General features: G+C 41.5%; 1 protein-coding gene and 2 long non-coding RNA genes across 7 annotated transcripts in view; 1 reads left to right on the top strand and 2 right to left on the bottom strand.

Annotated features, from left to right (window-relative positions):
* Nucleotides 1–17,565, bottom strand: part of LOC125632582 (uncharacterized) — a 21,113-nt gene extending 3,548 nt beyond the window's left edge. The window contains exons 1-5 of one of the 5 annotated variants that reach the window (XR_012666943.1): nucleotides 17,285–17,565; nucleotides 8,447–8,733; nucleotides 7,839–8,317; nucleotides 7,160–7,304; nucleotides 3,860–4,695 (exon numbers count right to left, since the gene is read on the bottom strand). This is a non-coding gene — a long non-coding RNA (uncharacterized LOC125632582). Of the gene's footprint in view, nucleotides 1–3,859; nucleotides 4,696–7,159; nucleotides 7,305–7,838; nucleotides 8,734–11,686; nucleotides 12,017–17,284 lie in introns of those variants that run through there. The other 4 variants (XR_012666944.1, XR_007355362.2, XR_012666942.1 and 1 more) reach the window with 4 other exon arrangements.
* A 14,171-nt stretch (nucleotides 17,566–31,736) lies between these two features.
* On the bottom strand, nucleotides 31,737–81,055 carry LOC125630996 (uncharacterized). Its single transcript, XR_007354858.2, has 3 exons — nucleotides 80,812–81,055; nucleotides 34,973–34,998; nucleotides 31,737–32,251 (listed from the first exon to the last, which is right to left on the bottom strand). It is a non-coding gene; the product is annotated as an uncharacterized LOC125630996 (long non-coding RNA).
* Nucleotides 81,056–82,573: 1,518 nt separating this feature from the next.
* On the top strand, nucleotides 82,574–136,611 carry STMN2 (stathmin 2). Its single transcript, XM_048841021.2, is given in 6 exon segments — nucleotides 82,574–82,806; nucleotides 117,620–117,715; nucleotides 118,392–118,564; nucleotides 132,107–132,298; nucleotides 135,251–135,284; nucleotides 135,287–136,611. Coding segments are annotated over 6 exon segments (576 nt in total). The 5' UTR covers nucleotides 82,574–82,787; the 3' UTR covers nucleotides 135,349–136,611.
* Nucleotides 136,612–144,179: the final 7,568 nt, after the last annotated feature.

Below are 144,179 nucleotides of genomic sequence, written 5' to 3'. Positions count from 1 at the left end.
GCTTAGATCGACCAGTGGTGGTAGTGTAGACCGGGCCTGAGTATTAAGGAGTCTGAACTGGTGAGACTTATGCACAAGGAGCTGAAGATCTAAGTTACAATAGGGACTGTCTGCTTTAACTTACACATTTCACCTCCCTGATGGTTGCTTTCCTTGCTAATATGAAGACAAATTCTATTCTCATTTACTCTAGTGTACATCTAGAGTAAATGAGTAAATGTTTATGGAGTTATTCCAGATCTATACTGATGTGATTGAAAGCTGAATTTGAACACAGATTCCCTTATACTCAGCCGGCCATTGTTGGGAGGGTACATGTGTGCACTGCATGTTGGCAAGTGAATATAAATCTGTACTAGTCTAAGGGAGTCTAAATAGGTATGATATACAGGTTGGAGGGAAGGGAAGAAGGTATAATGTACACCTGCATAGACTCCCTCTAGTATTATCATTATAACTGTCTGACAGAATTTAATAGAAATGGAACTAACAAGGACCTACAGAAATATAATATGGCTGTATATAAGTTACTGATAAATTCAATAGGTTTTAATAGATTATATTATTCTACTGGCTTCTTTAACCATCCTTTACAATTCTATACTGGGGATAGAACAGGATAAATGAGTCTATAGCCTATTTTAAAAATACACACACATACTATAGACAGGTTATGTCCATTCAATTCTGTGGGACTTCTCTATATAGGTTTCTACATTCACTAAGGCAATGTCTACACTATGGGTATTACAGTGGCATTGCTGCCGTGCTGCAGCTGTGCCATAGTGTAGATGCTTTCTACATCGATAGAGGAACTTTTTCTCTTTATGTAGTAATCCAGCTCCCTCCCGGAGTGCCGGTAACTTGTTTCATGGAAGAATTTTTCCATCAACCTACCTGCCTCTACACTGGGAGTTAGGTCGGCTTAAGTACAGTGCTCAAGGATGTGAATTTTTCATACCCCTCAAAGCTGTAGCTAGGTTGATCTGAATTTTATGTATAGATCAGGCCTTCGATTCACCATTGAGTTTGGCCCATAGTCTGCTATAGAGACTTTCACTTATGTATCCTAGTCACACCCTGAGCGCCATTGTTAAGATGACCTAACCCCGGTGTAGAATTCTTCCACTGACCTAGCTACCACCAATCTGGGATGGGACAGAGGGGTGAATTACCCACATTGATGGAAACCCCTTCTATTGATGTAGGGAGTGTCTACACTACAGTGCTATATCAGCACAGCTGCAGCACTGGTTCTGTAGTGCCTGTAGTGCACACATGGCCTAAAAGTCTCCCCATACCTTTTCCCTAATGGAAGTATGTACTTATCCATGAGTAGGGTAGGTATTTTACTATGCCTGTCACATACAAAGCCATAATCATGGCAAGGTCCAGCCTAATCAAATTCATCCCGCAATTTTCAAATTTTGCATCATGAGTCTAGAACACTTTACAAGTCCGTTTACAAATTAATAACCTTTTATCTGTCAGCGCTACTTTAATGAAATATACATGAAAGTTTTGAAATTTAGACAGATTTGATCTATAATTCAGATGCTTTCTCCAATGAAATATGTTTTTGCTTATCAAATGAACAGAATATATTTACCTTTGTAAATATACCAAGGAAAGTGTCAGAAGTCCCATCATTTAAAACTAAACTGGACAGAGCACTGGATAATACATCATAGGGAACAATACTGCCTTAGAAGGGGAATTAGCTAGATGATCAACTAGGTTTTATTTTATCACTAATTCTCTGAATCTCTGTCCATCTGCCTGCAGCTATCGCCATTTTTAATAAATGCAGATACCTATATTTCCTCCCTAAAGACTGCAGTATTGTTGAACATATCTATTGTACAATTTATTTATTTTCACAGAAATGTAGGGCTGGAAGGGATCTGAACAAGCCACCTAGTCCATCCTCCTGTGCTGAGGCAGGATTAAGTATACCTAGACCATTCCTGACAGGTGTTTGTCTAACCTATTCTTACAAACTTCAAATGGTGGGGATTTCCCAGTCTCCCTATGTAAACTGTTCCCATACCTAACTATCCTTATCATTCAAAAGATTTTCTTAATATCCAACCTGAACCTCTCTTATTGCAAACTAAGCCATTTCTTTTTGTCCTATCTTTGATGGACATAGAGAAAAATTGGTCACCATCCTCTTTATAACAGCCTTTTACATATTTGAAGACTGCTAATGTCCCTTCTCAGCCTTCCGTTCTCTAGACTAAACATGTCCAATTATTTCATACTTTCCTCACTGGTCATGTTTTCTAAACCTCTTGTTATTTTTGTTGCTGTCCTCTAGATTCTCTCCATTTTGTTCATATCTTTCTTAAAATGTGGTACCCAAAGCTGGACACAGTACTCCAACTAAGGCCTCACCAGTGTTGAGTGGAGCAAATCAATTACCTACAGTGTCTTACATATGACACTTCCGTTATACACCCCAGAATTTAGACTTACAGAAGAACTAAAAACGATACCATCCATATGCTCTAAGTGACCTTGACACAGTTTAAAAATACATGTGCTGGAAATTAACATAATCCACCACAAATCCCCTCTCCCTCCCTTTCAAATAATTCCCCATCCTTAGTTCCTCCCCCATTTTCAAGTGAGAAAAAGGATCAACCTTGTAATGAGCCCTGAAGATCATAAAAGCATAAGGCACAAGTTGCCTATGTACCTGTAAATTTAGTGGTTTCATCAACTTGATTAAAACACTGCACAATGCTTTGAAAATTCAATACTTTTGTTTCCTTCATTACTTTTATGAATATATAGAAAAAAGTCTGCACAAAAATACATGACCCCAAAAAACCATGACTCACCTGAATAAATTCCATTTCTGCGAATTACAAAAGCCAAAAATGTTTAACAGTGGCTAGGAAAGTAATTCACCAACATTTGCTGAGAGATGCATATATAATATAAAATGAAATTATATATAACATTTCTCCTTTAGAAGACATTCTGTGATTATGTAGCAAGATGTAGGTCACATAATAAGAACACTGTGGGCCAGACACTTAGCTGGTGTAAATCAGAAAAACTGCATGAACCCAGTGGAACAGTACCACTGTATACAGCTGAGAATCTTGCCCTTTGTCTTTAAATGTTTATTCCTGAACACGTACTAATTCCAGGGCTTTGTCAACTGATCTATTATATTATCTTAGTTCATCTCACAGCCAGTATATGACTTTTCCATGCACTATGTCCTTGCACTTTAAGCCCAGCCTAGCTTAAAATGCAACTAGCAAATGGATTTTCCACCACTTCCTTTGGGAGTCTCAGACTTCATTGTTAAAAATTGGTTCCTAGTATTCAGTCCAACTTTTCCTTTACTCAGTTTCATCTCACGCCCTTAATTATGTGTTCAAAGTTAGCACATCTCTTTAATAATAGGGATATTATTTTTGCGGCCTTTCTGTAAAAGAAGGTGTATACTACACTAAGTGGTTTACACATGAGCTGGGGAGGAAACCATTTTCTCAGCTTATGACACTTTAATTTAGAAGAAGGATGAAACTGAGACTTTTAGAAGTTTTTCATAAAAAAAAAATCAAGAGATAGACCACCACCCCAGAAAAGCCAAGAGCTGAGCACATTTACTTAATATGTGGGAGACCCAGGTTCAAGTCCCTGTTCTGTTTGAACGCAGGTCTTTGCACATCCTAGGTAAGTGCCCTAACCAATTGGCTATTGTGGAGTGGGTCTCTCCAGTTGGAGATGTTCCACTTTGTATTAAATATTCAGCGGGCCACAAAAACAGAGAGGCTGACTCTATACCCCAGATATTATGGCACTCACTTGGAATGTGGGTGTAATGGGGTGCACTCACCTCTCACAAGAACTCCCTTTTTCAGTGCAGTGTGCCTGTACACTCACTCCATTTGTGGTGGGTCTTCGCTGACTCAGCCCTCCAGCCACGTCACACATAGTCTGTTGTGAAATAAAAAATGAAGCAAACCCCTTCCAGGGTACAAGTCCAACAGGGGCCTCACTCCGTGCCCTCTGTAACATCTCTCTGAAGTTGTCTCTGCTTCAAAAAATATAGTGTGGTGCCCCAGGGCTCCCTCCCTGGGGGCGATGTCTTCACCCTCTCAGGGCCTTTCTGGCTGCAACTCTCCAGCTGGGCCACTATAGTTCAGTTCCCCTTCTGGGGTGCTTAAAAGTCCAGGCCACTTTCTCAGTGGCTGGTGGGGGGGACCCAGTCCCACCCTCTATTCCAGGACCCAGCCAAGGGACCCTACAGATAGCAGCCATGCCATGTCCCTTTCTCTAAGTTGCACTGCTACTCTAATTCCCTGGGACACTTCCCTATGGCTCCAGCACATTCTTCACCATTATCTCAGGGCCTTGTCCTGGTGAAGTCCCAGCAGCCAGCCCAGAGCTCCATCTTGCTCTCCATGGCTTCTGACAGCACTGCCCTGTCCAAAGTCCTGCGACTCCCTCAGCCAGCCAGGTGCACCATCCACTCTCCTCCAGGTCTAGCAAGGAACTGATCTCCCACTGCCCCTGCAGCTCTTCTTATACTAGCCTGCTGTGCTCTGATTGGCTGCTTCCCCCACAGCCACTGTAGGCAGCTTGAAGGACCTCTCTACTGCCTTTTTCTGGGACGGGGTGCAGCAGGGGGCTTCCAGATCTAGTCCACCCCATCACACATGGGTTCAAGTCCTGGTTCCAAATCAAGCAGAGCAGAGACAAGACTTAAAAAAGGTGAATGCTCGACTCACCAGGATCTCTCTCTCTCTCTCTCTCTCTCTCTCTCACACACACACACACACACAATCACTCTCATTTGGACCAAAAACTCCATCCTGGACCTGAGAAACCTTTCCTAGATAAATTTTAATTGAAATTGGTAAATTCCCTTAAAAAGTTTGTTTTGATGAAACAGCATTTTCCAACTAAAAACCATTTAGTCAAAGACTTTCCAGCCAGCTCTATTCACAAACTGTGAGTGTATGTGTTTATAAGCTCATTAATGACAACAATTTTATCAGAAAGCCACTAAGTAAGAATGAATATGCAAACTAATTTTAAATGTCAAGTGAACTCTAAAGCATACACAGGTATCGATTTTATATGCTGACAATGAGACAAGTACTAGTCGGTCAATGACAAAGACTAGTATATAATCACAGCGCCTTACTAAATCTTTTAATTGGCCTTTTGATAGTTATAAGTCTCCCTGATGATGTTCTGGAAATTATCCAGGTCATCAATCTTAGTGAGATGATGCTGAACCTTTTTCCTACTTAGGTGCTAGGTATGTAAACTGGGGAACAAATGGATGATTCCGCATCAAAAATTATTAGGGGATTGGACAGACTGGTACATGAAGAAAGATTAACGACCCAAACAACTTGGCTTAGGGGGGACTAAGGGAGTTAGAAAATAATTGATTAAAATATTCGAAGCATGTAAACACTATGGTAGAAGAGGAATTATTTAGTTTTATAGATGAAGATGTAATTTGATCTGCAGACATTAAGTTAACAAAAAGCAAAATGAGGCGATATATCAGAAAGAACCTTCTGACAAAGAGATCTTATAGTCTCCTAAATGTAGCAGTGAAAGTCTAATGCCTTGAGTCATTTAAAACTGGAGTGGACAAAAATCCAGAATATACATCTGTAGATCAATCCTTCACTAGGCCAGGATGTATTAGGTATCCTGAGAGGCCTCTTCTCTCTCTAATGTCTTCCATTATGTGGGAGCACATTTGTTTTTAGGGTGCTTTAAATGTAATTTATTTCAAAGACTAAAGCTGATCTTGTGCATGCCTTGCCTTTCCTATCATATAGGTAGATAATTGATTGTGAACAGTTCAAATGGAATTTCCTTGACATTAAAGGTGGGGTTTTCAAAAGCACCTAAGGGAGTTAGATGCCCAATTTCCTTAGGCATATTTGAAAATCCCACCTTAAATCCTATACAAAATTTGAGAGGCCACCTAAGAAGGAGCTCTTGAGCTGATGTTACTAAATAACAGGTAAGATTGCATGCAATACCTACTGCCCCATCTGCCATGATTCACCTTATTATGACTTTCAATTTGTCAAGGAAGAAGTCAGATTGTGCGAATGTTTTTTAAAATCCCATAGAAGTAGTTATGGTAATATTGCCATTTTACCTTGAAATGAAACTCAAGGAAAATTATTCACAGCACAGGCAGATGAATATTCACTGATTTTATAATTGCACATTTTGCTGAAGCACAAAGTAGATTTCTCTTGCATTACATTTCTTTCACTGGAAAAATGGCAAACTACAAAAGATATTCACCCATCAGAAGTAATATCGCCTTCCCTAGAAGCAATAGCACCCTCCTCTTTTTTGCCTCAAAGCACTGTTTATAATGAGAGCAATGGCTTGACAGCTTTGACTCTTTGCACTTTCAGTGCATGCCAAACAGCCCTTTCATTGTCATGTATGTTGCATGTGGTCCTTATAGTCAAATGTTACGACCAAGAATAATTTAAGAAGACATGATATGTCACTTCAAAAACATCAGGAATCTATTGGGACCATGAAAGGATACATCTTATTGTTATTGAGGTTCTCGCATACCTATTTATTTTCCTAAAATCTCAAATAGTATTGCAAGAACTAAAGCATCTAACAATTCCCAGTGTGACTAATAGATTTCCATATCTTCCAGGATTACAGATTGAAAGCAAATCATGGTAAGAAGTTTTCTCTGGTAAAAAAGAGAAGCAGCATACAAAGACACAGTAAATATAAAAACTCATCACATTCACAAAGCACAGAGACAAATTCCACATCCTACAGGTTAAGAAAGCATGTACTATGGAACTATCATTTCAGTATTGTCATATTTTGTGAAACTATATGTGTGTGAAGTGTAAACTAGTGGAAGAGGGGAGTGGAAATCAGGTCTCCTGGGTTCCATTCCTGCCTTTCCCAATTACTCAGCATGATTTTTTGGCAATTCTTTCATTTTGTCTCTCTGTATTTCAGTTTCTTTTTACACAATGGTTATAATACTGTAATAAAAGCTAATGCTGGTGATGTGCACATAAATGTTTGTAAAGTGCTTTGAGATCCTTGGATAAATGCCAGTTATTAATTATTATGTTAGGTAGGTATTAAATAAAGCATCCAAGCCACAAACCTTTTCATAAAAAGAGTGAATGGAAGGGGATAGATTGCATCTTCCAGCTCCCTATTCTTTGATAAATTAAGCCAAATCTAGGGCTCAATCCTCCAAAGACTTACAGAGGTGAGTAACTTCACTGCCGGGTTACTGCCAATTTAACCTTTGAAGGAAAAAAATGAATATATTGTTGATAGACATTTCATAGTGCACACACACACATACCAGATTCCTGCTGTGAACCAGAAAGAAACAAAATATAAGATAAACCAAAAATTTCACAAAAATTTCATTGCACAATTCTTCTTGTTTTCTGGTTGGGATTTTTGTTTCTCCTCAACTTTAAATGTAACTACTGAAGGATGGAAGTGCTAGTGACAAGGAGACAACAGGTCTGAATTTACAAAATTGCTAAGCCTATTTGTAAGAATAAATCAAAGCTTAAACATTTTAATAATCCAACACAGGATAAAGTAAGTGCTTGATCCAGCTCCCATTGAAATCAAAACCAAAAGGTAAATAATTTTTGAGGTGGTCACATATTAGTAAATTGTAGCTGCCCTTTCTACTGGCAAATAATGGAAGTTCTTACCAACTGACATTCTCGCAGTACATTTCAAATGCACACATTTCAAGGGCATCTTAGACATCTGTTCAAGCCCATTTTCCCCTCCCTAACTGACAGTAAGAGTTTTACCTTCCTGGTCATGTTCTGTAAGAAGACAAGCAAGCAGTAAAGCAGTTTCTGTGTTTGGCAAGACAAGGTGCAACTTCGGCATGAAGCAAGCATCACATTTTTCTAATGACAGCTCTTGGATACACTGCATCCCTGTGCAAGCATTGCTCACTTAGGAGAGGAACTGAATGAATGTGGGGATGAAAAACTATTTGTCTGTCTCCATGGCACAGCAATGCAACCCAAAAAATCTACAGGGCTGCTTTCCCACAACACCAATAATTTGCTTAGAAAAATATTTCCATGCGTCGTCTTGTGCCTTTGTATTGGACAAAATGTCAACAAGTGTGAATATTTTCGGCTTCCCCATCCAATTCCATAATAACAAAAGAGAAGAGCACTGAGTTCATTATTCCAGTGACATGTAAAATTTGCTTGTGTCTTCTCAGTACATGTCATGAATATAATTGCTGTAGCAAAAGCCTGATGTGACAGAATAGCTGAAGAAAAATAAAAAGAATGTGAAAGCAATGTTCAGCCTGATAATCAAACATGTATTTTACTCAGTGTTTCTTAGCAAACTGTCTGCAAGCATAACTGACAGTTAGGCTATTAGAAACTTTACATACTGTAATTATCTTTCCCTTCAAATCCTTATCGGAGAAGATGTTAGCTTGGTACTGGAATTTGGTTTCTATAAGTTTGAAACTAATTTAGTACCAAAGGAAACTGCTGGATCGACAGCCCCAACAAATGAAATCCTCTCTTCATCTGTAGTATCATGTGCCATACATAACAGGCAGAAGCAGTATATGATTCCTCAGGCTGTCATGGCAGTGGGTCTCACTTAGGGGTGAAATTCTCATTCGCCTTTCTGTGGAGACTGCCAAATGGATAGAGTCATCTGTAGTGGAGGCTGTAAGTAACACAGCATATAACTGAGTTCATATAAGATTCTTCAGATGGAGCTCACATAGCATATTATAGTTGGCCATGCTGAGAATCACAAACATAAAGGCCTATTCAAAACTCATTTAAGTCAATGGGCGTCTTTCCATCAACTTCAATACGCTTTAGCAAGCAACAAGCTTCCATAGATGCTGATATTGCAAAGAACAGGATAGGTACTCTTAGGTGGCTAAGTCCAGCTCCAAAACCTAAAACACTGCACAGAAAACTCCCTGCACTTATAGCAGGGGAACAGACATAGCGATAACAGATTACTAGTTCTGTGAATTTCTATCCGATTTTTTTTTCTGCCTGTCCCAGGGGAAATCCAGTTCAATTAGAGAATGTAAATGGGGTCACCTCTCACCTGTGCCTTAATGGAATTGCTCAGCAGGATCCCAGAAATATTTGTGTGCCCTTAAATGTGTCAGTTTGAACATTTTCTAAAGAACAGTGAAATACCTGCCCTGAAGTGATTAATAAATGTTTGAGATGATTCTCATTATTAATGCACTCGGGCATCATGGCAAAGTTTTGTCTTGAACAAAGTTAACAAGCAAACACTAGGAGGAAGTAAGCAGGAAAAGAGGTTGTCAAATAATTTAGCTGGATGACATCTTTTTACACTGAGCGTAGTCCGGTAAAACGTACAACCTGCTCATAACAATATAAATATATTTTAAAACCTCCATTAAAATAGTACCAAGGGATTGATTTAAAGTTAATTAACACAAGCAAAACATTTCCAAGTTAAGTCTTTCATGCCATCCTTTATCGTTGTTCCTGGGTATTGCTACATGGTATGACTGGGAACCTCAAGAATCACTCTGAGACCTCTCTAGTATCTGTGCACAGAGCAGGTGAAGGTTAAGGCTTTAGCCATAACTTTGATTTTAATTACTTGCAATAGTATAAGTCAAATCCCAAGCTTCATTTCACTGTAGCTTTTAAAGATTTAATTTCCCTTTTCTTTTTAAAGCTAATACAGCATTTTTAAAAAGGGATTATGACCAGCATTTTCCTTAGGACTTGTCTACACAGTGCCTTACGCTCACCCGAAAGTGCATTTTAATGGCACATCCGGTTTTCACCCCAATGTCATTCTAGCCTAAACCCAATTCAAAATAAGGGCATTCTTAGTGTCTACCATGCCACTGGCCTGGAACACCAGATAGGTGAGTTTACCCACTTCGTTTTTTACAACTACAAAACTGGGTCCCTATCGTTAGGAGTTCATACTGTCTGAGAGACAATCAGGTAGACAGAGGTTAAGGGGAGGGAACAGGGTGCATTTAGATCAGCGTACATGGTGCCGCACCAGGTAGGGTGTAAATTCTAATTCACAATCACCGACCCTGCTGGCATGCACTGAAAGTTCCCTAGTGCATGTTACTGTAGTACTGTTTGAAACAGGACTACAATAATGTCCACTAGGGAATTTCTAGTGCACAGCAGCAGGGCCCACATGGGCCAGTTATTGCACAACACTCTGGTGTGCATTAGAATTTAAACAAGCCCTTAGTCTATGTTCCACCCACTTCTGTTCAGTCTCTATAATAGTGTTTGGAGCTATGAAGCAATGCAATGAGACAGTCATACTACTGGGCAGATGCCATTGGCGTCTATATGGCTGCAGCAGTTCAACTAAGAGGAGAACTTGCCCATTAATGTATCTCCAGATGTATATCCTCAACAACACACCCTGGAAGCAAACAATATAATGGACTCTTAAATGCATTGGGTCAGTGCCTGGCAGACAGCTCCTGAGGGGCACATTTTCAAAGGAGACTATAACAAATGTTCACACATTGTGCGGGGACAGTTGCCACTGTTATATAAGGGAGCTGGGGTTGGGAAGTTTAGGGAGATCACTCTTCACATAGCAATGATGGATTCTTGACTGCTGATCAGAACAGAGAGCTGCCTGCTGCAACTAGGAGCTCTGGGTTTTGCGGTTTAAGGCGTTTGCAAAGTTAAAATAAAACAACTTATTTAACATAAGCTCCCCTGGCATTAGCGTAAAGAACACCACACACTGAACCCACATATGCTGGCAAGTGCACAGACTAGGGACAGATTGTGACAAGCATCCCCACATTTAAGGCCTGCAGAAGACCATCCACATTTGCATTCCCCGCACTCAGAAGAGAGAAGGGCCTGTTCCTACAGTGAGCTCCAGAGGAGCAGCGCACCCCAAAAGAGGCAGAAGGGTAGGGAAGAAAGGGGCCAAAGGTCCAGCCCACTCCACCCTTCTCAGAGTGGTCTGGCTGCACTAAGGACAGTGTAGCCTGTGACATCTCCCTATTCACCAGGCTTCGTGGAGAGGGATCGTCTCCCCCAGATACCATCGTATCTAAGCACCCTGTGAGTAAGAGCTGCAGAACTGAGCTGATATTATAGACAAGGCCTTGGTTTGAAAGCTAATTCTGTTCTCTGCACATTCCAGTTAACAATCATTATGGTCTCCCATCCAGATTTTAATTTGGGCCTCCTGATTTTCTTTTACATTCTCCCACTTGCTAGCAGGTCTTTTTTTACTGGATATTAGATACAAATGCTGTCTCTAATGTTTCCTACAATCTTTTAAAGCCCTGTTACCCCATTGTGACAAACACCTTGTAACAGAATGGAACAAATGGATGAGCCACTATTATATAGAGTTTGGTCAAAAAGAAAATTACCCACTTTCTTCTAATGTCTTTTCAAACCTCCTGTAATTACTGGGCCATGTGCAAACTTCATCATTTTTGCTTGTGTTAATCTGGGCCTAAAGTGAAACGTTAATTTTCATGGAAATTACACAGGAAATGGAATGCTGTCCCTGGAGCCAACAAGGAATCGTGCAAAAGAAAATAGCTTCTTATTTTGGGATAAAACAAAGAGGGAGCGAGAGGAAGAAGGACGTTGCAGACTGTCAGAACCTTATCTCCTACATAGTGCTGATCTGCATTGCCATTCTCACTTGGCCAGATTCTGATTCCTTTATTCATGTTGTGCAGCCCCTGATTCCAGGAATGGTTCTGCTGATTTCCGTGGACCCTTAGCTTCAGTAAGTGTACCAGAATCTCAATCATTTTCTTTGCCTTTTGCTGTAGCATTATGACAATATGACCAGTGGGGAAAAAACTGTACTGACCGACACCTTAATATCTAGCCATTGAAGGAAACAAAGAAGAACATGTTTCAGAGTAGCAGCCGTGTTAGTCTGTATTCGCAAAAAGAAAAAGAGTACTTGTGGCACCTTAGAGACTAACCAATTTACTTGAGCATAAGCTTTCGTGAGCTACAGCTCACTTCATCAGATGCATGCAGTGGAAAATACAGTGAGGAGATTTATATACACACAGAACATGAAAAAATGGGTGTTATCATACACACTGTAAGGAGAGGTTTTAGTTGGGGTTCTACTTGCACTATATTGATGACATCTTCATCATCTGGACCCATGGAAAAGAAGCCATTGAGGAATTCCACCATGATTTCAACAATTTCCATCCCACCATCAACCTCAGCCTGGACCAGTCCACACAAGAGATCCACTTCCTGGACACTACGGTGCTAATAAGCGATGGTCACATAAACACCACCCTATACCAGAAACCTACTGACCGCTATTCCTACCTACATGCCTCCAGCTTTCATCCAGACCACACCACACGATCCATTGTCTACAGCCAAGTTCTACGATACAACCGCATTTGCTCCAACCCCTCAGACAGAGACAAACACCAACCAGATCTCTATCAAGCATTCTTACAACTACCATACCCACCTGCTGAAGTGAAAATACAAATTGACAGAGCCAGAAGAGTACCCAGAAGTCACCTACTACAGGATTGGCCCAACAAAGAAAATAACAGAACGCCACTAGCCATCACCTTCAGCCCCCAAGTAAAACCTCTCCAACGCATCATCAAGGATCTACAACGTATCCTGAAGGACGACCCATCACTCTCAGAAATCTTGGGAGACAGGCCAGTCCTTGCCTACAGAAAGACCCCCCAACCTGAAACAAATACTTACCAGCAACCACACACCACACAACAGAACCACTAACCCAGGAACCTATCCTTGCAACAAAGCCCATTGCCAACTGTGTCCGCATATCTATTCAGGGGACATCATCATAGGGCCTAATCACATCAGCCACACTATCAGAGGCTCGTTCACCTGCACATCTACCAATGTGATATATGCCATCATGTGCCAGCAATGTCCCTCTGCCATGTACATTGGCCAAACTGGACAGTCTCTACATAAAAGAATAAATGGACACAAATCAGACGTCAAGAATTATAACATTCAAAAACCAGTCGGAGAATCATAGAATCATAGAATATCAGGGTTGGAAGGGACCTCAGGAGGTCATCTAGTCCAACCCCCTGCTCAAAGCAGGACCAATCCCCAATTAAATCATCCCAGCCAGGGCTTTGTCAAGCCTGACTTTAAAAACTTCTAAGGAAGGAGATTCTACCACCTCCCTAGGTAACGCATTCCAGTGTTTCACCACCCTCCTAGTGAAAAAGTTTTTCCTAATATCCAACCTAAACCTCCCCCACTGCAACTTGAGACCATTACTCCTTGTCCTGTCCTCTTCTACCATTGAGAATAGTCTAGAACCATCCTCTCTGGAACCACCTTTCAGGGGGTTGAAAGCAGCTATCAAATCCCCCCTCATTCTTCTCTTCTGAAGACTAAACAATCCCAGTTCCCTCAGCCTCTCCTCATAAGTCATGTGTTCCAGACCCCTAATCATTTTTGTTGCCCTTCCGTTCTGTGGTGACCTAGAATCCTATTTTCAACGTCTCCAACTCAAGGAATATTTCCAACACACCTCTGAACAACATACTAATCCACAGAGACCTTCCTACCAAGACTACAAAAAGAAGGACTCTGGGTGGACTCCTCCTGAAGGTCGAAACAACAGACTGGACTTCTACATAGAGTGCTTCCACCGACGTGCACGGGCTGAAATTGTGGAAAAGCAGCATCACTTGCCCCATAACCTCAGCCATGCAGAACACAGTGCCGTCCACAGCCTCAGAAACAACTCTGACATCATAATCAAAAAGGCTGACAAAGGAGGTGCTGTTGTCATCATGAATAGGTCAGAATATGAACAAGAGGCTGCTAGGCAGCTCTCCGACACCACTTGCTACAAGCCATTACGCTCTGATCCCACTGAGGGTTACCAAAAGAAACTACACCATTTGCTCAAGAAACTCCCTGAAAAAGCACAAGATGGTGGAGTAGCATAAGTAATAAATATAAGTATAAGTAGCATAGAAATAAGAAGCGATGAAATGGATAAGACAGAGTCCGTCTGGGCAAAAATTACATTGGGGAAGAAAACTATTAGAGCCTCCCCTGGGATAGTGCTTGGGATGTGCTATAGACCGCCGGGATCTAATTTGGATATGGATAGAGTCCTTTTTAATGATTTTAATAAAGTAAATACTAATGGAAATTGTGTGATCATGGGAGACTTTAACTTCCCAGATATAGACTGGAGGATGAGTGCTAGTAATAATAATAGGGCTCAGATTTTCCTAGATGCGATAGCTGATGGATTCCTTTATCAAGTAGTTGCTGAACAGACTAGAGGGGATGCCATTTTAGATTTGGTTTTGGTGAGTAGTGACGACCTCATAGAAGAAATGGTTGTAGGGGATAATTTTGGCTCAAGTGATCATGAGCTAATTCAGTTCAAACTGAACGGAAGGATTAACAAAAATAAATCTGCAACTAGGGTTTTTGATTTCAAAAGGGCTGATTTTCAAAAATTAAGGAAATTAGTTAGCGAAGTGGATTGGACTGAAGAATTTATGGATCTAAAGGTAGAGGAGGCCTGGGATTATTTTAAATCAAAGCTGCAGAAGCTATCAGAAGCCTGCATCCCAAGAAAAGGGGAAAAATTCATAGGCAGGAGTTGTAGACCAAGCTAGATGAGCAAGCATCTCAGAGAGGTGATTAAGAAAAAGCAGAAAGCATACAGGCAGTGGAAGAAGGGAGGGATCAGCAAGGGAAGCTACCTTATTGAGGTGAGAACATGTAGGGATAAGGTGAAAAAGGCTAAAAGTCAATTAGAGTTGGACCTTGCAAAGGGAATTAAAACCAATAGTAAAAGGTTCTATAGCCATATAAATAAGAAGAAAACAAAGAAAGAAGAAGTGGGACCGCTAAACACTGAGGATGGAGTGGAGGTCAAGGATAATCTAGGCATGGTCCAATATCTAAACAAATACTTTGCCTCAGTCTTTAATAAGACTAAAGAGGATCTTAGGGATAATGGTAGCATGACAAATGGGAATGAGGATATGGAGGTAGATAATACCATATCTGAGGTAGAAGCGAAACTCAAACAGCTTAATGAGATTAAATCAGGGGGCCCAGATAATCTTCATCCAAGAATATTAAAGGAATTGGCACATGAAATTGCAAGCCCATTAGCAAGAATTTTTAATGAATCTGTAAACTCAGGGGTTGTACCGTATGATTGGAGAATTGCTAACATAGTTCCTATTTTTAAGAAAGGGAAAAAAGGTGATCCGGGTAACTATAGGCCTGTTAGTTTGACATCTGTAGTATGCAAGGTCTTGGGAAAAAATTTGAAGGAGAAGGTAGTTAAGGACATTGAAGTCAAAGGTAAATGGGACAAAATACAACATGGTTTTACAAAAGGTAGATTGGGCCAAACCAACCTGATCTCCTTCTTTGAGAAAGTAACAGATTTTTTAGACAAAGGAAACGCAGTGGATCTAATTTACCTAGATTTCAGTAAGGCGTTTGATACCGTGCCACATGAGGAATTATTAGTTAAATTGGGTAAGATGGGGATCAATAGGAAAATTGAAAGGTGGATAAGGAATTGGTTAAAGGGGAGACTACAACGGCTCCTATTGAAAGCTGAGCTGTCAGGCTGGAGGGAGGTTACCAGTGGAGTTCCTCAAGGATCGGTTTTGGGACCAATCTTATTTAATCTTTTTGTTACTGACCTCAGCACAAAAAGTGTGAGTGTGCTAATAAAGTTTGCGGATGATACAAAGCTGGGAGGTATTGCCAATTTAGAGAAGGACAGGGATATCCTACAGGAGGATCTGGATGACCGTGTAAACTGGAGTAATAGTAATAGGATGAAATTTAATAGTGAGAAGTGTAAGGTCATGCATTTAGGGATTAATAACAAGAATTTTAGTTAGAAGCTGGGGACGCATCAATAAGAAGTAACACAGGAGGAGAAGGACCTTGGAGTATTGGTTGATCATAGGATGACTATGAGCTGCCAATGCGATATGGCCATGAAAAAAGCTAATGCAATCTTGGGATGCATCAGGAGAGGTATTTCCAGTAGGATAAGGAGGTTTTAGTACCGTTATACAAGGCACTGGTGAGACCTCACCTGAAATACTGTGTGCAGTTCTGGTCTCCCATGTTTAGGAAGGATGAATTCAAACTGGAACAGGTACAGAGAAGGGCTACTAGGATGATCCGAGTAATGGAAAACTTGTCTTATGAAAGGAGACTCAAGGAGCTTGGCTTGTTTAGCCTAACTAAAAGAAGGTTGAGGGGAGATATGATTGCTCTCTATAAATATATCAAAGGGATAAATACTGGAGAGGGAGAGGAATTATTTAAGCTCAGTACCAATGTGGACACAAGAACAAATGGATATAAACTGGCCACCAGGAAATTTAGACTAGAAATTAGACAAAGGTTTCTAACCATCAGAGGAGTGAAGTTTTGGAACAGCCTTCCAAGGGAAGCAGTGGGGGCAAAAGATCTATCTGGCTTTAAGATTAAACTCGATAAGTTTATGGAGGAGATGTTATGATGGGATAACATGGTTTTGGTAATTAAATATTCATGGTAAATAGGCCCAATGGCCTGTGATGGGATATTAGATGGGGTGGGATCTGAGTTACCCAGGAAAGCATTTTCTGTAGTATCTGGCTGATGAATCTTGCCCATATGCTCAGGGTTTAGCTGATCGCCATATTTGGGGTCAGGAAGGAATTTTCCTCCAGGGCAGATTGGAAGAGGCCCTGGAGGTTTTTCGCCTTTCTCTGTAGCATGGGGCACCGGTCACTTACTGGAGGATTCTCTGCTCCTTGAAGTCTTTAAACCACGATTTGAGGACTTCAATAGCACAGACATGGGTGAGAGGTTTTTTGCAGGAGTGGTGGGTGAAATTCTGTGGCCTGCGTTGTGCAGGAGGTCAGACTAGATGATCATAATGGTCCCTTCTGACCTAAATATCTATGAATCTATGAATCTATGACTGCTGAATTGGAATTAATTTGCAAACTGGATACAATTAACTTAGGCTTGAATAGAGACTGGGCGTGGATGGGTCATTACACAAAGTAAAACAATTTCCCCATGTTTATTCCCCCCACCCACCCACCCGCACTGTTCCTCAGACTTTCTTCTTAACTGCTGGAAATGGCCCACCTTGATTATCACTACAAAAAGTTTTCTCCCCCCCCCCCGCCCCCGCTCTCCTGCTGGTATTAGCTCACCTTAAGTGATCACTCTCCTTACAGTGTGTACGATAACACCCATTTTTTCATGTTCTGTGTGTATATAAATCTCCTCACTGTATTTTCCACTGAATGCATCCGATGAAGGGAGCTGTAGTTCACGAAAGGTTATGCTCAAATAAATTGGTTAGTCTCTAAGGTGCCACCAGTACTCCTTTTTTTAAAGAAGAACATGGAGAATCTCAGACGCTGTTATAGGTCATCACAACTGCCTCTGCAAAAAGAAACAAGGCACTCTACAAATGGAGAGGTGAGAGCTGTGCAAGCCAAAAAGAGGGATAGGGACTAAGGGAAGTGAAGAAATAGCAAGCTTTTGCAAAAAAAAAAAACCCTGCTGATTCATGAATGAATAACATTTCTTTAAAACTAGCTGGTTTGTTAGTGAAAGTTGCTGCATGATTTCCAAGCAGCTTTAACTCATGTGACTGCTATTTCTGCAATGACTAACACCTGCACACAATGCTTCTAGCAGCATTACAAAGATAATTCCCACAGGCACTTAGTAATACAGTTTTAGGTTTAAGGGTGACAACAGCATATGATGGGTCTGTGCTGTAAATTCTGACATGCAAATAGAACTGGGACTACTAAAGCCTAAGAGACGATGCAGTAGATTTTTTAAACAAGGGAACAGTAATTTTCCTACAATATAACATCTAGGTGTTATATTTTTCTTACTTCTCCTTCCTCCTCTCTTTCCTGCCTGTTTCCCCTCACCTCGCCCATTCCAGCTCAGCTCCCTTATGAGAGTAAATCTAGTTTTGTGGAATTTCCCCAGTTTCTTTCTTGTTTCTTTAGCTTCTCAGTCAAATGTGCTTTCCTGCAAACTCAGACATGATTATTCCTCTTACTTTTTTTCTGTGTAAACCCAGTGACATCCAGTATAAATGATTAATTATTATACTGTTCAAGACGGAGACTTATTGTTCGCTTTGTAAATAGCCTTGCGTATTGGGGCCAGATTTTCTAAAGAGCTCAGAGCCAGATTTTTTTGTACTCTGAACTCACACTCATGATCAGATTTTCCTAAGACTCCAGCACACTGCTCATTTCAGTACCTACAAGGAAGGTGTGTTCTTTGAAATGCTGAGCATGTTAGAAAATCTGGCCCAGATGGTCTCATATAAAGGCTCAGTGATGATACTCTGGTATTTTTATAACACCTTTCTTCCAAATGGATCCCAAAACACATTACCAACTTTACAGACTGGCTGTACATGTTCAATTATGGAATTGTGGTGACGGCTCTAGAGTTAGGGTGTTGGTCACCTTCCATTACTGTGTAACCACAGTTACACCTAACAGCTTCAAAAACCCTTAGAACTGAGGGACCTTAGAAATTTGGCTCCATCCTCATGACCCCCTGGAAAATCCATGGAGGGAACAGCCACCCTGCACCTCTTGAAGACACAGTTTGTGTGGAGGGTACGGAACCACTGAGGCCCTACAGCACAGAGAGGGTAGGGAATTCTGTCCCACAGGTTACCTCAGTGGCATCAAAATTAAAAGGTCTGTTGTGGAGAAAGGCCAGCTGAGAACCTCAGCCCATATTTTATTAGGGATGTAATATGCCTCAGGTGGCAACTGAGCCAGTCATGAGTGACAGTCCCTATACGCCACTATCCAGTTGCTAGGGAAACTGCTATAACCAGGTACAATAGTATGTGCAGCATCTTCAGTGTGTACCCAGAGTCTGATCCCCTTTGGGGCATATGATTTCCCTCCTTCAAAAATAAATCACCACAACTCATTGATAATTTGTGCACTAATCACTTTTCCTAGGAGATGGAATCCTGGAAGAAGAGAAGGACAGCTGGCCACATGTCCATAGGATCCATAGTTCTATGTGTGTACAGCCAATCAGGCCATTGAGCTGAGATCTCTTACATATATTTGTTTTTCTTGTCTTTATTTTAAGCCATAAAACAGATGCAAACTAATCTAGTTACAATCACTGGGCAAAATATTGCCACAAGGTGTGCAATGCATAACTCTGCAAAAATGAGTAAGATCTGCGTATATCGACGAATATAAACACAAATGATTGAGAAATTTTGCCATGAAGCACAAAGTGCCTGTGTTAACATATGCAGGACTTTTACTTGTGAGTGCCTGGATATGCAAAAATATGCAGATCTAGGCTAAAAGTGGGCAGAGTTGCCAAAACAAATGAATTTAATCAGCACAGGCTGCCTTCACCAACTGATATACCACATCCATAAAGAAAATGAATAACTCTCTGCTGGCCCTGCCAGGTATATAATGTTCACATCTGAACAATGCCTTGGGACTTGGCGTGACTGTATATACTAGTCCAGTGGTTCCCAAACTTGTTCCGCCACTTGTGCAGGGAAAGCCCCTGGCGGGCTGGGACGGCTTGTTTACCTGCCGCGTCCGCAGGTTCGGCCGATCGCGGCTCCCAGTGGCCGCGGTTCGCCGCTCCAGGCCAATGGGAGCTGCTGGAAGCGGTGGCCAGTACGTCCCTCGGCCCGCACCTCTTCCAGCAGCTCCCATTGGCCTGGAGCAGTGAACCGCAGCCACTGGGAGCCACGTTCGGCCGAACCTGCAGACGCGGCAGGTAAACAAACCGGCCCGGCTCACCAGAGGCTTTCCCTGCACAAGCGGCAGAACAAGTTTGGGAACCACTGTACTAGTCTATAAATATTTTTAGTAAAGAACCCTATACACACCTCCCTTATGCACTCCAACAACATGGTATGTTGGTAAAGACTACTACAAGAAGAAAATCCACCCTCGCATGTAACCAATATTGTATTATACAATCAAAACTTAAAGGGATTGCTCTAGCAATTCATCTTTTCACTAGGATGCTGATGTCCTCCTTAGAGTCAGTGCAACAGGCTAGATATCCCACATACACAGTGCATCAGAGTTCAATAAGGGACACTGTCCTTCTGTGAGATGTGTGGACGTGTGTGTATCTGAACTGGCACCTTGTAAATGCTAAATGCAGCCCTTTATATATTAGAATTTCTTGTATTATATTTTCTTTCATCACTGGGGCTGTATTTGGGTGGCTATACAGCATTCACCAGCTCAGACACAAACTAAGTTGAACCTGTCAGAAAAAGAAGCACATCTAGTAACTATGCTGAACTGTATGAAATAAATTCCTCAGAAATCATCTTCCTGCCAACCCTGCAGCGAATAAGTTACATATTATCCTGTTTTTATGTTTCACAGAATGCACACTCCAAATGCGTAGCCTATTCTCACATCTGTTAGGGCAACTTTCCCTGGTTGCCTAGCGTAAAGCGGTCCTATTGCCAGCTCAGTCATCTAGTGGAGGATTCCCCATACCATGCAGAGCCACCATAGCAACTTCTATGGCCCCACTTCCAAATCTCTGGTGAGGGGATATGCTCAAGTCATCCCTATGTCCCAGCAATCCCCAGCTGCCAGATCCACTTCCAGGGGCTGTTAGAGCAAATATAAGCTGGAGTAGCCCTGAAGTTGCTCTAAGCTTTGCCAGAAACTGAAGCAGTGCAGCATTAGCCCCACGGTTTTTTAAACAGCCTAAGTCAACAATAGTGTTTCTGCCACATAGGCTACGTCAGAGTACATACACTGCACACACCCCAAGCCTGGGTATAACGAGCAGTGTAGACGGTGAGGCGCTATTCAGGCAAGTAGAGTAAAAACACTCCAGAACCTGTATGTATCTACCCTGCATGACTCTAGACCTGCCTGTAGTGGGGTGGCTGCCCCACTCCTGCAGAAAAGGGGTTAAAAGCAGCCCTGGAGAGGACAGCTTTACCAAGGCTTGCAGCCTGGTAAACCCTCAGGCTGCAGACCTTGGTAAAGGCCCAGAAAGGTACTGGGGCTGCAGACGGGCAGCTTGGGAATAGGCAAAGAGAGTTCATCCTACCCCTTGCCAATGATGAGTGGTCATTACAGACTGCAGTCTGCCCCAGAGAGGGTGGTTAGATGATGACTGTCAGTAGCCACTGAGGCAAGGTGGGTTTAGAGGGTTGGGGGTTCCCGTGGGAGGGGAAACCCAGAGCGAGGGGGTACTGCTGAGGCAGAACCCCGAGGTAAAGGGCACCGGGGTCCGAGAGGGACATGGGGCCAGCAGCAGGCGAGACACCAGCCTGCGGATGGCTCTCCTTAAGCTGGAGAGCTAATTCCCAGGATGACCAGCAGGGGGTGCTGCCATGGTGAGTCATCTCCTCGCTACAATGCCCAAGCAGCGCCTTCCACTTCTACACGGATATTTGTAGCAGTGTAGTCTCCTGCAGGAGGTAGGCATCAGGGAAAGGTGCCCACCGGGGGACTTTTCACTGCCACTTGTAGCTATGCACAACAGTATGGACACAGCTGCTTTTCACTGGAGCATGTAGCTACGAGTACCCTACATGCAGCCACCAGTGTGGACAAGGGTAGATCCGCTCTAGGAGTATTTTGGGGATGTTCTGTGGCCTGTCTTATGCAGGAGGTCAGACTAAATTATCACAATGGTCCTTTCTGGCCTTGGAATCTATGAAACCCAAGAATAAATGCTAAAAGAATAGAGACTAGAGCCCAGAATATTAAAGTTTGTGAAAACGAAAAAAAAAATAACCATTTTATTTCTCTTTTCTCTGACGGCAACTGTATGCATATCACATCACTTTTTGGTTCCACAGATATGCAATATCAGCCAGTCAGTCTGAAGACATCACATGAATCTAAAATCAGATAGGTGATTTTTAGTTGCTTATTGAGTACAGGAAAAGTCAAGCTCTTAAATGTCTTTGTCAAAGGACAAATGGGAGGTGTGTGTAAAAGCAACAAGTTCAACAAATTGCAACCCTGGAGGGGTTGTGGTGATCGGCTGAAGAGTCATACAGATCTGGAGCTAGGACCGTATCACTTTACAAAGTTTCCTTTAAATTCCCCCTGTTTTTTCCAATCCTATCTGTGTATATTATACTTCGGCCACATCACCGCATCCTGGCTACTTGTTGCCATTAGGTTTTGCTGGTTTGTTTTTTCTAATGGAGATCTGCCAGTTCACTGTTGTGGCCTGAACACTGTGGGAGAGCGAAATAGCAGAGATCAGAATTCTCACAGAGTTATTTATATGTGTTGCATGTTCCAAAAACCACACTGCCTGCTATGATTTGACCTAGACTCTTTCTGTATGCCTTGTACTTAGAGTACAGCATAGCTTCATGCGCTGCGTTACTACTCAACCTAGAACCCTGTTAAAGTTACACTGTCAAAATGAAACTCCTCAGTCCTGATTCTGTAATTGACTGTGCTTATGCATACCCTTGCACCTATACGTAGTCAACTCCAGGATCAGAGCTATATATTGGACTGTTAAAAATAACGACGTTCCTCTTTTTCATGTTCATAGTACTTCTGAAAAACTCATTCCATTGGTTGTTTTTTCCTGGTTCATTAAGAAAATCTATTTCCATTAAGTTTTTATCTCCCATATTAGGATTTTTTAAAATAATTTTTAAATTTCTTTTACAAGATCTATGAAATTTTGAGCTTGCAACAATTTGACACTGTCCGTAATTTCCTTCTGGAGAGATTTTATGCCTCCAAAAACTAATGAAAAAGGAAAAATAATCAAGATGAATTATTTATACTCAAAGCAGAGATATTAAGAAAGCCTTCTTTTAAAAGGAAGCAAGAATAGTCGTGTGGGTTAAGGCAACAGTGTGGACATGAGAAGTCCTGGGTTCTCTTCCTGGCTTTACCACATACTTTGTGTACAATCTTAGACAAATCACAATCTCCCTGTTCCTCGTTTCTAAAATAGGAATAACAATACTTGCATACCCGTTGGTGCATAGGTGCCAAAACAGCTCAGTCTCTCTGTGTTCTCATTCCTTTTACTCACAATATGCATTGTATTATGTGTTGCATTATCTGATGTGATACATTGTTTCTGTCTGATTTCACCAGCATCCCTGGCTCTAGAAATTCAGAAACAATAGTTACTCCTGGGGGAATTCTACCCCATTGCACATGCACAGAATTCATGTCCCCTGCAGATTTCTTTGCTCCCACACAGAAAAATTACTTTCTGGTGAGGAAGCAAAGTCTCTGAGTCTCACCCTCCCACACACACCCATACCCTCTCCTGCCGAGCACACTCCACCTGTACCTGGATCCCCTGTCCCACTTCTCCACCATCTGGACCCCCCCCACAGAAAGACCTCCCCTGCCAAGCACTATTCCCCCACACCCAGATTCCCCACTCTTGCTGAGTTCCAACCACCTTCTCTTGGACCCCCTACAGAGTCCCATTACCCTTGCACCCAGAACCTGCCACAACAAATTCCTGTCCATCCAGATTCCTCCCTCCGCCACTGCACCCAGATCCCCCACTGAGCTGCCTGCATTCAGATTGCCCCACACTGAATCCTCTTAACCCCACACCTGGATCCCCCAACACTAAGCCCCACCACACTTGATCCTGATGGGCTGAGCCTGCCTGCCCACACCTGGTGCACCTGACATGGAGGGGAAGGGCCCTGGGGTGTTTCTGTAGCAAGACTGGTCCTTGTACTGTGTCAGGGTTGGGTGCAGCCTGACCACTGAGTCCGTGTTCCGGTGGTGGGGGGCAGGGGGAGCTGAAGAGTGATCTCTGTCTATGCAGACAGTGGCTTGTGCTCCCCAGTGCCATGCTGGAGCCTCCACATTTATCTGACAATTTGAATTTGCAGAATTTTGCAGTATTTTAAAATATTGTGCTCAGAATTTTTTTTTGTGTGTGTGTGTGTGTAGAATGCCCTCAGGAGTAAAATAGTTATCAGCCAATAATATATACAGATATCCAAAGAGGCCATTTAAAGATCTTTAGGTTCTTCAGTTTTAAAAAATGTAGCAGGAGAAATTAAAGTTCTCTATTAACCTTGTCCTGTGCCTTATTCACAAGAATAGTGTTTCCCCTTTTGGCCTGAGTGGCTAGCCAATATTCGGGGCTTTGCCAAATTGTTTCCAGGAGGAGAAGAAATTGACTGTATGAGTCATGTATTTCTTTGGTGCAATCCTGTTTACTTACAAAGGATGAACACAAAAATCCTGTTTCCCCAAACAAACCACAGAGACCATTTCCTTGCTCAGAAATCCATTTCTGCATTTCCAGCAAGTACCCAAAAGAAGCTTCCACCCAGGACTAATATCACCACTGCTCCTCTTGCTTTCTCCTGGCTTTCTGCCTCACACACAACCACAGCCGATCAATCCCCTATCCCCTCCTTTCCAATCAACCCTGAGAAACCTCTCAGCAAACACAGTTTAGCTTCTAATCAGCTTTGACATGCACCCAGTGCCTTCGGTAGTAATTTCTTGTTGTTTCTAGCTATCACTACATAAAAGGGAATTTAATCGCACCTTCCATCTATCCTGAAAGAAGCATGGTTAGCATATCCATCAGCTTTAACAAGGTCTGTGACTGTTTACAGATCAAAATACTGCTTGTATTTTACTGATAATATTCATTAACACCTTCCAGCATAATATTATCTTCTTAAATCTGCTCTTTTGAATGCCATAATTTGCAGAAGTAACACCCTCAGGAGTCACACCAGTGTTTCAGATGGATGAGGTGTCTCAGCATTCCTCCATTGTTCACTCACTCAGCCAACATGCTTAAGAAAATAGTGATCCTATAGAAAAATAACCCTTTGCATTATATTGTTGACATGAATCAGACGAAAGACACTTTAAGCTATGATCACAAATTCTCACTCTCTACCCTGACCTGGCAATGATGTTGGCTCATAGACAATGAAACCTACAACTAGATAAAAAGCTGAAAGGCTCTATTGGTGTTGGAGGGAGTCAGGAGATAGCTGTCTTCACATACGCTCCCAGCCAGTGTATAACAGATGCAGCTCACAGTTGGAGACTGAGTCATTTCAAGAAAAAATCCAGACAGTTCCAAGCAAAATGAAAATATGAGATGGACTACCCTGCGTTGTTCACAAAAGATTCATATCAGGACAATTTTTAAGTTCAAATACTAAAGAGGACAGTTAGGGAGCTAATAACAGCTAAAATAAACAGCATCCATCAGTTTAATGTTATGTTTAACAAATCAAAAAATCATGTTTGGACAACATCAGCCAGTCACTAATTGATCCAGAGAGAAATTTACCCTAAAACAAGTATAATCAACATGTGACATCCCACCAGATGCAGAAGGACATTGTGATGCAAAGTAGCGCACCCACCCAAATCAGTAATTACAATTTGCTGGAAATGTGCTCCTGGGTGAATCACCACCAGCTGACATTCACAGGATTATATTATCAGTGCAGCTCTAATGAGAAGAATGATTTCGCAACTGGAAACCCAAAGTAAGACATAGACTCTTGCTGAGGGAATTGTTTAGCTTTGGGATATTTTCCAGTCTAATATTCCACTTACAAGTCGCTGTCACTGTTGATTCACAGCTTCATAGAGTCCAAGAACAGAAAGGATCATTGTGATCCCCTAGTCTGACCTCCTGTATAACACAAGCCATAAAACTTCCCCAAAATCATTTCTGTTTGAACTAGTGCATATCTTTTTAAAAAATCTATGAGCAGCTCTATTTCTGGGAATGACTTCATAGCACCATATGTTGGAGAGTTTCCCATTTCTGGTTCTATAATTTAATGCTCCTAAGTCCTATCTTTTTCCAGAGACTGCACTTCTGAGAAAGATGATAACAAATACGTTCTTTCCCTCTTAGATTCATAAAGATACCAATATCCACATCCCTTCCATATTCAGATATCAGTGGGTAACACCTGTTTGTAAGTGGCCTCTGCAAAATGTTTAGCAATAGTATGATATCACACGGGATCACCAAAAATCACCCATTCGCTTAGCAGGATGCACACTACCTATTTCTAACCAAAGCCAGCCATCCTTTCACCATAACAGTATTGCTTTATGGTTTGTCAAAAAAAATTCTGACCTAAACAACCATCTGGGAAAGTTCACTAGTTCCACTGAAATCACTGTATTCAGTCAGGGTCCTGGACAAAATTAACCAAATAAATATTTATTCAAATGTTATGTTAACTAAGTAAGGACAGTGCAGACCGCTGAAAAGTAGCAGAGTCTCACAGGCTAGAGGAGTGAGATTATGTGTGATCTTGTATTTGATATCTGAGTTATGGCATTAATAAATGTATAGGATATTCTTTGTATTATTATATATTTGTTTTGTCATTGTTCCGGGTGCCCCAGTCATGGACCATGACCTTATTGTGCTACAAACACCTAACAAAAAAATAGAGTATACGATTCTTGAGACAGGAGGAACTAAGTATAAGGCTAAGTAACTATGTAAATTGCTTTCTGGAATCACTGGGGCAATTTGTGAAAATGAGGCTGCATTCATTTTTATGCTGTGGCTCCACTTTGGCTCCATTTCAGCAAAACACTCAAGCATATCCTTAAACGTCCTGCGTAAAGTTAAGTACATGTTAAACGCTTTGCTGGATCAAGGCCTTTAGGGCTCCAAAGGAACCATACTGCTAGAGGCCATAGGACCTCATGATAGATCCCCATGTGACTCTTACACATTTTGGAAGGAGGAGTAGGATGTTTGGGGGAATCCCATCCTTCCAATGGAAGAGTTCAGAGAAAACTCCACAAAGGGAAATTCATGGAGTTTTCCTCTTTTTCCTGGTCTGTTCCCGTGGGTTTCTCCAGGGCTTAGTAGTGGTAATTTGTCCTGGGAATTGTGAGATAATATAATCAATTGTTTTAAATTAAAAACTAATTTCACATGATGTCAGTTTTCCTTCCTCTCACCATGTTATCATGACTACTCATGAAGCTCAGGCAGGCTACCAACTCAGCAAGTCTTCGCTTCCACAAACACTTCTCCGCTGACAAGTATTCTAAGGCTTGGTCTACACTAGAAAATTAGGTCAGCTTAACTATTTCACTCAGGGGTCTGAAAAATCCACATCCCTGAACAGTGCAGTTAAGCTGACCTCAGTCCCATGTAGACAGTACGAGTTCAACAGAAGAATTCTCCGTCGACCTAGCTACTGCCTCTCGGGGAGGTGGATCACCTACGCTGATGTACGGACCCTTCCTGTTGGAGTAGGTCGTGTCTACACTGAAGCACCACAGCTGTGCAAATGCAGTGATGCAGTTGTAGCACTATAGCATTTCAAGTGCAGACAAGCCCCGTTATGTTACACCTGCATGCTATCAAAAAAAAAAAAATAATCACAAAGCACTTGAAACGGACCTCGAAAGATCAGGTTGGTGGTGAATGTCAGTAGAAGGGGTCAAGGATCTGCCAGTGCCGCAATGGGAGCACTGCAAACATTTTCATCCTGTTAAGTGAAGATGACTAATGGAATGTGTAGACCTTATGTTTTCATTGGGGCTTTGTAATCTTTTCTGATTTATTAGTCTTTCTGGTGTTTTTTCTTTCTTGTCCACAGTTGTACGTCCTTCATTATTTAGTCCAGAATTATCAGCTCTTCTCCAGATTTGGGAGTTTATTTGGGTTTTTTTCTTTCTTGATGCAAGATATTAATGTGATTAAAATCACTCATATGTAAAGCAATCACAGGAATTTCTTTGGAGGGATACTAACGGCATTTCTGATTCTCACCACTGTCAGGAACTTCAGCTTCTTTTTCATTTTCCTTTCAAGAGTCTTGCATAATAAAAAAACTTCGCAAATCATAAGTGCGTAGAGAAACAGAGGTTATTTGGTCAAAGCTTTGTAAATTTTTGCCTGCTTGGAGAATTATGGTAGTTATTATTTTAGTATTTGCTTATATTTCAGAGAGATAAATCTCAGTGGAGCCCAATCCTGGAATCCTGAGTAGTAAGAACAGCCCTATGAAGCCTGATTCAGCATAATTGAAGCCAATTTGAGTTTTACAAATTACTCTGGTGGATGCAAGACCAGGATCTTGGACTGGAGGTTAAGTTCATTCCAAATGAACCTACAGGAATTAAGATACTTATCTAATTCTTATCCAAATTGCTGTGACCTATTTTTCCAGATAATTAGGCTATAGATCTCAGAAAACTGCCTTTCTCATGCATTTGCCATATTGCCTGCTTTCAGATGAGCTAGAAATAATGTCAGAAGTGCCTTTTTTATGTCATTTTGGTCATTTTATTTCTGGTTCTGACTGAAAGCAGAAAATGCATGTGTATGCAATTTTAAAGAGAGAGATTTGGGAACTTATTGGAAATCAGAAAAGGCTGGAGGTCAGTTTGGTTCAAGTTTTGAATGAAGGCTCAGACAATTCTGATTTTATTAGAACCAGTTCATTCCTATCTGTGCTTACATTCCAGTTTTTATTAGCTTGGTCCCCTTTCTAATCATCAGCACTGAACGTCATCCTGCACGCAGATCACCCAACAGGGTTCTTCCATTGCCCCATATCACCGCCAGTACTGAAGATGTTGCCAGCCACCTTCTGCCCTTCATTACATAGTGCAACTCCATAGTCTTCAGGTTCTCCTCTGATACCTGTGTAACCCAGTTAGCCTTCACTCTATGGTAGGTACTTATTGGGCCCTGTGATTTGAGTGTTTCACAGTCTTTAATTTGTTTATCCTCCCAATACCACATGAGCTAGAGAAGTACTATTATCCCCATTTTACAGACTGGGGAACTGAGGCATGGAGAGGCTAAGTGATTGCCCAAAGCCATAAAGGAAGTCTGCAGTGGAGCAGGGAATTGAACTTGGGTATCCTAAATCCCAGGCTAGCACCCTAATCACCAACTTTCTTCTTTAAAAATGGTTACAAAATTAACCAAGGTCAGAATTTGGCCTGTAGCATCTGTATTAGCAAAATGATGTGGGAGAAGGCAAGAATCCAGTTGACCCTCAAGGTATGTCTAGACAGTAATTAAACACCCATGGCTGGCTCAGGTCAGCTGACTCCGGCTCATGGGGCTCAAACTGCAGGGCTGTAAAACTGCTATGTAGACTTTCAAGCTCGGGCTGGGGCCCGAGCTTTGGGATCCTACAAAGGGGGAGGGTCCCTGACCCCAAACCTCTACACAGCAATTTTTAGCCCTGCAGCTTAGCCCCATGAGCCAAAGTCAGCTGACCTGGGCCAGCCACAGCCATGTAGTGGGTCTTTCATTTCTATGTAGATGTACCCGCAAAATCCAGGGTAATTTTACAGAATGGACTTATGGGAAAACCATCCCTTTCTTTGTAAAGTGAGCACATCTGCTGAGAGACATAAGAAACAGGGATTTAGCTGAATCACATTTTAATTTCTCCAATCTACGCCTCTATGTCCCCATCTGTGAACTGAGAATAAGAATACTTACCTGCTACACAGGTCTGTGGTGAGGCTCAATGAATGGATCTTTGTAAAGCTTTGAGATCCTCAGATAGAATCAAACTGATCCGCAGGTTTTGTGTTTCACCCTGAGCTAGTTAAAAGTAAGCTTATTGTGAGGTTCTTCAAAGATTCTTCAAATACTAATTTAGCTTCTAATTATCTTACGTAATCTTTCTATCACTTAATATACTCCAAATACATTAAGGTACTAATTCAGTAAACTGATGATTCAGTAAGCTGTGCATGCTTAATATAGCTTATATCTTTCTACTGAATTTTTAGTCTATTATTCAGACAATATTGGGCTAAAGTTTAATCCTCTTCCCGCTGTTAATTAGCTGCTTCAATAGGGAAAAGTCATGTGACCTAGAAACGTGTGAATTTGACCCACTCTTTCAGCCCATGTCTCTAAGCCCCTAATTTTTAGTTCCACATCATCTCTTTTGAGAGATTCTATCCCATCAGTAGCTTTCTCAGCAAACTCAGTCTTGCTTTGCAGAGCCCCTTAAAGATGTACACTATCCACCCAACCCCCAAAACTTGAGCGCTCAAGCTGCAATATCCACATTGCTATTTTTAGCATGCAAGCTGGAGCCCCACTAGAGCGAGTCTGTCTACCCAGGCTAGGAGGCTCATTCCCAGCTGCACTGTGGACACACCCTTAATATACAGCAGAGTAACAGGAGTCCAATTTTCCTGCATTTTTCAATGGCCCCTGTTTACTGTGCGCCTGCCCTCTCTGTCTGAAAGGACCAGATCCTGCACTGCTCTCTACTGTTGTGGTCACTGTTATGAACACATCATGGCTGGTCATGCATTATATCATGTGCACACAATCTGAACAGGAATCAGAGGTGTCTGACCTGTTGTGTCATGGAAAGAAACAACACCAGATTATTTTTAGCATTCACAGAGCAGCTGCACATGGTGGACTTTTGCTTCTAGGCTCAGGAAACAAGCACTGAGTGGTGGGATCCCATAGTTATGCAGGTCTGGGATAAAGAGTAGTGGTTGCAGAACTTTGGCTGCAGAAATCTACCTTCCTGGAATTGTGTGCAGAGCTTGGCCCCAGCACTGCAGCACAAGGACACCAAAATGAGAGCTGCACTTTTGGTGGAGAAGTGTGTGGTGATCGCTGTGTGGAAGCTGGCAACTCCAGACTGCTACTGGTCAGTCATGAATCAGTTTGGAGTTGGGAAGTCCACCGCTGGGACTGCATTAATGCAAGGGTGCAGGGCCATTAATCGCATCCTGCTACAAAGGACTGTGACTCTTGGAAATGTGAGTGATATAGTGGATGGCTTTGCAGCAATGGGATTCCTTAACTGTGGTGGCGTGATAGATGGCATGCATATCCCAATTTTGGCCCCAGCCCACCTTGCGACAGAGTACATCAATAGAAAGGGGTATGATATTGCAAGTGCTTGTGAATCACTGTGGGCATTTCACTGACATCAACACAGGGTGGTCCGGGAAGGTGTATGATGCACGCATCTTCAGGAACACTGGCCTGTGCAGAAAGCTTCAAGCAGGGACTGTCTTTCCAGACCAGAAGATTCCAGTGGGGGATGTTGAAATGCCCATAGTGATCCTGGGAAACCCAGCGTACCCCTCACTCCCATGGCTCATGAAGACTTACACAGGAAAGCAGCAAGGAGCTCTTCAATGATAGGCTAAGCAGGTGCAGAATGATCGTAAAATATGTCTTTGGCAGATTAAAAGCATGCTGGTGCTGTCTTTATGGCAGGTTAGATCTAAATGAGGAAAATATTCCCGTGGTCATAGCATCCTGCTGTGCACTCCATAATATTTGTGAGGCTAAGGTGAAAAGTTTCCTCTGGGGTTGAGCACAGAGGCGGATCGCCTGGTGGCTGATTTTGAGCAGCCAGATACCAGGGCCATTCGAAGGGCACAACTGGGGACTATTCGAAAAAGGGATGCTTTGAGGCACCATTTTGACAATGAGCTCCAATAATGTATCTTTCTATATAGCATTCTGCCATGCTTTGTTAATTTGCCGCCTTGTCTGAATATTTTGATGATCCTGATCTGTACTCAGCAAATGATCAAATTGCCACTGTGTATTAATTCTAGCAGCAACTACCACGTGTAGGAGACAAATAAAGATTGGTTATTTTTCAGAGAGTATATTTTTATTAAATACCAAGTAACAACACACCCAAAAGGCTTGGTTGGAAAGGAGATAACAATGAAGGGCTGTGTGATAGCTCTATGTAAGTCCAGCTATCATTTTTGAAGCTGTCTGAAGGGGTGGAGTGAACAGGGTACTGAGATGGGCCAGGAAGTTGCAAGGAATGTGTGGGAGGGCATGGAAAACAGTTCCATATTGGCTGCAGGGGGGGAGCAACCACACATGAATTCAGCTGGCAGTGTAATTAGAAACTTCAACATCTCCGTTTGCTCCTCTATCACTTTTATCATCTGCTCCTGGCCATTAAAATTCACTCCTGGCTCTCTTTTCTGTCCAGACTATTTTATCATTTTATTTTAAAGTCCCTCTCCATGCCCTGCAGTCTTGTTTTTTGGCCTCTGAGGATTGTAGCACATCTCAAAACATGTTCTCCTTGCTCCTCCTTGTAGGAGGCAATCCACCAGTGTGTAAGGGGGTTCCCCTGAAGGTCACATCTGAAGAAGCACAAGAAAGAATAAACAGAAGCATGATTGTTAGTGCACACACAGCATTGAATCATTATAATAAAATGCACCTCTTTTTAAATATGAATCAGTTTCTCACTGTCCCTTGGCAAGCATACATCTCGACGAATGCCTTAAACATGGTGAGAATGGCCTGTGTGGGGGTTGGGCACAAAGGATCAAGATGTTTTTTAAGGGGATCAGTGCAGGTGACTAGGGACAATATTGTAAATTCTGCCACCATTTTCCACAGGTGGGGGGTCACTGAAGCCGATATCTCACTCCTGAGGGTAAGCAAGGATGCAAGGGTGCATTTTCTGCATGTGTGCGGCTTCAGAAAGGATTTCTGTGCTGCTCTCCTGTGTGCCGCTTTGGTCCCTGCACAAGTGATTGCTGATTGGCACAGGAAATTCCTACAAGGGAAGGAACAAAGCAGTTTTGCGAAGGAACCTTCAGCAGAGGATTGGCGAGTCCCTCCAGGAAAGTTTCCTAGTCTTGTACATTTTTATCCCTTCATCCCCTTCTAGCATATACAAAGCAAAGGACAGCTCTACCTCATATAACTGAGCAGCATCAACTCAAAAAGGTCACTTTCCAGAGCTCTCCTCTACTGCATCATGCCCATCAGAGACAGACTGCTTGGACTGACTAGACCCCTCTGGAGTGGAAAAGAAGTCCTGCCTTGCCACGCCACTGGATAACCCTGCTGTGTGCTCCACATCATTCTCAACTTGATCTCCTCATTAACAACTTCATCCTCGGGGTTGATTACACTGTCCACTGTCTCCAATCCTGCCAAAGTATCCACGGGGCTCTTGGCAGTGGAGGTGGGGTCACCACCACAGATGGCATCCATCCCTTCCCTTCAGTTATGCCTGACTCAGCTCCTTTATCTTCACATGGCACTGATGTGTGTCCTGTTCGTAGCCCTTATCCAACATGCCATGAGAAATCTGACCGAAGGTATCAAAGTTCCTACAGCTGTAGTGGAGCTGGGATTGCACAGACTCCTCTCCCCACAGTGCCCGCAGATCCAACAACTGTGCTCCGAGCGGGAGAGCGCTTGCTGTGTAGAGACACCATGGTCAGCTGGGAAGATGAGGTGTGAGCTGTCCATGCTGAGCAAACAGGAAGTGGAATTTCAAAAATTCCCAGGCTTTTAAAGGGGGTGGGGAGATGCCCGTGTATCTGGGTGCAGGACAGTGGAGTTCAAACTGCTGACCACAGCAGTCTGAATGGGCATTGTGGGACACCTCCTGGAAGCCATTTACAGTGACATAACCAACCATGTTTTCTATACTGACACTTTGACAATCTAACTTTTCTGCAAAAAGCTCTATGCCTCTCATTGAGGGAGTTTTATTTTGTCAGCAAAGCCTGAGAGTTTTGTCGGCGGAAGGAGTATTGTAGTGTGTATACCTCCACTGTTTTGTCCATGAAAGCTGACTTTTGTCGACAAAACTCTGTAGTATAGACATGGCCTTAATCTCCAAAGGTGACTTCCTGGCTCCATTTAAGTCAGTTGCAAAACTCCCCCTGGCTTCAACAGGATTAGGGTTACCATAATTCAGGTTCCCAAAAAGAGGACACCACCAGGGAGCAGAGGGCTGGAGAGGGGTACAGTTGAGGGTACTGGAGGGGGTACCTACAGTGGGGGTACTCACTGGAGGTGAGGGGCAATGCCACTCCCTGACATGGTGGCAGGACGACCAGTGCAAGCCCAGGATGCAGCGCCAGCCCATCAGCCAGTACCTTGCTGCGGGACCCCCCTTCCCAGGGCTGTGAGCCAGGGCCTGGGGAGGGCGGAGGGATCTGGCAGCTGTGGGACCAATTAGCTGCAGATGCAGGGGTGGGACCAGTCAGGAAGTGGACCAATTGGGGCTCTTTCTGAGCTGTAATGTCTGCTCTGCAGGCCATTTCCTGTTATTTGAAAACTTCCCCCAGACAGAACATGGAGACTCAAAAAAGAGGCAATGTTTGGGAAAACCTAGACATCTGGTAACCTAAACAGGGTAGGTGTTTCACCCCAAGTGTTTAGTGCTAAGGTTTGCACTATATATCCTCTCAGAGCTGCATCCTCCATTACAAGTGATAGATCTGTGTGTGCCAAGGGAAATGGCAATCACAAAGATTAAAACAGTCTCTTGCAATCAAATTTCAAACCCATTACATTACCTAACATTGAATTCAATTACTGTGTACAAAACTGAAATTTCAAAGCATCCCACAGAAATTTTACATGAGCCATTTTAATAGAAATTTGAGCTATTAACTTTCAGAGGGGTCTAAAACTCAAGTTGTTATTGCAAAATCTATTATCTGTCAAGAAGCACTGAGGACGGGAGAGCACAGGTGAGATGGACAATATTGGTAATTAGCAAATGGATCAGATAGCAAATGGATCACAAATTAAAAATCATGAGAAACGTTGGCCAGACTATCCTGCAAAGAGACTGCCCAGAGAGAAGGATTATCTCTAATGAGATTATTCACTTGTGAATTTATGCTGTGAAGGTTAGACCTGAAAGACAATTCTAAAAATAATATAATAAAGGTTAAATTACAGAGATGGGTCTCCTCTCTCTACTTGCTTTTCAGAAATTGTAGTGATCAAGAGGGGGTTGGTAAGAATGTGTTCGTACAAAACAACTGCATCAGAATTCAAAGCACAGTAGAACCTCAGAGTTATGAATATCAGAGTTATGAACTGACCTGTCAACCACACTCCTCATTTGGAACTGGAAGTATGCAATCAGGCAGCAGCAGAGACAAATAAAAAAAGCAAATACAGTACAGCACTGTGTTAAATGTAAACCACTAAAAATAGACAAATTTTAACAAAAGATTTGACAAGGTAAGGAAACTGTTTCTGTGCTTGTTTCATTTAAATTAAGATGATTAAAAGTAGCATTTTTCTTCTGCATAGTAAAATTTCAAAGCTGTATTCAGTCAATGTTCAGTTGTAAACTTTTGAAAGAACAACCATAACGTATTGTTCAGTTACAAACCTTTCACAGTTATGAACAACCTCCATTCCTGAGGTGTTCAAAACTCTGAGGCTGTACTGTAAACCTCCAATTAATTCAAATTTATTATCTTTCTGTTTTCTGAAGACAATTTTTAAAGGCTTCCTACCCATCTATGGATGATTTTTTGTGGGATTCACAAAATGACATGGGGTTAGGCTGCAGTTGACAATATTACTAGTTGATCAAACATAGTGACTCTAGTACAGTATATTGATCTGATGCATGTGATCTAAATAATTACTTCCTTTATTCATTTAGGCCCCAGTTTGGCAAGTTCCTTAAGAACATGCCTAAATTTAAGCATGTGAATAGTTCAGGTGCAGCAATATGCAGAAGGTGTAGCAATCATTTCAAGGTTTAATATACAGCACTTGTGAGACTTTAGTTTTATATGGTAGGAGAATGCTAGTTCCTCAGAATCAGAAGTAGGTCTTGGACAACAGGTGTCTTGAAGGACTGGCAGCCAATAGTCTAGGGTTTCTCAACCAGCGGGTTGTGACCACCAACAAGGTCATGAAAGGCAATCAGGAAAATGGGAGGGAGGTCATAAAGCAGTGAAAATGTTATAACCTAACGCGAAGAAAATTCCACTGCCTACACTCTCTTACCCTTCAAGGTCAATTGTTATAATTCATATAATTTTTACTCTTATTTTGTAGTTAATGTAAGCAGGGGGAGGTCACAAAACAGGTTGACTTTGAATAAAAAGTGACCAACCTGAAAAGGTTGAGAAATCCTGTTCTACCCAGTGTCTGGCATCAGTATAATCTGATGATCTAAGAACTACCTAGCAAGTCATTATATAGAATAATTTTTTTATAGCTTGGCATCTGTGTTCTCCCATGAACAGAGAGGCTTAGATAGTCTGAATAACATCTCACAATCAATCCACAGCAGCCAGTGTCTTTACGGTATTTTTAAATATAAAATTAAACTATTCCAAATTAAACATTGTCACTTCAATAAACACAAATCTTAGTTATAAATCAATCTAGGACCGGATTTCAGAGTACCCACACCTCTTGCTGACTTTTGTGTTTATTTACTTTTACTGTTAAGGTGGACTACCGTAAGTAGATTTGTCTATGTAAGTGGTAAATGTCCAGTTTTCAATGCTTTATTCTGTTTGTACAGATATCGCCTCCTTAATCCGCACAACATTTCTGTGAGGTAAGCAGGTATTATTAATGCCATTTCACCACAGTGAAACCAAGAGAGAGAAGTCAAGCAATTTACCCATGACCACACAGAGATGCGCTGGCAGAACCAGGATTAGGAAACAGGACCTCCTCTCTTCCAACCTTGTACTCATTTCTCCAACCACAGAGCAGGCCAGTACTCTGCTGCCTTCTTCCAGCTAAATGCTAGTGACCCTCATGGGGCTAGCTACTCACTGTTTGAGACCTGGCACACTACTTTATAATGGAAACATTATTCTTAGCTGAAACTGTTCAACACACTTTTACTCTGTGTTTATTCACTGCTACCCATTTTTTACACTAATCTATAGAAAAAGACATGCAATTATTTGGCTGATTTGTCTATATTCTGAGAGCCAAATCTTGACTCCTTCTACAGGTATATAAAGCTCTAAACACAACAGAAATTCTATGGTTCTACTGGAGGGGAGAGCAGAGTTCAGAGAAGTAGTGCAGGGGAACTCCACGCTCACTGGAGCAGCACGAATGGGAATTCAAGGGGTGAAACAAAGAGGGGCTGGGTGGGGTCAATGGGTTTGCTGAGATGGGAAGTATCAGTCAAAACTCCTATGAGGGAAGGGATGAGCAGTCATCACATCTGCTACTTCTTATAGGCTGCACTACACATCTGAAGTAACTGCTGGTGTCCCTGGTCCAACAAGGGGAGATCAGGCATATTCTTCCAGACCCCATGGAGTTACCATGCTCACAGCCTGTTTATTCTTGTTCCAGGACTTATGTGGCTGGGCCATGGGCCAGGTGAGACAGGTCTGTATCTCAGTGAGGGCCATGTGGCTCTGATTCTTGGGTCTTTTGATCAGCCCAGGCATTTGAACTTTCTGAATGGTTAATCACTCCCTGTTGTTGAGGGGGTAGAGACGAGCAGTGAGGCTTAGTATGTAAGTCAGTTGACAGGTGAACTCATGAGTAGCAAACAGGAGCAGCAAACTGGGGAGTTTCAGAGAGAGTTCAGATAGGGTATGTGTGACGCTCTCTTTCTATGTACCATTGTACACTTAATATAAAGATGGAACAGGGTTCTGTCCTACAACATATTTCTCATGTTTTCTTTCCTAATGGAAGTCAAAAGGGATTTCCTCTGTATGAAGTGCAAGCTGGTAGCTATGCTTGAAGAAAAGATTCATGGTCTGGAAGGCCAAGTGCAGACATCTCAGAGAATCAGAGAGGCTGAGGAGTTCTCAGACCACCAGATTTGGGAAGCATCACCCTCCCAGATTCAAAAAAGAAAGGAAGGAACTGGCCACCAAGGGACAAAAGAGAGTGGAAACAGAGAGGAGACCTGGCAAAACATGCTTGGAATTTCTAAAAATTATAGATGAGAATTTTCTAACTCAAAGGTGCCGCAACCAACGTGGGGGAACGCTATGTTAGACCTCATCTTGAAAGACGAAGAGAAATTGATCACACAACAATATGGTAGTGGTTGCTTAAGTGCATGTGTGATGTCATCCCCGAGGTGCAACCTGGACTGTGGGACAGCTGGTCCCTCTATCTCACCAACTTGGGGCATCCTTCTTACTCTGTGATGCTGTTGCCAAGCTACAAACTCTGATGGGTGCTGCACTTACACAGCCATCCACAGGCAGGGACACACCCAACTGAGTTACATGAATGCTTTTCCAGCCACTCATGAACCAACATTAGAGAGGCTCCAGCTCCCCAGCCTTGCACCCCAGAACTGTACTGTCTTGCTATGGTCAGAAGCCTGACAAGTGTAAGGTCATTACCCACACCACCCCTCTCTCGATGTGGAGTGGACACAAACTAGCCTTTGTAAACTGAGCTGAAATTTCCCAAGCACTTCAACCAAAACACACTGTTTTAGGTAAAATATAAAACAGATTTATTATCTACAGAAAGATAGATTATAAGTGATTATAAGTAGCAAGTGTAGAGATCAAAATTGGTTACCTAAGAAACAAAAATAAATTCACAGTCTGAGTTCTATACACTAAACAGGATTTGAATCAAGCAGTGTCTCACCCTGACAGATGGTTTAGTTCCTCAATACACAGGCTGGGACTCTCCAGTTCAAGGTCTTTGTCCTCCAGATGTTTCTTTCAGGTGTTGAGTTGGGGGGCAGGGAGAGAGGCCAAATCATAATGCCACTTCCCCTTTTATAGTTTCTTCCAGCTTCCTTGAAAGGTATTTTGCTATGATTTGGGTCAAGCAGTCTCCATTGTATATGTGCTTCCTCTAAGAATTCTCCATTGTATGCTGTTCTGGGAGAGGAGATCATTTCTTTGATGGGTCTTGATGAGCCATTAATGCAGTCTGGCTACTCCATTGTTGTATCTGAAAGGCTGGTTGTGGGTGTTCCCAACCTCACGACATATTTCAGTAGTACACACACATAACAAAACTTTATAACTTGGAATACAATGATAGCACATATAATCCAACAGGATATTAATGTTCAACAGATCAAGACTTTTAAAATAATACCTCACAGGGCATACTTTGTACAAAACATATCATAATTATATGATAGTGGTGAATATGGAGATTCCATGGTGCCTTGGGGTGCAGAGTGCCACAGCGTGTAATCATGACTTGCTTACATTTGTTGAGTACAAACAGAATAAAGTACAAACCAGTAATACTTATAGTTGCTGCTTTAAAAGGGCCAATTTTACAAAGCTGAAAACAATTATGAAAAAAATACAGTTGATAGCAATGAATATAAATTATAAGCTAAGAATCACAGTAAATTGATAAGGGAAAGAAAAGGACACAAGGAGAACTCAATGGTCAGCAAAGTTAAAGACGATCAGAGGAGGTTTGATAAGTATGTTAGAAACAAAATGATTTTGTTCCTATTTAAATAGGAGAGGGTTCAGAGAAGAAACTTGAGAATAATTAAAAGACGGGAAGACATGCCGCATAGTAAAAGACTCAAGGAGCTCAATGTATTTAGCTTATCAAAGATAAGGTTAAATAGTTACTTGATCATGGTCTATAAGTACTTACATGGGGACACAAATTTAATAAGAGAGGGCTCTTCAATCTAGCAGACAAAGGTATAACAAGATTGAATGGCTGGAAGTTGAAAGTAGACAGATTCAAATTCAAAATCAGGTGCAAATTTGGGGGTAATTAACCATTGGAATAATTTACCAGAGGTTGTGATTGATTCTCCATCACTGTACATTTTAAAATCAAGATTAGATGTTTTTCTAAAAGATATGCTCTAGTTCAAACAAGAATGAATTCAGGGATTATCCTGTGACCTGTGCTTACATGGGAGATAGACTAGATGATGACAGTAGTCCCTTATGACTTTATAATCTCTGAAAGGCTGGTTAGGGTTTGTCCCTAACACACTGTGCCAAAGTTTGTGCAAGGGCTTTCAGGATATCATTGTAATCAACTACAAAAATGAGTTCAATTGGTTTAAATTTATTTTCTATTATATTACACCACAAATGAGGAAATAGATTTCCCTTTCAATAAGCTCTTTAGAATAGTTGTTATTATACTCAGGAAACCCAAATGCATTATGAAAAGACTTCTTGAATTTCTTGGAAACTGTACAAAAAATGGCACTCAGGTGTGTTTTTAAAGAGCACATGTGCAACCAGCCCATGCTCCTAAGCTAAATTGGAGTAACTGACATCTTACAAAACGGTCACATGCTTACGTTTTGATTAAAACACAATAGACATGATTTTTCCCAAGCTAAGAATGAATGAAGCCCTGAACCAAGGAGATGCTTGGCATTTCCTGTGGCATCCTGAGTACCCACAATCCCCAATGATATTAGCGGTTGCTGAGGACACATAGCACCTAGCAGCTGGGAGAAAGTCAGCATGCTGCAGGATCAGGTCCGAAATGCAGCACTACGAAAGCAGTAAATGACAGATACTGACTGAAACTCTCTATGATTCAGCGGAGCTACATGTATGAATTTATGCCACCATCCACATCAAAAAGGAAGAAAAAAAGAATAGGGAAACAAAACTTCTGTGTAGGCCCTTGAAAATGTTTCAAAGCAGGTTTGAAAGTAATCTTCAAAGCCTTTTGTGAGGATTACTTTATAAAGTCAACAAAGATGAAATAATGGACACTGTGCTGTCAGATTAACGGAAAAGTCTAAGTACACCCGTGAAATAATGAAAAGGTAAGACTAGAATCTGACTGAAAGACGTCCCAATACATGCCTTCTTACACAACCGTTTAACAAAGATCATGCCGGCAACGGTAAACTTTGGATTCCCTCCTTTCCTTTGTCACCTCTCTTTCTAACACTTCTTCTGTTCTGCAGCAACAAAGTTGTTATTATTCAAGATCATCTCTATGGCACCATAAATTTACCCTGCAGTTTGTAGTCATGGATAAAGGCACATTCCTTGCCTCAAAGTGGAGCTGAGCAAATCACTGATTTTTCGGTTCCGTGGCTGAACTGAAAAAATCTGAAAGAAAATCACTTCACTTTGAACTGAGACTGAATTATTTGTCGGTGGTGTTTTTCTTGCCAAAATGAAAACCTGAAAAAATGTTGTCAGATCAAACCAAGTGTTACCCAAAAAAATGTCATTTCAAATCAACATTTCAAAAATGTTGTTTTGAAGCAAAATGTTGATATGTTTCATTTCAATACATGCTCATTTTGATAATACCAGAGGCTCGTTTTTCCAGCCACAACTACTTGCTGACTTTGACTTGAATTAGTGCAGTGTTTCAGTGACCCCGAATTCTCAAAATGCATATTTTGTGAAATTTACAATTTGTCAAAAAAAAAAAATCACCCAGCTCTACCTCAAAGATCTTATAGTTTTAGGACCACAAACATGAGCGAGGACATCCCTATGTGCACTGTAGAGACAATGGACCAGCTGCTTTGAAAACATAGCTGTGAATAGGATGGTGCAGGATGAGGGTGGGGTAGTCACAGTGAGAGAAGACAGAGCTAAAAGACCTTGGAATGCAGGCAAAAGTCCGGGGTGAGGTATACTTACCGGAGGAGAAAAGGGAATAATTTACCAAGAGTTTAGTAATTGTCAGGGCTTCAGTGAAAGCCAAAGTTTAACCAAAAAAAGCCTTGAAAATTTCTACAAACCACCAGATAAAAAGGATCTGTAATTGTTCAAAGGAAAAAAAATCGGCTAATGGGATTAATTCTAAACCCAGCAGTCCAAGGGTGAGTCCCAGTAGAATGCAAAAGGAAAGCAATCATGTCAGATTAAAGGCAACTTGTAGGAGAAAAATAATCTGCTGGGTCCCATCAAGCCAATTGTGGACTAATGCACATCTCTCATTTCTGTCAATAATTTAACAAATCAATCATTGTTATTATGTTATCTGTTTTAGAGGAAGGTTGAGCATACAGACAGAGGAAGAATTTGCCATTTTTCTTCCGTGTGATTACTCCTGTAGTGAGTGGAAAAGCTGTTGCCTCTAAATTTGGGTGATAATGTTGTGACTATACTGCTCACTAAACAATTTTTAGCAGTTGGATTTTATGTACCTGAACAAAATTAAAAAATCAGTTCAGCAAGCCTCAGTCTATATTTATTTATTAAGGACTCTATTCAGCAAGGTACTAAAACACATGTGTAACACTGACTGACGTAAAGGGAACAACTCACGTGCTTCAAGTTATGTACAGGTTTATGTATCTTGCTATATCAGGACCTTACTCATTGTTAATTGGAAATAACTATGGCTCCTCTGTTACTGTCTCAGGTAAAAATGCAGAAGGGAAAAAACTAGTAAAAAACCTTGTTGTGTTCCATTTCTCCCAACTCCGCACTACACATTATGGACACAGTCTGAAAAAAATCACAGAAGAGAGTAATCTATAAAAAACCCCAATCCCAACTGCATGGCTCCATAGCAAGGCATGAGTATGGTCTCGCCAGTCATCCCTCCTGCCTTAAATTCCCCATCTTCTTGCCCCATTTTCAGACATCTTGAGGTGTTAGGAGTTAAGTATCAGGAATCAGGGGCCAAGGAACAGATCTCCTCAGATACCTGTCATTTGATCATGTCCTATAATGGACACTGTACTGATGGATGTGCCATTGACTACTTAACTATTATTCAGTAATTATTCTGTATTTTTTCAGTCTAAGTCATACTGGACTAGTTTGTTGATCTAAATAGCATCAATTAATCTGTTTTTTTTCTGTGTATGTGTCGTCCTGTCCCCCGTCCATCTGTCCCCTCCCCGCCCCCACCACATTTTTCTTTTAAACAGAGAGGATATTGATGGATGGGGAAATAGCCACACAGCTGTCTTTTCCCCTGCAGCATTTTCCACTGTTTTGTTCCTTTGCATGCCATGAAGTAGGAGGGGAAACACATAGTCCTGTATCAACATCCTTAAAACAACAGGGGATCTGGATAGGCCTAAAAGTGGATGTGTCTTAATGAGAGTGGCCTTCCCAAGGAAATGTGAGGAAGTAAAATGAGAAAAGGAGTAGGATATGAAAAAGAGGACCAGTTAAAAGAATACATACATGAAGTGTACATAATATTTTAACCTCTTTTCATATCTAAAATGAAAAATTTAGAACATGATATTAAAAAAATAATGCTGACCGAGCGTGTTGCTTGGATGTACATTTCAAATTATTACAATGTGCTAATTCATTTAAGGGGAGATATACCTCAGTATGTCAAATAATGTATTCAAGCATAAAATAAATATATGCTCAGACTTCCGCTGACTCCTGCAGTGCAACCTGGAGTATATTACTGTGTATGACAACCCCAATAGTGAATGTGTTATATGTTTTGCAACAAAATAGTGTAATGAATTTTAGGACACTTAGGACTTCTGGGCTGTTACTATGCTGCATATCACAGCCACTTGTAACTTCCTGGAAACAGGAGGGATAGAACTCAATCTCTCCTTGCCATCCGAGCTACAAAAGAATCTGCTTTATCTCTTTACAATATAGGGGATATGATATGAAAGATAATGGAGCAAATAATTAAGCAATCAATTTGCAAACACCCAAAAGATAATAAGGTGATGAGTAACAGTCAGCATGGATTTGTTAAGAACAAATTGTGACAAACCAACCTAATAGCTTTCTTTGACAGGATAGTCTTTTGGATATTGAGGAGGTGATAGATGTGGTATAGGTTGACTTTAGTAAAGCTTTTGATACTGTCTCACATGACCATCTCATAAACAAACTAGGGAAATAAAACCTAGATGGAGCTACTATAAATTCATAACATTTTGGAAAACCATTCCCAGAGAGTAGTTATCAGTGGTTCCCAGTCAAACCAGAAGGGCATATCAAGTGGAGTCCCATAGGAATCGGTTCTGTTCAATATCTTCATCAGTGATTTAGATAATGGCATAGAGAGTACACTTACAGAGTTTGTGAACCATACCAGTCTGGGAAGGGTTACAAGTGCTTTGGATGATAGGATTAAAATTCAAAATGATCTGGACAAACTGGAAAATAATCTGAAGTAAATAGGATGAAATTAAATAAGGACAAATGCAAAGTCCTCCACTTAGGAAGGAACAATCAATTGCACATACACAAAATGGGAAATGACTGCCTAGGAAAGAGTACTGTGGAAAGGGATCTGGGGGTCTTAGTGGATCACAATCTAAATATGAGTCAACAGTGTAACACTGCTGAAAAAAAAAAGCAAACATAATTCTGGGATGTATTAGCAGGAGTGCTGCAAGCAAGACACAAGAAGTAATTCTTCCCTTTTACTCCGTGCTGATACGACCTCAAGTGGAGTATTGTGTGGAGTATTGTGTCCAGTACTGGGTGCCACATTTCAGGAAAGATATGGACAAATTGGAGAAAGTCTGGAGGAGAATAGCAAAAATGATTAAAGCTCTAGAAAACATGATCTATGAGGATCTGGGTTTGTTTAGTCTGGAGATGAGAAGACTGAGGGCTGGTCTACACTACCGTGGTAAATCAATCTAACTTATGCAACTTCAGTTATGTTGAATAATGTAACTGATGTTGATGTAGTTAGATCCACTTACTGCAGTGGCTACACTGTGCTGTGTCAACAGGAGAGCATCTCCCGTCGACTTCCCTTATGCTTCTCGGGGAGGTGGAGTACACAAATCGATGGGAGACTGCTCTCCCATCAATTTAGCATGTCTTTACCAGACCTGTTACATCGACACTTGCTGCATTGATTGCAGCAGTGCCGATCTACCAGTAAGTGTAGACATGCCCTGACTGGGGACATGATAACAGTTTTCAAGTACATAAAAGGTTGTTACAAGGAGGAAGGTGAAAAATTATTCTCTTTAACCTCTGAGGCTAGGACAAGAAGCAATGGGTTTACATTGAAGCAAGGGAGATTTAGATTGGACATTAGGAAAAACTTCCTAACTGTCAGGGTGGTTAAGCACTGGAACACATTGCCTAGGGAGGTTGGGGAATCTCTGTCATCGGAGATTTTTAAGAGCAGGTTAGACAAACACCTGTCAGGGATGGTCTATATCAGTGGTTCTCAAACCACAGCCCACAGGCTGTTTGCGGCCCAATCAGCAAACAGCTGCAGCCCATGTGACATGCTCAGGGCCATACAGGTAGCGTATATATGGATCCAGCCCACATAACACATAGAGAGCTACATATGTAGCCCACAATGGTAAGTAGGTTGAGAACCACTGATCTAGATAATACTTAGTCCTGCCTTGAGTGCAGGGGACTGGACTAGAAGACCTTTCAAGGTCCCTTCCAATCCTACGATTCTATGATACACACTTTTTCAGTTCTGATTCCATTTAATAGGGGGCACCAGACACTCCATTACAATAGATTAACCATGACTAATTATTAAATATTATTATTTGTGTAATCCTTCTGCCAGGCCAAGTTGATAGCAGCAAGGGCCGGGTTCAGTGCACAGGGGTTCCCTCACATCAAAGCAAATGCAAAACTGGCTCGAGCCCCCACCCAGTGACCTGGGAAAATCGTACACAACCCCTGGGTGCCTCAAAGAGGCAATACTTCCCCTCTCGCAAGCACAGAGTCTCGGTGTAGCAGAGAATCTTTAATAACAAGAGGTAAATGACATCAGCATTAAATTGGGAAAACACCACAACTAGTGTTCATTAACCAAACCATGAGCAAAGACCCACCCCAGCAAATTGGGCCACATCCTTTTCCTCGGGTTCTTGAGTCCCAGAACCCAAGCGTCTCTTGAGTCCAGCAATCCAAAAATCACCCAAAGTCCGAAAAGTCCAGCCCCAGAGTTCAAAAGTTCATCTGCAGAGTGTTACTCCCCAGTCTGGCTAAAAATGTGCCTGTGTGTGGGGGGGAAAAGGTAAAGGGCACCTTACATGACCTGAAGCTGATTGCCCCACAGCTCCACTCTGCTCCACCATCTCACGAACAGCTCTGCTACACTCTGCTCCACTCCGCTCCGCCAGCCTATCCACGAACAGCACCACTGCACTCTAGATCTTCCAGCTCCCCATTACTTGACACAGTGCTCCGTGATTTTAGCTCTCAGTGATTTTAGTTCTTTAGTGATTTCAGCTCATAGCAGTGGGAGTCTTAGTGCTGGTGCACCGTAAGGCCAAAGTGAATTCAGCACAGCACCTGTAGCAAGACTCTTAATAGACCCAAAATTAGCTCTGACATTCCACAGTGGAGAGAGACAGAGGTGCAACTGGTGTTCCAGGCCCTCACAAAGGGGTCCACACCACCAAGTACTCATACCTGTCTCAAGCCTCTCTCAATTCACAGAGTTTTGGAACCCATGTCCCTTGCCTAGCGAGTGCTACTTAGTTGATGGTGAGTCCCTCCATCATAACAAAAGGCCAAGTACAGTTCCACTGTCCTTGATTCCCATAATCAGGGTAATAACAATTTATTCTTCCTGCCTGCCCCAATAACAGAGACACTGGGGATCCCACAACAGCCAAAGTGACCATTTGGGATATGGCCTCATTCTAGGCAGGGTGGGTGTGCCTATGCAAATGAGATCAGCCCCGAAGTTCTTTTCCACAACTTGCCACACCTCACCACCAGATGTCAGGGTGGAGCTCATCCTGACTCTGCTTACATCTGCATTGTGGTAGTGCGGAGGAACAAACACAGACCAAAAAGATGGTCTCTACAGCACAGACCTTGCACTATTTAATCAGAAAAACACAGTCTCTAATCCAAAGGGTTTATATGAAGGTAATAGGGGGATGAGACAAACAGAAAAGGAGAAGAGGATGAATCATAGAATATCAGGGTTAGAAGGGACCTCAGGAGGTCATCTAGCCCAACTCCCTGCGCAAAGCAGGACCAATCCCCAATTTTTGCCCCAGATCTCTAAATAGCCCCCTCAAGGATTGAACTCACAACCTGGGTTTAGCAGGCCAATGCTCAAACCACTGAGCTATCCCTCCCCTCCAATGAGGTAGCAATGAAACAAGTAAACTTTGTACAATAAGCATCAGTTATTGCTCACCAACCCAAGGAGGATATAGAACTAATGCCCTACTGAATGATTGTTTTGCCCAAGTGAGATATCCCCTCATTGAGTTACAACAATGCGCAAGGCTACCAATATACAAATCAGTGCACACAATATTATCGTGATTTTGCATTTAAAATAGTCACATTGTTGATTTTTTTTTAATTAGGGGGCCCAGTCCCTGTACCAGTTGATGTTTTCACTATTTGCTGTTACTTCAAGGATATTTACATAATGGTTTGCTTGAGTTGTACGTATTACTGTAGCAGCAGAAGTACTGTATGCCATGGTAACAGAAGCACAATTACTTTTGTAACCCTTGACAGCACTGCAAAAATCACAGGAGAAGCATCATGCCAGAATGGAGAAGAATTAAGTGAACCTCTTTGTGAATAATGTGAGCAGATTAACTGTCAATTTATAGGAGAAAGTATGGAGAATGATGGTATAAATACACAGTGTGCTTTTCTGTCTTAAATTCAGAAGCATCAGAGATTAACCATACATTGTAGCAGGTATTTGGAACATGTGAAAACACTGAGTTTGGGACACTGGCAATATGAAAATAGATATTTTTGGCATTACACAGTACACAAAGATGCTACCCTAGCAGAATTGTACTATAAAATATATCACAAAGGCAGCTTGCTGAGTTCCTCTTGAGAAATGTTAAGTGGCCTCAACTATCAATGAGTCAATGAGAGCAGAACTGACGTCGAAACACCCAATCCTGGAAGATGCTGATCACCCTCAGCTTCCATTGAAGTTACTTTAACACTCACCTCCCAGACCATCGCAGTCTCCTTGCAGTCCTAGGTTGCTCCTATTAAAGCTAAGACTTATATCAGTGACAAACTCACTGGATTCACTTTGTAGATGTTCCTATGAGCATTTTCCTTGGCCCATTCCACCTGGGTTTTCAAATCAACACAAAATCTCTAAATGAAATGCAGTGGAAATCATTGACTTTCACCCAGGTCTGCATTAAAATGAAGCAAAGCTGTGACTCAATGCAAGACCATAAATCAGCCCAGGTGGGCATCACAAAAAGTTCACAAATTCAAGCAATCCTTTCAGTGGATCTGTCCAAATTTCAAGTTAGGCATGTTCCACGTGCTTCTGGAAATTAGTGTGAACATTTCACAGCGCTAATATATATCACAGTGGTTTAACTCAAGACTAAAAATACCATAGTCAAATTAAAATCTTTGGTCTAAAACTATGGTAGGTACTAATCACACTAATAACATGAGGCCTTGCAGCTCAGTCTAACAAAGAGGCTGATGAGGGCATTGAGAAGGCAATGCTAAGCCACCAGTGGAACTGCTGAGCATGGCAATTAATTACTCACAATTCATTAAACTGAGGAGGGAACACTGCAGCCTGGTGAATGCTGGGCTGGCATACCTCATGAGACATTGAGCAGCCAGCTAGGAGGAATGCTGTTGTCTCAGCACCCCCAAACACATTTCCAAGTCAGTGTTGGCCCTCGAGGTTCTTCAAGGTTCATCTCTGAAGCCCAGTCAAGTCAGCCACTACCTCTGCTTAGCAACAGGAATCAATTAAAATCCTAACTATGGTCACTACTCACATCATGTACAATGAGTGAACTGCATTATGTCCCGGTCACTCCCTATTTCTGCCCCCCATCAGACCCACTGTCACCTGCTCACTAATGTTCATTTCAGTGAGGAGGGAGAGGGTTGCTCACATTGCTGATTTCTCTGCACGGAGCAGAAGCCTGGCTCCACATGTGTTCAGCACTAAGGCTATGGCTCTCTGTACTTATTTCGGTGGCCCCCTGCAGGATCGACCCCTGGCATGGGGCTCTTCACTGTCGTTGTGAATAAGGCTCTACAGCTAGCCCCACTAGCCCTGGAGCGAGGTGCTATTTGTCATGAATAAGGGCAGCAGAATCAGGAATCGTATCCTACTCCCACTGAAGACAATGAATTCAGTGGGAGCAAGAGTGGGCTTCCCCATAGTAATATTAAAATCAAATTAGAGGAGAAAAAATACTAATATAAGAAAATACATTGACATGTAGCTCTACATTAGCCTCTATATAACTGAAATGTTACAACAGAGGCTATTATTCAAATATGGTTTCACCATAAAAACGATCGTTTTAAGTTGTGTCTTGGGTTGTGACATTTGATAACAATGTGATATATTTTATTACATATGTTTTTAATCAGGTGTTAATCTGCAAAACCCCAGGAATGCAATATAATACAATAAAACTTTTGACCTGAGATATTAATTAGGTGATTAAACTGTCATGCAAGATAAGTTTATCATTTGTAAACTGTTAGTCCAATCCTAACAATGTGTAATTAGAGCAAATCATAAAATAACAGACTTGCTTCACAAAAACTACCTCTAAGCTTTTGCACGAGGCCCAAGAAGCCATGGAAAATTGATTTATCACAGCTTCTACAGCCATGAATATGCTCTGCATTGCAGCAGACTTTTAGTGAGTCAAGCCAAAATTCATAATAAATAAGATCCTCTGTGAAAGACGTGTTTGCTCTGTTTATGTGAAAGGACACATAAAATGACACATAAAAGGAGGGAGAACACAAAGTTGTTTTAAAAATTTACCACCAAGTAGTAAAATGTTGCCAGGTCTAATCCAACACACACTGAAGTCAAATAGGAAGATTCCCTCTAGTTTCAGTGGTCATTGGATTGGGCCTTAAATTGGACTGGGTCAGTTAATTTTACCAAGTTTTTATAAAAGGAGTCTTTTTGGAAAATAAATGGTTATTATTAAAACACAGAATCACAGAAATGTAGAGTTGGAAGTGACCTTGAGAGATCATCTAGTCCAGCCCCCTGCACTGAGGCAGGACCAAGTATACCTAGAACTTCCCTGTCAGTTGTTTGGCTAATCTTTTCCTATAAACCTCCAATAGCAGGGATTCCACAGCCTCCCTTGGCAACCTAGTCCAGTACTTAACTATCCTTATAGTTAGAACGTTTTTCCTAATAGCTAACCAAAATCTCCCTTGCACTGGATTAAGCTGATTACTTCTTGTCCTATCTTTAGTGGACATGGAGAATAATCAATCAACATTCTCTTTAGAAGATATTTGAAGACTTATCAGGTCCTGCCTCAGTCTTCTTTTCTCAAGACTAAACATGCCCAGTTTTTTAATCTTTCCTCATGGGTCTAGTTTTCTAAACCTTTTATCATTTTTGTTGCTCTCCCCTGGACTCTTCCATTTGTGCACATCTTTCTTAAAGTGTAGCATCTCAAACTGGACACAATTTTCCAGCTGAAGCCTCACCAATAATGAGGAGAGCAGAACAATTACCTCCCCTGTTTTATGGTGTACAGAGTCGAACCTTGCACAAAAAATTAGCAACCTCTCCCCATCTCTCAGCAGATTTCACAGCAGATGCAGTAGTGAGATCTCATAGATTCATAGAGTCTAAGACCAGAAGGAACCACTAGCTCATCTGCACATCACAGGCCTTTACAGTTCACTAAGTTACCCCTGTATTGAGCCCAGTAACTTTTATTTGACTGAAGCATACGTTGTGTTTGGCTAAGCATCTCTTCCAGAAAGGTATACAGTCTTGATCCGAAGACACCAAGAGATGGAAAAATCCACCACTTCCCTTTGTTCCAATAGTCAATCACCCTCTGTTTTAAAATTGTGCCTAATTTCCCATTTTAATTTTTCTGGCTTCGGCATCCAACCATTTGTTCTTGTTAAGTCTCTCTCTGCTAGAACACTTTAGTACCTGGTATTTGCTCCCCAGGAAAGTATTTATGCACTGTAATCAAGTCACATCTCAATCTTCTTTTTGATAAGCTAAACAGATTGAGTTTCTCACTGTAGAGCATTTTTTCCAGCCCTCAGATAATGTTTGTGGTTCTTTTCTGCACCTTCTGGCGTGATGCTTCTCCTGTGATTGTTGCAGTGCTGTCAAGGGTTACAAAAGTAATTGTGCTTCTGTTACCATGGCATACAGTACTTCTGATGCTATGGTAATACATACAACTCAAGCAAACCATCATCTAAATATCCTTGAAGTAATAGCAAATAGTGAAAACATCAATTGTTGCAGGGACTGGTCCCACTAATTAAAAAAAATACACCAATGTGACTATTTTAAATGCAAAATCACAATAATATTGTGTGCACTGATTTGTATATTGACAGCCTTGCGCATTGTTGTAATTCAATGAGGGGATATCTCACTTGGGCAAAACAATCATTCAGTAGGGTATTAGTTCTCTATCCTCCAGCCTGCTTCAGTTTCCCCTCTTGGACTATTCAAATAAAACTTCCATTTAGGCTTTCTCTTGGTCAAAAATACCCCTCTTTGGGGGCTGCAAATAAAACTCAAAATCCCAGAATGAAGTCCATTCCTAAATTCACACAACACAATGTTTCCTTTTCCTCCTCCCAAGCCTTCCTGCTTGGGGCCTTTGCCATCCCTTCTCTTCCTGTTCAGAGTCTCTTCCAGGCATTTCTGCCTGGGGCAACTCCCCTGGCTCAGGATCTTCCCTGCAGGAGCCTTTTCTCACTCTCTGCAGACTCTGTCACAGTTTCCTGAGCTTCCCCTGTAACCATAGCCACCTTCTGCCCTTTATAGGGAATTACCTGATTCAGCCTAGAGTCTGTAATCAAGGCAGGCAAGCCCCAGCCCTCAAAGGGTGAGCCACCCTGTTGCCATGACACCGTCTTCTGCATCCCTTGTGGTGAGTAACTTCGTATTATAGCCACAGAGCCACATTTCCCTTGTCGTTCTATGCTCACTACGTGTGAAGAGATGCATATATAGCTTTTCAAAGAACTGCAAGCTTTTTCTGATAGCACGGCAATTCTGTAAGCATAGTCTGTCCATCTAGCGTAAATGATTTTATGGAACGTTATTGAAAGTTTGCTGCTCCCAGTGCCACGTGTTTCACGAATACCAAGAATGTCCATGTAAAAGGGCACTTATAGCGTTTGCGCACGATACCAAGCTGGGAAGGGTTACAAGGGCTTTGGAGGATAGGATTAGAATTCAAAATGATCTGGACAAACTGGAAAATGATCTGAAGTAAATAGGATGAAATTCAATATGGACAAATGCAAAAAGGCTGTAGCTCTAGTTTCTAGTTCACCAATTAACATTCTGGGGTTCATATAGCATTCTCCTATCCTCTGTTCCAAGGTGCCTTCTTGTTTTGGTGCCGAACAATCTGTTATTTCCTAGCCAATTTTTTACTGCAGCTGAAGTTCCCAGGTGGCTGGCATGGACATTTTTAAGATGGATGTCATCTAATCCAGAATGGATATTATTTTAATTTTGGGGTATGACCTGTCAGTAAGATCAGCTAGCAGGAAATCCACTCACGCTTTGCAACCCAGAACACAGTCAGTGGCTGCTTTGCCTCTCTCTTAGACCTAACGGACACACCAGTAGAATAAGTCTGGGCAGAGTTACTAGAGATCATTAATGCCTCAACCAATGAGGTTATAGAGATGAGGTCATATCCACAAAGGAAAGACTGAGTGACACCAGAGATTGAAAACCTATCAAGAAAAAAAGGAAGTGATTCAAGAACATCTGAAAGCTGAGAATTGCGATGCTCAAGGGAACTATATAGCAGATGAAGATCAAATGCTTAAAGGATGGGATGAATATTTTTATTGTCTGTTGAACATGAATAGTCAAGTTGACTCAGCTGTCCTTGAGAATATTAACCGAAAAGTCAACCACAAAAAGAAGAAAACCACATAATGGAAGCAGAAATTGAAGCTGCAATGAGGTCCCTGAAAAACAAGACACCTGACCCAGATGTTATGCTGCCTGAAGTGTTAAAAATTGGTGGAAGAGGCATGGTCATGCTCCTTTGAAGACTATTTAACCTCATTTGGATGAAGGGTGAAGTCCCTGCAGACTGGCAATGCTCATTCATTGCACCACTCTTTAAGAAAGGTGCCCTGACAGATTGTGAGAACTACATAGGAATGAAGCTTATAAACATTCCTAGCAAGGTATTCTGCAAAGTGATTCTCACCTGAATGAAAAGAGTAGAGGAAATCCCTTCTGAGTCACAAACTGGCTTTAGGCCTGGACATTCCACCATAGATCAAATATTTGTTTTTCATTAAATCTTGGCGAGACAGAGTTCTACAAACTCCTGTTTTGCACTTTATTGACTTTAAGAAAGCATCCAACTCTTTTAACAGAGAGGCTCTGTGAAAAGTTATCAAGTAGTATGGTTTAGTAACAAGTTGGTTCAAATACTGCAGAGTCTCTATAGGATAGCTTGTCACGGAGTATGAGTCAGTGCTTAGTTGACAGAGTGGTTTGAAGTGAAAACTGGAGTCAAAAAGGGGTGCATACTCAGTCCAATACTTTTTGGTTTATATTTAGAAAACATCTGGTCTGACTCCCTTAGTAATATTGACGGAGGCTGTATGATACTGGGGCAAATTATAAATCACCTTGACTTTGCAGATGATATCATAATAATAATGTCTATGAAGGAATACGATCAAGAAGCAGCAACTAATCTGTACACAACAGACAGAGAATGGGGATTAAAAATAAATGAACAAATGACCAAACTAACCAAGAGACAGGCTAAACTAGTCATTAATGATGTAGACAGCAAATAAGTAGATAGTTTCTGCTACTTGGCCTCCATCATAACATATATGACAAGCACTATGAAGATGACATCAACAAGTGGATAGCTACTGCCAGCAGAATGTTCACATCCCTGAATAAAAACATTTGGAACCTTAAATCAGTGTCTATGACAGCTAAAACCAGATTATATACAACACTCATTGTACCCACGTTACTTTATGGGTACTGACAAAGCATCAGGAGCAAAAGCTGCACATTTTAAATGTGGCACCTGTTCTATATCCTAGGTGTCACAAGGCTAGATAGGAGAAGAAACGACAACATCCATAGAAGACTGAAAGTTCAGTGTGTGACTATAGTCAGCAAAAGGCACCTACTACAAGGGTTTGGTCATGTTGGTAGAATGGCCCCGTACCAACTGCCTAAAAATTTTCTCTATGGAAGAGTGCATGGTGAGAGAGACCATGGACAGCCAAGAAGACAGTTGTATAACACAGCATATAACAACCCCATCAGGCTGAAATGGCAGTTCCAAACAGACATGGATAGAATCTGCTCATAACTTTAGCCCAACCCAACCTTGGCACTGGAAAAAGTAGATGATGATGTGTAGTAAACACAGCATTCAACAGTAAGTTTTTAATCAATTCATAGATATTAGTCCAGTAAGGATCATCTAGTCATTATTTATCATGCCATCATTTTTTGTGTCATCTGTGCATTTTACCAACAATGATTTTATATTTTCTTCCATATAATTGGATATTAGATAGCATTGGTCCCAGAACAACTCCCTGTGGGACCCCACGAGAAACACCCCACCACTGGATGATGATACCTCATTTACAATTACTATCTGAGATCTTTCAGCTAACCAGGTTTTTTATTCATTTAATATGGACTGAACTGATGTAGTATAGTGCTAATTTTGTTTAATCAAAACGTCTTTTGGGTCTAAGTCAAATTACAGCCTTACGAAGTCTAAATACTAATATTATTACTTAGATTTCTTAGAGATGTTAAGAGTAACAAGAAGGGTTTCTTCAGGTATGTTAGTAACAAGAAGAAAGTCAAGGAAAGTGTGGGCCCCTTACTGAATGAGGGAGGCAACCTAGTGACAGAGGATGTGGAAAAAGCTAATGTACTAAATGTCTTTTTTTCCTCTGTCTTCATGAACAAGGTCAGCTCCCAGACTGCTGCACTGGGCAGCACAGCATGGGGAGGAGGTGACCAGCCCTCTGTGGGAAAGAAGTGGTTCAGGACTATTTAGAAAAGCTCGGACGAGCACAAGTCCAATGGGGCCAGATGTGCTGCACCCAAGAGTGCTAAAGGAGTTGGCGGATGTGATTGCAGAGCCATTGGCCATTATCTTTGAAAACTCATGGCGATCAGGGGAGGTCCTGGATGACTGGAAAAAGGCTAATGTAGTGCCCATCTTTTAAAAAGGGAAGGAGGAGGATCTGGGGAACTACAGGCCAGTCAGCCTCACCTCAGTCCCTGGAAAAATCATGGAGCCGGTCCTCAAGGAATCAATTCTGAAGCACTTAGAGGAGAGAAAAGTGATCAGGAACAGTCAGCATGGATTCACCAAGGACAAGTCATGCCCGATTAACGTAATTGCCTTCTATGACGAGATAACTGGCTCTGTGGATGAGGGGAAAGCAGTGGACATATTATTCCTTGACTTTAGCAAACTTTTTGATATGGTCTCCCACAGTATTCTTGCCAGCAAGTTAAAGAAGTATGGACTGGATGAATGGACTATAAGGTGGATAGAAAGCTGACTAGATCAATGGGCTCAACGGGTAGTGATCAATGGCTCCGTGTCTAGTTGGCAGCCGGTATCAAATGGAATGCCAAGGGTCAGTCCTGGGGCCGGTTTTGTTCAATATCTTCATTAATGATCTGGAGGATGGTGTGGACTGCACCCGCAGCAAGTTTGCAGATGACACTAAACTGGGAGGAGTGCTCAATATGCTGGAGGGTAGGGATAGGATACAGAGGGACCTAGACAAATTAGAAGATTGGGCCAAAAGAAATCTGATGAGGTTCAACAAGGACAAGTGCAGAGTCCTGCACTTAGGATGGACGAATCCCATGCACCGCTACAGACTAGGGACCAAATGGCTAGGCAGCAGTTCTGCAGAACAGGACCTAGGGGTTACAGTGGATGAGAATCTGGATATGAGTCAACAGTGTGCCCTTGTTGCCAAGAAGGCTAATGGCATTTGGGGCTGTATAAGTAGAGGCATTGCCAGCAGATCGAGGAACGTGATCGTTCCCCTCTATTCAACATTAGTGAGGCCTCATCTGGAGTACTGTGTCCAGTTTTGGGCCCCACACTACAAGAAGAATGTGGAAAAATTGGAAAGAGTCCAGCGGAGGACAACAAAAATGATTAGGGGACTGGAAGACATGACTTATGAGGAGAGGCTGAGGGAACTGGGATTATCTAGTCTGCAGAAGAGAAGAATGAGGGGGGATTTGATAGTTGCTTTCAACTACCTGAAAGGGGGTTCCGAAGGGGATGGATATAAACTGTTCTCAGTGGTAGAAGATGACAGAACAAGGAGTAATGGTCTCAAGTTGTGGTGGGGGAGGTTTTACATTGAATATTAGGAAAAAAATTTTCACTAGGAGGGTGGTGAAACACTGGAATGCATTACCTACGGAGATGGTGGACTCTCCTTCCTTTGAGGTTTTTAAAGTCAGGCTTGACAAAGCCCTGGCTGGGATGATTTAGTTGGGGATTGGTCCTGCTTTGAGCAGGGGGTTGGACTAGATGACCTCCTGAGGTCCCTTCCAACCCTGATAGTCTATGATTCTATGATTATGTCAGCACAGTTACTTTTGTCAACCAAATTTGTAATTTCACCAAAAAATGATAACCAGTTGGTCTAAGAAGACTTATTTTCCTTAAAACCATGCTGATTGGCACTAATTGGCATCTTTAATTCCTAACTGATTACATCCCATGTCAGCCTTTCCATGATTTTGCCCAGGGTCTAATTCTCAAAATTCAACAAATACCATAATTCACAATGGGTCTCCCAGATATTAGTATGGATCAGGGAAGTACTCTTATATTGAAAAAATAATATTAAACCCAATCTCAGGACCCAATTCAGCAATCCTTACTCTGACAAATATATTTTACAGGTGGAAGAATTTGAATGGTCTGATAAGAATTCTGAGCAGTGACTGAAATGCAGAATAATTCACTGCTCAGAAAGCACATCTCATTACTTAGAAGTAATCATTTCAAAGTAAATACAGCACTTTTGGAGAGCACAGACTATACTACATGTTTCAATTCAGTAATATATTTTAAATAGCATTATGAAATAGTGGTAATGCATTCTAAAATGAGAATTATGTCAGATCAATGTCTGCACAGTTTCACTATGTGTGAATTAATACAACACATGCTCTGTTTTGTCTTTGTGTTTAAATACATTGTCCTTATACCAATGGAATAATACAGTTTACCCTGTCTACAAGGCAGTTCTGAGAGCTAAGGATTTTGTTTGTGTAGTTTATGTTATACAGAAGGGAGAGATTATAGTGTAAAATTAAATTTACAGTGAACTCAAATATTATAGGTTTCAGAGTAGCAGCCATGTTAGTCTGTATTCGCAAAAAGAAAAGGAGTACTTGTGGCACCTTAGAGACGAACCAATTTATTTGAGCATAAGCTTTCGTGAGCTACAGCTCACAAGTGTAAGGTGCCACAAGTCCTCCTTTTCAAATATTATAATTACCTGAATACGTCAAGTATAATGAAAAGCTCTGTTGCTATAGTAATACTAACCATTTTAAGGCATTAATTGCCTCTCTCTCAAGGGTATGGAAGGTTAATTACATTTTGTTTCAGTATTACAGATAGGGAGACTGAGGCCAGGAAATTAAATGACTATTCTGAGGCCATAGTCTAACAGTCAGCATGTAGCATGCATGAATTCCTGGCTCTCACTTCTCTCATCTAAAACTCTGTATCTCTGGGATTTTCTTGTTCAATAATTAGGGCCCTACCAAATTCATGGCTATGAAAAACGCATCACGGACCATGAAATATGGTCTTCCCATGTGAAATCTGGTCTTTTGTATACTGTTGCCCTATACGATACAGATTTCATGGGGAAGACCAGTAATTCTCAAATTGGGGGTCCTTACCCAAAAGGGAGTAGTGGGGGGGCACAGGGTTATTTTAAGGGGGCACGGTATTGCCACCCTTACTTCTGCACTGCCTTCAGAGATGGGCGGCCGGAGAGTGGTGGCCGTTGGCCAGGCGCCCAGCTCTGAAGGCAGCACGCCACTAGCAGCAGCCCAGAAGTAAGGGTGGCAATACCGTACCATGCCACCCTTACTTCTGCGCTGCTGCCTTCAGAGCTTAGCAGCCAGAGAGTGGCAGCTGCTGACTGAGGGCCCAGCTCTGCAGGCAGTAGCACAGAAGTAAGGATGGCAAAAACATACCATGCTGTCCTTCTGCACTGCTGCTGTCAGCGGCTCTGCCTTCAGAGCTGGGCTCCCAGCCAGCAGCTGCTGCTCTCCAGAACTAAAGGTAGCAGTACCACAACCCCCCCGACAAGAACCTTGCAACCCCTCCTCCTGCCACAACTCCTTTTTGGTCAGGACCCCTACCCCAACACCATGAAATTTCAGATTTAAATAGCTGAAATCATGAAATTTACTATTTTTAAAATCCTATGACTGTGAAATTGACCAAAATGGACCGTGAATTTGCTAGGGCCCTAACAATAACCTCCAATCCTCTAATTCAAAAACCCCTATACAAAAACCCAGGAGTGGTCAGTTCAGGCATGGAAGTCAGTTCAATCATGAACTGTAAGTTTAGTCATGGCCCTGGTCATGGTCAGTGGTAGTGGAAGAAAGGTAAAACCCTGGGGGTGAAATCCTGGTTCCACTGAAGTCCCATTGAGAGGGGAGTAGCAACCTCTGTATACAGTATTGGGGAGACTGACACTGGAATACTGTTTACAGTTCTGGTGTCCACATTTTTAAAAGGATGTTGAAAAACTGAAGAGCGTGCGGAAAAGAGCCACAAAAATTATTCAAGGGCTTCAGAAAATACGTTACAGTGAGAGATTTAGATGGCTCAATCTGCTTAGTTTATCAAAAAGAAGATTGAGAAGTGACTTGATTACAGGATATAAATATCTTTGCAGAGAGAAAATAGCAGATACTAACGGGCTCTTTAATCTAGCACAGAAAAGCATAATAAGAACCAATGGCTGGAAGCTGAAGCCAAATTCAATTTTGAAATAAAGCACAAATTTTAACAATGAGGGTGATTAACCTTTGGAACAAACTATCAAGGGAAGTGGTGGATTTTCCATGTATTGATGTTTTCCATCTATTGATATTTTCAAATCAAGATTGGATGCCTTTCTGGAAGATATGCTTTAGCCAAACCCAAGTTATTCGGCCCCATACAGGAGTCAGACTAGCTGATCGAATGGTTCCTTCAGGTCTCAAGCTCTTCGAATCTATGATCATCAGCAGGGCCAGGATTTCACCAAGGGAGAATTACAGTTGTCTGAATGAATCTCTTGTGTCAAAAACAGAATGCTGAACAGGCCTGTCAGTTCAGTCAGGCACCTAATTAATGACGCATATGAAAGCCCACAAGAACAACATCATTAAGGACTGGAACTCAATCCCTCCCAGTCTACTGACTCCAGACTGTTAGTCTACCAAGGGTATTATAGCACAAATTGACAGAAGCAAGGAATTTTACAGTTGTCTTCCTGAAACTCTTATTGTTATATTTGTAGTGTACTCCCCATATTGCATGATCCTATTTAAGATATGGTGGGCTGCAGTATCTTAATGTAACAGCACCAGTTGAGATGAGGTCACAGTCTTCATTTCCTTGCCTACATAATTTTGAGACGGCACCGAAATGTTAGTTAAATTTTATTTTATGTGTTAAGACCCATCCTGATTCTAAAGGGCCTTGGGAGTATATGATTGTGACAGAATGTTCCCTGTGTCCACAGCCTACACACTGTTGTAATAATCTTGGTACAAAGTATGCCTCATGAGGTATCAGCTGAAAACTCATAATTTCGCAGCATTATTGTCCTAGTAAAATATGTGTGGCAACACTGTATATGAAATTATAAGATTTCCCTGAATGATGTTATTAATTCATGTTCCAAACCACAGCCCTACCCAAGCAGAAGTTGGCAACCAGGTCTGTCCTAAACAAAGGAATGTGTACTCTGCTTAACTTGCATTTAACAAGTCATACAGAGTCAACAAGCCATACAGGGAGACAAAGGAAGCTCAAACAGGTGAGAAAAAAGCAGCAAGGAACATCCTTCCACATAGACTTTTTGTTTCCTGGTATCCAGCTAGAAATGTTTTTCAAAAGGGGGACTGAAACTATCAAAACCAGGGGCAAACATACCAAGACATCCCTTCTTTCTCTCCCTGCCCATCACATTTATAACACTTTTAGCAACAAAGGAATCATTGGTTGGATTCTGGGAGAATGGGTCCTGACCTAAGAAGTCTGGTCAGTAAGACTGCTACAGCATATGGTGAGAAATCTTTGTTTTGAATTTAACATAGTTAGGGCTCCATGACTTCTGCAGCGGCCAGTGTGGCTGACCCTAGGGCCGCCCAAGCAGCTGGCCCTGGGGACTGCCTGAGCAGCGTCCAGTGTGGCTGGCCCGGGGACTGCCTGAGCAGCGTCCAGTGTGGCTGGCCCGGGGACTGCCTGAGCAGAGGCTAGTGCAGCTGGCCCCGGAGACCAGAGCAACCGCTACTCAGCAGCCCCAGTAGCTGGTGCCACTGGCCTTGCCCCCACTAGCAGTGGGCCACCCTGAGCAGCAGTTGCCTGCCCCCCCCCAGCAGCAGCCCACCCTGAGCAACCGCTGCTCAATGGCCCCCAGCAGCTGGTGCCGCTGGCTATGGGCCCCCACAAGCAGTGCCCTCTCCCAGGGTGACTCCCCAGCAGCACCCCCACTAGATTTAGTCAGGGGTATTTATAGGATAAGTCATGGACAGGTCACAAGCCATGAATTTTTGTTTATTGCCTGTGACCTGCCCAGGACTTTTACTAAAAATACCCATCACTAAATCGCAGCCTTAAACATAGTTTGTTAAGTTAGGCACCAGTTGCATTTTATCTTTACTTTTCTTGTAATCATTTCTGACTTTTATGCCTCATTACTTGTACTCACTTAAAATCTCTCTCTTTGTAGTCAATAAACTTATTTTACTGTTTTATCTAATCCAGTGTGTTTAAACTGAAATGTTTGGGAAACTCCATTTGGAGTGTCAAGTTGTGTGCATATTATTTCTATTAAAGAAATAATGGACTTTATATAAACTTGTATTTTCCAGGAAAGGGCTGGGCACTACATGTCACACATTTCTGGAGGGAAATCTGAGACTGGAAGTTTTGTTGAGGTCACCCTGCAGGACTATGAGTCAAGGTATGGCTGGATGGCTGCAGCTCACATACAGACATAGCTGTGAGTGACTTGCATGCTGGAGGCTGTTTGTGAGCAGTCTCGGCTGGAGGCTACAGCAGCATAGCATCATAAAGGCCACCCCACATTAGAAGGTTGGGGTGACACAGCTATTCAGTCTAAATTGTACCAAGGCACATAGGTGCCGACTACTTTATAAACTCCGGGGCTGGAGCACGCACAGGGAAAAATTAGTGTGTGCTCTGCACCCACTGGCAGCCAAGCTTCCCTCCCCATCCCACCTCACCTCACCTCCGCCTCCTTCCCTGAGCGCATCGCATCCCCACTTCTCCGCCTACCTCCCAGGGCTTGTCGCCACAAAACAGCTGTTTCGCAGCATAACAAGCTCCGGGAGGGAGGGGGGTGAGCGGGAACATGGCGCACTCAGGAGAGGAGGCGAGGAAAAGGGGGGGCCATGGCAGGGATTTGGGGAAGAGGTTGGAATAGGGGCAGGGAGGGGGTGGAGTTGGGGTGGGGACTTTGGGGAAGGAGTTGGAATGGGGGAGGGGCAGGGGCAGGGGCAGGGGGTGGGGCAGGGGTGGAGGCAGATCGGGGCCGGGGCAGAGGTGGGGGCAAAGGGGGATTGGGCACCCACTGGTGCCAGCAGAAGTCGGTGCCTATGCCATGGCATATCACAGTGATGTCAGTTTATCAACAGCCTTGCATAATGACAGGTTTCAGAGAAGCAGCCGTGTTAATCTGTATTCGCAAAAAGAAAAGGAGTACTTGTGGCACCTTAGAGACTAACAAATTTATTTGACCATAAGCTTTCGCGAGCTACAGCTCACTTCATCTGATGCATTCCACTGAATGCATCCGATGAAGTGAGCTGTAGCTCACGGCTACATGGCTACGGCTATGCTCAAATAAATTTGTTAGTCTCTAAGGTGCCACAAGTACTCCTTTTCAGTTTATCAACTGTATTTCCTGCTGCATCCCAAAAAGGAATCCAAACATTTTGAGAAATAGGACGCATACCATGTCTTAAATGTTGAAATATAGCATTTGGAGGTGATACTTGTATTTCTAAAATATCAGTGTGAATAATGCTATGCAAACAAAAACAACTTTTCTTATGCCAAGATTTTTAAAACTGGGTTAAAGTTAGGCACCCAAGTCCAAGTTTAGGCACCTAAATAAATGGCCTGATTTTCAAGTGTGCTGACCATCAGGTAGTTTCCATTAAAGTCAATGGAAGCACTTTAGAAAATCAGGCCAATTATTTAGGCAGGTAATATGGATTTAGGAACCTTACATTATGCACCCAGGTTTTTGGAAATCTTGGCCAAAATATTTTTCTGAAAACTTATAAATCCAACATTTCATATTATATCAACATGATTAGAGCTGGTTGGAATATTTTTGAGAAAGTGGTTTAGTTTTGTCAAAATATGCTGTTTTGTCAAAGCCAAAACATTTCATGAAAAGCTATCGATTTTGGCAAAGTTTTCAACACAAAGGTTTCTGAGATCCAGGGAGGACTCTCCAGTCTAACAGAGAGAGAGAGAGAGAGAGAGAGAGATTCCAATTGTAAACCTGACTTTTGAAATCCAAAAATGCATGTTTCTACACAATTCTGTTTCATGAAAATGTCCAGAAGGTTTTTCTTTCTTATAGACATTAAGGCCAGAAGGGACCATCCTAATCATCTAGTCCAAGGGTTCTCAAACTGTGGGTCGGGACCTCAAAGTGGGTCACAACCCCATTTTAATGAGGTCACCAGGGCTGGTGTTATACTTGCTGGGGCCAAAGCCGAAGCCCAGGCCCCACCATCTGGGGCTTTGGCTTTCCCCCACACACACCCTAGGTGGAGGGGTTCGGGCTTTGGCTTTGCTCCACCCTTCCCCCCCCCCAACCCTGCCCCTGGGCAGCAGAGCTCGGGCATGTTCAGGCTTCGGTCCCCCCTCTTGGGGTCATGTAGTAATTTTTGTTGTCAGAAGGGGTTGCAGTGCAATGAAGTTTGAGAACCGATGATCTAGTCTGACCTCCGGCACACCACAGGCCGTAGAGCTTCACCTATTTATTCCTGTAATAGGCCTATAACCTCTGGCTGAGTTACTGCAGTCCTCAAATTTTGATTTAAAGACTTCAAGTTACAGAGAATCCACTCTAGTTCGAACCAGCAAATGGCTCACAGTCCATGCTGCAAACGTGGAAAAACCCTGGCCAATCTGACCTGGGCAACAAAACAAATTTTGAAACCTTGAGAGTTGCCATGAAAGTTGCCATGAATTGTCTTCCAGTCAGCTCTAAATATGATACAAGGCTTACCTAGTATCATAACAGGCCCCTGAGACTCAAAGACCTGGGAAGCCTTCTTTGCCTATTAAGCATACTTTTTGTAATTGCTTGTGAAATTTGCCAGACTGAGAGCTGGGGAAACTGATGTCTTGCGTTCATCCACAGAAAAGGAATGATTCAGGCAACAGAAGTGCAAACTCTTCTTCCAATATGTCTCTTCTTCAGATATGAGGTGGTTGGACTATCTATGAAGGCAATAGGATGCTTCATTCTTCATGCTCATTATGTTCTCAGTCTGGGAGATGTAGACACCTGTTCACTAGGAACTGCTCTGAGACCCCCTCATCTACTTGTGTTCCTATGATAATGACTTTATACTTCTACTGCCCTGAGGTGGATTAGAACTGGTAATCTGTACATTTCCAATCCATGAACCATCCAGGCATCTATTTTTGCCAGTATCACTAAAGAAGCACAAATAAATTAAATCACAAAAGTTTGTTTTCAGAGAAAATTTAGGCTGTTACTTGCACCCAGAGAATAAAGTTGCAGAATTCAGAATAAAAACACATGCCTACCCAACCCCGCTCAGCCAATGAATTGCCAGGATCACCAAGCACATCATCATTTTACAGGTTTGAATCTTACAAACTCCATGGAGTAGGTGTTTGAGGAAGGCAGCTTTTGCCCTTTTTACTTTCAGACTAAAGTCAGAGTGCTTACATGATCAGAATATAATATTATTTGACTGAATATAAAATCAGAAGTTGAACAGGATTTTTTTAGCACCAGAAAAAGATAAAAGTGAGTTACTGCTTTAATTGGCTTGTTGAATTAGCTCATATGAATAATAGCTCATGGTCTTTTCAAGTTCTGTGGTTTAATAAGACTCTCTTTTGCTTCTTTTTCTGATGATTTACTGGAGCAGGTTCACTCCTTCTGGCCATAAAGATGACACTGATATTCCAGACTTGAATTCTAGATTTCAAAAGGGATGCAGCCATGCAACAGAGAAAACTGTGCACATTAAAGACTGATCATAACACTGGTCATTCTGGCCACTTCTCCATGGTGGGAAGATACCATTATGATTCCATTAGGCACAGGGGGATAAAAGCAGAATTTGGAGTGAGCACCCATTGTACAGCATGGAGCACAGCTCCATGAGGGAATCATACAGAGCTGCATGCAAAGAATGTTGAGAAATGGGCACAAGGCAGTCAAAAAAAGGGCAGAACAAACACACACCACTAGGCAGGAGCCTTGTCCATTGATGCCATAGAGTTGTTACACAGACAACATGGGGCTACTGCAGGGTCAGAGCTTCACTAGCAGACATGGGATAGCTCTTTCACAGCTCCACCAACTGGGGAGATGGGATGTCTTCCCTCCCAGCCGTACGTAGATAGGACCAGCACACAGCCCACTCCTGGGCACCTAGTGCATGCAATACAGCATTCAAATTGCAATCCAAGCCTTCAGTACTTAAGGCAACTACTTTTTGCTTTTGAACAATTATTTGTCAAAATGCAATAAGCCAGCTGCTTTATTTCATCAATGCTTTGCATATACCTTTCAGGCCAATGACTCCTTGGCACAAATTGCATCCATCTGATCAAACAAATTAGAACAACTTGCTCATTTGCACAGAGATGGAATGTTTCCCCAGTAAATATAATTCAGAAATAACATAGTGCTCCAGGGTTTAAGAGAGGAGATCAATCATATTGTTACAGCTTCAACAATAAAAATGTACCTATTTCTTCCCACAGCCAGCTTCTGGAAATCTCCAAAGTCTGTGACTGAAGGAGTCCAATTTGTGTGTGACCCTCTAATGTGCAAGACAGGCCTGGGTGGAATGTGAGACTGGAGTATTATATTGCCTTCAGTGGGCTCCAAGCCTTTGAGTCAGGCCTTTAGTGCATTAAATTTAGCTAGCTCTGCCTACTCTTAGTGTTATAGACCATCATGGTCATCAGCTTTCTGCCCAGGTGACCCTCATTTGGGAGTGTATTACTGAAGGAAATGGGAAAGGAGAGAGGAGATTAAGGGACAAGAAGAATAGATAGGGAGTGCCCCGAAATGCAAAAGCTGGCACTTATGCTCTACATAGCCTCCTCCCAATTTAAATCTGTGTGAAGAGAAGGAAATCTCTATGAGGTTCCCCTCACGGAGGTTCCCCTCCATATTGTTCCACCAGGGACTAGAGTTACCTGTCATGGAACAGGCCATTGGATCCTGCCCCAATGGCTGCTGGTCCCCATGGATCGGCATGGATCCTGGGGAATCAATGGTAAACCTGTGACCTTCACAGCTGGTATTTGCCCCACACCTCACCCCATTAGAGCAGCAATACTAGGCACTCTCCTTGGCCACAGCTATCCCAATAGTACCTCCCTTAAAGGAGAATGCCTACCATGCATGAGGCTTAGCGGGAAGGTAACATAGTCCCAAGATAGTTTGTAATATTTTTCCTTGTAAACTTGGGTGATATAAAGGTCCATCCATCCCACAACCCAACCACAGGACCCTAAAGTAGTTTAACCACCATCTTCTATGGCCACTAATCAAGCGTAAGGACTCTTTACTCTTCACCAGATACTAGCATACCACCGGGAGGCAGAGTCTGCTCAGGGGCCAATCCCAGGACATGGAACGAGGTCCCATAGGAACTAAGAACCATCACAACCCTCATCACCCTTTTCTCCAAATGCAGCAGCCTTTGTCGCCTCTGCCTTCTCTAATATAAACACATAGCAAGGAGGCCATAAAAAAATTAAATTAAACAAAAACCCTCTGCTAAACCAAAACACTACACAAACAGTTCTCCTCCTGGGAAGAGGATGAGAGATAGAATGAAACACATGGGACAAATGTTAGCCAAGTTGGTTAAAGCACCACTGGAAGGTACTTTATCATGATGCGAGCAATATAAGAACCTATATAGAGCATTACACACAAAAAATGCTTTAAAAGAGCATTTTTCAGGAGTAATGTAAAGACTCTCTCTGTGGTATGGTCATATCCTGTTAAATAGAGAGATCAGATTATTATATTAGTGTATAATGTTTCTCTAAACAAAAGCTCACTGTGCTAATGAATATGATTTTGTCTCTGATATTTGCATGGCAAGGATTTGTAAACCCATTAAAACATCCCAAATAAATAAATAGTTTTTTAAAAGAGCATTGTTCAGGTTGCAAAGTCAAGCACTCAAAAGTTAGGAATAGCCAGAATTAAGGTGAACCTGAATTCAGTCTCTTTGTGTGCATTCATTATGGTACAGTCTTTAATTACACAATCACATACTATTTTTTCCCACAGGACCCACATCTTATTCGGTGCACATGATGGACAGGGCTCACTTAATGGGCAGCTACTCAATATTTTGTCTTATCCTCATTGTTCAAAATCTGGCCCTATGCTTTATTTACTGCACACTATTCAAACCCTGATCTGAAGACAGAAGTAATAATTTCCTCCTGGGTTTATCTGTGGCAGTCATCACTATAGCATTCACGTGATTCACAAACATTAATTCATTTATTTTCATAACACCCCTGTGAAAGAGGGGGGATTATTATCTCCATTTTACACATGGGGAGCTGAAGAACAGCAAAATTAAGGTAAAAAGTCTCCACCCCTTCTGGGTGCCCAATTCAAGACACCTAGAACCTGATTTTTCAGATTACTCAGCATTAGATAGCACTCTCTATCTTAAACGTATAGCATCCCTTGACTCACTTGCAGTCGTGAGATCTCAGCCTTTCTGCAAATCAGGCTCCAGGGTGTCAAGGTGGGCGTCCAAAAAATGAGGAGCACACAGCTAATGGCCACTTCTGAAAAATTTGGTGTAACTGATTTGCCTACCATAGCACAGAAACTCTGTGGCAAAGGCAGGGATAGAATCCACCTTTCTGAGGTGGCATTCAACTGCCTTAACTAGGACACCACCCTTTTCTCTTCCTGAAATCCACTGTCTCATTCACTAAACACCTTCTACTTCTTCAACAAATGCTTCAGAGTTCCACAGACAACAACAACCTTTATGACACAACCCTAATTCTACCCCAAGATGGTCCATCTGGTGCACAGAATGAAACAGGTGCAGGTTATGCTCGTGGTAGCCATACAAAAATAGAAGATTTACTTAGACCTCTATTTTGTCCTTTTCAGAAGAGTAAAAAGGACAAAAGAGCATTCCTCCTGAGCATTTACTTAAATAAAACTAAATTCCAAAGTATCTGACTAAAGCAACAAAATTTGCCCTCAGTAAAACATTGCAATCAAATTAAGAGATTAAGGACCAATCCAATACCCAGTGAAATCAGTGAGAGTCTTTCAATGGGCTTTGAATCAGGCCTTAAATGAAGAAAATGGAAATGTCATAGGCATGCTGGGGATTAAGGGTTACTTGGATAGTATCTTTGAGGATATTCTAAACTCTTTGCTTGGCCCTGAAGAAAAAAAATCCCAAAAATACTTTGTTCTATTTCACACTACTACCAGGTGTTAAACCTGAACAATAAGATTGCTGGTTTTCATTTAGAAACCAGAGTTCAAAATGGATGCTCTGAAATAGCATGAGTGCTTAGTGTGGAATCTAAAACAATAATTGCTCACTGTCCTGAAATGGAAAAGTTATTTTTCTTGCACAGAAATCATGTTTATGGAAACAGACCTACATAGTGAAAATGGCATATAATATATGTGTAGGATCAGCAAATGTGCAGTCAGTTTGAAAGTCTGCCTCACATACCACATGTAGAGACAAATATTTCATATATATAATTCTCATTTTATTGTTAAACCATCATTTCCATATATCCAGAAGAAATAAATAGTAACTGTATAAGACCGTTATTCAGCTTCCTGATGGAGTCACTCTTAACTGTATGGAGGCCACTATGTGCAACATTGGCAGTATAAAAGCTTAACATGACCCAGATTCCGTCCTGCTTTACTAGGGGTTTAACAACAAAACCTCAACATTCCAGCCTGTGACGTTAACGCCAAGCGGGACAGCTAATGGTGATACCCTTTGGGGCTGGCTTATCTAATGATTATATTTCCAAAGTCAAACTGTGATCATGGTTCACTTATAACACAGTGTTACGCATGTATTCCTATTCTTTCTCCAAGCTTAGAAATGCTGACAGCATGCACCTGAGATTTTTACCTCACTATGTTTGTTACTTGGACAGTAAGGGTTGATTTATAAGGAAAGATGAAAAGAAATTATATATGGACTTAACAACTAGCCCATTTTATTTTATTTATTTATAAAATGGATTCTTCTCTTTTCCTGGTTTTTATGCTGTATTATAGGCAGGGCTGGTAAAACAACCTATTATTAAGGTTGCCTCATACTTTCTATGATAAGACCCTGTTTCAAGTTGCTTATGACTTTAGCCAACTTAGCTGCTTTGGCTGAAATATTTTATAAAACTTCAGACTGAGGAAGACACCTAGCTTGAAAAATTTCAGCCCAAATGTTTCGGCCATTTCTGAGAACAAGTCTGGGGAGAAAAACACATTGTTTTGCTCACCTTAAACAATTCTGGCATCCTTTACTTATTTTGAAAATCTCTATCACCCCCATGCTTTGGAAGAGGAACATGAAATAGGCACGGGGTGGTCTTTGTGTCATGACTGTGAAAATCTGCCCAAATTTGGTCAAGTTATAAACCTTTGAGAAATCAAAGTTCATACTTGGTCAATACTTAGATTTTAGTATCTAAATTCCCCCAAGATTCCATCTGCAAAGGGCATGCTCCAGCCTGGGGCTAAAGGGGTGAAGTTGGACTTTCTCTGTAATTACAGCTCCAGGCTGCTGTGGGCTGTGTCAGGGCCAGGCACCTGAACTGACAGCAGGGACTTGTCTCTTCTGTGTTCTCAGTGACCTCCCCCACTCCGCTGGGGGCAGGCGGCAAAACAAATCGAATGAGGAGCTTGAGTGAACGGGGAGTGTGACATTCTGCTCAGGACACCCAGAACTGTAAGCCATTGTGTTACCCCTCTACCTCGGCAAGTGAAAGCTTTGGTGCTGCTACACTGTCACTCCCTGACACTCCAGCTTATCTGCCTTGCCAGAAAACACCTCAAGACTCTGCCAGTCTAAACCTTGCCTTGCAGGTGAACAATCAGACATCTCTCTGCAGTGTCCAGTCCCTCTCACTGGACACTCACAGATATTATTAAGTTTGCTGCCTCCAAAGAGAGAGAGCACACACCAGACTGCTTGTCTAGCTGAGGACTCACACTTATTTCAATATAACAGCACTGAGAGTAAGTTCATTAACAAAGAACAGAGATGTAAGTGATACTAAGCAAGAGAAAAAGTGACAGGTATGGTTATAAACAAAACAAAGAAACATGCTTTCTAGTGCCTAAAACTTAATATGAGCAAGTTACAATCTTTGGCTAAGCAAGTCTCTTACCTACATCAAGTTACTGTCATTTCTAGACCTCAGGGCCAGAGGATCCAACTTTCACAGTATCAGAGGGTGCTGTAACTTATGTCCCCAAGGTGACAGATAAGTCTTTATGTTACCCAAAGTCTATTGTGTCTTCCTCAAGAGCCAGGAAGACTTCCTGAGGTGCAGATTCTGATCCCCTTTGAGCAACCTTAGCTCTTTCCTCCATTGCCTGTTAGCTTGATTGTTTTGTTTTCCTTATATGTAACTGTGTTTCCATTGTCTTCTGTTTGTAATCAAGCCAGTTAGACAGGGGAATCAACATTCCTGTGTCTAGGGAAGGCTCAATGTATGCACTGCCTCCTAAACTTATTTTAAGACCGTATTTCCAGCACACGCACATATAACTCTTTGTGCATCATTTACATCATTCAATGATTTTCAGGACCAGTATGTCACCAGTTTACATATGATACCTTACAAGACGTCATTTAGATACATATTATGACAACCATGTGTTGACAGTAGTGAGTGTGTCAGGCCTGATATGAGCAACAGTATAGTGGGCCAGTGTGCATTGAGAGGGTCACAAAGAGAACTGGGACTGGCTGGACACAGAAACTGGGAACAAGGAGCTGCGTCCCAGGGAATAGCTGGACAATGAGACTAAGACTGGAAGTGAAGGAGAAAGAGGAACTTGCCAGACAAGGATACTGGGATTAGGATGAGAATCCTAAGGAGTGGAGACTGGGACTGGCTAGGTGAAGAGAATATGACTAGGACAAGGAGCCATGGATGGGGAAGAGACAGGACTGGGACAGGTTGTGGGGAGCAGGGCAGAAGGTATCAAGCATGGGGGCAATAGGCAGAGGAGTCTGTGCCCACTAGAACATACTCCTTTTCGGAGCCTAGAATGGAACTCGAGATTCCTGCATGTCGCCATTCTTCTGGTATCAGCAGATATCTGTGAAACCACTGGCAAGGTATCCCAACCCTCTCTATCACCGGTCCATATAGTGGATGACAAACTACTACTCTTATCAGTTACTCCATTACCTCAAGTGGCAGAGGTCTGTGCAGTGGACCTAAAGGTTCCAGCCCGGCAGATGCCCCAGGTATCAGTGGGTATCAGTATGATGCCACATGATGGAATTTCTGGTTTTTTTCAGTTTTATTTTTTTTAAAAGATAGGAAAATACATATAAAAACAACAACAAAAGAACATTATTAAGATTACAAAATCAAGCACTCAAAAGTCAGGAAATGCCAGAATGCAGATTGCCTGTGTGACCTTGTTTTTGGAGAGAGCAAATTGATCAGCAGAGTACCTTACAGGTCTGGCCACTTCACGTCATCTCTCTTCTAGGTCTAACTGAGTTGAGTTTGTTGAGCTAAGTGGTAATGTAGGTTTCTGTAACAGCTTTGTTTTTGTTTTTTTATTTTTAACAGGAATGGGTCATTAGCCCACTCCCACCCCTACCAGGAGGACCAGTGGACTGCCTTTGGTCTGGCTCCTACACTTTGACATGTCTGGTATGCATGGTCCTAATATTTATACTCCAGTAAGCACAGCTCTCAGGGTCATGACAGCACACAAGCTTTCCCACCATATAAAGGCACAGTCCATGGGGAAGGATAAATGAATGAATTTGCTCTCTTCTAAATCCATAACTAAAATTGATATGTGGAATGTGCAGACACTACATAGGTCTGGTAAAATGACCCAAGTAACAAAAGAAATGGACAGATATAAACCAGATACACTAGGCCAACATGAAGTAAGATGAGTAACAACAGGACAAATAATTTTGTCAGCTGGACACATCCTATTATACTCTGGGCTAATAAATGCCAGTGATATACATAGAAATGGTGTGGGCACAGCTAAAATTTGATAGGATGGGCACCAGTTTTGGAATGGATTATAATGGCATGATTTACATCCAAGTTCCAGAAAGTGTCCATTATTCAGTGCTATGCTCTAACAAATCAATCTCACCAAGAGGAAAAAGAAAACTATGAACAGCTACAGAGAGTAGTAGACAAAGTCCCAAAAAGGGATGTCCTCCTATTAACTGCAGACATGAATTCTCAAGTATGAAGCAATCGCACTGGCAGGGAAATAATTATGGGGAAGCAAGGCCTCAGTAAAATGAATGAAAATGGTGAAATGTTTACTGATTTTTGTGGAATCAATGACCTAGTCATTGGAGGAACAATTTTCCCTCACCATACTATTCACCAGATAACTTGGAGGTCACCAGATCACAGAACCAAATTGATTGTGTTGCAATTTGGCACAAATGGAGAAGAACTTTAGAGAATGTAAGTAGCAGAAATGGGGCAGACGTGGGAATGGCCTATGAATTAGTGGTAACTTAAGTGAGAATAAAAATAAGAACAAAAAAGAGAGCTGAACAACAGAGATGCCCACGTTAGATTATCATCAAGCTAAAACAGATGACAACACAACAAGAGTTTAGAATTGAACAAACAGATACTAGGCACTTGAAGATGTAGAAAACGGACCAGTAGAAGGCAAACGGAAATGTGGAAAGGAAACTTGCATCAAAACCTGCAAAGTGGTGGTTCAGAAAAAAACACCACAATGAACGGTTGTTTGAACACTGCCGAAAATAGAAGATGTAAAACTAACTCTGTCCAGAACAAGAACAGTGATCTGAGGAGGATTATGCCACAAAGAACAAGAAGATCAAAAAAGTGAAAGGAAAGACAAACAAGATTCTATAGACAAAATGGCAGCATGTGCACAGAGTTCTGCAGCACAAAATGACATGAAGACACTATACAACATCGCTAGACAGTTGTCAGAAAAAGAACAAACACAAGTCCATTACAATGAGGGTAATTGAACAGCAAAGACAACAGAACAAATAAATATATGAAGTAGTATTTAAGTCAGCTACTGAGCCAGTGGACAATGCTCCAGACATAGAGGAAAAAGAATATCTGGATGTTGAATTAGGACCTATCACTAGAGTAGAAGTAGAGAGGGCAGTCAAGTTGTTAAAAAGTGGAACAGCACCAGGTCCAGACCAAATACCAATGAAGGACTTTAAGGCAGACTCAAACAACATTGTAGGCATTTTGGTAGGCCTCTTACAAAAGTTATGGGAAAAAGAAACTACTAAATGAGTGGGGAAATGGTCATATAGTGAAACTGCCAGACAAAGAAGACTAAAGAGACATGGTGGGTGAGGTAATATCTTTTATTGGACCAACTTATGTTGGTGAGATAGACAAGCAGTCAGTGAAAAAATTGGGAAGTCAATTGCTGTCCATCCCAAGTAAAATACTTATATTCTTTATCCTAGACAAACTAAAGAAAGCAGCAGATTGAAGGCTACAACAAGAACAGGCAGAGTTCAGATCGGAGAAATCACGTATAGATCTAATAGTAACCCTAAGTGTCATCATAGAACTGTCAATCAAATTTTAATCACCACTGTACATGAATCTCATAGATTTCCAAAAAGCCTTTCACACAGTGACTAGAACAGTCTTATTAGAGAGGTGGGTGAGATAATATATTTTATTAGACCAACTATAGTGTGTCTCTAGTATCCTGGGACCAACACAGCTAGAAGAACACTGCAAAGAACAGTCTTCTGGAAGTTGCTACACCACTGTGGAATCCCCCAGAAATGTATGAATATTATTCAAAGCATCTATGAAAATATAACATGCCAAGTAATACATAACAGTGAACTGACTAAGCCATTCAAAGAACCTACTGGCATCAGAAAAGGATGTCTTAAGTCACCCATAAATTCCTACTAGTAATGGATTGGGCAATGAGAAAGACCACACAACAGCCATATACAATGGACTTCCACACAAAAGCTAGATGATCTCAACTTTTCAGACAACATGAACCAGCTGTCCCATACCCATAGAGATATGCAAGATAAAACAAATGATCTCCAGAACTAGGTACAGTTAGCAGGGTTGAAAATCAACACTGAAAAAACTAAAACCATGAGAATCAACACACAATGAGAAACATCAATAACACTTTCTGGAATTGGCATAGAAAAGCTCCAACACTTCCTATATCTTGGCAGCATCGTAACCAAAACAAGTGAAACAGTCAAAGACAGTGAGTCAGAACGCTGAAAGTCAGACATGTCTTTGCAACCCTACAGCCAATTTGGAGAAACAGAAACCTTGTTCTCCAAACTAAACTTTGAATATGTAACACCATTGTAAAGTTAGTCTTACTATACGGTACTGAAACTTGGAGATTTATAAATACTTTATTATCCAAACTCCATTTTATTTTTTAATAAACAGCTGCTTTAAAGAAATCCTCAGCATCAGGTGGCCAGAAAATTACCAATAAAAAGCTTTGGTGGAGGATGAAATAAAAACACATAGGACAGGAAATTTTGGAATATAAATGGAGATGGCTAGGACACACATGCAGGAAAGAATTGAATGATATAACAAGCCAGGTGTTGGACTGGAATCCCTGAGAGTCAGGGGGAGACCCCTTTAGAAAGCAATAGTTTATGTGAAGAACTAATCCCATGAGAAAAGAAAGAAATCATGGCTGTGTTACAAAGCTAAAAAAAGCGGGGGGGGGGGTTGTTTAACAAACCTGGTCTAACTCAAGAGCTCCCCTGAAAGTGGAAGCTATTTTGAATGGGCCTGTTCCTAAAACATGTCCAACCTCTCACAGGTTTCATAGCAAATTTTTGCGTGGTTTCAGTGACATTATCATTTCTATCGGCAGTCTATGTCAGAAAACAAAACCAGAAAAAGAGTTTTGGTCAGATGCCTGTCAAAAGGGTGATGACAGAGTGAAGCAAATTTCAAACTCTCAGAATTATTTTATGTGCTAACGAAAATCCTTTTTACATTTTGTATCAAATTATTTAGTACCCTGTATCTATGCAAACTAAAACGTTAATTGTCCTTCAATTGAACATAATGGGTAAAGGAAAATTGAAATCAGTAATGGAATGTGTGTAACCTTTTAACCCTGCTTTTTACTCTGACTTTACTAATATAGTCCAAGTGTCCAGGGAAAAGACCCCTCCAACTAATGAAAAATATCTATACATGTATGTTATAAACAAAACTAGGTGATTGACAAGGGATACTTATTACTGCAGATGGGTTCTGTAAAGGATGAAATAATAACCCATTGAAAGATGTTTTAACTCATTAAGAACTGTCAGTTGCCACAGATGTTAGTAATAAAGACCAGATTAGAGATTCCTTTTTGCTTATCAATCAAGTAAACTGAGGACTACAAAAGAAATTCTATTATTAATTAGGAAAACAGAACACTTGGTAAAATTGATCGTGGAAAAGTATTTTTCCCTCCAAAAAGGAGTTTCTTCAAGAAAAGATATATGGGAATTGGAAAAGGTACAGAAATGGGCAACAAAAATTATTAGGGTCTGGAACAGCTTCCATATGAGGAGAATTAATAAGACTGGGACTTTTCAGCTTGGAAAAGAGACAACTAAGGGGGGATATGCTAGAGGTCTCTGAAATCATGACTTGTGTGGAAAAAGTAAATCAGGAAGTGTTATTTACTCCTTCTCATAACACAAGAACTAGGGGTCACCAAATGAAATTAATAGGCAGCAGGTTGAAAACAAACAAAAGGGAGTATTTCTTCACAAAAAGCACAGTCAACTTGTGGAACTCTTTGCCAGAAGTTGTTGTGAAGGCCAAGACTATAACAGAGTTCAAAAAGAACTAGATAAGTTCATGAAGGGTAGGTCCATCAATGGCTATTAGCCAGAATGGGCAGGGATGCAAAACCATGCTCTGAAGTGTCCTTAGTCTCTGTTTGCCAGAAGCTGGGAATGGGCAACGGGATGGATCACTTCATGATTACCTGTTCTATTTATTCCCTCTGAAGCAGTTGGCATTGGCCACTGTCAGAAGACAGGATACTGGGCTAGATGGACCATTGGTCTGACCCAGTATGGTCATTCTTATGTTCTTATATTCTTTGTCTCATGCCCTATAAAAGGACAGGAAAGTTTGTAAATTATTTTGGGGTGTGCAGGCTTCCAGCATCCTGCCAGTTACAGAGAAGAGATACAGATCCCAGCTCTTTACCTTACACAAAGGGTGATAATGTAGCTATTCTTTCTGTACTCTGTATAGTGCTATATTACTCTCTGATTGACAATCTTTGATTAAATAATTCTATTCAAGTTTGTTATTTGACAATCTCAAATCATTATTAAATTCAAACAAGTTACAACACTGAGACAAATCGAAATTGAAAAGCACATCAAGTCAGGAAGGAATTTCTCTACTTTGATCAACAATGAGTCACCCTGTACTGAGAAGGAAAAAAGGAAAAAGCCAGCAGACTCGGAATTGACTTTGTTTTTAATCCAGAAGTTGGGAGGCAGTCTTGAGACAGGAGGTTACCATGAATGCTGGATCCCTCCTATCACGAAGGGGTGTGCTGTGATACTGATTAAGGCAATAGGTATCTCTTATTAGAAAAGGGATTTCATCTAATATGAAAGTGTAATGGTTGTGCTTTATGGGGTTTTTTTGTGTAACTTGTATGTGTTTGCTTTCCTTACTATTTCGTCTTTGAATCTCTGTTTTTTTCTCTATTAAATACACTTTTTTGTTTATTTTTATCCCACAGAGATCTGTAGTGTGCAAACTATGTGGAGTGTATATGCCAAAATAAGCTGCTTTTACATCTCTGGGGATGATGAACTGGAAGGGTCCGAGCGTCTGTTAATCAAGAACTCAAGGAGGCTGTATTTGGGGAGACTCAGAATGGCCAGGTCTGTTGGTGTTACCCTGCAAGGTGTAACTAGGCTGATGAGAACCAGGGTGAGATCCTATGCTTGCAGGCAGGTTACTGGTGTTGGGGAATTGAACCACAACTGCACAGCATTAAGGCCTCCAATGTAACAGGGCAGGTGGTGACAGAACCCTTTACTGGTCTGGGTGGACCCCAACACATTACACAGACAAAGGAGAACATGGAAACACACAACTGAAGCAGAACTGAAAGCCATTAAAATGATATGGGAAGAAGCTAAGACTACAGCAAGAGACCAACAAAGATGGTAGGCAGTAATGAAGGCTCTATGTTCTGTATGGAATAGAGTCATAAATCAAGTAAAGTGCTATCTTGTGTGTACACATTATGATACAGTTTTTAAATACATGATCACACACTGTTTTTTCCACAGGACCCCTGCCTCATTCAGTGCTCTGGGGAGGAATCAGGGTTGTGTACTGAAGGAAACTGTTGTCTATAGGACCTCTGCCTCATTTGCTGCAGAAATTGGAAGAGTGAATAAGGCGATTGCAGGAAGAGAAAGGACAGTTTCATGATTAAAGCAGTTGAATGCTGACCTGGAGAATTGGATTCTATTCCCCCCCCCCCGCCGCCACCGAGATCCTATGTGATGCTGGGCAAGTCACTTAAACCATACTTTTCAGACATAATCACTACTTGTATGTTTTTAATTTTCTAGATGCCTCACTTGAGGTGCTGGGGTCCGATCTGTAGAAGTGCTGAGTACTCATAGCTGCAAATGAAGTCAATGAGAGTTGCGCTTTGAACATATAAAGTGCTATATAATGTTAAGTATTCTGAAAAATCAGGACCTAGACATCTCAAATTGTGTGTCCAAAATTAGTGGATACTTTTGACCTTAATCTTTCTGTGCCTTAGTTAAATTAGGGATAACACTCCTCCCCCTTACCTCACAGAGGTGTTGTGAAAATAAATTCAGTATGAAGTAAGTGATGAGTGCCAAAGAAAAGCCCATGAGAAAATTATTAATTCTGTCCTCAGAATAGGTTTGAATGGTCTGCAGCAAATAAAGCATGGGGCCACACATGGGGAGAAAACACAGACATCATAGATGGAATTGGTCCATGGTTTTATGTGGCATCAATAAGTAATCCATATATTGCAGCCATAGAGCAATGTGGTGATGACGACAGCATGGTAAACATCAATTTCTGTTTGCAGTTTGACACCCTGCTTGTTCCAGAGACAACACTGAAGGTTTCCAAAGGCATCGCTGGCTGCACCAATGTGCTTCATATTGTCATTGTCAAACACTGCATCTTGAGAAATGACACTGCCTAGGTAGCAAAACTTGTCAACAATCTTGAGTGGTTTATTATTAATGGTCACAACTGGAGTAGTTGCACTACTTCCTGTCTTCTTTAGTCTGATCATTAAGCCAAAATGTTTTGCTGCACACTCAAAGCAGTCAGTGAATGTCCCTGAGGTTATGGGCCAATAAAGCACAATCATCAGCAAACAGTAATTCGCTAATAACTGTCTTCATAACTCTTGTCATCACATGCTGATGATGCAGCCTCAAGACATCTTCATCCATACAATACTGCATATAAATGCTACAGTCTGAATGCATCGATTAGAACAGCTGCAACACGATGCTAAATAGTGCCGGAGCAAGAACACAGCCTTGTTGGTGAGAGAAAAGGGAACTGAGAAGCAGCCTTGGTCAAGGACACAAACCTGTGATAATTAATTAATAATAATGTTCTGAAATCAGGTAGATATAAAAACCATGAAGAGAGAATTATTGGTTGGGGTTGTCAAAGGGCTTGGAAGTGGCCAAAGGTAAATTTAAAATGTTTTAAATGAGGCCTAATAGATTTTCTACTAATGATGCCTATTAGGCTGTATAAACGTCTTCCAAAAGTAAGTAGTGGGAGTCCCAGATCTGGAGTTATTTAAACTAGGTGAGGAAACTCTGAAGAATATACCACAGGGAATCACCAAGCGCTGGCAGGACAATGGACAGGATGCCCTAATATAAATCCCTTCCATTTCTTAGCACTTCTCTAGCACCAATATTCTTTAAAGTGCTGTGTAAACATCTACCCGCTCAACACCACCCAGAGGCACAATTACTATTAGGGGAAACTGAAGAAAGAGGTTCAAAGACTTGGCCAAGGTCACAGAAGAACCATGCCTTCACAGCCCATGCCTCTCCAGCCATTTGGAGGTAATTAAGAATGACAATGTGCATTCGGAAATCAAGATGCAGGCATGGTTTCCAACAACACACTCATATGAGCTTTAGAAATCCACATCCTTTGGCCCACATCTGAGAGAAACTTCCCCTAACAGAGAAGGATGAGCTTGGCTTTGCTAGGAAAATCCCATTTTCCTCTAAAATGCATGTTGAACTCACCATAAAAGGGCTTTGGATCCGAAATGATATATGGAGTGTCCGATCACTACTCCCCAGCGATAATTGTCCTGTCAAGTGCTAGAGGTGACATTGATTGTCATGTAATTTCTTGGGCCAGTTTCTGGGCAAAGAAATCTCTCTAAGGCCCAGTGCCCATCCCCCTGTCCTCTGGGGAGAGCCAGCTTTTCTTCACATGCCTGAGAGCACAATAAGGGGACCTGCTATTCTGCAACATGTATTGGCTCAGAAATAGAAAGGGGGAGAAAAAGCTTCCCCGATTTGGCTCAGGTCTCCTCATCTATCCCTGCCAGGGGTGGGGGGCGGGAGGCAGGGGAGCGGCAGGGGCTGGCTCTGAGCTCTCTCGCTCTGTCTCCCCTGATGGTGGCCGGAGAAGAAAAGACACCAGCAGCCCCACCCTCGGACAGGCGCCGGAGTGTCCGTGATTCCGCCCCTTCGGGCAGCCCGCATAGCTAACCATCGGAGGCACGACTCAGCGCCTCCTTTGCAAATCACACTGGGGGGCTCGCTCTCTTCTGGGAGTGGCGCGGGGGGAAGCTTTGGGGTGCGGATGGCCCAGGGGCAGCAGACAGGGTTCCCCCGGGTGTGTCAATTGCAACCTGGAATCACTGCGCTGGGGTGGGAGGGGGCTGTCTGGAAGGGAAAGCAGCTTCCAAGCGGCACGGTAACAAGCCAGCTGCAATCGGAAGATCGCTGCTGTCCTTGGCAGGGGGACTGCAAGAAAAAGCCTCCGCCCGAAGCCCAGACACTGGCAGCTCCTCTGAGGAGCCATTAACCTTCCGCTTTCCCCTTACAAACGACAACTCCCCTCCCCCCTGCTCTGCTTGGTGACCCGGCTGCTCTGCTTAAAAACAAAACCAAAAACCCTCTTCTGGGAATGGGAAAGGGCAAGGCTATTGCAAAACGGAAGCGGAGCTTGTTTTCGGATTCGGTGCAGAGAGCCCAGGGGTTGCTGGGTGCAGGGGATTCGGTGCAGAGAGCCAGGGACAGTTCATTAGAGTCAGGGTGCATCAGGGCAATGCAGCCCCCAGCCCTTCCACCCCAGCTGAGCGTTGGAGACAACCCCCCCGGGCTCCCTGCTGCAGCCAGAGAGCTGAGAGCGGCTGGATGCCCTGGCTGGGGGGCGGGAGTAGGTTGCAGGCTTATCCCAGCACGCGTGTGACCTAGGGGGTGCCTAGCTATTGCTTATTAATTATAATTATATTTATTATTAATTATTATTATTATTATAAAATGACAGTAGGAAGAAGCAAATCCAGATTTATCCAGGCCCTGTATTCAGCATCCGCTGCTCTGGGACTGTCCCCGCTGTGGTGACACCGGCCCTTTCAGGGCAGGAGCAACTAACCAGTGTGGGGATCTGCAGAGCGCCCTGCCTTTCCTCCCTCCCCGTTTGATACAGCGGGCCTGAACTGCGCTGTTCTAGCTGTGTCTGTAATATGGGGGGGGGAGGTTGCGAGGGGCTATTCCACAGTCCTTTCGAGGCCAAGGGAAGTTTCAGCACCCAGGAGAGTTCCAGCCGCCTTCCTGGGAAAGGGGTTTCTATAGGAAACAGCTCGTTGATGACCCAGATGAAGGCCTCGAAGAATACAAAATAAGCCCCTGCAGACTGGAACTAGACACGGCTGCATTAGTACTGCGCGGGGGACCTGCCCTGTGGGAAGCTAAAGCGGGAGTGTCTGGCTTTCTGGCTAGGTCCCTCCATGAGTTTCCACAGCTCAAGACAGCGCCCTTCCCCTAACTCCAGCCTCCCAGCCCCTCCGTAGGCGCAGCAACCCCAGGCAGACCCATCCCAGCTTCTCCTCATCCCAGCAGCACCCCCAATTTCACTCACTACCCGCCCCCCACCAATCCTCCCCACCTCCCAAGACCGCCACCCTGCCTTCTAAATTCCTCAACCCACCTCATAAGGGAAAAGATGGTCCTCTGACCCAAATCTTTGCACTCACAAAGGATGGTTGGCCCTGGGAGCCTGGGGACCGTTTTCCTACCATGTGTGTGGCTGAGTGGTCTTGGGTCGGGCACGCTGGGAAATAAGCTCTTCACCACATCCCAGCAAGCCACCTCATCTTCCCACCATCAGTAGGCTAATAGACTAAAACTGTCTTGACAGCTCACCTCAAACAGCCCTGACGCTGCAATATGTCCACACTGAGGAGTTTATGTACAACCCACACCCTTCAGCCTGTATTTCTCCGCCTGTGGGAGGTTTCCTCTCCCGCAGCCTACTTCCAGGCTTCTTGCTTTCATTAACAAAAACCAACCACCCTGCAGATCGAAACTGACAAACGCGAGGACAAGGGGGAAAGTGGCCACAGCGTCACCTCACCCTATGAGCCCCGCTTTCAGAGGGGATGCTGCATTTCTTAGCATAATCAGCCGCACTGGATAATGACACGGGACTATTGTCCAGCACAAGGAACACCACTAAACTGTGGCAAATGTGATAGTGAACGGGACATCTGGAGGAAGGAGAAGAATACTGTTGGCCCAAGCACGTTCTGGAACCCCATCATCGCAATGGAGAGAGAGAGAGAGACCTTGGAATGGCCCCATGGTCCTTCCTCCCCAAAATTCGTTACCCCGACTAGAAATTTTCCAGATGCCTACATCTATGTGTGCCAGTGATGTAATACTTACCACTGTTATTTTCTGATGCTGGGTAGAGCTGAGGATACATAAATACAGTAAAGGATGATGGGACAACCTATCCATCACCTAATCCCATACCATACTTTGTTCATTGCCTATACCTGGACAGTGACTTTCTCCCAACTAGAACATATATTAGGGTTACACCATATTTCCATCCATAGCTTCAGGTCACTGCCCAGATTTCTCTTACATTGTTTCCAGACACGTCACTGGCTTTCCCCTGAATACAATGAAGGAAAACGTTTTCCCCTTCGATTCTTTCTTTTTCTCCCTCTCCCTTGCCCACAAAACAGGTTTTTCTTCATCATGTTCCAAAACTGATAAATACCTTATAAATTCTCAAATCCCAGGAAATCCCCTTTCAGGTGATGTTTTTGAGCATTCACTCATATTCCACACTCTTCTCCCAGGCAGGTCAGGTTACCCACATTTCCATTGTTGTTTTGATGGTACGTCAAAGAGGTGGCTAGTGCGATAATGAAATAATAATAATTTTCACATTGAGACAGCTTTGCATTTTCTACAGCACTTTGCAAACATTAATTAGTATCCCTGCCATCCTGTAGGTTTTACCACTGAATGCGTAATTGATGGATGAGCCTGGGAAACATAAAATAAATATTGAAAAGCAAGAACTTGCAGGACAAGCATTTGTGTGTGTTGCAACAGCCAATATACAGTAATGCAATGTACAGAGGTAAAATCATGTAAACTACTATGTTATTGCTGAAACGGCTCAGAGAACCTTTGAATTATTTCTCCCTTTGTCATATCAGTGTTCAATTGTGTTAAAAATGCATGTGTGCCTATTTTCCAGGTAGCAACAGGAGAGCTTTCAACCCCAATAGGCTTTTCATGTAAGACATAAAACATTTGACATGGACTGTACTATTAAAACTAAAGAAAAGGGGGGGAGAGGCATTCAAGGACTGATTTCCATTTCAAACTCCATTCTAGCACTTTGTACTCCAGCACCGTTGGTGGATCAATATTTAATGCTTGGAGATTCTAGCTCCGCAGGAGTCATGTCAGGGGACCTCTAGAGCCAATCTGCTTGGGTAGAGGAGTGATAATTATTCATGGGCTCCTGCCTCTTGCTCCTTCTCTTGCACAGCCCCACGCTGCTGACTCAGTGCCTTATTCAGTCTTCTCTCTCCCTCTCCACTGCTGTAGCTGGACCCCTTTGCCTTCACAGCTTCTGAGAATCTGCACATCCATCCCACCATGGCTAAAACAGCAATGGGTAAGAAATCGTATCTCTTTTTCTTCAGCCAATGCAACAGCCGCTATATCCTAGGACCACCGGCTGTCCTGGGCGCTCCCTTAAGAGGCCTTAATGTTTAGAAAAAGCCAAGACAATGTTAACTCTTTTTGTTTAGTTTTTTAAGATCAAAAAGCAGGGAGGAGGGTTGGGAGCCCGGGGTTCTTTGGAAGTCTTAGCCTGAGATCTGATGGCAGATTGCTCTGGGGTGATTAAGGCAAATAAGTTGAACACTCATTTCCAGGAGATACATTTGGTTTTAAAGGGAGTTTTTGTGAGTGGCACCAAAAAAAGTGCCCTTACCTATTCTGAAATATAGTATGTGTGTGTTTTTTATAACGCCCCTTATCGCCAGGTCTCAAGATATCGCTCGCTCTTCATTTCAGCTATTTCTTAGCGATGATCTGTTAAAAGCAAAACACTTGCACGATGAAACTGACCAGTTTCGTGGCTGAAAATGAAAGACACCTTCATCTCCCCAGCGACGGGATTTAGAGGGAGCCTTTTCTCTTTTGCTAATTCGATGCATAACCCGATCGCCTTGCAAAGAACAGGGTCCGCCCTTTGTTTTAAAGGGGGGGGGGTGACATTGGGTTTCTTTGTGTAACGCTCTGCGCCGCTCCTCCCGGAGTTCCTGAGGAGAGGGCACCTGCAGAGCCCAGCCCCACAGACTCCAGCTGCCCAGCACAATGCAGGCAGACAGACCCCACCCATACGGCTGCTGCAGCTGTCTCCTCCCGAGCACGCCCAGGGAGCCCTCGCCCAGCCGACAGTCACCTCCCCGGTCCCCGTAGACATTGCGAAGTGGGGCGGAGGGAGGGATATCAACGCAAAGGCTGAGTGCACAAACCCAAACTGCTTTGGAAAGAGCCCACCTCGTTCCTGCTCCAAAGCCTGGGATCTTGTACCCCTGCAGTCTGACTGCACACACAAAAAGTAGGTCATTGGATAATAAAGGGTATCCTCCTACCGGGATTTTTTTTTCTAGGTAACGCAGCAGCTTCTCTCCCCACCCCCGTCCTGTTTTGTCGGGAGTGCCACGCTTATTTATTTATTTACTTACTTTGTCCCACTAGAGCCAAGGCAAACTGTATGTGTGGACTCGGCAGCCCCGCCCCATCCATCCCCCTCATTCTGGGTGCGGGTGTAGTTAGCGTGCGTGGCTTTGCCTAATCTCTGGTTCTGTTTGATACCTGAGAAGCAAGAAGGCGAGATGTCCGATGATCGCAGGGGCTCGGAGCCACGATTGCGGTTTTGTTTAACCTTCTGGGGAATCGCCACTCTCTAGGGCTAAAATTCAGAGGCACACGCAGGACATCCTCCCCCGACTCCTTTTGTTTCACTGACTGCGGTTAACTGCTTTGTGGTGCGAATGGGTGGAAACCGAGGTCGCAGTGGAGGGAGTGGAAAGGAGCGAAATGCATTAGCCACCAGACCAGTCTTTTAAAGGATCTCCCTATCATCAAATTCCTTTCTGCTTCCTTTGGAAAGGGGGAAAATGTGGGTGATGCCTTAGAAATCAAAGTGTTTCAAAATATTTCCCTATCAAACTCCCCCCACGCTCACAACAGCCACCCAGAATAAGGAAAGCAAGGTTTAAATGCCATTATCTGGTTCTCAGAAAGAAACTAAACCCAGGTCCTCACTACTGAATCTCTGTGGCAATAATAATCCTGTTTCATTCTTGATCATTTGTCCAAAGTTAACATGAATCCTCCTGACACTAGCTCTGCATGTAAAAACAACACTGGGATTCTCTTTCTTTGATCTGAGAAATAATCCCTGTGGGTGGAAACCATTCTAACCTGGCATTGTCACCTGTAGGGAAAAGGCATGAGACAGCTGTATATGCAAACAGACGGAGACACAAGCTGTGGGAGTCTGGCCAGCTCTGCAGTGCTGAGCAAGCCATCCCCTCCCCATTGCAGCAAACTGGTAATCAGTATTGATAATTTGTAGTCAGTTGGAGACTAATCACTGCAGAAGGCCCCTGTTAGGAATTCTGTCGCCATAGAAGAAAGGGCTCTTCATTCTTTGATTAATGGTCTTGGCCTTCTTCAAATATAAAGGTTTCTGCAGCAGGTTGAAATCATTAGATTCACCCAGAGACTGACTGACTAAATCTCCCCAGCTTGCCTATTAATTAGGTCCTGATTAGCAAGCCTCTTATTTGCTCTCCTAAAGATATACAGCTACATATTTTTAAAAACTTCTTTAAAATATTAATTGCATTGCAATCTTTGAAGAGTTGGTTTTTTAACTATTTGATTAAGGATTAAACGGCTTCTGTCTATAAACTCCCAGAGAAGTAATGGCTCTATTGTCCACTTCTCTAGTATTTACTTTTAAGAGATTTGACTTTAGAAGGCATTTCAAGTGCTAAAATATAACAGGACCTTTTTGTCTATTCCAAGGGTTTGCTTCTATAGAAATGTAATGAAAAAGGAATGTGTTTTCTTCTGAAAATAAGCTTTAGTTCTACCTGGGAAAAAGAGGGTTATTTCCAATCTTGCAAATCTCCCATTGCTGATTAAATAAGCCACACTGGTTCTGGACCAGCGCATGCCGCTTTTACCCACTTGTCCATTGAGGGGAATCACAGTGGTTTAATTCATTTCCTACTGTACACTGTATTATTACAAAGCACTAAATAAGGGCTAGATCATGTCAGCACTGGAGTCAATAGCAAAACTCTCATCAGCTTATGTTGTGCAGGATCAGGCTCCCCATACTGCTTATGGCCTCAGTCCAGCAAAGTACTTAATCACATGCCTAATTTTAAGCATGTGAATAGTCCTATTGACTTCAATGGAATTAAACATGCTCAGATAGACACGTGCTTAATATTCTGCAACATTCAGAATATTAAATGTTCCTCACAGGGCCTCACTCTGAACTCCTTAGTCAAGCAAAATTTCCTTTAGACTTCAACAGGAATTTTGTCAGAATGAAAAATCTAGGCCTCAAGATGCTTTTATTAATGGCCAATTAGGTTTCAGTTGTTGTTTTTGTTCTATATGTGTGTGTGCATTAATCACTCGATTTCATATAACCTGACTGCGCATGGGATTGCCATTTCTTTTAATTTTACCCTAAATCTTCTGAGCTTCTGTGCAGTATGTGCCTCAGGTGGCACATGACCAGGATTCATCACCGGATTTGGTCCGCTGGTTGGATCACTGTCTTCCCTGGCTTGAGCTGGGTACTGATGGGGAGTGCAACATGAACGCTGATCCATGCCCCCCCCTTACTCTATATGATACATAACTTTTGACCTTTTGTTCCAAATAAAATCTGAATACATATGATGTGTTTATTCATATACCCACAATTCATTATATATATCTGAATGACCAGGGCGGAGGAGACACCAGAGAAATAATGGGCTTTCCATATCCCACAGTTCTTCTGGCATCCTGGTAATGGGAGGTTGAAGCTCAGGTGGCGTGTAATGTCATTAGAACTCAGAAATGACTTTGAATAGCCTAATCTAGTTTCCCTATATTATGTCTTGTACATTTAAAGGCTATTTTAACATGAAAACATGTTCAGACAAAACTCTTACACAAAACTATCCTTCTATCCCAGTCCTCCTATCTGCTTAATTTTGATAAGATTCTGTCTCATAGAACTACACTGACAAATTGTAAATAATATTTTAAAGTATTGTTCAGTTTAATTTCAAAATTGTAATGAACAGTGGAAGGGTGACAGGAAGGGTAGGCAGGATAGTGAAGCTCAACCAATCATACTTTAGCTCATTTGCATATTTCAGTCCTATTGATTAAAATGCAATAAAAGTGGTTCCGAGTTTTTCCTCTATTAAAAAAACCCTAATTTCTTAGCTATTGACTCAGAATTGGATAGACATCCTGAAGAATATATAATAGCTGTTAAATATGTGTTCCCCAAAGACCAGCATATAGCATTATTATTATATCCAGTGAATAAATATAGATGTGAAGCTATTAATCTATGTATTGTTATTTAATGTAACTGTTTACATCATATTGGATAACATTTTAATAACTAAGGGTTTGATCCTACAAAGTGCTGAGCACTGTGGCCCTCAGCCAGCAAAGCACTTAAGTGGGTGCTTAACTCTAAGCATGAGTAGTCCAATTGATGTTAATGGGACTATTTATGTGTATAAAGTTAGATATGGGGTTAAGTACCATGCTGAACTAGAGCCAAAAATATGTTCCTATCCATTATTATTCAGCTTCAGATTGTACAAACCTACTAAACCTTCATGTTCTTCTTCCTTCTTATAAAAGTGAATCTAACTTTTTACTAACCTTTAATGTCAGAAAATTAAAATTAATGTTCAAAGTAGCAGATCAAGTCAACGGGAAATTACCTTTAAATAGTAAGAAAAATAAAAGAACCTAGGGTCCAGTGAAGTTAAGAGTTTTGCCTGAATTGAGCAGGAGCAGATCCTATGATTCTAAACTTTTGTTGAAGCATTTGTTGTCCAGCATTAGAAACACTTTCAAGTTCTATTATTATCAGAATCAAATTAGTGGAGATTTTTGGTCACCAATAGCACAGGCTGAGATTTTAAAAATCCCATTTTGTATGGAAACTTGGATTCAGGATATTCCATAGGATATTTTAAACAAAAGACTTCCCATCGGTTTGGGAAAAAAAAGAAAAAAGATTAGTTTGGATGCTTGTGTACACTTCCAACTGTCATATGTAAGTGGTGTATTTAAGTGATAAAAGATATGTATTATAGCGTGTTAATTAATAATTGTATTTTAAATGTGTATGCCAGAAGAAAATAATTAATGACACATTATAGCAGACGATGGTAGCTAGTGAAGGCCACAGTTGAGTCTTTACTTACACCTGGTCTACCCTAAGTTTTGGTCACCAAAAATCTGCTGCCAAACACTAGTCATTAGAGAAATTAAGACTTCATATTGTTTATATTCACTTCCCGTTTTTAAAAAATAGGTGAGTCTTACTTTTCATGAAAATTCAGTTGACAATTTAAACAAAAACAGCTCATATAGTCAAGAAATTACTGAGTTCCATACTACTTGACAGCACTTCTTCACCTGCCACCTGATGCTTCTGGGCATGAGTGTGACCTCATATATTACATCATTTTATGCATGACATCACATTATTTTCTGAGAAAATAAACACAAAATGCAAAAGAGTAAAAACTTTTAAGATGTCCATCCACCCCCCAGCTTTCATAACAAAGGCTTTTCATTCATCTATATATAATTCACTTTTATCAATTTTGGCAATTAACATCTTTTTCACCAGCAACTAATTTAGGATTCATTTTTTGCTCATTTCTTTGTGTTTGCAGTTTAATGCTACATTTCACTAGATTTTGTTTTACACAGATATTCTTTATTATTAAATAATGACTGCATCAATAGCTATAGTGCAAAGCAGCTAGAATATAATTATTTTCCTATAGTAATCAGCCTCTAGGTGGCTTAAAATTGGCACCCAGAAATAGAGTCATCCAAATTTAGTCAACACACTAGAAAATATTTTTCTTAAGCGACCTGCCAAAGACCAAACAGCACGTTAGTGATAGATCCACACTTAGAACCCAGGAGAACTGAGATCTGACCATTAGGCAATTGCCCTCTGGAATCAAAAAGCCCAGATAGGATTATCTTTTCACACAGAGGTACCCCCCAAGTCCCCTTGAATGATGAGTATTTTGCCTTCTGACCTACATTTCTTCAGTATTTTGAATGCTGACATTCTCAGAAGCTCTGCCTCCAAAAGAAATGCTTCCTGGAAGAGCAAACATCACATCATCAATCAGTGTTACAGGCTGCTTCTGTGATATCTATCTTCATAAAAACTAAAGCCAACTGCTCATACAAATAATACTATAAAGAAAAACTGTTCTATTGCTATTATCTGATGTTATATATGAATATATATATATATATGTAAAAGATTGACTGAGGAGCGCTCTCAACCATTAGCGATTATCTTCAAAAACTCATGAAAGGCGGGAGAGATTCCAAAGGACTGGAAGAGGGCAATTATAGTGCCAATCTACAAAAAGGGGAATAAGGACAACTCTAAGAATTATAGGCCAGTCATCTTAACTTCAGTACCCAGAAAAACAGAGGAGCAAATAATCAAGCAATCAATTTGCAGACACCTAGAAGAATGATAAGGTGATAAGTAACAGTCAACATGGATTTGTCAAGAATAAATCATGTCAAACCAACTTAATAGCTTTCTTTGAGAGGGTAACAAGCCTGGTGGACACAGGTGAAGCGGTAGATGTGGTATGTCTTGACTTTAGTAAGGCTTTTGATACTGTCTCTCATGACCTCATAAACAAACTAGGGAAATACAACCTAGATAGAGCTACTATAAAGTGGGTGAATAACTGGTTGGAAAACGATTCCAAAAGAGTAATCATCAGTAGTTCACAGTCAAGCATATCAAGCGGAGTGCTGCATGGATTGGTCCTGAGTCTGGTTCTGTTCAATATCTTCATGAATTATTTAGATAATGCATAAAGTTTGCAGATGATACCAAAGTGGGAGAGGTTTCAAGTGCTTTGGAGGATAGGATTAAAATTCAAAATTACCTGGACAAACTGGAGAAATGGTCTGAAGTAAACAGGATGAAATTCAATGTCAACAAAAGTAAAGTACTCCACTTAGGAAGGAACAATGAATTGCACACATACAATATGGGAAATGACTGCCTAGGAAGGAGTACTGCGGAAAGGGATCGGGGCTATATAGTGGATCACAAGTTAAATATGAGTCAACAGTGTAACACTGTTGCAAAAAGAGCAAACATCATTCTGCAATGGATTAGCAGGAGTGTTATAAGCAAGACACTGTGATGATAAGGTCTCAGCTGCAGTATTGTGTCCAGCTCTGGGTGCCACATTTCAGGAAGGATATGGACAAATTGAAGAAAATCCAGAGAACAACAACAAAAATGAGGAAAGATTGATAATGTTGGGTTTATTTAGTCTGTAGAAGAGAAGACTAAGGGGGGACATGATAACAGTTTTCAAGTACATAAAATGTTGTTACAAGGAGGAGTGTGAAAAATTATTCTCGTTAATCTCTGAAAATAGGACAAGAAGCAGTTGGCTTAAATTGCAGCTAGGGAGGCTTAGGAAAAACTTCCTGTCAGGGTAGTTAAGCCCTGGAACACATTGCCTAGGGAGTTTTGGAATCTCCATCATTGAAGGTTTTAAAAATCAGGTTAGATAAACACCTGCCAGGGATGGTCTAGTTATTACTTAGTCCTGCCCTGAGTGCAGGGGAGAAGACTAGATGACCTCTTGAGTTCCCTTCCAGTCCTACTCTGCTATTATTCTAGTATAAAGAAAATGTATTCTACTACTTTATCAATTAAATGGATGGCTGAGGATTCAGCTTGGGGGATGTGGACTCTCCAGACCAGACCCTGAATCCATGGGAGTCAATTGAAGCTCTACTACTGAACTCAACATGAGCAGGATTGAGTCTTTCCCTCAGATGCATGGAGCCATTGAAACCAGGTAGTTGCTTTCACAGGATCTGCTGCATTTCATACACACGTATCTGAGGGTAGGCCTGAGCCTTAAGGCTCTGTATTCCTTTGATACTGTCTAAACTGTTGTTCTTTCTTCGATTTATAAACAACGCTAATCCAAGAGCAAGTATCCCTCTCTCGATAGACAGGAGCCAACATTTTCATGTTTACGTGTATACAGTCATCCTCAAATCCATATTTAAGAACCTACAAAATAGTGGCCTGATTTTAAGAGATACTGAGCACCCACAACTCACCCTGGAGTTAATGGAGTTATAATTACTCAGCATCTTTGAATTTCAGGACAGTTTTATTTAGATGCCTGCATATGGATCTAGGAGCCTAACTGTAGGAACACATCTTAGAAAATGGTGATCTGTTGAAACAGAATATACTTCAAAATGTTGTGTGTCTGAGCAGTACCCAGCATGCGTATCTGTTTTGTGATTATGTCATTCTTTGTTACATCTGTGTGCTTTCCCTTTCCTGTCTGCAATCTGGTAATAATATTAGTTAATGAGTGAAAGTAAATTTAAGCTACTCTGACAGGCCTGTGCAATTAAACTGGTACATAGCATTAACATCAAGTATTAGGCTTTATTGAACAATTTTTTTCATTGTTAGAGTATCACTCTAATCTCTGGCATGTATATATACAAAATAAATAATTATTCAAATGTGAAGAATCTGTAATTACAATAAACTTATTTTGTAGAGAAAGGATGGTCTTGTGGTTAAGCCACATAACCGTGAGTCACAGGACCTGTGTTTTGTTCTCAGTTCTGCCACAGACATCTTGTTTAATTTGTGAAGTTGCTTAATTGCTTTGTGCCTCCATTTCCTCATCAAAAAGATGGGGATAATGCTATTCGTTTACCTCTGAGATGTGATGTGAAATTCAATTTCTTAAGGCATGGAAGTGCTCTGAGATCCTCTGATGTTATACAATTTTAAAAAACAAAACAAAAACAACCCCAGTGATCAGATCAAGAAATATGGCAACTTCTTTCCTGAAGCTATATTAGTGTTATATTGCCTAAAGGGGTCTTTAAAATCCTTAGGATAGCTTGTGGTTGAAAAATTATACATCTCTCTCTCTCTCTCTCTTTCATGTACATACTAAAAGACTCGTTCATGTTAAGATATAAATTTAGTACTTCTATATACATTCCCAGCGGTGACCCCATGGCTATTGCTTTCCATCTCAACCCAATTTTCCACCCTTTCTAAATTTCTTTAAAAAATAAAATGTCCTTTTGGCCTAAGATTTCTCCATGTACATTTATTCTATTCCTCTTGCTATGTACACTGGGCCCATTCCTGCAGTTCTTATACTGACAAAACTCCCATAAGTATCTAATGTTATTACTGGGAGTTATTACTTACATTTAAATTACAGAAACACCTACAGACCTCAGCCAGGTCAGAGCTCCAGTAAATGACACTCTGCCCGTTAAGGACTCGACCCAACATGCATGCATGAAAGAGCAAAATCTGTGTATCCCCCTAGGAAATATTTAAAATTAAAATGTAATACATGAATCAGACCCTATTACAGGAGTGGCCAAACTGTGGCTCATAAGCCACATGTGGCTCTTTTACCATAAAGTGCTGCTCGCAATCCCCCTTCTCTGCCCTCCTCCCCCTTCTCCACCTACCAGACTGGGAGCGAGGAGCTCAGGACCTCTGCCTTGCAGTGGGGTGGTGGGGTAGGAGCTTCTGTCCAGTGGAGAGGGGGGTCTAGGGGCTTCAGCCCTGTGGGACGCACCTGCTGGGGCTGAGGGCTTCAGCCACAGTGGGGTGGAAACCCCGACCTCTAGTTCCTGCCCCGGCTCACAAACTTCTGAAGATTGAGAGATGCGGCTTGGAGGCCCAGTGAGCTTGGCCACCCCTTCCCTGTTAATTCTCAAAGAGATTTCATGGCAGTGACGTTTACAACCTATTTTTATTAGGCCTCATTAAAGACCACAAGTAGCCATTTTGGGTGTATTGGTTTTCCTCAAACCTTTGATATGAATCATAGAGTATCAGGGTTGGAAGGGGCCTCAGGAGGTCACCTAGTCCAACCCCCTGCTCGAAGCAGGGCCAAGCCCCAAATAAATCAAGTTGGGCCATTTCCAGCACAAATCCAGGGGGGGTGAGAAAACCTGGATTTGTGCTGCAAATGGCCCAACTTGATTATCATGCACATTGTAAGGAGAGTGATCACTTTAAATAAGCTATTACCAGCAGGAGAGTGGGGTGGGAGGAGGTATTTTTTCATGCTTTATGTGTATAAAAAGATCTTCTACACTTTCCACAGCAGGCATCCGATGAAGTGAGCTGTAGCTCACGAAAGCTCATGCTCAAATAAATTCGATAGTCTCTAAGGTGCCACAAGTACTCCTTTTCTTACTGGAAAAACAGTTTCTCTCTAGGAACTCACATTGGAATAAGTCACTATGCAGAAGTCTGCACGTGACACTCCAAAGATTACATTGAAAAGATGTAACACAAAAGATTGCATTTCTAATTGAACAGATACCTTTCCTGATACTTTTAGATAATTTTTTGCTGTCAAGATTGCCGTCTGACAGTTTGCAGTATCATAGTCTGGTGGGGGTTTTTTAAATAAAAATAAGTAGGTAATTACAGCCCACACTCACTGTGGTTTATAAAGTGATTCATCAGCATTTATTGAAGACTTACATGTTTCCAAGGAGAATGACTTTTTGCCAGGAAAGCAAGATGCTACATTTAAAAAATTAATGCATGCAATATTAACAATTCATTCTTGAAAACCATTAATCGTAAGATATTCATTTTAAATCTGAATGTAATTAGGGATGCAAGTTACTCCCTAATGAAGTTGAATTCAGTTTATTCACTATTAAAATGTCAGGAAGGCCAGGAGCTTATCTGGTGAACTTTAATGTGCACTGCAGTGAACTCCTAGCATAAATGACTTTGCCCTCTAGTAGCAGGAGGCCTGAATGGTAAATATACTAGTGAGACTCAAATGCACTGAAGATGCTGTGAGTGCTGTACAAATGTATTACCTATACATCTTGTCAATGGTGCACTGGAATTTTAAACCACAAAGCTCTGGGCCTCTCCTACACAAAGAATATACTGCCAAGATGTGAGTGATGTTTGAACAACAACCTAAAAAAATGCCCAGCCACTGAACACAAGACACTGCACAGAACAGTTAAAGTAAGTCTGCAAGAAAATGTTTTAATATAATAATACATTAAAAAACAACAACAACAAAAATCAAACCTACATTCAATGTTGTTTTCAAATGTCATTACCCAGGGTTTTTTTTAAAAAAAGAACACTGAAAAAACAGCTCCATTCAGGTGCTAGAAAGAAGTGTGCTTTCATGGTCACAGATGTTTCTGTCCTTGTACCCCTAAGCGTGACCCCCTTCTTTTCATCCTCTTCAATTTATCCCTGTTCTGGTCCTGTCTCCGAAACCCCCAATATCTCCTGGTTCCTCATCCCAGTCTCCCTGCCCAACCAGTCCCAGACTTTTCCTCAAAGCTCCCCATCAGAGTCCCAATCCCTCTCTTACCTTAACTCCCAATCACAGTCTATATCCCAGATTTCCCATCTTAGTATCCTCGTCCCAATCTGCTTGCCCAACCAATGTGTCTCAACCATACCCCTTGTCCCATCTCAGTCTTTCCACACTCCCCAGCTGGCTCCCACTGCCCTCTGCCCTCATTTTCCCCAACAGTTCCCAGTCATTCCCCCTATTACTAGCTCCCAGTCCCCATCTCCCCTCTTTGCCCCCCTCCCCAGGATGCTCCTTGTCCAAATCTACTCTATCTGCTGCCACTTACGTGCAGCTATTGTTCCCTTTGCATTTCAGGAAGGCTGCTTCCACCTCCTTCATGCTGGCTGGGTGCCAGCAAGGGGAGAACTGAGAACACAAGATAGCCTCTCTGCACTCAGTTCCTGAGCCTGGCACTACTGTGTCCTCCAGAAGCTGGGAGGAGCTGTGCAGGAAAAGTCCTGCTTGGTCCCTGCAGCCCTGGGATGGAGAATGTAGCCAAATGCTAACACATTTCTACTCAGCATGTGTGGAGATTGAGATGAGATTTTTCAAAGGTTTATAACTTAGCCAAATTTGTGAAGCAAAAGGCACATTTCTGACACAACAGCCACCTCCCTGCCAACTGTCAAGCCCTGGTACCAAAGCATGGTGGTGCTATACCGTCTCAGCTAAATGGTTGCAAGAATTTTAAAATGGGCAAAACAACATATGTTTCCCTAGTCTTATTCTCAGAAATGGCTGAACTGTTTTTGCTGAAACTTTCCCAGAAAGTTCAGCCTGAGGCAGACACCTGGCATAGAATATTACAGCCCAAATGGTTGAAGTTTGGCAATGTTATAAGCAATGAAAAACAGCCTTATAAATGAAAACCGTTGGGCAACCTGCAAGACTCCATATTTTCTGATGTGGTGGTCGAGAAAAATAAATAGTGTTAGACTTTGAAAAATATAAACTAATAGTTTTAGTACTATTAATTTGTACTGGATACACGTTTTAATATCTGAAATGTATTAAGAAATAAATACTTTGGCCAGATCTTCAGATGGTGTAAATTGACTTAAATGATTTATACCAGTAGAGGTTTAGCCACATTAATCATTAGATACTAAAATAATCATTGGGCCAGAGAAAGGGAAAGAGAGCAAGGGAATGACCCTGTACTCTAGTGGTTAGGGCACCCACCTAGCACGTGACTGAGCCAGAGTCCAGTCCCCCAGTTCCAATCACTTTCATTATTTATCCACACGGGAACAGCTTCACAAGGAGAGACAGAGGGACCACAACATGAGAACACACTATAACTCAGTAGCTGGAGCACTCACCTGAGAGTGTTCAAATCCTTTCTCCCTCTCTGGCAGAGAGGGGGAATTTGAATTTGGGTCTCCCATGTCTCAGGTGAGTGCTCTAAACTCTATACAGAGGGACCCATTACTACCACCTCCTCCTCAGCTTTGTGGACCACCGTGTTCCTGTGATTTCTTAGGTTCCTAAAATGTAGACATTCTGACGTTCAGCCTTCCAACGCCTCTGTCCCTTTGTGGATCCCACCCTCAGTAACTCCACCCCTGTGCCAGTGTGGAGCCCCATTCAAGTCAACTGAGCCCAAGGGCCTGGGTGCAGGGATCCATCCATGTAGAGTCATCTTCATATGGGTACCTTTACATACATGGGTAGTCTCAGTGAACTTGACAGAAGAACTCATATGCATAAGTGTTTCCAGGATCAGAGCCTTAGGGATGATCACTAATTTTAAATAATCAGAAATCCATTTCTCAATGCCGTCTTTAAGATTAAGAATTGATCTATAGATATGACATATAGTCTGTGAAGGAAGGCAGAAAGATACCATGAAAGCCATGGTTAAGAATTGCCACCAAATTTAAAAAGTACAGTACGCATGAATTGTAATAGCTCATACATTTATGCATTGATTTGAGATCTGCAGAAAATCATTGCAGTGCTATTATGTAAATCTGACCAAAGCTACTTGTAATGTGGGAAGCTTCTTCCAGACAGTTGCCCTTATTCTAGTTTTATTACAGTAATGTTACAATTGAAGGTCTCTCTCCAGCACTCACTTGTCTTCTAGTCAATTAAATAAATTTGTTTGCTCCATCAGCTAATCAGGACTCAAGCAAAATCTTGTCATATGGCAAAATCAATCTTTTTCCCCTAAAATTTTTCATTTTTCATATTTTCTGGTTAAAGAATTCAGTAATGTTTCTAATGTTTCTGGTTCTTATTACCGATACAGTCTAGCAATATACTATTGAATTAGTTTCTTAACAGTGGCAATCAAAATACTTTCATGTATTTATAAAGAACTGGGAGAATGCACTAGTTGAAACATAAATCAAGTAATTATTATTAATAAAGCATTATTTTGGTTTTAAATCCTACAGAAAGAAGTGGAAGCCATAGAATGACATTAACATTAGAAATAGGTCATAAATGTCACATTATTAGCATTGCCTCCTACTATGCTTTCCAGTACATTGATTAAATATTGGGTGAAATCCAGGACTCAAAGTCATTGGTAGTTTTGCAATTGATGTCAGTGGGGCCAGGATTTCATCCATTAATAACCTGATTGCCAATTAAATATAATAACTCAGTTTTAGGAGTTAGAAAAATTCAGACTTGCTTTAATAGGAATGAGGATGAATTTGTGATAGTAGAATAGTGCAGGACATGGGCCACATCAGGTAGGTGGACTTGTTATTTGTGGTCCACACCCTGATGGAAGCTTCTTTCCTGACACTCTTAATCTCATTATATACTTTAACTGAATTGCATTACAACAGCTTACATACACTGCAATCCTCCCCAGAGTAACAGATGCAAAGGATTTAACCCTTTTCATCAGTGTCACTCACTTCCAGGAAAATCCTTAAAACAATCACCATCGTTTCTCTGCCAGATTCTGTTTGATACTGAAGGATTCCAGTGGCTGCATTTGCTCCAGATCTAGTTTCCTTCTCAAATAGCATAATAAAGGTGTGACACACAGGAGTGGTAGTAGGAGACAAGCCTTTATTTTCTGGCCCAGTCACCTGACGTGAGTCAAGGTTACTGAAATTTAGACCAATCACATGGCAGGGGTAAGCACCTACTCATGACAGTGACTATGGTTACTCCCAGTATTTTGAAATTGCCAGCTTTACTAAACAAAGAAAAATAAGTTCAACATGCAAATAAAATCACTCAGATTTTCATTTGGATTTGTTTTCAAGTTTGGTCCATGTAGATGTTTCCAAATATACTAAGCTCTGGTTCACACATTTGCTCTAAAATCTGCACACCCTGCTTCCAGTACAATCTCATGTTTTTGTTCAATAGCAGGATCCATTCAGCTACACCAGCTGAGGAATAGGCCCTGTGTTTTATTTGTGACTCTTCCCAAGCAGATGCTCCCAGCTGACCTGAAGGCATCTGATCCACTAGAGTGTTCACACACTTCCGGTTTACTTCTACTAAGTATGTTACTGGGCTAATAGTTACAAAGACTGTTACAATTATTCTCTTTACTACCCTTGTAAATATTTTCCTCTATCTCCTCCTCCTCTCCACTCTTCAAGCAGTATAGCTGGCTTCATTAGCAAGGGCACTCAGATGTTTGGACATCTCTAGGCAATCTTGAAAGTGTGCCCACCTGACTATATTCCAAAGATGCCTTACAGTGAATAGAGAAGATGCATGTTCTTAAATGGTCGGAAAATGCCTCCTCACTGTGAACACAACTAACATTGAAGTTCCAGGTGGATGCTCAGTTTTCAATCTGACAAAAAAACCAAAAGTTACGATTTTGATGGTTTTGCTGTCTGGTTATTCTCATGTTTTCCTTAGAAGGACCTGTGTTTCCCTGAGAACAGAATCTGCTCTGTAGATATGTGGTGGGACTTGACTATATGTACATCTTTGCATACTTTGTGCTGTGCTTTCAAAGTTATTCAAAACAGCAAGAGTTTTGCACCAAAAGTAGTTTCCCCTATTGTTAAATATAAGCATGTGCTTAAGGGTTTTCCTTAGTTAAGATGCTTTCCTGAATCAGGGCCTCAACTTGTCTACCCCCAAAAGTTGTACTGCTTTAACTATACCTTACTGTTAAAGCAGTGTCACCCACCCCACCCAGTGGGGATGAAGAAACATCAGTATAAAAGTATTTATACTACTTGAGCTATTCCTGTACAGGAAGGAGAATAAACTATGCTTGTAATAATGCCCCTTTATACCAGTATAACTGCATCCATATCAGGGGTTGTAATAATAGTAATAAAAATCACACCCCTAACCAACATAGTTCATAGGGTAGACCAGGTGTAAGTAAAGACTCAACTGTGGCCTTCACTAGCTGCCATAGTCTGCTACAATGTGTCATTAATTATTTTCTTCTGGCATACACATTTAAAATACAATTATTAATTAACACGCTATAATACATATCTTTTATCACTTAAATACACCACTTACATATGACAGTTGGAAGCATACACAAGCATCCAAACTAATCTTTTTTTCTTTTTTTCCCCAAACTGATGGGAAGTCTTTTGTTTAAAATATCCTATGGAATATCCTGAATCCAAGTTTTCATACAAAATGGGATTTTTAAAATCCCAGCCTGTGCTATCTATTGCATTCTGATATTTAGTCAGCAGTGGGAGAAAACACAATAGTAATTGTGGAGTACAAAAGAGGAAACTGTTACACATATTTTGCTTTTGGATTAAGTATGTTTCATGCAGAATGCTGAAAATTATACTAATCAAAATTATGTCAGATAACAGAAATCATTTTCTGAAAATAACAAGATCCTGCGTGGTAACTGAGCTTTTTTAAGATACTCTAAAATAGGAGTTTCTTTAGATGACATATCTAGGTTAACCTGAGGCATTGCTTTCACAGCTCTTACAGCAATATATTATCTCTAAAACGGATTCTCAAGGTAATTATAATGTGAGAGTAACAGCAATAGGTTTGGCCCTCATTTTAATGGTTCAGCAAGCACTGAACATCTCTAATTATGCAAAAATAAAAATCAAGAGCCTGCCTGTATTGCAATTTATAATGTCATTAATTCTACATATTAATAGAAATTTCTATTTAGCTGATTTTGCTCAGGGCTAAATTTGTCTAAAACAGACAGAGAAATACACCATGTAATTTAATTTAGGAGCTCATTTTCCGTGCCTGATGTTATGATGAAGTTGAACTCTTGCAATGGTGCCTTCAAAGCACAATTTAAAAAGTACTAAAAGGCAGTCTAAGATATTTTAAAATATATTCTTAAGAGTGGAATATGATGTGTATTAATAAGAAATTTGGATACACCTATTCATCCTACGACATCCATTCTCATTCTCAAACTCATTTTCTATACCTGTGTTCCAGTTGCAGATCAACTAAAAGCAACTATTTGGATCTGGTTTCTGACCCAGATCCTCAGCTGCTGTAAAATGCCCTGGCTTCATCAATGGAGTTATGACACTTTGATTGAACTATGCCAGTTTACACCAGTTAAGGAGGTGGCCCTACAGTTTGAGAATAGCAAGTGAGCAAGAACAGTATTATTATTACTTAGTAGCATTATTTATTTGTATTGCAGTAGCACCTAGGAGCCCTGCTCATGGACCAGCTAGGTACTGTCCAAACACAGAACAAAAAGCTGGTCATATTTCACAATATTTCGGTAATACAGCTAATTTCATGCCCTCTTGAGAAAGGCCACTGAGTGATTTCAGTGATTTGATAGTAAATGTCAATGCAACTTTTGCTGGGAATGTAAACAGAGATATCAAGTCAAACTAAAAATAAAGATGCTGTGATGCCAAGATGAAATCAAACAACAGTGTGAGTCTTCGGAATCCAGACTACAATGGCAAGACAACCAGTGTATCAGGATTACATCACTACAGTCTAGTCAAGGCATTGCTCCGTCAACATGAAATAAAATGACATCCGTTTGTCAATAGTCCGCACAAGATCAAGTGATGAATCATCAGAGAAAGACTGTCCAGATCACATTAAGATATCAGGGTGATCCCAAATGGAAGACAATATCATTATCAAAAATAAAATTACCATAATGCTACCCTTCCAAAACACATGATGCTGAGGTTGAGATGTAAAACTTGAGAAGCAAAGAAATTCTGGGTTAAGTCTTACACAATGTCCAGTGCCATCAACATAGCCCCGTTGTGGTAAGACATTGCATACAATCATCCAGGCCTCAGGACAAGGATTTATCCCACAGCGAAGGTATTGTTTTAATCAAAAATGGGTTCATTAGGTAGGCAATAACAATTATAGTTTAGCTAACTTTAATCTGCAGGAGCATTGTGTTGAACAGTATTTGGCCAACCAGAATGCATAACATCCCACTATGGTGTGAGTGAGGCCGTGCGGTTGTTGAACTGGGAGTCAGGAGACCTGTGTTCTACATCTAGTTTTGCACTCATGTGCTTTGTGACCCGGGCAAGTCACTTCACCTCTCTGCCTCCCTGTTTCCCCTCCCAGCCTTCGTCTGTGTCTTCTGCTTAGACTGTAAACGTTTTAGCACAGGGATTCCATGGGCGTAGGGAGTCCATGGGCCTGACTCTTTACTGCCTTACACTTAGCTTTGTCATTAACGCTGGAGCAAAGTGATTGCAAAATGCTAGCCCCTCAGAATTCTCCACTCAGTTCACCAGTGGCAGCAGTTTACACCTCTTGTGACTTCATTTTGCACAGATGTAAGTCACGGCACAAGAGGCAAGACAATGGAGGAGCAGATGAAGCTTAGGTGGTTTCATAGACACTATACGGCCATGGCTGGGGACAAGATAGAAACCTCAGGATGAGAGTTTGCTTGTGCAGCTATGGCAGTCCTGAAGATTCCACACTACGTAGGCACCTTGGGCAGGAATTTGAGATTTCTGACACAGGGTAATACATAGTATAGTGCCTAGATACAACGGGGTTGAGGTAAGTGGACTGTGGCAACTTGTAGAGAATCCATTTGCTTTCACATCTGAACCTTATAATTACTTTAAGATACTTTATATACTGTGTAGAGATTAAGATTCTGGTTGCATGCTGATTATCTTCAAAGCCACATTAGTAACTACATTCTGACACTGGAAATGCTGGAGTGAACTGTTTGGCTTTAAGCAAATTTTTAGTAAGCCATCTGTACATATTGCATTAGACTACTGATAGTTTCAAAAAGCCAGAGCTAATTATTTCTTGATTTGTCTTTTATTTACCAAGTCACATTGAGGGTACATCACACCTGGGGAACTAGTCTACCAAATACTGCAGTGTCAGTGTTATTTGGTAATTCCCATATTACCTTATGCTTTTTGGAGACCAATAGTCTGGCTGCTGTGTGCGATTTGTATAAGATGCTGAGTCTCATTTTTGTTGGGACTTCAACCAGCTCCTATGTATGTACCCACAACTTTGCATGCACACTGTTGCAGTACTAACACCTGTCACAGAGGTGGCAGATTCTAACCCATGTGTGCAGGGGAAAGAATTTGAGTGCGCAAAAACTATTTGAACAAACAATATGAAAGATACACCTTAAAAACAATGACATTTTGGGAGGGCTGCAAATCCATCTATTCAAAAACCCAACCCATCTATGAAGACCTGATCCTGCAATCCTCATTTGTGAAACTCCCATTAGCTTCCATGAGGGTTTTGCCTGAGCAACAGAGTAATCAGGTCCATGTTGATATATGTTTCTAACTCAAGCACTTGCAGGTTTGCACAACAATATAAAAATAAAGTTATGTGGCAGAACGGATGCAAAGACTGCCACAGAAACAGGGCTCTGTTTCTTCTCAGAGTGCCATAATATAATAAAAGCCCCATTTAGCTAAAACCTCAGGCAGCTAAAGCAATCTCAGAATGAGTGTCATTGCATTAGAACTACACTGAGTAGATCTTTTAAATTGTGGGCTCCATTTTTATTTTCTAAAGCATAAAAGAAGAAAAGTATCTGGCTTTCTTACATAAAATCAGGGGCTGGCCTGAGGGAGACTGTAGCAGTTGAGAATGTGAATGGAAGCTACTCTGCTAATTTCTGAGCATCTCTGCAATTCTCATTCAACGGGGTGTGACCCAAAAGAGGGTGGCAATGGGATACTCAGTGCTTTGCGCCCCTCAGCTGAGAGCTATAAAATCTCTGGGTCTCTAAGACCTTATTATATTATGGCACTATGAGAAGAAACAGAGCCCTGTTACTGTGGGGGTTGGCAGTAGAGGAAGGAAGCTCACTCTTTCCTCCTGCTGCAGCCTCTGCCCACGCTCCACCTCTTCCTGCCCAGCACCCGACTCAAAAGTTGCTCCTCCATCCCCTCCCCATGCACGGTATTCAGCATCAACCCTCAGAGCAGAGTGTTTTACAGGTGGCCAGAAACCCCAAGAGCATCTACCTCACCCCAGCAGCACATGCCCCCAAACCCTTTTTACATCTGTCACTCACATCCCATGACCCAAATCCCACAGTCCTTTGCCACATAAGGGAGTGAGTGATATGGTGGGTTGTAGGGTAATATTTTTTGGCTATTTTCTGGGCTGTGAACCCAAAAAGGCTGTGAACCACTGATGCAGAACTAAAACACACAACCGCCTTGCACCATGTTTGTCCATTAAAGATGGTCTAAGAGAGTGGGGGTGACCTCCTGAGAAGTGAGATGAGTATCCTAAAAATGAACATCCCCCTCGGTCTTCTACAGGGCGGCATTAGTAACATTCACTTTCCTAGAGGCACCAGTGACAGGCAACTATAAACCATCATTAAAGGGGAATGCTGGGAGCACAGGTAGTTGGAAAGGAAATAGAACCACCATAGGAACACTGAATCTTTGAATTCACTCCCCAGTTTAAAAGGCACCTCTGGCTCTTTCTTTACATAGTCCATTGCAATGGCTCAATCAGACTTTCCTGTGTGAGGGGAATCTGTGGGAGGAAAGCTCCAAGAGGATCCTCTTGCAGAGATAACCACTTAAAGTACTGCTGGGGAGGGAGGCAGGGTTTGCTCCCTCCAAAGAAAAAGCTTTGGAGCCTATCCCAAATATCTGGCAGATTTCCTGGGATCTGAATGGATGCTAGGGATGCACAAGAAACCGCAATGCCTATGCACCAGCTTTGGCACCCGTTAAGAGTCCCCTCAGTCCTACTGGAGTTGAGCTGCCAGAGGCTGTGGCTTATATTATCTTAATTGCTGAGGTTTTGCAGAGCTGGTGAGGGAGAAGATGCATCTCCCCCAACCCCATCCTGCCCCCTCCTGTTCTGTCATATCCATATCTCCCACAGCGAGGCCCTTATATCACACTGAGGCCCCCATGAAGTTCAGGGTGGAGACAATGTTGTGGAGACAATAGAGTCCCTCTTCCACACAGGCGAGAGATTTGTACATGGAGTGTCTCCTTTCCATGCACAGAGCTAGGGGCCCACAGTTAGTAACATCCCAACTCCCAGTGGCTTTTTATAACTGCTTTGATCTAAAGCCTGGACAGCATATGCATTTCTGTTCTCAAATGCACTGTGAACCACTATATGATTTTTTTTTCTTCTGGGACAAGAAAACAGCATTAAAATATCATTTTGACAATATGGTTGCATTAGCTCAACAAAATAACCCCATTAACTTGTGTCACAAGTGACCATAACGATCAGGATTCTACAAATTGGTTTTTCATAGCTTCACCAAGCAGAATTATGGAAACAAAAATAATATAAAGTGGTAAGTTAACAACTTCCAGAGCATTAACCTCGTGGCATCAGAAAATAAAATGAACAGGAATATTTGAATCCAACTATGCACCTTAAATACAAATCATATCATTGCCATATAAAGTAATTAATTTGGTGAGAATACCCACTGAAGTGATCACTGATTAATTTGAACATTATGGGTAAATGTTCAGTTAAGTCTGTCACCACCCTTTGTATCTACATGCTCAAAATTAATTATGCACATATTTGTGCCTACATACTGCAGATGCAAAAAACCTAGACATTTGTGTGCACCCTTTAAATAGTCTAACATCTGTTTGTACAGGGCTCCAAATGGGTTTTGTGGGTCCATATGCTATGCTGCTGCACACTGGTGGCATACTGCAAAGCTACCCAATTCAGGGGAAAAACTGGGCTTGCATTTAAAGGGCATAGTTATGTGCAGGTGCCATTTTGCACATGAACAGGTGAAGGCCGAGGGCTAAAACCTGGTCCTTAACATTAACTGTTTCCAGTGCTTTGGGGAAGTATTCCACGATGCTCATTGATTGCGCTACCATTCTGGGTTAACTTATGAAGAACATTTGACATTAATGCTTGATTCCATTAAAATTAGGGTTTTGTTTTGTTTTTATAAAAAATCTTTGGAGCTAGAAAACATCACAAATACTTCTGCTCAAGCCTACATAACTTTGTTGATATAGCCTCCAAAATGAGCTGCAAAATTGCAAACAAACAAAAAACTTTAATTGCCATGAGAAGAGATTAGATTTGTACCATTTACTTTTTTCACACTGGGCTGGACGTCTGCTATGCAATTCCGCATTCTTATTAGAATTATTGTCCAAAAAAGACAATCAGAATTGTAATGCTTCATATATTTTCTAAACAGAATGAGCAGTTTTTCTGGATTGCCTTTTCTTCATTTTCCCTCTTTAGGTTTATTCTTCAGTAACGCCAAAGGTGGTTGTCGTCATCATTTTGTCCTGCAATAATCAGGCTATGAAGTTTGCAAATGAATTCAGCAATTCATACAGGGTCCTTTGTAAAGGCTTGATCCCTGGTGTCCAATCCAAAAACCTTCCCTTATTTCACAATAGCTTCCCTGGGTAGACAAGTCCTTAATTACACTTGGTTCATATTTCTGTGGTTTTCTTTTCAACTGTAACAGCTAGAAGCTTACTCATTTTTTAAATGAAAGCTGAGATTCTGGAGAACAAGGTAGTGGTTTCAGAGAGGTGCTTGTATGACGTCTGGTGAATACCAGTTGCTTCCAAGCCCTGGTCATTGGATATTGGAATTCTGGTGTCTAATGTCCAAGTCAAACAAAGCTGGTAGAAAATGAATTTGTTTGAGTTATGGCTGATTTTCCCACACACAGGATTCACAGAGAGTCCAATATAAAAATCAGTGAGCCAAATCTTTAAGTGAGAGAGAGCTGAGTCTGTGTACAGTCTGTGTGAAAACTGAGCACGGATTTCAGGAGTTGGTCAAATAGTTTTGGGTTTTTTGTTACAAGACTACAGGTAGCACAATATTGCACTCAAAAGCATGGGTGGGTGGTAAAACCTGCTCCCAACACATCTTTCAGATTGGATATATCTTGGTCCCACCTCTACTGATTTTCATTCCTGCAGTGTGCCCCATATGCCATCTCACAATACCAAATGTTATTTTCCGAGATGCTTGTGATATGAATCAGAAGATTCATCTTTTTACCATTTATTTCAGCTAATATTTCCCTTGATAGGGCATCAATATCCTCAACTGTTGTCATTCCAACCTGAGTTTCTGATCTTTCAATTTTGGCAGGTCATCAGTTACCTTGCCGACGTATACACCAATGTGTGATGGATTCCTTAAAAACTTCATCTTATTGCCTTGCTTTCTGATCCTCTGAGCCTGCTTATAAATTGCACCATTGATAGCATTCTGGTTTCTTCAAAAACAACTGAGGATCACTGCCTGAGAGTCAACAAAACGTATACTATTAATGGTGCTTCTCCCATGATCTACAAAAATTCATTCAGAAAACAAGGAGAGATTCTCCCCTGCACTGAGCTACTTTGCACTATGCCACACTGCATGGCAGCTGTAAAGCCAGCAGAGTTGGCCACAGTGTGGCTCCTATGCCATCTCTCCCACCAGCCACAACAGGGAACATTCCTAGGGGCAAAAGGGGACATAGCCAGTGCTTTCCTGCATACTGCTGATCTCTGTGTACCATACCAGAACCTTCAGGTCACTGGCAGTGAGCATAATTTAGAGCAGTCTTTAGGCTGATCTAATTTACGATGGAGAAACCAGTCCAGTACACAGATAGCCCAGGAGTGGGGTAGTGCAAGAGTGGCTTAAAGTGATCTTTGTGCTCACAACACTCCATCCTGAGTTGTGCTATGCATTCAGTCACAGCCAAGGGTAAGATTGCATAGAGCAGTGCTACTCAAAGTGGTGGTCTGCGGACCGATGGTGGTCCGCGAGCCATTGGCTGCTGGTCTGAGCGTACATTGGGAAAAAATATTGCCGGTCCCCCACATCAGATAGCTTGAGAAGCACTGGCCTAGAGGGAAAGGTGATGGCATTCTTCCACGCTCCACCTACAAAATAAGCTCTGTGATATGAGTCACCAAAACTGGATGCTGGTAACTATAGATGGCTCAGATATAATAGTGTGTGCTCCCTTTCACTGGGACTTCAATAAGCCTGTGACTTTCCTAAACTCTCTAGCTTGACTTCTTCGTGACTGGGGGGAAAATTAGTAGGATTCCCCAAATGCCATCCACTTGTGGCATCCAAGTGAGCTGTCACTCACAATACACCATGCAGCTCTGTGAGACTCCCTCGCATTTCTTGCACAAGGAATGAAATAGTTAACTGTTGACATTTCAATTACATGGCTGGGCAGCTGAGTTAATGAATGGGGCAAGTCACACTCCTCAGTCAGAGCTATTGTTCCAGGCTCGCTCCAGACTCAAGCACACTTCTCTGTATCAGGGCTTCTCTACACTGGGAAATAACCTGTAACTGCTAAGTGTGGAATGATTATTAAATTAATAAGTATGATTTATAATACTTATGTGTGTAATTATTATTAACTAATTTTAATTATTGTAGAAAAGCTATTCTACACCAGCTCTACACCAGCTCTTCATGTAAACACTAAGAGTGCCTTTGCGTGGTTTAGTTTAATCCATTTTAGATTAAGCGCAGAATAAGTGTCCTCATGGAGAACTAGTGCAGAATAGCCATTCCACTTTAAATCCACACCCTACCTTATTCCACAATTGCTTCCCTGTGTAGACAAGTCCTTAGTTACACTTGGTTTATATTTATGGGGTTTTTCTTTTCAACTATAACAAGAGTAGAAGCTTACTCTTTTTTTAAATGAAAAAAGTTTGTAAAGTTTTTTAAAAAGCTGAGATTCTGGAGAACAAAGTAGTGGTTTCATAGAGGTATTGTATGGCATTCAGTGAGTATTGCTTGTTTTCGAGCCCTGGGCATTGGATATTAGAATGTTGGTGTCTAATACTCAAGTTAAACAAAGCTGGTAGAAAATGAATTCATTCTCATTCTGACTGAGTTTCCCCACACACAGAACTCACAGAGAGTCCAGCATAAAAGTCAATGAGCCAAACCCTGAATGTGGAGTGAGCTTAGTCTGAATAAAGTCTGAGTAAAACATGAGTAGGGATTTCAGGAGTTGGACAAATTGATTTTGTTTTGTTTTGCTTTAATAGTTACAAGACTACAGAGAGTACATATTACTTCAGCCCTGTGTCAATACTTGTCACCAGAGTGAACACACTACAAACAGCACCCATTCTCATTACAGTTAGAGGACAATACATTGGATGCAGTCTATGGGCTTCAATTCATTGTCCAGCCCTGTCTCCACTGCTGCGTCCCCACAAGTATTTGTTCATCTAGGTCCCAATCCTGCAAATGTTTATGCATATGATAACTTTATTTCCAATTGTTGAAATCAATGGGGCTACTGATGACAGCAAACAAGTGTTTGCATGATCAGAGCCCTCAATTTAATTCATCCTTAAAAACTCACTTCTGCAGCATCATCTACAGAAACAAAAAAGTACATTTACACATAAAAAACCAAAGCCAAAATCTTTCAGCCACCAAGGCTGATGCAGAAAGCCCACATAGCTGTATTTCTGTTACCTGTTGTGACCCCAGGACCTCAATGCCAACTGGCAAGGGGGTGCAGAGGGGTTACAGTAATCTCCTGAGTCTTTGGTGAACTAGGATATACACACCAGAGAGTCAGGTGATGTCTCAAATAAAATCTGGTATGTCACCTGTCATCAATATCATTGCCCAGTGCATGTACAGGTGTTGTGTAAGGAGTCATGTATATATACTGCAAATATGTTCTCAAAGTTTGTATCTGGGGGGGCTGGTCATCAGCAAAGATGAAAAACAGGTTTTCTGTCTGACAAGAGATGTCTATCCATCTAGCTGTTTAATTGAGCATTGTCTCGTTCACAATGGGTCTTCTATCACGAGTCTGAACTGAATGCAAATAAAGGCTTGTAAGACTTTCAAAAAGAAAGTAACTGGAAAAGAAAATAGTGGGAGGGGAGAACCTGATCTTGAGGTGCCCCTTTTTGGCTGTTTGGAGGGCAGAGCAGGCACCCCTCACCTAGGAAGTAAAAGGACAGTGGATTTGCTTCATGATCATGGGATCTCAGCTAGGCTTGGTTGAAAATGCTGGAGAGAACTTTGGATGAGATAGGCTTCTTTAGACAGCAGGTTAACCTGTTAGCTAAGTTTAGTCTCTAGAAAGCATGCTATGATTAGTTGTATATGTAACCATTTGTTTCTAATTTTCTTACTCATTATAACCTGCATCTCTATTCTTTGATAATACACATTCTTTTTTTTCCACTATAAGTCTATCTAAGTGCTATGGTGCTAAGCAAAGTGCTGGTCCTGAGTTGACTCTTACAAGCTGGTGTGTACTGTTCCCTTGGGAACAGCAAGCGTGGTAATTCAGTGGGCAAGGGGCTGAACACTACAGGGATAGCTCAAAGTATTCAGGGGTTGGTGTGGGCCTGTTGCTAGCTGTACAGACAGAGCAAGGCCTGCAGGGTCAGGAAGATAGTACCTATGTTGCCAGAGGGTGGTGGTTTCAGGGAGCTGATCCACAGCAGGCACAGACAAGACTGCTTCACGCTAAGGGGAAGGTAGTAGTGAGATGTCACACCACCTTGGGTACCATCACACCCATATCCTTCTTCTTCTCTTTTCATTCCTGGTGGATGTTATGGTCTCATTTCTCTGTCAAGTCCATTATTCACACAGGGAGATCTGCAGCACAGAAACCAGTCTCTTGTGCTCTCTTTCCAGCACCAAGCACACTTTCAGATGCTATAAAACGATGAATAATGATGCTAAGGAAATAGTCCCTTAAAAATCACTGGGGATTTTTATAAATGATATTGTGAGTTGCCTATAATATTGCCTAAAAGAATGAGAAAACACAAAATGTGAGCCAAATACAGATATTAACCTTTCCACGTGCTTCTGCTATATTTAAATCCATCAGAAATCAATCACAATTATGATCATATAATCCCTGTTTCATTTGACAATAAGGATGCAGCACATTTCTGTGGATTACAAAAAGAATTACCAGCTAAAAGATGACTCTGAGTTTGGCATTCAAAGGAATAATACAGCCCTCACCCTGACAGTATTTCTGTTACAAAGCAAAAGGGCCCAGCACATCAAAGTCAGTATAAACAAAGTTAACCTTCAGAATGTAACAGTGTTTTTGTCAGTGAAGTCCCCGAGAAATCAATATAAATGTGGTTATAGTATACCACAGTGATATGAACCTTGTGTATCTTGCATTTCATGCTTCATCTAATCTGATCTCTTACCTTTCTGCCTAGCAGTCTTTTCCAAAGCAGACAATAAAATTGGATTCAGGTTCAATAACTAGAATTCATCCCGGAAGGCTGATGATTTGACAACAAGCTGGAGAGCAGAGATGCGGGGAAGGAAGTGGACTGTGTTAGGAGTTGTGCTTTGTGACAACTAAGAAATAGCACAGTGGTAGTGCATTAGTCTTTGTCCTTTGGAGACGTACAGTACCACGGGGCACTGATTAACTGACTGGGTGTGAAGGAAGAACTTGGCCAAGGTCCCTGATGGGTTATTATTTATGGACCAGATTCAGCAAAGGAATAATGAACAGATATATTTTCATTTGTCAAATGTCAATGAATAAATAGCATTTATATTCCTTATTAATCTGCTTTCAAATGTAAACAAATAGCCCAAATGATTAATAGGAAACTTTCTGTGGTCTATGTTGTGACATAACAATCTGCCCTGACTATAGGGCAATGAGCATGCAATGAATTATGACTTTGTCCTAAGTTGTTCCCTGGTTTCTCTGCTTTCTCCAGACAGGCAGTAATCTGTTGCTGGTTTATACCAGTAGCCAATTATTTATTCCTCCACGTCAGTTCACGGCACTGGCTGGTGTGCTGTGGGGAGGAGGGTGGCAGAATCATTCCTCCCCTCTTCACAAATCCCACCATCACCACCTGCACAGAACAGAAGGCCCCCATGGAGGCCCACACTGTGCTCTGAAATGCAAGGGACTTTTCAACCTTCTTCACACAACCATGCAGGTCAAGAATTCTGTATTAATAGAAAGTCAGCATATATGCATGTAACAGCCCACTTTGAGAAAACAGACAGTGTACACTATATTATATTCAGAACATTTCAAAAGCTGATAAATGGATGCCATTTAATCACTAAGTCTAGGATTTTTGAAGGAGTCTATGTGAGTTAGGTTTCAGAGTAGCAGCCCTGTTAGTCTGTATTCTCAAAAAGAAAAGGAGTACTTGTGGCACCTTAGAGACTAACAGATTTATTTGAGCATAAGCTTTCATGATGCATCCGATGAAGTGAGCTGTAGCTCACGAAAGCTTATGCTCAAGTAAATTTGTTAGTCTCTAAGGTGCCACAAGTACTCCTTTTCTTTTTATGGGAGTTAGGCACACCATTCCCACTGAGTTTCCAGGGGATTTAGTCAACTAAGTCCCTTAGGTTCCTTTGAAATTCCCAGCATATTTTTTATTTTCATATTTATCCCTCTAATTAACGTAACCCAATGGTCCAAAGAAACTGCACTCCATTAGATACATGTCTGTAGTGACCAGGACAGTCATGCCTAAGAGTTAGAATCAGGAACCAGAAGCAGAGTCGGGTGCCAAGCCAGTCCGCATCAGGGGTAGGAGCAGGGACCTGGAGAGAAGCAGGAAAGCAGGAACTGGGAACAGACATGGGTCTGAGATAAGGAGGAAAGGAACAGGCTGGAAGGCAGGGTTCTGCAGTGAGGCAGGGTCCATAGTAGCCCTCCAGGGATTCACCTAGTTGTTCAATTTCCTGAGCCTCTTTCTGGCTTAAGTAGGGTGTCCCAGCCAATTGATGGGAGCGGGGGAGGGGAGAAGCTGGACATCTCCACTAATCAGGAACTTCATGGGCAAGGCCCTTTGTTAGCTAGTGCTTCACTAGCCCCCTTCTCAAAGAATTTGACTGTGCTGCTGGGTAGCAACAGTCTGTGCATAGCCTGGAAACCCACAGGCCTAGGTTCAAGGCTTCTGAGCCCTCACGCTGCCTTAGTAAAGTACACTAAAATATGCTATTTTCAACATTTATTTTGAATTGTACCATTATCCAAGTGATTTCCCAGCCCTTCAATATTGCTTCATTAGCAAATATCTTTTAACAGCAAAATTGACTATCCTATTCATTTTAACCTATTTTCAGCATTGCCAATGACAAACATTCAAAGGCCCCCAGAAATCATGAAATTAGCTTAAAAATGAGATTTTTTTAAAAAAAATATATAATAATTGTCTGGTTTCTCTGCCTTGAGTGTACACTTGGGTTCATGTTGACAAGCTTTTCTCCACAACCCTGAGGGATAGAAATTACTTTTGTTTAAAATGAAAGCTGAGTGAGAGTCTCATGTAATCCCATGACTCCTGGTCCTGGGGACTGAAGAAAAAACTCCAAATATCATGAAACTCCCAAGTAAATCAGAAGAGCTGGAAACACTGCTATTTTTTTTCTAATACATTGACTGATTTCTGAAGCATCTGTTTCTTGGCAGAGTGTCCAGAAAGCTCAAAAATATTGAAAGTAAAATTAAATTATACCTCAGCTTAGAGATACTAGACATTTTCCTAAACAAACTAGACAAAAGGGAATAATCCAAAGAGGAAGAGCTGGTGGGAAAGAGATATAGCAGAATGGGCAGAGATATAGCAACCTAAATAGAAGCAGCTTGGGGGCAGCAACGGAGTGATTCTTCACTGAGGGAATTCCATAGATAGGATTCCTGATCCAAGGTAATTTTGCTGATGGTCCAGTTTGAGCTACAGCCTTGGAATTCAAGAACAGTCTGTTTCATGTCAGTTGCCTGACATGCCTGAGAGGGAAACAGAGTGAGATGAGTATACAAGTAACTCAGACTCAAACGGTGGTTAAAGCAAACTGAAACCAGATGGGAAGTTCTCACTGCACCAGTCCAGAAGAAGGGGGATCAGTCCAGGAAGTTGTTTACCTGAGCCAGGGAGAGGAGGGGGCGCTTCCAGTATTGCCAGCCCCAAGTGCTCAGAATTATGAGTCAAGCCCCCAAAATCATGAAATTGACTTTAAATGATTTTTTTAAATAATAATAATAATAAATTTGGCAATAAATTTTAGTTGTTTTCTGAGCCTTCAGGCTGCACACACAGGTCACAGTTTTCTCTAAAACCATGAGAACGAGAAACTTACTTTTTAAAAAGAAAATTGAAAGCTGGGATTCTGATATATTCACATGATTCCAGGAGCCGGGGCATTAAGAAATACACTATCACAAGACTCCCAGTCAAATTGTAAGAGTTGGCAAGGCTGAGCTCCCCTCTGCTTTTAGCCAATGGGTAGCACCAGTGCACCCCTGCTTTCCCCCTTGCCCCCCGCACCGACTTTAATACTAGATCTAGACAATTAAAGGCTTTATATGCTGTAATTGAAACTATAAGTCTGGGAAGGTTCTATTTCCCTCATTAGTCAATATCATATTTTTTTACTAGTCATTTCCTTATCAAAGATCATTGCAATCTCAAGATTATCATAATTTACTACAGAAGTAGTTAACACAGTTATGTGCACAATATGCAACTGAATGAGGATCCGCACAATTAGCAAAGCCAGTTGTAAAACTGATCCTGGAAAATACACCTTGTTATAATCATGATTTTCTTTACAAGTTTTAAACGAATCAGCAAAAAGAGCCATCACTTTTGTGTATCTATATTTCAGTTAACACATTATTTTAAATGATAAAATGAGATGGCTGAAAATCTTAACCAAATGTTGATAGCTAATCACGGTCATTATGACACACAGAGGAAGATAACTGTCATTCATATATGGATACAGCGTGTGAATGAGTGGATGTCACTTGCAGTATCATATTCTTCTGGGATCGGAATTTAGAATGTGGTTGTAGGAACGGAGGGTTCATTCACAGACATGAAAGCAAACAGGAAAAGCATCTTACTGGGAGAGCGATTATATGAAATTAGCGGTCACCACCCAGAGGTTGCCCACGCAGCAATTTTTTAGCTGTAGGTAAAGAAAACGCTAAACAGAACGGTCCCTCTTAATTATGACAGCTCATAAAAAAAATGCATAGAAAAGCTGAAAGTACAATACTCTAAGATAGTATTAACACTTTTTCAGTGCTTCTCCCCCTCCCCCACCTCTTTTCCACAAAGGGCATTTTGCATTGTGACACATTACATTAATTTATGTTGTTATCTAGCCTATGAAACATAAAACAGATGAGACATTCGGCACAGAACAGTTTAGTGATCCAGTTGTCTAGGCCTGGTTCAAAGTCAAAGAAAAAAAGTCCTGTGGACTTTAAATTATGCCCATCTTCCTTCTCATCTCCTTCAATTTCAAAATTCAGAACAAATAAAGTTAAATTTAAAAAATCCCTCCCCCAACTTTTGAGTTTGCACCTGCCCCATTGCTAAAATATGCTCATTGGTTTTACTCTAATTCTTATAAATTGTCATGATCGGTATCATCTACCACTTAGAGCATTGTGCAGGGTTTTCCACCAAACTGAATCACTACTGTTAGTGAACGTCTTCTTTCCCCTTCACTAAATTGAAGGATGGTTCTTAAATTCTATACCTGGTGTGGACTGCCAGAGTAGTTTTAAAAAAAAAAAAAAAACAAGCCACAGGGTTTTGGCAAATACATGTTAAATAGGTTCCTGATTTGAATTTAATGGAGAGGGATCAAAAAGGGTTTGCTACATGACATTTCACCTGAAAAATAAAGTGAGTTATTGTCCCTTACACAGTCATAAACATTGTGTCTCCAAATATATGGTTTTACCAAAATGCTCTTTGAATTAAAAAAAACTGTTTTTCCATGAAGGATGGCTCAATGGCAAGGCAGCTAACCTAAGACTTCGGAGACTCAGGTACAATGCTCTGCTTTGCCACAAACATCCCATGTGACTTGAGCAAGTCACTTAGGTTACATCTATACTATGAGCTAGGGGTGTGATTCCCCTGCTCGCATACACGTAGTCACCCTAGCTCTCATCAAGCTAGCGTGAGTGGTGGCAATGGAGGCATGGCTGAGCTGTGCCAAATACAGATCCACTGGTTTCTGTTGGGTCTGTGTTCGGTCCAGCTTATCTGTGCTTTCGTTGCTTCTACCCAGGCTACTGTGTCTACTGCTATTTATACTTCCGCTAGCCGAATGACAGCTTGTGCAAGTAGGTATACACAAGCGGGGGACTTACATCCTTAGCTCATAGAGTAGACATAGCTGGAGGGCCTGTACACACTCACACTTACTTCAGTATAACTTGCTCAGGGGTGTGAAAAAGCCACCCACTGAGCAGCGTAAGTTACACCTCTCTAAGCACCAGTATGTCGTGGGAGAAGCTCTCCCTCTGTCATAGCTACTGCCACTTGGGGAGGCGGAGTAATGATGCTGACGGGAGAGCTCTCTCCCATGGGTATGAAGTGTCTACACTAGCGGCGCTATAGTGACACAGCTACATCGGTACAGCTGCGCCGCTGTAGCGATTCTAGTGTAGACTAGCCCTTAGTCTCTCTGTCCCTCAGTCCCCTCTCTGTATAATAGCACTTCCCTACCTCACAGGGTTGTTGTTGTGAGGGTGGATACATTGAAGAGGTTGTGAGGAGCTCAGATACTACAGTAATGCTGGCCATCAAAGTACCTAAAACAGAACAACCTTTCCTGTAATATGCTATATTACCTGTATGTTCAGCTGATGGTGCTGTAATGGCCTCTAGGATCTGGCAGGATTATTCAGCCAATTTACAACTCTGACTGAAGGTCTTTTTAGGGCAAAGAGTGACTAAATCAATACAAAACAGAGCATGGTACTTATATAGCTGGCAAATCATCTGAATTCTGTCACTGCCCAGGATGAAAAAGGAGAACCGCCCCCAAGGTGCTTTAAGTGCAGCTACAGTACTAACAGGAATGAGATCAGAGCACAATGTTCTTATCTTTCAAGCCATGTTCTGTAGATGACAAGCTGGAAAGACGAAGACTTTTTCTGATTGTTTTAAATGTTTTTAGAAAATGCAAATATCAAATACCTGGCAAAGTTGAAAAACAAGAATCAGGATTGCTAGGAGACCTAATTCATACACACATATACAATGATATTTTGTAGCCCTGATCCAGCAAACCACTTCAGAGTGCTTAACTTTAAGCATGTGAATTGTCAATGAGACAAGTGATTTCACTGTAAATGTCATTTGGACATAAAAAATTCCTTTTCAGATGTGAATGTCATAATGATGGAATGTTCCCAACGACTGCCATAATTCCAAAGATTCCTACCAGGGCAAGATAGTTACTTTAACAGCAGCAGTGCAAAAAATGTTTCTGGGGTCCTTTTTTGTGCCTTTGAAAATCTTAATACTGTTTGGTTTAAATCCTGATTGGGATCCAGTCAGTGTTGTTCTTGTTTTTACAGTTTTTTGTACGTAACTGAATTCTTTCACCATCTATAAACAGAACCACAAAGACTTGCCAACCTCAGCAGGCAGGCACTTAGATCTCTATGTGCAACTTTGTGCTGGGGTATTTGGTGATCAGTATTGGTTAATATGAGGCATACAGTAGGTCATATGTGCTCTGGGCGGATTGATTGGTGTCCCATGATCAAGATCTGTAAGTTGCCCCTAAGCAGTAGTCTACTGAATGCTGATTTAAGACCTTGCCCTGAAAACTGCTGAACTTGTGCATCCCTAATTGCCATTGCCTTTCATGAGAGCTGAGGGCCCTCAGCCCCTTGCAGTAAATGCTCAAACTCCTTGAGTACAAAATGTCAGAAAGAGCAAGCAACATGCATATGAAGGACTGAATGGAAGTTTTATAGTTCTATTGATTTCTATTAATTATTTTAAACTTAATATGTCAAATCCATCACTGGTGTAGCTTTATTGATTGGTGCAGTGACATCCAGATTGAATTTGTGCTTATGTCAATTATAACAACATCAGTAATAATTATATTTTAGGGCATGTTTTCATACTCCAGAGGCTAACTTGTACCTGCCTCTGTGTGTGCAATTAGATAATTTCTCATTCTAAGAGGCACTTCTCTGTGCAGATGTGGGTTTTGAAGAGACACGTGCATGCATGCACTTTTTGAAGGTACATGTGTGCAGGCACTTTTTGTATACTGTAAGAGTGGATGGGAGGCAAATTTTCAAACCCTGGATGCTCAGCATTTGCCTCCCATCCATTCTTACAGGATACATTTGTACAGTATGGACCAGTGGCTATAGCACTGGACTACTATTCAAAAGACGTGGATTCTATTCCTGGCTTTGCTACTGGCCTGCTGGGTAAGCTTGAGCAAGCCACTTCACCCTCTCTGTGTCTCTACTTCCTCATTCATAAATTGTGGATAATGATATTTACCTGCTTCCTAAAGTGTTTTGAGATGTATGGATGAAAAGCACTATATAACAATATATAATATATATTATTATTATTAGCCCAAGTGGGCTCCAATCCCTGACTGGGGTCTGTAAGCCCTACTGTAATACAAAATGATAAATAATGGTAATTACTGTCAGGTAGCAGCCATGTTAGTCTGTATTCGCAAAAAGAAAAGGAGTACTTGTGGCACCTTAGAGGCTAACAAATTTATTTGAGCATAAGCTTTTGTGAGCTACAGCTCACTTCATCGGATGCATTCAGTGTATTTGGTATATAGATTGGTTTACAATGGAACTGGATGTGGAAGCTAACTAATCAATTCAATAGGACAGCAGGTTAAAACCTTTTAGGTTTTGAGTATTAAGGGTATTATTTCTAAAGAGTTTTGCCGAGAATCTACGTTACGAATTTATCCGTATTTCTGGGGTTTTTTTAATAATTATTTGGATGACATTTGCATTTGTATCAGACAACGCCTTTAGTATCTGCCAGTGGCAATCCATGAACCAGAACTTCAGAGATCTTGATGAGAGTTGCATTTGGAGGAACTGTAAAGTTTGTGTGAGTGACACTTGCCTCTGGCTGCAGAGAGAAAGAGAGAGAGACTGGATTATGGCACGATTCCAATATTAAAATACATTGCTGATCAGCCCTCCTCAGCTAATATAAGTCAGAGACATCCAGAGGGCATTGGATCTGAAGTTAAGACGATGTTGTAGGAGACATGGGGGTCAGAAGCAGTCTGTGCAGTCCAGGGTGTCAGACATTTGCATACTATTAAAGATTCCCATATTCAGAAGGAATTGTCAAAGGCAAACATTTCGGAGAAATCTTTCAGGCTGGGATTCAGATGTTCTATCAGACATATAGCTAACTATTGTAATTATGATCTAAATTAAAAACTCACAGTACGAAATTTGGGAAACTGATGTAAATTAACACTCTCTTATTTCAGCCTATAAGGAAAAGATGAAGGAGCTGTCCATGCTGTCTCTGATCTGCTCTTGTTTTTACCCTGAACCTCGCAACATGAATATCTATACATATGATGGTGAGTAACCTTCACTGGAAACCATCCTGCTTGTTAAATAATTTGGTAGTGCTGGGATATGACTCATTTCACTTTCACAGTTTCTAATATTTAGTCAATACTTTGCTGATTTAGCAATTCACTTGCTATTTCTGGCTGTTAGTTCTTACCAATTGCCTATTGCTCACTGGGGTGATTGTTTGGCCCTAACAACAACATATTAAAATCTCATTTTAAAAAGCCCATGGCTGGCTATTTTATAATTAGCTATACTGTACTTAGTACCCCAAGAAATGCTACTCATCCAGGAATTGCAGATATTCACAGCTGATGTAATTCTCAGGAAAATCAAGAAAATATGCTTGCATTTTCATGAAGCAACTACCAAACATGGCAAGGGCTAGTGAAAGACAATTTTTCACACCAGCTTTACACAGTTATTTGTCCATATAATGCTTTCTTTACTACCCTATAAATCCCCACATACACATATACACATGCTTTTATAGCCTTCCAAAATGACATGCATATTTATCTTTATAGGATGAATTTGTACTTACACTGTTACTAACAAATGGGAATGTACCTCTCACGAGAGCTGTTTTCAACACATGCTTGGCTGTTTTCCTTACATTGCCAAAGTATGCTATTTCTCTCCTCTGATGGTGGGTTTAGCATTTTTAATTTTATTTACTAGATATGGAAGTGAAACAAATCAACAAACGTGCCTCTGGCCAGGCCTTTGAGCTGATCTTAAAGCCACCATCTCCTGTCTCAGAAGCACCACGGACTTTAGCCTCTCCAAAGAAGAAAGAACTGTCACGTGAGGAGATCCAGAAAAAGCTGGAAGCTGCTGAGGAAAGGAGAAAGGTATCTTTGCTTTTTAGAAGAAATTAGTAGCTGTGCCTTGCCCTATGCAATTGCAACAAAGTTTCCTATAGTTTCTGATGAAAAATCATCTTGCAGTGAGGAGCCATCGTGGGCATTATAATAATAATACTGGCATTATTTCCACTGACATTTATGGCTGACAGTACACTCATTGCAAGATGATTTTTCATCAGAAATGTGAAAAAATGAAAAATGTTGAATGAAACAAACTGTTTTTTTTCTTTCTACCTTTTAGCCAGTCCCTGCCGCCCCCCCAAATTCAACCAGCTCTAATGGGCAGGAAGTATGTGTTATTTAATGAAGGTATCTCTGGACAGGAAGTCTTATGGAGCTTTAAATTCACAATCTTTGCTCCATGTTTACAGTGCTAGAACTATGTAGGCCCCTATATGGAATAAAGCTGTTCCCCTTTATGACTTTATTCAGCATTTCAGACTTCCATGTGTGTTCATGGTGTACATTGTACAAAGATGTCAGACCTTCTAGCAATAAAAAAAGACAAATGCAGGGTACTTAGAGCAAGCAGACAGAACTATACCTCCCCTCTCCAGCTTCCACTCTGATTGATGGGCCAAAGAAGTCTTCCCTTGTCAAACATTTTCAAGGACAGATTTAGCTATTCTATAAATTTAAGTTTAGGTCAGACTATATTTACTATGTATATTTTAAGTCTTATTAAAACAGTTTAAAAGGCCAGATTCTCAGCTCTGGTCAATGTGAATAAGTCAGGGGATGGGTACAAAGTGATTTAAAGCTCATCTTTGCATGCCTGTAGCACTTAGGGCTGTTCTGTGGAGGACTAACAAGACCTGTGCTATGTTAGAGCATTCTCAGGGCTGCTCTAAATTATGCCAAGCTGCAATGACCACAGGAGGCTGAAAATACAGTGGAAGACTGGAGATAGTACTGGCCACTCCCCCTTTCCTCCTGCCAGGCTGTCTTTTCCCTGCCGCACAGAAGGAGAGTGGAGTAAGAGCTTCTAACCTCTATGCCACCAAATGATCTATGTTATCTTGGGGTGATCTTGCCTGGGCCGGTTAAGCTGGCATTAGACTCACATTTCACTGGTGAGTTGATGCAAAGTGACTACACCTCACAGAGAATCTGAGGTGTTGTTTTTCCTCATGGGGGAGGGATAGCCCAGTGGTTTGAGCATTGGCCTGCTAAACCCAGGGTTATGAGTTCAATCCTTGAGGGGGCCATTTAGGGATCTGGGGCAAAAATTGGGGATTGGACTAGATGACCTCCTGAGGTCCCTTCCAACCCTGATATTCTATGATTCTAAGGTGCCTGAAAGTAAAACAAGCTCAGCTGTCTGAGCCTTTAGTCTGCCTCTTTTCAGAGTAACAGCCGTGTTAGTCTGTATTCGCAAAAAGAAAAAGGAGTACTTGTGGCACCTTAGAGTCTAACCAATTTATTTGAGCATAAGCTTTCGTGAGCTACAGCTCACTTCAGATGTATGCATCTGATAGCTTATGCTCACAAAAGCTTATGCTCAAATAAATTGGTTAGTCTCTAAGGTGCCACAAGTACTCCTTTTCTAGTCTGCCTCTTGAATCTTGTCATTTGTTATAAATTAAGAGCACAGTTTGTAGAATTTTGTCAAAAGGTGGAAGAAAATAAGCAAAGAAATTAATGAGCTCATGCTGCAGTCTGGAACCACATGCAGCAGCTTCCAGACTGTTTCTTTTCAGAAGAATGAAATAAAAAAACCCTCTCCCCCCTTCCCCTTCTCCACTCAGTTACTGACTAATCTAAATCAGGAGTAACTCCCCATCCAAGTGAATGGAGTGGGAGGAGAATTAGACCCATTAAACTCAATGGGACTAGGCTGATTTACACCACCTGAGGATCTGAGCCTTATGTCAATCCATTTAGAACACTGCTGACATAAAGAGACAGAAATGGGGATGAAATGGCAGCAGTTAAACTTGATAATTTGTGCATATTTCACTGTGAAATCTAAACCTTCGTGGCCAATTTATTTTACTGATCAGAGTGTATATTTCTTCCAATATAAAACCTAATAATTTAATTAGACTGGAAATTGGCTTAAGAGTTTCCAACACTGATGTCTTCTTTTCTCCTACCAATATGTTCATTTTGAATGATGATCTCCACATATCCTTTCTAGCTGGGTTATTGTAACCTATGAGATCCACAGGATCCGCATCATCCTTTTCTACCCACACGCTACAGTTGTCAGGCATAATCATTCTAGATCATATCTTTTGAATACAGTTTTAAATAAAATCAAGTATAACTAATAGATTGCCTTTGACAAAAGTCATTAATTGATTTCACACCATTTTGGAGTTAGAGTGGACTGTGTTAATTTGATTAGTGTTCATTAATAAATTGTCAAATTCATATGAAAAATGCATACATTTCAATGACTCCTTATATGTGCTCTAGGTTCCCTAGTTTTTTGATTATCACTCTTTTTATCACTGTATACTCATCCCTTTATCATTTTCCTTCTTTTCTTCTCCCCCTTTTCCTCCCCTCCTGTGGGCCCTACCAGAATACAAATTATAATTAACATGTATTGCTGTTTGAGGAATTTTTAAAAAATACTGCATCTCAAAGTGATATGCACTTTGGATAGCAATGGAGTTCTCCATTCCATGTACAGACTCCTCCTTACTGCATCCCATTATTATCCCATTATTTTAACGGTGTGAGGGGGTGCTGTGTTTTCCTCCCCAAGTAGGTAATCAGAAAGATCTCATCATCCTTTCCAATTAAAAAATGAGAGCTCATTATCTCTGTGAGAAGCAGAAGTTTATTTCTTAACAATATGGAACGCTCAACCAAATCTCTAACATGATGCAACAATTTATACCCATTGGCCTTGGAATATTTAGCTATCACACCAGATTTCTACGCTTGAAAAGCCCTAAGTTGAATTATAAATTGTGATCACCATTAATCAGCATGAAAATTAGACACTAAAGGGATTTCTACTAGTTTTAGGATTAGAGTAGAGAACTCCTATTTAATTAAATCCTCTTAATGGCTTGGCTTTGTATTTGGATGGAAATTAATTGCACTAGTCCCTAATGCATAACACCACAGCGGATGCAGAATAATGGTCATATTTTCTAGCATTCATGCTGTCAATTATATAGTAAAGCCAATGTGTCTTTTTAATACCATTATTATTAATGTTGAAGGATAAGCTCCCACCCAGGCATCACAGCCTGGGCAGTGTCTACCCCTGTTGTATCGAGTGGCCGGTTTTCCTAGATTTGCCTCTCTATCTGCTAACACCATTGCAGTACTCACCATCTGGCTGTGGGAGTGGAACACATTACCTCCTTTGAGGCCATCTTTCATGCTGCTTCATTCATTGGCAAAAGGCATTTGATCCTCCTCTTCTCAGGCAGTATCACTAGAGACAAAGGCACCTGTTTTCCACTCCACTGCATGCCACAAAGTCGAGCAAAGCCTTATTAGACATGCTGCCAAGGACACAAACCTCAAAGGAGGTGGCAAATAGAAGCTGGAGACTACTCCTTTCCTTCTGTGCTAGGCCAACGGAAGCCCCTTCGCCTCTCACATGAGGTGACTGGCCAGTTGAAGTGGGAAATGAAGCCAGGTAGCAGCCCACTGTGCAGCATGTTTCCCTGCCAAAGCTAGAGATTTTATTGTGAATTTCCCCTTGGGAATTATTTTGTTCTCCTTGTAGCAGCCTTAACTTTCAAACCATGGCTTCCACTCTCTGAGGAAGAGGTGCAGAGGTTAGTTTCACCCAACTGAGTAAGGCTTATTAGCACTAGGGCCACGCAGTCAGCAACACTGTGATGGGGGAATGAGACTGGGAAGCACTGTGGAGGAAACGCCAAACAGTGAGGAGGTGGGGGATATGACAGAGACAAGGATTCTGCATGGATTCTTGCATTATTCCTCGTGTCTAAGAGGTCATGCCCTTGCCCTTCCACACAGCCACTCACCCCACACTCTGAGGAGCTAATGAAATCTCTTTAATTTTTTGCAGCTTTGAAGCTATATACATGTTGCGCTGCTTTGGCCCCTTCCAAATGCTTTTGCATGCAATAGCATGGGAGGTCAATGCCAGAAGCTACCTTTTGCAAACAGTAACTCAAAGACAAACAGTGATACTAAACAAAATTCAATGGCGGGAAGCTGACTCTAAACAAACTGAGACTAGAAATAAAGGGCATTTTTTTTTAACAATGAGAGTAATTAATAGTTGGAATAACTTACCTAGGGGGTTGGTGGATTCTGTTACTTCAAGTCTTCAAAGGTAGGATGTGGTTGGAATTATTCTTAATTTATTAATACAGGATATTGCCAGACACTAATTCAACCACAAATTCCTTTATTCAATCCAAAAATTAGATGATATTTATACAATTGCTCTAAACATGCCTAAAAAGTCTAAATAATAAGCACTTATTACACCCACACAGTAACAAACATTCATAAGCATTTGATCAGAGTACTCACGAAAGGGCTAGACAGAGGAGTGCTTAAACTCATGTTCATAGAATCATAGAATCATAGAATATAAGGGTTGGAAGGGACCCCAGAAGGTCATCTAGTCCAACCCCCTGCTCAAAGCAGGACCAATTCCCAGTTAAATCATCCCAGCCAGGGCTTTGTCAAGCCTGACCTTAAAAACCTCTAAGGAAGGAGATTCTACCACCTCCCTAGGTAACGCATTCCAGTGTTTCACTACCCTCTTAGTGAAAAAGTTTTTCCTAATATCCAATCTAAACCTCCCCCACTGTAACTTGAGACCATTACTCCTCGTTCTGTCATCTGATACCATTGAGAACAGTCTAGAGCCATCCTCTTTGGAACCCCCTTTCAGGTAGTTGAAAACAGCTATCAAATCCCCCCTCATTCTTCTCTTCTGCAGGCTAAACAATCCCAGCTCCCTCAGCCTCTCCTCATAACTCATATGTTCCAGACCCCTAATCATTTTTGTTGCCCTTCGCTGGACTCTCTCCAATTTATCCACATCCTTCTTGAAGTGTGGGGCCCAAAACTGGACACAGTACTCCAGATGAGGCCTCACCAATGTCGAATAGAGGGGAACGATCACGTCCCTCGATCTGCTCGCTATGCCCCTACTTATACAAATGTTGGCTGGCTCCAACTGGCCAGGCAGGTATTAGTATTGAACCTTTAAAAGTTCATCTTTTAAAACTCTTTAACAAACAAATGATGTCACTTCCAATTGCTAACTGTAGCTTAGAACCAGTTTTGGGCAGTGTGATATTGGGCCCCTTTCTCCAATATAAACACTGGTATGTCAGAGTTTACTACCAGTTCACCACAGAACTTTTAACCAAATTGTCACCATCTTCTATAATTTAGAGGCTTTTTTCAAGGACTTTTCCTCCTATCTTATCAGCATCCTTTTAGGTCCATTTTTTCCAGTCAAGCCACATTCCAAGCTTTGCATTCGCCCCAAAACTTGTCTTGTTAGATGTCACATTCCTTCCACCTTTTTAAGCTATTTTTTTCCAGACCATATTACATATTTTTCCTTTATTTTCAAAGCCTTTCTATGGCTGATAAACCCCCTTTATTTTACTTACACTACAAAACACATATGTTCCTTCACTCTGACAGATGTCTTTCTAAAATATATGCTATAGCTCAACCACAAGCTATAGTAGCAGTTCTCAAACTGTAGGCTGCAATCCCAAATGGGGTTGCATCATCAGCAGATGGCGTTGCAGTGATCTCTACTATGGGAGGACGCCAGCTTGCTCCACACCATGTGACCTCACATGTATGACATGTGCAAGGACACAATGCATGGAGGATGTGATTTTGCTCTACAAAATGGCATCCTCCACACAGCGTGACCTCACATGCATGAGATTCAGACTGTGTAGAGGAAGCCATTTTGTAGAGCAAACTGGCATCCTCCATGCAGAATGACCTTGCATGTATGATGCGTGCGAGGTCACATTGTCATGGAGGATGCCATTTTGTTCTTCCATGTTGTTTGGGGCCCTGACAGGAAATACTTCATTAAAATGGGGTTGCGCCGGCAAAAAAGTTTGGGAATCCCTGAGTTATGGTCTTGATAAAGCAATCACTGGTGAAATTCAGTAGCCTGTGTTATATAGGAGGTCAAACTAGATGATCATTATGGTCCCTTTTGGCTTTAAAATCTAGGAATGTATGAATCAAGACGCAGGAGTCCCAAGGTTATTCCTGAGCTCAGATTTCCAGCTATCAGTTTATTATGACTGGCACAACATGAAGTCTGACAGCATGACTATTAATTATTAAAATTATTCCTATGGGGAAAAAATAATTTGTGAATAAACAAATGCAGAAGGGGGCCTCTCTATTGAATGTGTGTGAAAGAGGGTTTTGCTTTTTTTCCATTTAAACAATTCTGATGCCAAGAGCTTGGAAAATAACGGAAAATTAAAGATTTGCACTACATCCACAAAGAGAAATGATAAAATACCAAGACAGCTTAGCTAATTGATTGCGTGTGCAACATTGGTGCCTGAAATACTCCCTTTCCCAGAGATCTCCAAGGAGTAAGAGGCTACATTTGTTTTCCACTTACAAACTTTTAGAAAGGTCAGTAGGAAGAGAAATGGGAAAAGCGAACAGCGGGCACATAGATGGTCTCAGCATTTGCCACTTCTCTCCCCCATCTAGCTAGTTTTCCTTTCCGTTTTGCTTCCTTTTGTTTAAGAATCTTTACTGTCCTTTTGGCTGCTCTGCATGGCAGCTGTGTTTGTTTGGAGACAGAATACAAAATGAAGGGCAGTTCTTTTACAGAATGAGCCCTGCAGTGTAATGAGTAATATAGCTCCCACTTATGGTGTGTCTATATAAGTTACAGCACATTCTAGTGTACTGTTCTCCCATCTGCTGTTAATAAAGTCCGTTGACAATAACTCTGTGTATGCCTCACACAGCAGTTTCTCCCCAAGAAAGCATAAATAATAAAGGTGTTAGAGGTCTGCCTATTGGAAGAGGTACGTGATTTACAGGGTGGAGCTTGGGCACTAGATATAAAGTTCTGACAGAGGGTCAGACATCTGAGTTAGCTCTGGAAGAGAGGAGAGCTGGTTAAAGCCATTTTTCATTTTTGTTGTATTTCATGTATCATTATTTCATTGTAGTCTTACTCACACTCTGATCCCAAGCCCATTAGAAATATCAGGCCCTAGAACCATATTTTGCATGAAAATTCTCCCAAACACAGTGTGGTATACTCACAAATAGGATGTTGTTCTTTAGTACCCTCCCCTTCACCGCCAAACACTGACACCTTGGCTTGTAAAAGGAGTCGAACAGCAAGAAGGAAAACCGGAGTCTTAAAATTGGACTTCTGTTGAAATAGTTGTGGAAATGGCTTTATTTTTTTCAAAATAGCAATCCATTTAACATGGGTCCTTTATTCGGAATAGGGCTACATGGCCATGTGAAATCAGAAGCAGCCTATAAGTCCATTGTATTTATGCTATTTTGAGGACAGTGCTGTCCTATATACTCCTAAACGTTGCATGCCATGGGAAGACAAACACATTGTTCTGCATACACAAAAAAATCCACACTGAGGCGAAAGAGCACCTTAACTGAGAAATCCTGTCCTCACATCTCAAAGGGAAATCAGCTAATGCCAAGCACAACTGTATTATATAGCATTTGAATGTATCAAACTCCATGGCTCCTTATGACATTTCTTTTCATATTATAATTGCCCCACCCAAAGGGCTTAGGCAATGCCATTCTGCTAAGAAAAGAGTTGTCACCGACTGCAGTAACTACTCTAGGTCTTCACTCTGCAATGGGATGCCTGTGGATGACCCCTTATGCACTATAAAGTCCCATTGACTGCTATAAGGGTTATATTGGTATTTAAGCTTTAAAAAAAACAAATATTTAATTACAGACAAAAATATGTGTACATTAAGGGTGAGTACACCCAATTCCTATACATTTCGAGAGAAAACTGGACATCTAAATCCCTTAGCTTTGAAAAATTCAGCCTCAAAATATATTGAATTCCCGCCAAGCGTGACATTTCTCTTTTGACTTAAAATTAATGCTAAGGAGCTATTTATTATTTACTTAGGGTACCAGGGAATATCCTTAATTTTCTTCAGTAATGTGGTATTAGAGGAAGAAGTAGGTTATATCAACATATCATGGCAAAATATTTTCCCTTAAAGCACATTAAATGAAAAAGTAGATATATGGATCCAGTTAAGTCCAAAATTATTCCCTACAGTGTTCTAAAATAGGGGCAATCAAAAATGAAATGTAAGGGATTCAGATGTAGTAAAGCTCCTGGTTAGCTGTATATTATCTGTGCCAGTCTAGAAAACAATTAACTCAAATACCACACAATCAAATAGTCAGTTACAGAGAAGCCAGTAGAAAACTCAAAAAAATGTAATTGCACTTTCAAAACTCATGTATACCAGCAAGTCTATTCTCATCCCCATACACCTCATTAATGTTAATGGAAGGTCTATGCATTTTGTCTAGTCCCACAGATGCTTCATGGAAGGGACACGGTTGTCAGACTGCTAACCCACATTTTACATTAATATACCAAACATCAAGTTTGCGTTAAAAAAAATCTTCAGACCAGATTCAGACACTTTATTATACCAATTGTAATCAGATCCAGCCAATCAGTGGGCTAGATGGATGGCATTTAATTATCAGTATAAATCAAAATTGGAGTAATTAGAAACAGACTTATTCAGAAAGATGCATTAAATACTGAAAATAGAATACTATGGCTCAAGGACTTAGTAAATGAGCTATGGAGCTTTTGATATCTAGATGGTTGGTTCAATCAATGATTAAATGTTTTGTTAACATCAGACAATTGGTTCATGGCCTCCATGAAATGTGCTGGTGGCCTCAAAACAGTTCCCAAAAAACAGCTGTCTCCATTGTAAAAGCTACCTGCTGTCAGTGCTAACTGTTCTGCCCCACCACTGTCTTTTGCTAGAGAGGAAAGGATTGAATGGGCCTGGAGACTGTCCCATGCTCTCAGTGCTAGAAATGATCACTCCAGGATTAGGCTGAGGTGCGCGGGTGGGGTTGGAGAACTTTGCATTGCCATTACCAATGCTGTGTGACTGTTTTTGAACAGAGAACTCTTCTGGGTGGTAAATCCAGCTCCTTTCACAAATCTTCATTCACTAGTACAAATCTAGAGGGGAAAATAGCAGGACTTTTATTATTATTGTTTAAAATAGCTAAAGAAGAAACAAGCCTCATTCTGAGTCCGTCAGATACAGATGTTCACAATTTACAGAGCCAGATTTTCAATGCATGGCCTCGCTTTGTGACTGTGCAGCGTTGGGAACACAACCATATGCACGTATTCACTTAATGTATGTGAGCTAATTATAGACCTGACATGCACAAAGCCCAAAAGCATGCATAAACTCTGTGCAAATGTCTTTCACACATATCAATTATATGCAAGAACTGTTCATAAAGCTGCATGAGAGCAAATGATAGTCTCAACAAGACACCTCTGAAAATTTCTCCACATTGCAAAACCATGACACAGTTTAGCACTGTTGGCTTAACAGGGGACACAGACTAGAAAACAGATGACAGAAAGGGTGTGCACTAGTGAGATAGGCACTAGACAAGGCCTCAGGAAACCAAAGATGAAAAGTGGGCCACTTAAGTCATTGGGAATTTTTCCTTTGACTTCAACAGAGGAAAGATTTTATCCATGGATTCCACCCCTAGCTCTTCCACTGATCTATTGCGTGACCAAGTCACTTCACTACACTGCATTTGTTTCCCCTCCCACTTTTTGTCCATTTTGTCTATATAGATTATAATTTCTTTAGGACAGGGGCTGTCTCTCACAGTGTGTTTGTACAGTGCCTAGCACAGTGGGGTTTCTATCGCAGCTGGGGCATCTAGACACTATTGCAATACACATCGTAATTCATACTGAGTCCCATGTGAGGAATGAGATGTACTGGCAACAATCTATGAAGAAGCCAGTGCTGTGCAAGCCAGCATGGTGTCTAGTTCTACCCCATTCCCTTACTTTGATGCGCAACAGCAAGAAAACAACTAAATTAATTTCCCCTGAAAATGTCATTCCTTGATCTCAATGTTGTTTTTCTATAAATGCTTGGTCTTTACTTTGGCATTTACACTGCAGGAGGAGACCTTTATCCTGTCTTAACATTCTATTCTATTAACATTATCTTTTCAATATACAATACTCTGAGATACACCAAAGTTAATGCAATTCCCACTGAATGTGTTAATAAAAAAAAAAATCCAGCAACTGGATTAATTTTGCAGCATCAAAGTGAAACTTTTATAATTGGAACTTTCCCCCATATGTCCTTAAAACTAATACAGTCATGGTGTGCATTCAAGTGCAAATTTCAACTTTGAAAGGAATTGTTTTCCTAGTTCACTTCCTGCTATTTGAGTAATCCTTTCTTTTTTTCTCTACAGAGCTGATTTAATATACTTTTGGATGTGCTTGTCACAGGAAAGTAAAATCTGGGAAAATAGAAAATCCTTGTATATACACACAGCTGAACCCAATTTTCAACTTGAATGTCTTAAAAAGAGACACCTCCATAGTCTGCATTTGCAAGCTCTACAGGCACTTTGACATTTAAAATGGGCATTTAGTTGACTATATGTCTATGTAAGCGTCCAAATGTGGGATTTGGAGCTCCTATTAAATCACCCCTTAAAACTGGGGTCAGAGTTGCTTTTTATAACATCCACTAAAAAAAAAAAGAAGGTCATAAACAACTTTGCTGCATTGGCCTCTTTTTCAGCATACTTGAATATCAGCATGAGCTGAAGGATCTGTGTCTAGAGAGCCTTACAACATTTGTAAGCAGACATTGTGAGGCAAAATAATGTTGCAAGTCAAAAAAGCTAACAGAATGTTAGCAACCATTAGGCAAGGGATAGATAAGAAGACAGAAAATATCATAGTGCCACTATACAAATCTATGGTGTGCTCACACCTTGAATACTGAGTGAAGTTCTGGTCTCACCATCTCAAAAAAGTTAGGTCAGGACTGGAAAAAGTACAGAAAAGGGCAACACAAGTGATGTGGGGTTTGGAACAGCTTCCAGATGAGGAGAGATTAACAAGATTGGGCTGTTCATCTTGGAAAAGAGACGACTGAGGGGCGCTATGATCAAGGTCTATAAAATCAAGAATAGGGTGGAGACAGTAAATAAGGAAGTGTTATTTACCTCTTCACATAGCACAAGAACTAGGGGGTCACCCAATAAAATTAATAGGCACCAGTTGTAAAACAAACATAAGGAAGTACTTTCTCAACACACAGTCCACCTGTGGAATGCATTGCCTGGGGATGTTGTGAAGGCCAAAAGTATAACTGGGTTCAGAAGAGAATTACACAAGTTCATGGAGGATAAGTCCATTAATGGCTAGTAGCCAAGATGATCAGGGATGCATCCCCATGCTCTGGGTGTCCCTAAACCTCTGACTGCCAGAAACTGGGACAGGATGACCAGGGGGCTAACTTAATTATTGCCCTGTTCACTCTCTCTGAAACATCTGGCACCAGCCACTGTTGGAAGACAGGATACTGGGCTAGATGGACCATTAGTCTGACCCAGCATGGTCATCTGATGATATTTATAAGTATGCGAGAAAGTTGTTTGTGCTCTAATGTGGAATGTTACATCTATGAATTAATAACCAGATCACTGCCAAAAAGTGTGCACAGTAGTACATACAGGAAGAGACAAATTATGTAAACTATAGACTTTCTCCTTCTGTTGGAATTATATGTATGTTACTTTCGGAGCCACTGAATTCTAACAGAAATAACGAAGGAGCTAGTTTGCTAATCACAGTCATATTAGTCGTAATCACTCTTTAGCTCAGTGGTGGACAACCTGCAGCACACAGTCCATCAGGATAATCTGCTGGCAGGCCGCAAGACAGTTTGTTTACATTGACCGTCCACAGGCATAGTCGCGCACAGCTCCCAGTGGCTGCGGTTCGCCATTCCAGCCAATGGGAGCTGCAGGAAGCAGCTGTCAGCATGTCCCTGCCCACCACTGCCTTAGCTACTTCAACGTCTGCTGCAGACTTTGATCAGACATGGAGGAAATGTTCTTTTGCCATATGTTTTTGAGGCAGATACCATTTCACCTCTACAGTGCGAAAAACAATTTGGCTTCCCTCCAAGTCTTGCTTTATTAGGCTATGATGGTGATCTGACCATTGAAGGCCAGATTCACAGCTGCTGTAAAACTGAAGTCAATGGAAAAATTTACATTAGCTGAGGCTCTACCCCTGGTACTTTTCCATTTATTTTGCACCAGCCACTTCATGTAGCTAGACTAGTGTTCATCTCACAATGGAAATCGTCCATTCAAATTCCTGTCCCATTCCAGGTTGCTAAATCCTGGGGTATTTATGGAAGAGTTTATAAACATACCCAGGCCATTTATATTGAGAGATCAGAACTCTTCATAATGTACAATATATGGCAAATACCCAGACTAACAAGTTATCAATATAAGGCCCTGTATATACTGTATCTCCTGGGACAGTCTTAACATTGCAACCTCATTGACTTGCATCAGAAGATCAGTGGTTTCATTTTGTTTTAAGTGAACTTCAGTGTCCTAAACGTAATTCTAAACTAACAGCAAAGCTCATGTTTCTAGCAATTGTGCTCATAAGTAAGGATAATAGAATTCAGGGTGCAGATTGCATGCATTTAAGATCCTCTGTAGATTTCATGGTCTTTGCAGAATTTAAGCTTTTGATTAAAAAAATTATTGTTTTAGGCCTTTCGTTTGGAAAAATAACCTTCTTCCTGTTTACAGAAACAAAATGGAGCCAGATCAGATCTGAACTTCCTCCAGTCATCTTGAGGCAATGTTAACTTTAAAGCCTATATGTGACCATTTCAACATGTACTTCTAAAGATAGCTTGAGGAAAACAAAAAAAATCATAGCTCTTGTTTCTGAAGCCCAATTATAAAAGAGTACAACTTTTTAGACTGAAATCCCATATAATTTTGAAATAAAATGCTCATGCATAAATGACTGCATCTCTTACCACTGAAATATTTAAGGCAGGTACAGTGTCACATGGTAGCCTTATTAATCTAGAATTCTCAAATACTCTCCTTCAGATGTTTCCTTATTTGAATTCCTCACATATGTTCAGTATCTTCATACCTCAGTTATTGAAATGGGCCTTGCTTATAATGGATGTGGGAGGAAACAGTTTTCCAGAATGTCCCTCAGATATATTGCCACTATTAATAAGTGTATTTATTTCTTACTCTACATATATTTTATTAACTTAGTTTTACCAAGCATTTCGAGAAAAAACAAAACAGCAGATCTCACAAAAATCCAGACTCAGTGCACTTGCCCTTTCTAATCAAAGACTTGCTTATTAGTGTTTTTTATTTACTCAGAATGCCTTATCCACTGTCTTCTGACATTCCCTAGACTATTGCCTCAGCAGGATGTGTCTTTTTTCCCAGTCCCAGGAGGCCCAGGTGCTGAAACATCTGGCAGAAAAGAGAGAACATGAGCGAGAAGTCCTTCAGAAGGCTTTGGAGGAGAACAATAACTTCAGCAAAATGGCAGAGGAAAAGCTGATACTGAAAATGGAACAGATCAAAGAAAACCGTGAAGCTAATTTAGCCGCTCTTATTGAACGTCTTCAAGAAAAGGTAATTAAGTCATGACTCCACACCACAGCCTGCAGCAAGAATTAGGGTCAAAATTTTCAAAAGTGACTGGTGATTTTGTGTGACTCCATTTTTAGATCCCTTAACTTGAGGCACTTTAAAGGGGGCCGATCTTCAGAGGATGAGTGTTCAGGGCTTTCTGAAAACCATGTCCCATTAAGATGACAAGCCGAGCACTCAAAATCACTAATTGCTTTTGAAAAATCTGGGCCTCCTTCTCAGACTATACCAGCTAGTTCTCTACTATCCCCAATTCTGATATGCTTTCGGGCCTGTTTATCTGTTCCCTTTTCTGGCTGAGACCTGCACCTTTACCATTATGGGCAAAGAGTCTGTGTTTTTGAAATCAAAGGCCCCAGGTTCAAAAAGAGAAAAAAATGCCAAAGAAAGTTTGTTTGGGTTTAATTTCTGGCTTCTAAGTGGGATTTATGAACAATGTGGAATAAATCATTTGTCTCATATTTAACCACATACATCCATAATGGACTGTGTTGCAATCGCTCTCCTAATTGAGGGAGATCAGATCTATTTTTTGGACCCCTTCAATAGACATCCCCAGGGGCTGAGCATACTTACCATTTCCAATGCAACCCTCCCAGCCTGGAGAGCAAAAGCAAAAGAGGAAAAGGAACCAGATGTGATAAAGTCCTTTTAACTTGTTCTGCAGAGAACGTTAACTTTTCTCTGTTGGGATGCAATACGAGCTGTTATTTTGAAGCATCTAATATGTCAGCAGACTAGTGTATATACCTCTCAATTGTCCCTTATGAAGAGGGATGTCCATTGTAGATCTACGCTTTTCTCCATCTTACACTCATCTTACGGCCAAATCACCTTGTTAACTGTCGATAATTGGAGTCAGAGATGTCACATCAGGAAGCAGAGCTGGACAAGAAAGTGAGGGCAGCATCCTGTGTTATATCCTAAAGACAGATGTAACAGGCTGTTTCAACCAAGCCTCTGGGAGCCCCAGGATTGTGCCTAACCTCCCTGACAGTGTTTTAAATAAGTTAGACTACAAAAACAATCAAGCTACCTCACATTATTTTCATTTACTTCCTATTACTTATAGGAGGAGGATGAAAAAAAAAAAACAAAGAAAGAAAGAAAAATGGGGGCGGGAGGAGATAAGAGAGAATGTTCTTTTTCTTGGCTGGGTCCCAAAAATGAAGCCGAGCACAGGGCCCCACTAACTCTAAATCCGCCACTGGCTCAAGCTCATCTTTGAAATACTCAGATTGCCCCTTCTCGGGGATCTCACCAATTTCAATGTAAGAGCTATCCCATGCCTATGTCAGCTGTAAAGCCTCTTGTCCTTCAGATAGTGTTCTTTGTGGTCTCCTTCACAGTGATGAGGCATGTCTGAATCCCCAGCTCTTCTAAAGAGGGTGGACATTAACTCACTAACAGTTAGTATCAGTTGCGAGTGGGGACTCTCAATTCCCATGTCCCTGCTGAACCCTGAGGAGTTTCATACCTGGATACTGCCCCGGCATAATGGTGGTCTCGGAAAGTTATAGAAACTAAAGCACAGACTGCAGAGGAGGTGGCTGGGTGTCTGTCCCCTGCAGCAGCATCTCGTTTGGTACAAAGACTTATTCTAGGCATATAGAAGATACGTTATTGTCCCCAGCCATAGGACAGAGAACCATTCTCTGCAAGAAACTCTCCTGTTGAAATGTTTTGGCTAATGTGCAGTCTGATTCATCCAGATGACTGCTTCAGTCTGTCAGCAGCTCCTTTGGATGAGACCACAATGAGTTGTGACCTTTGAGACTATAGTTAGGTCTCTCCTTGCCTTTTGACTGTGAAAGTTGCAAGCTAGTTATGGAGTATATTTATGACTGGTGTCTTGTTTTAGACAAGGATGTCCAGGGTTCTCAGAAGCTCACTAATGCAGATCTGATTCATGTCCATTTAGGGTTGTTCTGATTCTTTTCCAGTGTTGCTGTGCTACCCTTACTGACAGGCATTGTCACCATGCGACATTCTGCCTGCATCCTGCCCAGATGCCTTTGTGGAGGGATTCTTAAGTCCTTTTCCTCACACTGCATCTGCATAGAATTTAGCCCTAAATTAGAATTGTTCCCTTTTTACTCCAAGTCTTCCACAAGTTCAGTGTCTGGATAGTACCTTGTCAGGCTGTTGATCCTGGTGTTTACTTTGCCAGTGACAGCAACCTCAATTGCTTGCTTGTCCACTTCTCCCTCAATCACCTCCGTGCTTCCTCACATGCCATCCCCGTGCATTGGAACATCTCCACATAAGTATAAATAAAACTGTCAACTTATCCTTAAAAGCTACCTCTGAAATGATGCCTATAAATTTCTCCTGCTGGCACCGGTTAGGGTAAATGATGATCTGCGATTTCTGCTTTTCTGTTCAACTCTGCTCATTTCATTACTCATTCCCACACCCTTCCCCATCATATATGTCTAGTTTTCCTCCTGTTGTGTCCTGTCATCTAGATTGTGAGCTCTCTGGCTACTTTGATGGAGCCATGATCCTTAACTGCAGCTCCTACGAACTACTGTAATACAAACAGTAATAATAACCACCTCTCACACACGAAGATATGGTAACCTGCTAGCAAGAAGGTAATTACCTAGAGCCAATTCACCTCAGCAGAGATTAAATTTAGGGTGAAATTCCCTCCTGTGCAGAGGGCATGCCACAGGGGCTATGTCACTCTTAAATCCTACTTAAATCCTACTCAAAATAGGACTTAAGTCAAATTTAGGTAGTGAATAGGCCTTGTGCTGGCCTGGTGAATTTCATCCTTTATGAGCAGCACCCTCAAAAGATTGTTTTTCTACTGAGGCTATCTATGCACAGGTGACCTGTACACAGAGAGAAAGGGGTTTCCTTTAAGAATCTTCCTGGGCAGGTGCAACAAAGAAGAGGTTTGACCTTTCCTTTCTTGATGTTTTCCAGGAGAGGCATGCTGCAGAGGTCCGTAGAAACAAGGAGCTCCAGGTGGAACTGTCTGGCTGAAAAAGGCAACGGTGGATGAGACACCTCCCCACCATTAGTAAACTCCCCTGCCTATATTATTACGGATCATGCGATATCAGTATGGGAAATGTATGACATGGTTTAAAAAAAAAAATCAAGAACTCAATAAAAAACAAAACAAAAACAAAAATAAAAACAATATGGTCTCTCTGCAGAATGATTTGCTTGATGTTTAAAAAAAACTTGGATCTTATTTTGTAAATACTTACATTTTTGTTAAAAAATACAAGTATTGCATTATGCAAGTTATTTCATAATCTTACATGTCCTGTAACAGGCTTTTGATGTTGTCTATTTCCACTCAGTTGAATTTGCTAGGTCTGTTCATTTGAAGCAGCCCATGTCTAATTCCATTCTCTGCCATTTTAATTCTAACCATCCAATGAGGTCAATAGTAGGTCTATGGTGCTAGAGACCAGTCATCACCTAATAACCCAGAAGGCTTTGTAATCAATAAGCTCTGTTAAAACAATAACTAGATCACAGGTATTGTGACTTCACATGAAGCTGTCCAGATAGAAAGCTCTTAAAACATTGTGTGTTCATAATTTATTTACACCTATCCTTGGTAGCATCAAAATGAATCAGAGATTAAACTGTTATTTGCAATGTTTATTTTGTCTGCCTTCATCAGATCAGAGGCAACAAATATTGCTTTTTTAATAAGAGTTATTGATAAGAAGGCAAGTGACATCCATCTGAGCCAAAGTTTAGAAGCTGAGTATCATAAACAGCTAGCTATGAAAAATCCTAAATGGTACACAACAGCCATAAAAAATCCTAATTGTCTCACAAGCTTAATTCACCAGTTGAAGATTTATTGATGGAGCAATTAATCAACATCAAGTGGCTTTATCTGTAGATGCCATGATCTAGGATATTCATTTGAAGCTACTATGTTACATGTGTAAAAATACAAGAGGCTTCTGAATATTTCTACCTGGAACCCATGAGCTGGCTGTTGTATTTTTTTTTTTTTAACACTGCTGATTTCCACTCAACATGACCTGTGCTCTTCAGTGTTAGTCAACCTGACCTACTTTAAAGACATCTAGAAAAAAAGAGGGCTGATGCGGCAGGAATCATTAGACAGGGTGCTTGTGCCAAGTACGATATCACCAAACCTAACATATTCCCTAAAAGAGCTGCCGTTTTGAAGTGGTCCCTACCCCCTGGAGGTTGCTGCCTGCATATTCTACTCTTCATTAGTGCTATTTTCCTGTATGTCATTGTGAGCAAGCTGTGATTAATAAAGAATTGGGGTTCTGTGAACTGAAAAAGGGCTTGTCTGTTCTCTTGCTCCATCACTTCTCTTACACATGCCACTGTGAAGTTAAAGTCCACTGACTTCATACCATATTATTACCTGTCTCCGAGGCGGAGATATAATGCAATACTGAAGGGTGACTTTACAGAGCACAGAATGTAATAAAAAGAAAAAGAAACCACCAGTAAAAAGTCAAATGGGGATGCAGGCTTACCAATACGGTCATGTCCCACAACAAGCACATATCATGGCCCCAACACTTGCTATCTGTTAACACATTGATATTAGAGCAAGGAAACTCACTTCCAGGCTTAAATGAACAAGGCAAAATAGGTAGAGATGGTGGTGAGCAGCAGGGTTTGGCTGTAGCACTGGATCTGGACTCACACCATGTAGAATCACAGGTTTGGTCAATCAAGAATAATTATTTTCAAATAGTTTCTGATTTAAATCCAGGAAAGCAAAGCTACTGAGAGAGGTTCCTGAAGAAAGATGGGCCAAGACAAATATTTATGCTAAATTCCCTGAATTTGGGGGGTTCCAAGCCCCAAAATCTGAACCAGCCCAGGGTTTGGTTTTGCAAAACCAGAATCCACCCAACAAACTCAGTCCGTGCAGCGCTTTTGGCTCATTTCTCAGACAATCAGCAAATGCCCACGCAGCCACAAGGACATGAGCAACATAACAGATTTGATGACACATGCATCACATAACAATAGGAGGGATTAAGCCCTTCACAAAAAAATTGTTTTTGTTGTTTAAATTCTTCTGTTTTTATGGCAGCAATAATAAAAGAGGAAATGGAAAACACTAGGAACTGGTTCAAATAGCAAACTTTGGATCTGGATTTCATACTCCCCAAAGTTGGCAGGTATTTCGATTTGGCATTTTGGTTGCACCCATTATATTTATATTCATAGATTCCAAGGCCAGAAGGGACCACTGTGATCATCCAGTCTGACCTCCTGCATAGCACAGGCCATTGAACTTCCCCACATAATTCGTAGAACAGATCTTTTAGAAAACCATCCAGGAGCTTACCTACGTTCACATCGACAGGTTTGGTGTGAGCATTTCTCAAGCAAAGATAATATACTGGCACCTGAGGATCCTTCAGAACCAAATTACTGCCATGTCAATTGGCTAGTAAATTTTGGCACCATTCCTATTACGCCATCACTGTATACTTTCTAGCTGATCCCCATTTATACATTTGGTGTAATGGATCTATAAAATGGGGTTGCAGATTAAAGATTTTCCTGACAAGTAAAAACATTCAGAACACCCATTTTTAAAGCCTTTCTATCCCAGCCATCTTAAATATTTGAGCTTTTTGAAATTCTGTGGGATCTGTGGGTGTGCAGCACCTTCAACAAGTAGGCTACTTCCTTAGGTGACTAACCATAGATTTGGGTGCCTAACTATATCTGCAGACTGACGTGAGCATTTTTAGCCTAAGTACTGAAACTGAACGAACTGAAATTGCTGGGAGAGCCTTAAACAGTGCAGTGCATGCGGAGGATACTGGAACACCAGAGCAAACGCCTGGCCATCTCAGTGAGAGTTACAAGGGCACGTCTCCACCCTGTGGTTGTGTAAAGACCCCACAAGAGGCGCTGGGTTTTTTTGCATGCCCACAGCTAACCCCAGTTTGCAGGTGCATGCATGCCCCTTTAGATGTTGCTGTGTTTTAAGTTAGTTTATCAGTTAATTAGGTCAAGGCTATTCGAAGGACAATGCTTGAGCAACCAGAAACGAAGTTTGTGTTCCAACCCCAACTTGACCCTCCCAACCTTCAGTGCTGTTTGTGGATCCAGAGTCTGGGTTCATCTCTAGTCCATATCTTAAAACTTTTTCCCCTTTGTTATCACATTTAAAAGGTTTTTTTTTTTTAAATAAATGAAACAAAACTGTAACAATACTTAACTTCCATAGCAACTTGTATCCCTTCCTTCACTCAAGAGTCACAAAGCACTTTACAAACCAACGAACCCACAGCAATGGCTGCATGGGGTTATGGTATGGTATGTCCAAACAGTTGGTATGGTATGTTCAAACAGTTACCCCCCACTTACCTACTTCTTACTGATCCTTTTAGAGCGAAAGCCGCTGGGATCAGCTGTCTCCTGAAGATGTGAAGAGGTGACAGCCTGAAGGGGGGTTTACTCCCTTCACCCGAAGTTACCTGCTGAAGTTCTTTCCTCTCCTAAAGGCTGGGTGAATAGAAGAGGGGGAATGACTGGACAGATCTTACCACTAAACTGCCCTTGTAGTGGAATAACGATTTCCACCTCCTCAGGCTTTCAGGAGGAGGACAGGGAGACAGCCCCGAAGCAGTCAAACCCCTTCTTCTCAAACTTCTGGGAGAAAGGAAATGGTGATTCTATCCGTCTTCAGGAAAGTGTCGTGAAGTTTGTCTCTATGGCCTCTTTGCTACTGGATAGCTCTCAGACTACTGTATACAACAAAAAATGGAGAGGGTCTTACAATGGAGAGGCACTGTTTGCTTACGTTTTAAAGTGTATCACTCATTCTAAGTGTATTTCAGCAATGAGGGAGCAGTGGGAAACATCTATTTTGTTTAGAAGCAGCAATTCACCCATTAAGGGATACAGTCAAGAAAGATAGAATCCTGAAAATCTTATACGTTTGCCCTACCACCTCAGAAATATTGGTGCAGTGGCGCCATGCAGTGGTTAATTTTTATTTTGTCAGCCTCCACTCGGGAGAATCTCTACAGCATGTAGTGCAAGCTCTTCTGTCAAAGGTTTTTCACGGAATCAGCATTATGCTTTCACTATTACACGTGTAAGAGATTTGATAGCTTTGGAGTCCCGTCACTTTAGCTCATGACTGTTTCACTGCACTGCGGTGTGAGTGACACAAAATCATATCCAACTGCAGAACTGGAAGCAGTCCGTTTATTCGTAGATTCGTAGTTTCCAAGGCCAGAAGGGCCCATTTGTGATCTGATGTCCTCCATAACACAGGCCACAGAACTTCCCCCAAAATAATTCCTAGTGCATAGATATTAGAAAAACATCCAGATCTTTATTTAAAAATGGTCAGTGATGGAATATCCACCATGACATTTGGTACATTGTTCCAATGGTTAATTACTGTCACTGTTAGAAATGTATGCCTTATTTCCCTTCCAGATTTATCTAGCTTCACATTCCAGCCATTGGATTATGTTATATCTTTTTTCTGCTAAAGTGAAGAGCCCATTATTAAATATTTGTTCCCCATGGGGGTACTTATAGAGTGTAATCAAATCACCCCTTAACTTTCTCTTTGTTAAGCTAAGTAGATAGAGCTCCTTGAGTCTATCATTATAAGATGTTTTCTAATCCTTTAATAATTCTCAAGGCTCTTTATTGAACCCTCTCCAATTTATCAACATCCTGCATGAACTGTGGACACAAGAACCGGACACATTGTACCAGCTCACTTCAGTGCCAAATATAGAGCTAGAATAACCTCTCTACTACTCCTCAAGATTCTTGTTTATGCATCCAAGCATCGCATTAGCCTTTTGGCCACAAAGTCACACAGGGAGCTCATGTTCAGCTGATTATCCACCATGATGCCCAAATCTTTTTTAGAGTCTTTGCTGCCCAGGATAGATTTCCCCCATCCCTTAAGTCCGGCCTATATTCTTTGTTCCTAGGCATATGCATTTACATTTGGTATATTAAAATGCATCTTATTTGCTTGATCCTATCTTATCAAGCGATCCAGATAACTCTGTATCGGTAACCTGTTGTCGTCATTATTTACCACTCCCCCAATTTTTGGGTCACCTGCACATTTTATCAGTGATTATTTTATACATGATAACAAAGTATTCTAACTACAGAGCAGCAAGGGGGCAGAATTATTTGCTATGCTGCCCAGAATCCTCATTAACTAAAAGAACAACTAGTCTAATGTGACTTTAGACAAGCCTAGCATTGTCAGAGTCCTGGGAGGCAAGTGATCATACACAGCAAGCAGCTCAGAAGAAAAACCAAGGAACAGATAGGAGCAACTGCAGAAAGATAGGGAACAGAGAGCTACGCCAGCATGGATGCTCAGTAACAGATCATGTGGGCTAGACAAACAAAGAAATAACTCTTGCACTTAAAACATAGGCCTAGCATTGCAGCAGATGAAAGAGACGGTTTAGCCTTGAATTCATCCTTCTACAAAGGTGCGTAGCCACAGAAGGCTTAGAATGGGGGATAACCAGAACACATTACAAGTAGACATAAAAATCCAGCCCACAGCACCTGTAAAGGTAAAAACTACATCTAGTATCAGAACTCCCCTCACCATTGTATGGCACTGGAAATAAGAAAAATAATCGAAAATTGGTTTCTATGTCCATGACAATAGTTCTTTGTGCACACATAGCTCACTGGAGACAGAAGACAACCTGAAAGCAGCCTCAAAGCCAAGATACAGAACAAGAGAGTGGGAGGTGTCTGTTAACTAAGGAAAGAGCCATGCCACAGCTTTTCAGACAGGAACCTACTTCATGGTATTATGGAAACACAGAGGCCTATTTTAAAAAGACATTCAGAATTCATATTATATTAACATTTACTTTAGGAATATAACCCCTAAATTATTTTTAAAAAATCATTTTTAACATGATGGTTGTACAAATTTGATATAGGTGTTCTAGTTGCTTTCACACAAGCTTTTAAAAAACACGGTAAAATCATGCATGACCAGCAGGGGGCAATACATTATTATTATTAAACATGTGACTAAGATCACTGTGTTACATCTCAAATGTGGCACTCTGTGCACTACACTAAGGCCCTGGTACATAGGTGCTGGAACTACGGGTCTTGGGGGTGCTAGTGGACCCCCGGCTTGAAGTGGTTTCCTCACATACAGGGTTTACAGTTTGGTTCAATGGCGCTCAGCACCCCCACTATACAAATTGTTCCAGCCCCCCTGCCTGCTATGGAGTATTGTGAAGTATGACATCCTGCTACTTGTCCAGAGATCTGGATTTTAGTTTGACTCATAAAATGTGTTATCCTTTGAGTGGGGAAACCCCACTGCTTTGGCTGGATTCCTTTATAGAAAAGTCCTACACAACCTGAGGACGAACCCAGTGGAGTCCAGTGGAGATTTCATATGGTTCTGTATAAGTTATTTTAAAAACCTACAGAACATAAGAAAGATCTTCTGCTGTTCACTTTTTAAACCATCCTAAAGAAATTCTATGGCATGGATAGAATTATCTATAAAATTCTACAGGATAGTTCAGAAAGATTGATATTTTCTCTCAGTTTTTAAAAGGACCTCTCCAGAAGTGTTGAAAGAAAGAAAGAAACCCTGCAGTAATAGACTGGACATTATCTCCTCAGCATCTCTATGGCCTAACACTATTCCATTTCCTAATTATACAGATTCTACCCCTATTGCTAGTTTGCAGTTATTACTTGTATTCAGTCCCTCCCTATCTGGGGGAGGGGGACTAGAGTTTAAAAAAATAATGAGCTTGCTGTTGAATATCACTTTTACACTATATGATTATTTGAAGCAGGGACCCTGGATAACTCACAATCTGTTCTGTTCAACCCAGCAAGGGGATAGATCTCTGATGGCTTCGGCTTCGTAAAGTCCCTGTCTTTTCCCTCTTGATAGTCAAAGCCAGGTTGAAAGTCTCTCCTATAGCAAAGACTCTCTGGCTCCTTTCTTCCTTGACTGGAAAATAGCTCAGTAAACAGAGTCTTCCCCTCTTGCGAAGGGGAATTCTATGTGCCTGGATGAAGCTTACTGGTCTGTGCTTCTCCCACCCTTTCTACAGCCAGCCTGTCTGTTTCCCTCCTTCTCTCTGGAAGGCTACCTGTTCTCTTTCTCGCTCCCTGTGCACAAGGAATTCTGATCCCCTCTCTCTAGGGAGACCTGGGATAGGCCCCCATCAGCTGCCACTCCTCTGGGGCTGACTCCCAGAACCTCTTAATTGGCTCTTGCCTTCTCCTTCTTCCTCCTCACAATTTCAAAGTTCCATGTGCTCTTTTGACAAAGGATGATGGAAGGCCAGACATCAAGGAGCCCACGGGACTAATTGTATTCAATATTTTTCACTAATGAACTTGGCAAAAAAGTAGGAATGTGCTAATGAAATTTGCTGATGATACAAAGTTGGGAGATATCGTCAGTACAGAGGAGGACTGGAATATTATACAGGGAGATAGATCTAGATGACTTTGAAGACTGGAGTGAGAGAAGTAGGATGAGATTCAACATTACAAAGTGCAAGGTCATGCGTTTAGGGTCTAACAATAAGAATTTCTGCTACAAGCTCAAGGCGTATCAGCTGGGCAGTAACAGAAGCGGAGACACCCTTGGGTGTATGAGTCAATCACAGGATGACTATGAGCCACCAATGTGATGCAGCTGTGAAAAACACAAATGTGATCCTAGGATGTATTAGGAAAGGCATTTTCAGTAGAGATAGGGGAGTATTAATGCCATTTTACTATACACTAGTAAGACCTCATCTGGAATACCATGTACAATTCTGGCCACTCCTGCTCAAGAAAGCTGAATTCCAACTGGAACAGGTGTAGAGAAATGCTACTACGCTGACCAGGGGAGTGGAGGGCCTATCTTATGACAGAAGTCTGGAAGTTCCTAAAGCTAATGCTTCAGGGTTTCAGTCAGCCACCAGCAGGGGGTCAGGAAGGGATTTCCCCCCAATGTATTCTAGGAGGGGTTTCTTATCGCCTTCCTCTGAAGCATCTGGGATAGCCCTGCTGGAGATGGGACATTGGACAGGCTGGCCAGGGCTCTGAAGTGGCACTGAGCATTGTCTCTCTCGGATGCTTGAGCTAGCTTGTTCTCACTCATATGCTCAAGGGCTAACTTATGTCCATATGTGGAGTCTGACAGGAATTTTTCTCTAGGTCAGATTGGCAGTCATCTTGGGGGTATTTCCCCTTCCTCTGCACCGTGTGGATGCAGGTCCTACCCAGATAATCCTGCAAAGTATCTCATTTAATCATTTCCCTCCCATTGCAGGGGCCTCAAGTACTGGTGCACCTCAGTCCCTCCTCTTCTCTGCCTGAGGCACATAATAGTCTAGTCTCCTGCAGACTGTAATACTTTAGTCTCTTTTCAGTTGTTGGGTTTAGTGTGTGAGCGCTGGTTGGTGCTGGTGGCCTGTGATATATCAGAGGTCACACCAGATGATCTAGTGCAGTGATTTTCAAACTGCAGGTCACAACCCAGTACTGGGTCACAGAAAGGAAGGCACTGGGTTGCGGCATCTCTGGTCAGCACCACCAACCAGGCTATTAAAAGTCCCATCAGCAGTGCTGCCCGGCTCAGGCAAGCTAGTCCCTATCTGTTCTGACAGAATGCTATACTTGGGAAGTGGCCAGCAGCAGGTCTGGCTCCTAGGCGGGGGTGGGCCACCAGGCTCTGCACACTGCCCCCACCCCAAGCATTGGCTCCGCACTCCCATTGGCCGGATCATGGCCAATGGGAGCTGTGAGGCGATGCCTGTGGGCGAGATCCGCACGGAGCCGCTTGCGTGCCTCCACCTAGGAGCCAGACCTGCTGCTGGCTGCTTCC

The sequence above is a fragment of the Caretta caretta genome, chromosome 2 (genome assembly GCF_965140235.1).
Source record: "Caretta caretta isolate rCarCar2 chromosome 2, rCarCar1.hap1, whole genome shotgun sequence".
NCBI classification, from domain to species: Eukaryota; Metazoa; Chordata; order Testudines; family Cheloniidae; genus Caretta; species Caretta caretta.
This window is presented reverse-complemented; position numbering and strand designations above follow the sequence as displayed.